Genomic DNA, 144,179 nt, shown 5'->3' with positions numbered 1-144,179 from the left:
AAAAATACTGCCTCAAAAATCCAGATCTTCAGAGATTCCTTTCAAACACTATTTATAAAACAAAAACAGCTAACAAAACACAAGTATACAATACACTTGGAAAAAAAGCTGTCAGTCTGCCAAGTGACACATGAGATCCTTTTGGTAACAGGATAAATCAGTGACACATATAGTTTAATAGCTCAAGAACAACCACATATTTTCTTTTTAAAGGTACAATACAGTGAAATTATATTACATAATGAAATTGCTGGTTTCTGCTTTCAAAAAGAAATCTTAATTGTTCCCAAATAACTGCATGGCCATACCTGTATACACACCACTACCCATCTTTCCTTCTGAAAAAAAAAAAAAATAAGGAAGGAAAAATAAATTAAAATTAGGGAGAAAACATATTGTGCAAATACTTTCTACCAAGCCCATGTTTTACACCATGTTTTTTAAAACAGAAATAGATGCCTTTCCTCTAAATTAGGTGATTCAATATCAGAAATACAATACAAGCAGGTGCTAAGGTTTTTTTTGTTTTGAAGAATATTTTGGGGGTTTGAGATCACAGATGGAAGAGTGGTTCTTGGCATGTGGCTGTGATTCTAGCTGGAGATAGACGATGAGGGGTAAATGAACATGCTGGGAGAGGGGATGGAGGTACATCTTCAAATGCACCTGTGCTCACCTAAGACAAGTACGCTGCTCCTGTTGCTGGCACCTGTCACCACTGGCACTGATATTGGTGGTGTCCATAGAAAGAAATTCTGGATTCTCTTTAATAGATCCCATTCTCCCTTTAGATATATTATTATTTCCTTGAAGTTAATAATAATTTCCAGTGTGGAAAAAACAATGACAAGTAGGATTTTTCATTTTTAAATTCCTTTTTAAATAGGGGATTGCATATCCCTATTCTACCCATCATGCATAGACCCAGAAAAATCAAGAGCTGCAATTTTTGACTTGGAAGCATTTAACAGAAAACAACTGGGTTTTCAACTTCAAAAAGGATCTCAAGCATGAGGAAGGCACAGATAAAGGATATTACATGTTTCTCTACCCTATAGTGGCTACAACAGTGCCACTAGCTGAAAACGTACATAATTTCTAAATGAACTGAAAGGCCTTGAAGTTAGCAAAAACATGACTAATACATGTTTCTTCTAGAAGAATCAGTGACATTTAAAATACTGAATAAGCATCTAATAAAGATTTTTTTGGTTGTTCTGGGTTGGAAAGGGGGAGGCTGGGATCAAGGCTGGGCTTGTTGTTTGTTATTTTTAATTCCTAGTCCTACAGTCAGTTTAAATAATTATATGAGAACCAACAATTATAATCTCTTACAAGATGTACCTCTCTATTCTACATTAAAATAGACTTTGAAGACTATTTCAATGATGCTATATATCTGGCAAATTTCACTGACACTATAGGTACCAGTAAAAAGCTCTCTAAAGCTACCATTGCACTATTTAATAAGCAAATAAATGACTGGGTAACAGGGTTTGATAAGGACAGTTGCAGATTATTAATGCTTCAGATCCAGGCTTGAATGAAAATGAAATATTACAATGGCCTCACTCTGATTTCCCAAATCAATGGACAAATCATTTGAAGCTTCCCTGAGCATAAAGAATTTAGAGAGGGTTTGGGGGGGGGGGGGGGGGGGGGTGTTGTTTGTTTGTTTGTTTGTTTTTTGGTTTTTTTTTTTCCCCAGGGAAAGTTTTTTTGTTTTCTTGGGTTTTGGTTGCAGTTTTCCCCCTCAAAAAAAACGCCCACAAATGAATTTTGTTTTGATTTTTTCAAAAGAATTTGCAATCTAAACACAGATGGATGTGGTAAACTACAGTAAATCAAACTGCAATCCAAACAACAGCCCTGTAAAATACTTTCAAGTAATGTAAGTTAAATGAAAACTAATCAATTTTAATACTCTATACAAATTAATAGGAAAAAACAAAACAAAACCAATAAAGAAAAAATCCCAAAACAAACCAACCAAACAAAAAACCCCGATTTATTGGTGAAAAGATGCCACCATTAATCTGGTTAATCTGATAGTGTCTTTGTAAACTGTTCACGTAAAACCTCTGGTTAAAAGGCAGCCAATGATGGATGAAACAGGTCTAATTATATGTCTCTTTGTAGGTTTGTCAAATGCATAAATATTACACTAAGAAAATGGCTGTGTGACAAATTATAGTAAATTACTATAATAAAAAAGTTTACTTTTGTTTTAGATAATCAGCAAATTAATTGTATTTGTTGCCAATTTAAAATGTATAATTAGTACCACATCTGTGTCATTTAAATCAGCTAAGCAATTCTCATTGTATCATTACTGGAGGAATTTGAAGTGTACTTAATGTATTAATGATTCACAATGGGGAAGAATTCTCATTAGTGGAAACTTTTGCACAGTCAATAACTAAGAAAATTAGTAAATAAATAAATGAGTTCTTCACTAACATATGAAGTCCACGTAGGGAAATAAATACTTGGTATAAGGGTAAACCGCTCAACAAATGAGGTTAACGTGATGGGTGGCTGTTTGCAGAAGCCACACACAGTTTTGAGCATTTAATGGAAAAATTGAAAAATTAAATAGACAATGCTTATATCTTAACTATTATGTACCAGGCAGAATCCAAAAGTTTTACCTGTCCTTGCTACCAAATCACTCATGTATTCCAATCTGGTTGAATACTATGGAAATTACCAACATTTCAAGCCATTCAAGCTATTCACAATATTCTGCTTATGAAAAATACAAGAGGAAAGAACGAGAAGTAAAGCACATAAATGCAATATTACAGTGTATCGAGATACCCTTATCAGCAAATCTCAGCAGGCATATGACTGGGACAAGACTGCTCAGTAAGGGATGCAAGTAGCAGCCATAGACTACCCTATATATATTTGGTCAGCAGTACTTTCTTGCCCCTATGTAAAATAGGTAAATTCATGCACGTGGCAATGAGCATGTGTTTTCACCTTCTCTGCGAGGAGAGGTCAGAAGATGGAATGGGTTCAAAGCCTACTTAAGTATGGGCCTCATCATCATCAATATACCTTTAATGAAGAAATGAATCAACTTCTGTAATGGTTTTTAGCTTCTACACTGTTAACCTGGTCCCAATTACCTTTCTGCATTAGTTATTCCAGGTTCTTTTAGGGAGTATAAAGTGCAGGCACAAACTGGAGAAAGTGCAACCAAATGGAGATATTAGTTTCTGTACCCCTGTAAGACAAGATTCATGTTCATTTGGGTTTGAACATTTGAACTAAGACCAAGTGTAAGACTAAGATCTCTTAGGAAGACCTAGAATTTTATTAATTTCCTCTTCAGGCAGCATACTGTTTATTTCCAAACAACAGCATTCCTGTCAAATTGGAAAATATTTCATAGAATTTCTGGCTTTGAGCAATAACTACCCTGATATTTAAATACACATATCTTCAGCAAGCCAAGAGAACAGTTACAATAAAGCTGACTTATCTAACCAGCCAAAAATCTAGGAGTTTGAATTATAAAAACTGGAAAAAATAAGTTAATGGTTGGTTGGTTTTGCTTTGCTTTTTTTCGTGTTTCTGGTTTTTGGTGTTTTTTTTTTTCCAAAATTTCTGAATCTACTTAGAAGCTAGCACAGCTGGAAACAGACTATATGAGTGAAAACATTAAAAAAAGAAACCCACCCACTGCATTTAACTACTAATCATTTTAATTTACTAGAGGTGAGAAGTGTAATAGTAGTCTGCATAAGCCTTTTTCTCACAAATTATTCTTGGTAAACATTAAAGATTATACTTTTCCTCACAAATTAGTTAAGATTCATTCAGGGCACTAAAATGAACACAAAAAATTAATAATTGTACATACATGAAAAGACAACTTACTCTGTGACTAAAACCACTACAGATTATGTCCTTAATTCTCTAATCCACTTCATGAGGAAAGCCAGAGATTGAAGCAAACGTCTGTGGAACCAATTGCATCATCAGAGCCTAAAAATATGTTGCAAAAATAAAAACAGGAGTGGTCTATTTTTTCAGGCTAGAAAGAGAACTGAACTGTTCTTCCACTTCCCTCAGAAACTGAGTGAGGAAATTTCCAGCGAAACTGGGTAAGCTTTTTCACCTCATGCCCATTTCAATGCCCAGGTGTAAGTGGCAAGGAGAAGCAAGACAGGCCAACCCAATATGGGTGTGTCCTGGGTTCAGCAGTAGCAGTCATGTTTTTCCTCCTTGGTAGCTGGTGCAGTGCAGTGTCTTGACTTTCGGCCTGGGAACAGAGCTGATAACACTGATGTTTTGGTTTGGCCAAGGACTTTGTGAGCCTCATGCTCTGCCAGGGAGGAGGGGAAGCCAGGAGGAAGCAGAGACAGGACAGCTGACCCAAACTGACCAAAGAGGTATTCCATACCACAGCACGTCATGCCCGGGATGTAACTGGGAGTTAGCCAGAAGGGCTGGGAGTCTGCAGGGTTGGAGGAGGTATGGGTCGGTGCTTGGTCGGGTTGGGGGGTGAGTTATCGGTTGGCTGGTGCTGAGGTGTTGTATTCTCTTCCCTTGTTATTTCCTTTATCATTATTATTATTGGTGGTAGCAGTAGTGATTTGTGTTATACCTTAGTTACTAAACTGTTCTTATCTCAACCCGTGGGAGTTGCATTCTTTTCGATTCTCCTCTCCGTCCCTCTGGGAGTAGGGGGAGGGCAAGAAGGGGGGGAGTGAGTGAACGAGTTACCTGACTGGGTTTAAACCAGGACAGGGTGATAAGCAAACTTCTACTTTATTTGTGACACAGTTCACTTATATAGGCGTGGTATTTAGCCACGCCTCCTAGGCACAACAGTATTGGTTAGATCCACACAGCTTCCTCCACATTCTCCTCCCACCTCCGGTTTCCGGTTACCTGTGGGGCCTACCCCTTGCCTTGCTCGCACAGGCCTCTAAGGCTCCATGGCCTTGCTCTTAGAGCCATTCTGCAACAATTCCCCCCTTTTTCTTTGTGCGAGCAAGACATTGTGGGTTGTTCTGTTCACCTGTTTTATCACATAACTATAAGCAAGTCTAATAGTTACAGTGATTAACCTAACAATGATACATAAGCGCAGTACTTCAAATAGCAGTGTTTTAAGTCAACCTGTAATGCCCCATGAGGACAACCATTTAGTCATCCCTAGGTCACTGCTCACTTGCAGTTGCTGGGTAAGCTGAGCCACGGTTTTCAGCTGTGCGTGCATCAAATTAAAATGACCAGAAAGATTCATACAACACATTCCATCAAACTCTTCACATCCATGTCCCTGTTCCAACAACAAAAGGTTCTGTAGTGTTGCATGTCTTAGAGAGTCAACATTAAACAACAAATCAGAAATTGCCTTCGATGTAGTATTTGTCTGCTTAGCAACTCAGCAACTCAGTCTGTTTAGCTGAGCCAAGGCCCCGGCTGAAGCACTTACAGTGATTTGGCATATTATGATTGGATACGTGCCTTGAAGATCCTTAGTGACTAGCATATAATTGGTTAAACCCAGGTGTGAGAACTCAACCTTGAAAGCTTGCCAACAGTCCACAGTTCTCATTAACCTGGTGAATTCCAGCCTCTTATCTTGCTTGCTTAAGCTTCTTCAGACCTCTCATGGCCTTGCTGTATCTTTCAGGATTATTCAAAGTTTATGTACCAATTATGCATTCTCCCGTGAGAACACTGTCTCCACATCTGCCCCCTTTTGTTTTATCCAGTAACAAGTCGCTACTACAGCAAGGCACACACACATTTACATTAGCAGAGTAACTATTACAGGGTGCAGCAGCATGTTGAAGATGCTGATGGCAGTGAGGGACTAGCCAAAGAAATTTCTTACCAGTGGAATTCTCCCACCCTCTTAACTTGTTCCATTACCTGCTTTATAACACTACCATTGTATTAAAATCTTTCCAGCTTTTGCCTTAGCATTTTCTAGCAGCTACTGCAAATTTCCATACTCTAACATCTCTTTTACAAGTGACAAATCTATGCAATACAAGGCGTAGTTTCTCATTAGCAACTAGCTAGTAAATACAGGTGGTTTTATACACAAAATCACAACCTCTAATAATAGCTACTTTACAAGCACACATATTCAGGATGTTACTTTTCAGTTGTCCCCAAGTGATGTTTTGCAGTTATTCGTTCTTTCTCTTCCTCTATCTCATTCTGCTTGGGGTAATCACGGTCAGCTCCTGTAGCTGAGGCATCAGGTTTTTCCATTCGTCTGTCCAGCTCATGGCAAGACTTGACAAACTTTGCAGGCAGTTGCCATGGACCTGTAGGCAGGAGGACACAAGTATACCCCCTCCCCCACGTTATCAGTTCTTGAGAAGTAGACAGGTTAGACAGGTTAAATGCAGCATCATTACTCCCTCTCTCTCCCCCTCCCATTTTTTTTTTTTTTTTTTAGTCCCTGCAAAAGCCGTCCTGCTGGGCAGCAACTATAGCAGCTTCAGCAGCAACCATAAATACCTGCCGGCAACTGCACCTTTACGTTAACCCTTTCATGCCTGAAATGTTAAACAGCTGCCCATTGAAAGCTTTTACATGAACCCAACAACAAGAAAAATACACAGAACACCGTCTGCCCTCAGCGCACACACACACACACACACACACACACACACACACACACACACACGCGTATGGGATCCCCCAAGCACACGCCACACAACTACAATATTTGAAGCACAAAATCCAGACAATCATTACTCCCACTACAGTTCCACATACAGAACGTGGCACAAGGACCCTGTGGAGACTAACAGCAAACCAGCTCCGAGAAGCATCATTGCAGTGGGAGGTGGCAGGCTCAACCTTAGCGGGCGTCCCCGCAGAGGCTCTGCCTCCCCCACATCGTATGAGGCTTGGGCTTTTATACTGACCAAAATGCACACTCATTCCGACACAGGTGGCCAGCCTGTGCTGGAAGAAGTGGCCAGCAGTATCTACAGAGGTCTCCAAGGGTTGATAGAAACCTGGACATATTTATTTTTACCAACTTCTAGTACATGACTGTCACAGAGAAACTGTATGGGCTCCCCCTGTCAATTGCAAAAAAAATCATAACATATACAGCTTGAGTATAAGAGGATTTTAACCCATATGTGGTCACTGCTCGTCAGGCCTCCTTAACTGTTTTGAGATCAAGAGCTTCCCACTCTTTAGCCCCCTGCTGTGTAGTAAACACAGAATATGCAGAGATGCCCATTGCAGAAAATTCCCCAGTAATGATCGCATCTTTGGTTACCCATTGTTACAGCTGAGCGTCTCCAGGGCCAGTGAGTCTGAGCAGAATGACCCGGGAGACGAAGAGTCAGAGTCTGGAAGCAGAGGATATAAATCTGGCTCGGATTCAGGGGATTCGGGGGCTGATCCTGCGCCGAACTCAGGGTCTCTGTTGCTCGCAGCTGTGTCTTTCTTATCAGATGTATCTCGTTCGGTATGTAGCCATCTGCAGACCTGGCTCCTCCGTAACTGAGTTAAAAATTTTTCCACTCGAGGGCATAGTGGGTTGGAGAGGCTCGCGGCTCCTTTAAATCTCCCGCTGGCGCATGATCCCTATTTTCTACTGCGTGCTTCAAAATGGCGCCCCAATCGATCCGGCGCCGAGGCACCGCCCTCTTCCTTTCAGCTTCCTCGACATTCATCATGCGTATCCTTCATAATTTTTTCTCTGTCCTTTTCAAAGTCCCTACTTTCGGAACTGGGGTGGTGGGGGAGCAGGGGGTTACACCTCCTACGCGGCACCTTCTGATGGAGGGGGAGAAAAGGAAGGGGGGGGGGAAACCCTGTGTTCCCGCGAGTTGGGGGAAACGAGTTGTAATCTTCCCCCGGTTTAACCAACCGGGGACGTCTGTTCCTAGTTTCTCCGTTGCTACCGCGGCAGTTATCTTTTCCGCCTTGTATCTTTTTATACAATTTATTACTTCTCTCTGTGGCTGACGGAGTTTCTTTGCTGTTTTATCATCATTAAGCATTGAGTCAAATAGTTCATCACCAAACTTTCGCCACTCACTCACCTCAAAACTGTATTAGGATCTACAAAAAATCCCTTAGCCTTCCCTACAGCCACTAGACCTGCTAGCTGCTTTAGAGTCGCAGGCTCAATTCCCCGCTTTTATAAAAGCACTGTAAAAAGTTCAGGGCTCAGTTCCCCGCTTTTATAAAAAGCACTGTAATAAGTCCAGGGCTACCTCTCGGTACATTTTCATGACCAGCCTTTTCCGGATCCTCTTCTTCTGGATCGTCCTGTAACCTCGGTCTCCGGATCGGCCTCCCGAAGCAGCAGTGTCTGGTTTGCCCCAGCGGCGGACTCCTTTCGGTTAGTCCAAGCACCCGGGTCCGTCACGCCACCGCAGCAGCATTGCCCGTGCTCACCGGCCACTGCCGCTGGCACCGCTAACTCACCATTCCAGGTCCCCGTTAACCGGGGCCCTGTATTCCGGGTCCCCGCTAACCGGGGCCCTGTAATCCGAGTCCCCGTTAACCCAGTCCCTGTAATCCGGGTCCCCGGTAGCTGGGGCCCTGTAGTCCATGGTCCCTGTTCAGGTGCCATTTGTAAGCGGCGAGGAGAAGCAGACAGGCCACCCCAATGTGGGTGATAAGCAAACTTCTACTTTATTGGTGACACAGTTCACTTATATAGGCGTGGTATTTAGCCACGCCTCCTAGGCACAACAGTATGGGTTAGATCCACACAGCTTCCTCCACATTCTCCTTCCACCTCCGGTTTCCAGTTACCTGTGGGGCCTACCCCTTGCCTTGCTCGCACAGGCCTCTAAGGCTCCATGGCCTTGCTCTTAGAGCCATTCTGCAACACCCAGGCACCAAGTTAGCAGGGATGTTCCGAGGTACATCCTTGTTTGATTCGCGATTAGACTCTTCTCTTACTGCAGAATGATGAAGGTTTCCACTTAGAGCAAGACTGATCAGGCTCCCAATTTGAAATAAGCCAGGACCACTCTGAAGCCCTCATATGAGTGCAGGTTGGTTGGTTGGTTGGTTTGAAACACTGGCTGTCTATGTATATACTGTAAGATGATTTCTATGTTGGTTAAAAGGAATAAAAGTGAAAAAAATTTTGAACCCTCTCTCAGCTCTGCTATGTACAAAAAAAAAAAATAATCTTTCAAGCTACCACTGAGACATTTAATTGTAAAAATTGACAAAAATGCTAACAATACAAAGCTTGTGTTTTGAAAGAGCCCACACTTTTCCCCCGGTATACCATGCAATTCCTATTAGAAATCAAGTGTAATGCTTTTCTCAAGGGCCTTTTGAGTGGATTATTTATTGCTGTTTCCTGTTCAAGTTTTTATGGGCAGGTCAAGTGTCAGAGTGTTGTACTGCTCTATCTGCCAAGAATGATAAAAGCTGGAGTACAGTTTGACAACAGGACCAAATTTAAGTATTAAAGCAAGCAGTGTACGGATTGCAGAGGGGTCTCCCCACCAACCCACTCACCATTGGTTTTACTACTTTTACAGGCTACATCTTGATGGCACGGTATATGACAAGAGAGACAGTAATGTTTAATCATAAGGTATTCTTTTCAAATTTCATTTTTAAGGTTTCCTTTTTCTTTGCTTTTTCAAAAAGTAAATAAATAAAAAAGAATGTATTCTTGCTTCTTCCAATTTAAGTACACAGTGCCAATGGGGACTAAAGATCTCTTTCACAGCCATGACTAGTTGCAGCCATGCTGCTATACTTGAGTCCCCCATGCTGTGCTGTCAGTGACCTCAGAGGTGACCTGAAGTAATGGTTATATTTCTTTTTTTTTGTTAAGAGTAACAGCTTCTGTATTCTAGACATTAGTTCTGTGCTTCTAGTACTGAACAGAGACCAACCATTATACCAGTGAGCATTTGTTACATTTCTTACACAGTCAGATTTTCAATGCAAGTTCATTTGAAAATGTACACAATACATGTACAGCACATGATTTACTTAAAGTGTTAATGGCAGCAGGGTTAAATTTAGTTTCCTTGAGCACTGCCATAAAGTGGACTGCTTGCTTCCCATTGTAATCAGTCCCACAATTTGGAGACTTTTGAAGAGGTTCTCTTACTAAATAAGAGCTTTCTGGAAGAACAACTATTCCAGACAACAGCCAGCCAGTCCCTAATTGTCTAATGAAAACTGCATATATATTTACATTTGCAGTGAATAAAAAGTTATAAAAAAATATAAAAAATAAGAAACCAGAGAAAAAATTAACAAGACTTTTGAGTATGAAAATTTTGTTAATATTGGGGTGGTTTTTTCTCACTTCTGGGCTTTTAATCTTTCTGTGCTTCTTGAGGAAGTTCAGAAGTAAGCTAGAAATTTATATGGTATAAAATATCTAATACTTAAAGTAAGAGGAAAGCAAGTAGACCTTCTGTGGATGTGCATGCTAATGAAAATTTAATTCAGAGGCAGGTGCACATAAATATGGAGCATATGGAATGGGGCAACAGTAAACACAATAGGACAGAGCTCAACACAGATTTACACGACAGAATTTAATCTTTTTTGTACTCGTAAGATTTCCTGCAAAAATGTACTCACATAAACATTCAAAATTCAGGACACAGTTTATATTTGTGCTCCAAACCATGATCTGAGAATAGTGATCAACACTATATATTTGTTACAAAAATGGTGACACTTACAACTTTCTGGTTATTAAATACTTGATGTATTAAATGAAATAAATTTAAAAACAGGCTGCAACAAGACACTAACGTGTCATGTATTAACTACAGTATTTCAGAAACAGTAAAAACCTGTCTTTATAAATACTTCATTGGATGTTCTTTGGATATCAGAGGTTAAAAGGTAAGCACTTTATGGTTCTTACATCTAAGAGGCCATATTCTACATTACAGGTAAGAAATAGGGGCAAAAAGGAGAACAGGATAGGAGCTGAGCCTGTTCCGTTGGTGCTCTGTGGCATTTTCAATTTAAATTTCGAACAAAAAACTAATACTAATAAGAATGTAAAGTTTCTTACCTCTCTGCGAAGGAGTCAACAAAAGTGAAGTAAGCCTGCAATGAATATGAAATAAAAGTATAAATCAGATCTTTGCATTTAAATTGAAAGTCAAACAATACTGAGTTACTGCTCAGCAATAACTATAATTATGGTAGGCCTTTTCCTGAGGACGGCACATTCCTAAAACACTTCCCTGGAGAATAGGTACTTTGTGTATTGCAGAAATAAGTGTGTATCTTTTTCCAGAATGAAGTAGCAGTCTTTTACAAATATTTTTGTGCTTTATTTCTTTAATATCTGCTCTATCAATAGTGTTAACTTTGTGCTTTGACCAGGAAGGCAGACATATGCTGACTTCACCCTTTTTACACATTCCAAACAACAAACTAGAGTGAACTGTTTTCTACCTAATAGCATAAAAGGACTAAAAAGCCCCACAAATAACGAAAAAAATCCCCAACTCTCCAACCTTGCTCACTGTTTTTTGACAAAGTAGATATAAGACACGTAATAGGACTCAAGAAGAGAGAAGAGTTTGACAGGCAAAATTAGAGTTTGGCAAAGTTGAAAAGGATACCCTTCCTTCTCACTGGTGTGGTAGGTGCTGCAGAGATGTATACGTTAACAGTTAAAAAGGAAAATGTTTTTAGCTGGAGTATTATAAGAGATCAAGATCTTCCACTGGTGAAGCTTGGGTGATAAGTTTATAGTTAGACAAAAGGCTAGGTACTCTAGCATAGCAGAAGGCAGCTATTCAGGAAAATGAATGCAAGGAGGACTTGAGCATCAGTACCCAGTTTGATACAGTACCAGTAACCATCAGCATTGCCTTGCTCAGAACTAGCTAGGGCTGGGGCTAGGGCTAGGCAGGATGAAGTGCCATTGGACAAGGCTATCAGAAAGTCTGCCACTTATGAGAAACAGGAGTTAAAGTTAGGCCAGTGACAGAAAATAGCTACCAGAAGAAGCATGGGAGTGATGGGACTGTCTTCAGGGAGGCCTTTGCAGGAATGCATCTTGCTTAAGCCAAACAGAATAAAAGCTGGCAGAACCTGAACACACTTTGTATTCCTACACTGGGTGTAACTGCTAGGGGGAGACAGACAAGAACTGAAGAGGGACCAGGTTAAAACCACCAAAGGTGTCTCATTTAAAACTCCTTATAAATCCCAAGTAATCCAAATGCCACTGCACTACCAATAACGTGTGGAAGACAACAACTTCCTTCTGCAAGTAATAGAGGAGCCAACAAGGACAGGCACCATGCTTCACCTAGTACTCACCAACAGGGAAGGGCTGGTTGGAAATGTGATGCTCCAGGGCAGCCTTGGTTGTAGCGATCATGAGATGGTTGAGTTCGAGATGCTCAGGACAGTGGGAAGAGCGTGCAGCAAGCTCACTGCCCTGGACTTCAAGAGAGCAGACTTTGGCTTCTTCAGGAACCTGCTTAGTAGAGTTTCATGGGATACAGCCCTAGAGGGCAGGGGGGCCCAGGACTGCTGGTTGATGTTCAAAAATCACCTGCTACAAGCTTAGACGCATTGCATCCTGACTAGAAGGAAATGCAGCAGGAAAGCCAGGAGACTTCCTGGATGAATAAGGATGGATGGATAAGGAGCTGCTGAGGACAGTCAGAGGGAAAAAAAGAGTCTTATAAAAGGTGGAAGCAAGGACAGGCGGCCTGGGAAGAATACAAGGATGGTGTCTGGGAAGCTAGGGACCAGGTTAGGAAAGCTAAGGCCCTGTTAAAATTAAACTTGGCTAGGGATGTGAAAGATAACAGGAAGGGATTCTATAGGTTTGACTGATGGCTTGGCTTCGTGAGTGATTTGGGAACGGCTTTACCCATGCTTACTACAAGCACAAAGACCAAGGGCATGTGGGATATGCAAATCTGGTTGGAAAAAAGGGTGCTTAGGCAATCAGGAAGTGTCTGACCAGGACGGTCATCTCCTGAGCGATCTTGAGCTACCCATGCGCTGGTCCACCCGCATGCAAGGTTGGATCTGCAGCTTCCCAAGCACCTTGTCACCTGCCGTTTTGACCCTCGCCTGTCCATACAGACAAGTGAGAGTGAGAGTGAGCCCTTCCAGCCTGCACAGTGGATTTTTCAGGTGAGGCGCAGCTTGCACAGAATTGGCCCCACCCTTTACACCTGAGGTTTAACTGCCATGGCCTGGCTAGCTAGGATGGTGACAGCAAAGTGCTCAGGTCGTAGGTTTTGTAAGAGTGTCCTTCTCTTAGATGGAAGACCTTACAAGGCTAGACGAGCTCCATCTGCCCAGGTTTGAAGATCGAGTTTTCCTTCTCCTATGAGGAAGGCCTGTCTTTGCTACCCAAGATTCGGGAAGGGCTTTAACCCACACATTCTGAACAAGACTGTCATCTCCTGGGTCAATCTTGAGCGACCAATGACGCAACAGCACAACATCAAGCGTCTAGGTGTGATTCTGACTTAGAGGCGTTCAGTCATAAGCCTGCAGATGGTCACCTCAAGCCACTGGGTCCTCAGGCAACCGCACCCACCAGGGGTCTGAACCAGTGGTTCCTCTCGCACTGAGCAGGATTACTATTGCAACAAAACATCATCAGTAGGGTTAAACTAACCTGTCTCATGATGGTCTAAACCCAGCTCACCTCCCCTATTAGTGGGAGAACAATTCAACATTTGGTGAATTCTGCTTCACAATGACAGCAAGAGCAGACATCGAAGGATCAAAAAGCGACGTCGCTATGAACACTTGGTGGCCACAAGCTAGTTATCCCTGTGGTAACTTTTCTGACACGTCCTGCTTAAAACCCAAAAAGCCAGAAGGATCGTCAGGCCCCACTTTCACGGTCTGTATTCGTACTGAAAATCAAGATCAAGTGAGCTTTTGCCCTTCTGCTCTGCGGGAGGTTTTGGTCCTCCCTGAGCTCACCTTAGGACACATACGTTACTCTTTGACAGGTGTACCACCCCAGTCAAACTCCCCACCTGCCACTGTCCCTGGAGCAGGTCACACCTGGCGCACACATGGCACTTGGCACCAGAAGCGAGAGCCCCCCTGGGGCTCGCCCCCCCTGCCTCACCGGGTAAGTAAAAAAACAATCATAGTAGTGGTATTTCATGACAGACTAGGGACAACGTGGGCCCACTCCAGAAGCTGTCAGGAGAACTGGCTACACTGAATTTGGAGAAGGCTGAGGTTCTTAATGACTTCTTTGCCTCAGTCTTCATTGGAAAATGCTCTGACCACACCACCCAAGCCTTGGAAGGCAGATGCAGGGACTGTGAGAATGAAGACCTTGGGCTCGCTGTAGGAGAGGATCTGGTTCGAGACCATCTTAAGAACCTGAACGTGCACAAGTCCATGGGACCTGATGAAATCCATACACAGGTCCTGAAGGAGCTAGTGAATGAAGTTGCTAAGCCACTGTCCATCATATTTGCAAAATCATGGCAGTCAGGTGAAGTTCCTGATGACTGGAAAAAGGGAAATATAACCCCCATTTTGAAGAAGGGGAAAATGGAAGACCAAGAGAATTACAGACCAGTTAGTCTTGTCTCTGTGCCTGGCAAAATCTTGGAGTAGATTCTCCTGGAAGGCATGCTAAGGCACATGAAAAACAACAAGGTGCTTGGTGACAGCCAGCATGGCTTCACTAAGGGGAAATCCTGCCTGACCAATTTGGTGGCCTTCTATGATGGGGCTACAGAACTGATGGACAGGGGTAGAGCAGTTGACATCATCTACCTGGACTTGTGTAAAGCGCTCGACACTGTCCCACATGACATCCTTGTCTCTAAATTGGAGAGACATCAATTGGATGGATGGACCACTCGGTGGGTAAAGAACTGGCTGAATGGCTGCACACAAAGAGTTGTGGTCAATGGCTCAATGTCCAGCTGGAGACCAGTAATGAGTGGTGTCCCTCAGGGATCGGTGTTGGGACCAGTCTTGTTCAACATCTTTGCTGGTGACATGGACAGTGGGATTGAGTGCACCCTCAGCAAGTTTGCTGATGACACCAAGTTGTGTGGTTCAGTTGATACCCTGGAGGGAAGGAATGCCATCCAGAGGACCTTGACATGCTTATGAGGTGGCCAATGCCAACCTTATGAAGTTCAACACAGCAAAGTGCAATGTCCTGCCCCTGGGTCAGGGCAATCCCAGGCACAGCTACAGGTTGGGCAGAGAAGAGATTCAGAGCAGCCCTGCGGAGAAGGACGTGGAGGTGTTGATTGATGAGAAAATGAACATCAGGCAGAAGTGTGTGCTTGCAGCCCAGGAAGCCAACCTTTTCCTGGGCTGCATCAAAAGGAGCATGACCAGCAGGTCAGGGAGGTGATCCTGCCCCTCTGCTCCCACGAGACCTCACTTGGAGTACTGTGTGCATTTCTGGTGTCCTCAACATAAAAAGGACATGGAACTGTTGGAACTGTTGGAACAGGTCCAGAGAAGGGCCACGAGGATGATCAGGGGACTGGAGCACCTCCCGTATGAAGACAGGCTGAGAAAGTTGGGGCTGCTCAGCCTGGAGAAGAGAAGGCTGCATGGAGACCTCATAGCAGCCCTCCAGTATCTGAGGGGGAATATAGGGATGCTGGGGTTTGACTATTCACTAGGGACAGTAGTGATAGGACAAGGGGTAATGGGTTCAAACTTAAACAGGGGAAGTTTAGATTGGATATAAGGAGGAAGTTCTTTACTGTAAGGGTGGTGAGGCACTGGAATGGGTTGCCCAGGGAAGTTGTAAATGCTCCATCCCTGGTGGTGTTCAAGGCAAGGTTGGACAGATCCTTGGGTGACATGGTTTAGGGTGAGTTGTCCCTGCCCATGGCAGTGGGGTTGGAAGTGGATGACTTTAAGGTCCTTTCCAACTCTAACTATTCTATGATTCTAATAACTTTTCTCTTAAAAATGCACCTGAAGTGTAAAATAAAGTAAGCCCGCCTTGTGTCTCTACTAAAGAATTACTTTTTTAATGGTTGATTAGTGAAGATGAGCCTGAATTTCAAGCACCCAGACAGTTCTCAGCTCAGAAGAAGCAGCTTGATCCTACTGTGTTGAACACAGAAGCAACTAGTTTTGAAAAGACCTTTAAGATCAACACCCTAGGACTGCCAAATCCACCACTAAACCATATCATTACGGATCTTGTCTACACGGTCACTGCCCTGGGCAGTCACTGCCCTAGTGATTCCACCACTACCCTGGACAGCCTGTTGCAATGCATGACTACCCTTCAAGTGGAGAAGTTTTTTTCCTAATATCCAGTCTAAACCTTTTGTGGCACAGCTTGAGGCAGTTTACTCTTGTTCTATCACTTATTATTTGGGAGAATCAGCCACCTCCTCACTCCATCCTCCTTTCAGGTAGTTGCAAGGAGCCTTCCTTTCTCCAGACTAAACAACCCCAGTTCCTTCAGCTGTTCCTCATAAGACTTGTGCTCTAGGCCCTTCACCAGCTTTCTTGCCCATAAGTTTGATAAAATACCACCCTTCTTTACCCAACAATTGTATCTCATGCCCAATGTATCAACTGACTTCTCTCAGGATTTCTGTGCAAATAAGAACGTATTCATTGCCTAGTTAGGTAGACTTCTTAAATGATAATCACTATGAGGAAAGAGACCCCATTTTTGGTAAGAAAACCTAACCTCCTAAAACGCAAGTTGACCTTGTCATTTATAAACTATCCTTGGCTTATATGATACATTATGGAGCATATAATGTGAGACAGTATTGCTTTAGTTCATTTGCAACCATCTTGGTCCAGAACCGCTTGATTTCATATTATCCTTGTTTCCAATAAAAAGATGAAATATCTATGTGGATGTAAAATAAATCCTAAAACAAGAGAGATAAAGCATGATATTTAATTTTATTTTGTCACAATAAGTAGATCAGAAAAGGCCAGCTGACCTACCTCATATATCTCGCTGAACTTTTTTGATTCATTCCCTATAAGCATCCAAAGTGTTTTTTCCAGGCTAGCAATTAATGTCACCAGCAATATGAACTTCTACCACTTCCCCTTGGAAAGCATGCTACAGTCTGATAAAACCTTTATTGTCAAGATAATTTAGAACAGACATCAGGAAAAGCAGATTTTATTTCATTTTCTTCCTATTGCACCTCAACCTCAGTTGCAGTTGCAACTCTACATGTTTTATATACTCAGAAATGGTGAACATCATCTCCTCCTTTTAGGTAACCAAGTTGCATTTTGGGGCCTGAATGTTACAAGCATTTTGTAGTTAGCTCCTACTTCAAGTAGAGTAAACCATTTTGTAGCTAGTCTAAAAGGCAGTAAAAAAACAGGCTGCTACAGCTCTTTTTGAACAGAGATGCTGAAGTACCTCTGAATACAATGATGACATGAGTGTGCCAGGCGTTGATGCCCACTGAAAACTTGGTTGCATGAGTTGGGTCATACACACCTCCAGAGAAGACCACCATACATTTACTGCAAAAGAGCTTTGTGTGTACATACATGTAAATTGCTGATGTGCTACTAATGGGTGTGCCAGTAAGAATATGGAGCATAAACACCACAATTTTGGAATGGCAAGAAGGCATGGAATACACCACAGATAACTTCCTGTGCAGCATGGGTGCAGAAGCACTTGTGGGGGCATATTTGAGATCTTAGAGCAAAGCAAGCCTGAAAACAGAAACACATACTCCAATGTCAGCTACCAGTGGACTGTGCAAAATTAAGTAAGCTATTCTGTGATCTGCCTGCGTATGTGCATGAACAAACCCACAGTGTTAGGTGACAGCACCAGCACACACATACTTTGTGGTTCTGCATTACAGAGTCTGTCACAAAATCTGCCCTGGTCGAAAAGCTACGTTGCAGAGTCTAGAAGAAGATTCAATTTTTAGAAATATATAATGTGTTCCTTAGCTCTTTTCAGTCCTCAATACAGCTTAGGTAGCCCTGTTTCCCTCAAGCAGCTCAGTGCATTGTGTTGGTATGTTTATTTGCATGGTTATGCTGCAAAACTGATCAAATAATTGGCATGGCTGAAAACAATGTATGCCCCCCCCCCCTGCTTCCACAGGGTGGCTTTTTCAGCCAGTTCTGTTTTTTCACTTAAGCCGAACACAGCAGCTACAATGACAAAGCAGAAATGAGTGGCCAAAGCAAAGGCTGCTTAAGTATTGCTGCTGTGCAGGAGAAGCGCAGCCTTAGATAAAAATACATGCATGCTCATGTATATATGTATGTCCGTGTATGTGTGTGATATGCATACATATATACATACATATACATGTACGTATACACTTGCATACACACACTTGGTATAAAGAATTAAAACAATTCTAAACCAATTTCCCAGGCCCTCTAGTCCTAACATTTGCACTTTAACAGACCTTTACCTCAATAGCAGTGTTAATTCTTCAGGGTCACCTCTTTCCCACTGTTATGCTTCTATTCCCAACCTTCACATTTTCTCAAGAGACTTGACACGTTTGTCACCAAACTTTACAGAGTTGCTGATGAAACCCAGAGGAAACAAAAATAATTATACTATGCTTTATCTTCATATTAAAAAGTAAAACAAACAAAACCCACCCAAACGTTTTGTCTGTGAGAATAAGGAGTGTTGGAAGGTTCTTAGGTCAACACGTTTACAAAATATCTGACAATGTCATCCTGACCTCTACTGGAAGCCCTAAGTATTTGCTGGATGAAACCGTGGAACATCAGTAAACCCAGAGCAACACATCATTTAGTGAAATACGACGAGTATTTCCCCAGCATCTTTTCAATATTAATTACAAATACTACAGGAAATAGTAGTTGAGAGTTGCAATGCTACCAGCCACTAAAGAGGCTATAGAAAAAAATATTTTGCAGTATTACAATATGTTCACTTCTCTAGCTATATATAGGGTCATGTCTTCCACAACTATATATAGGGTCCAGTAGATGCACTCACTTTTAATCTGATATTTTATTTGCACTAATTTTTACATGCCCATTAAAGTAATGGAACTATGAGGGACTAGGAGTTAAAGTCACAATAGGTACATTTACATCATATCATGAGCTCCTAAAGCCCTTAGTATTTAGCAGATTAATCTGAAATGCAGAAAAAGGCAAGAAAATTAGCTTATGCTAAAATAATCAGGTACTTATAAAGGAATACAACTTACATAACCCTTCCAGGTTCATACCAGAAATCACAAATGCTGCACAATTCAGCTGTGACAAATCATGGTTAGAAAACTTGCAGTCTGTAAACTGCACTTGAAATTTGCAGTTCTGCATTTCAGCACAACAGTATCATTTACTAACACATTAAAAGTGACATCAAAACTCCTGTAGTGCTTGTATTTAGGCTCACTACTTCTCTCAGTACATAGAAGTTATATAAAAAGCCTGTGAGAGGCCTATGTTTTCAGCAGTTAGGTATTTGCTAGTGCAATTGCTAAAGATGAGTCAAATTTAGAATTGTTCTACTCTGCTTGTATCGGATATCTGGAAAGCCAGAGCTCTCCATCCCAGCTAGGACTTCTCTTGCAAAATCAGTATATGCTAGGCAAGATCTCAGCTGGTGCAAACCACTGTAACTCCAGGGACATGTAGGAGAAGAGATACACTCTTTATGTCTAGCTACTACAGTTTTGCTTTAAGCAACCATCTTTGCCTCTTCTGAATTCATGTAGCTTTTTTGGATAAGATGATAAGAAACTTTATTTAGTAAGTGTTGCTTAAGATACTACTCTTATCGGGACTGCTTACAGTGGCCTCCTAGACAATACCCTCCTTTAAATCTTTGCCCTGAACACAGACAAAAATCAAGATAGACAAATGTGAGGAACAGCAAAGGGAAGATTCAGCAGGACTGAAACACATACCGAGCAGCTGAAACCAGTGTCCCAGACTACACAGGGAAATCCCTATTCCACATACTATTAATCAAAGACAACTGAAGCCATCTTGACTATGCAACAAAACAAAGTCTTCCTATAGTGAAGCACATAGGGTTGTCAAAAAACCTAGAATCTGGCCTGCTGCAGTGAAATTGAAGAAATTGAACCTTCAGCAGAGAGGAAGAACTTTTCTGACCAGGGGCATTTGGCAAGAATACCATTCAAAACAGCATTATTTTAATAGAAAGGAATGACTGGATGTAACCAAATATTGAAATGGCACATGTTTGGAAGAGCTCATCTCAGAGCATACCAAAATGCTGCATATTTGTCCAAAGGCAAATCTAGCTCTATGAAGTCTGAACCAGGAATCGGGGGATATCCATCCTGCCGTTACAAGTTATGGAGCATCTCACATGGCCAGTTCCTTCTTACATAACATAAGGTGATAAATCTGCTTGACATAAATCAGTTGTGGAAGAACACAAGCTTACTAAATGCACCTTTAAATCAAGAGCAGGATTCTCTCTCAGTACTAGATCAAAAGCTCAAGTTATATTTAAACTCTAAGAAGAAGCAGCCTTATATATTGGTGGTTGGGGCATAGGGCCAAGAAAGCTTCTGGGTTCCAACTCTAGCATGCCAAACACTTTACAGTTTTGGACAAGTCTATGACTCCAGTTCTCCATCACATAACCAGGGATTATAGTATTTGGTTACCTCATAATGGCTTTAAGAGAATATATATAGCCCTTCTGTGTTGTATTTAATAAACTCATACCCTACAGGATCTGTAATCTAAGAGGTGTCAGATCTAATTGAAAAGAAAGCATGGGAAAAGATGTGAAATAGAAAAATAAAGCTGTTATTATTACATTAGAATAATACAGTGCCAGATCTGATGGGTTATCATAAAAAAGTCAGTAGGGAGGGTCAAATAGACCCCTGTTTCTCTAACATGTTGTTTAGCTATGAGACGAAACTAAACAACTCCCTCAAATGATAGGCAACCAGAAAATATTAGTCACCCTTGATTCTTTCTGTATCTGTCAGTTTCATCTACAGCAGCTATTTCTTATAAGGAAGTTATACTTTCAGCAACCCATACACAGCCTAATGCCACTGAAGATATGGCTTGGTTTGTGTGCCTCTCGTCCTCATGCTGCAGAGTGAGCAATTCCTATCGGAACCCACTGGGAAACAACAACAAAGCCAAGTATTTGCCTGTGAGGGAAGCAGTAGGGGTACTGTGGCTCAGTTCTCCATAGAGCCACAAGCCACTCCAGAGGCTCAATGAACAGTAAGAGCCACTTCAGAGGGCACAATGAACAGGTGTTACTGCCAAGAGGAGGAGAATACATCCGGGAGCAGCTCTGCATAGTGCACCACAGGCTCGAGTGTCAGACCCCGGATGTACAGCTCATATACATACACAGACCACCTGCCAGACCCCCTGAGGTGCATATGTACACACACTGCCTCTGCCCTCGAAAGCCATAAAGCCTCAAGGGAAAACCACAAGCTCAATCTCACGCTTCTCTCAACTCTCTGCCAATCTAGGTGAGCAGAGGCTTTTCACCCTATGCTAAATACAAGCTGACCAGGAGCAAAGCGTGACTTTCTCCAAGGACTTGCATGGTGATGTGCTATGGATGCATGTGGCAGCTGGGGAGGCAGGACACCAGGGAGGCATGTACAGTGTGAGCTGACCACACAAATTACGTTCAGGCACAAGATTTTTAATGGAGTATAAGCGTGTGCTAAATCCTTATGCTTTTAATAATGAACATGTTTACAGTGGTGCCTTTCGCACTTTATTACTTGAAACCTATCCAAGCACCCACACGACTGACATCCCAGTGTCATCATAGAGGAACCACCTCTTACGGCAAAGTCCTCATGCGCCTTTGCAGGCATTATGAGTTGAAGAATCTCAAGAATCTACCCACAGTAAAATTCTACTGCATGCAGCACAATAAGAGAAGAAGAAAAAACAGTTTAACTTTCAAGTTTCATACCAAATTTGTAGTATTTACATTTTGGAAAAAAAAACAAACCCACCTTTCCCCCATTCTTCATCAATTTTTATTTTCAATGCCACTTCACAGTCTGAATTTCTCAAATCGAAAAGGATGTAAGGCTCAGACTTTTCTAAATAGGCCTTGAACTTGCTGCAGCATGTAGGAACTCAGCTGTCTAGCTGGCATCTAGAAAGAGATGTATTTTCAAAAAACCTGAATTACATAAAAGAGACCCAGTAGAATAAGGGAAGATTTTGAGTTTCAACAGTTACAAGTTCTTTTTATCTGGGTTCTATTTAATACTTCAAAAGCAGGTGTAGAGAGAAAGCATGGCTGCGTATCTAGATTAAGAAGTTCTAACATGAGCTACATGTAACACCGTACCAAGTTTAACAAAATTTGAGTTAAGCTTCCACTAAAAGCAAACAAACAAACAACTATTTCTTGAACTGAAAGGGTTTCTCCACCACAGAACAGCAACAAGGTTTCTAAAGATATAAATACTGAGCTCTTTTGCAAGTCACTAGCTAGGCAACAAGTTTCAAAATATGTATGCTTGTGTTGTCTGTCAACAAGAAGCTAAAATTAACTCATAGTTTGAAAGGTGCTTGACCAACAGTACCTTTGATCTGTATTTTCTTTGTAGTACTGATATTTAACATGAGTAAAACATGCAAGGGTGACAAAAATGCATTTTCATTGAGAAAACGATTGTTTTAAGAGCTATTCAAATTTTAAAAACTGCTAAACCCCAAAACTATTTTCAGCTTTATCTTAATTCCATTGTTTAAAATTTACAAATCCAATGGCAACGTTTTATAAGTAATAAGGGGTAAAAAGAGAAATAATGACCAAGGGTCACAGTACTAGACAGAAGCTCAAGAGACTCGGATGCTGTGCTTCATCATTCTCTATAAATGTGATGCTGCCTACTTGCTTGCACATGTATATTGTGAAGAAAAGATTCTCACAGTCTGCAAGATAAATATTCTACAGAAGTGAAGGGCATAAGAGTGAACATAAAGGACAAGATTATTAGGAGTTGATGCATTTCATCATCTATATAGAACACAAAATTCCTGTTACTAGTTATGATTTTGACACTAAAGTCATTCCTGCAATTGTGTCAAAATGCATATTTCATGGCAAAGAGATTAATACAAAGACTATGGAAGCCTAAAAAGCATCTCAGTCAAAGTCATGCCTTTGCTTTCCAATGCTGGGTGCTCTTATTTTTAGGGTTTGTTGGGGTTTTTTTTTATTCTTTGTAACACATTTGGGCAAGGAATAGATAGATGTTCTAAACCAGATTAATTTGATGAAGTAACGCTGCTTACACTTGAAATACCAGCTAGAAAAAAACTTTAAAAAAAAAAGAAAAAAGAATAGCATAACATATGAAGAGGTTTTTTGGGTTAAATCAATGAGACCCACAGCTGGAAGTCAAACCACAGTTCTTTATATATAAAATGAGGGTTATGTCCTAATGTGTTCCTCTACCAGTAGGACCACTAAGCTGAACAAATATTTTTGCAACAGTTCACAGATCATGCTATGGATTTAAGCTACATGTAAAACCTAGGGAAAACAGAGAAGAGATGCCTTAAACCCTGCACTGAAAGTCAGTGAGATTCTTCCTACCTTTACTGAAGATTTCTTCTGTTATCTTTATTAAATCAATCAGGAGCATATTTCCCAATATCCAGAACTCAAAATCCTCAGCCTGTATCTTCAAAATTGCTGACTGAAATACAGAGAAGGCATCCATACATCCATAGGCAGCCGCTGCCAACAGGACATGTAAAGCCTAATTGTTCAGCACCTGAAATTGTAAGCTTTCAAACATCCTTGCTTCGAGATCATGAAAATTTGATCTCTAATTTTACTTTTTTGTTGTTGTTGTTGCACTTCACTTTACTGTCTCTGCAAAACAAGAATTACTACTTATTTTCTCTCAAAGAAAGTCTTGTGTGATGAGACTAAACCAGGCTCTAGTTTTGTCTCCTTCTACACATAGAGAGGCAACAGAATCACAACGCTGGCTGGAGCTTTTAAATACAACTACAATAAAAATAACTCTCCAGTCCTTTCCATATATTACTCTTTCTTAACAGACAGCCACTACATACGAAGGAAATTATGTAAGGCACATAAGAAACCAAAGTGTTTTGACAGTGGAAACTGATAAATTGTTTCAGACTCAGTACAAAAGATGAATAATTCCTAACTGGCTGCAGCATATATACTATAGACAAAAATGTTCTCTATGCATTTAACTGTATTTTTGAGGGGAACAAAAGGCTTCCTAAATATAGCTGTATGTTCTTTCAGAAGAATCGTGAATTAACAATGAATATTCTATTATTTGGGACTTGATGACAAAAGGCTACATGTCAATGACTATGCTGTTGAGACTAGAAAAACAAACAAACAAACACAGTCCCCAAGTTTGCACAGTATTACTTGGCCAAAGGGTCTACATGAGCAAACTCAGACCTCCAGCCTGGTAGCACAGCCTGAAATGCTGTGAGGCTTTCAAAACCATTAGCTTTGCAAGCTTTTGTAGCTCTAATTTAAACACTCAAGGTCAGTAAGTTCAATCATTAAATCAGTGTGAACTTCAGTATAGATCACAGGACACAGCATATAATTAGCTCTAAGGACATTCAAGGTGAGCATAAGATGGTCCTAAGAGCAAATCTGTTGACAACTCAGAGCTGGCAATACTTACAGTTTCAAGTGGACAGACTTGCCTATTATTTCTATATAATGTTATTATACACTTAATAGCCATGCTTTCCTGATGTAGTAGATTTACATGTGTGCTATTTTACTAAGAACATCTGTTTCCTCCTCAGGAGGAGTTCTAAGTGTAGAACTTGATTAAAGAAAAAATCATCCAACCTTTCCAAACTTTCCACAAAATAATATTAATTTAAAAATAATTTAAAAATATTATTATTTTATTAAATTAATAACAATTAAAAAATTAAAAAATCCTGTCTGAATCAGTCATACCTCATCCCAAATCATGCAACTATAACCCTCCCGCCAAAACAAAACCCCAAACCAAACAGAAAACAGACCAACATCATCAGGTCAATATTACCAGGTGGTGGGTTTTTTCCCTGTTTTGAGTTTGGCTTGGTTTGTTTTCCTTAAAGCTGTATCTCCATCTCAGAACTTCCCACATGAATCCCACAAAAGCAGTGGATTCATTTTTGCTTCATCAACATCATTCTTCCTTTTGCTCTCCTACAGTAGCTTTACTCAAGGAAATATCAATCAAGATATCACCTTTCAGAATATATTTCCATGTCTGAATTTGCATGTTCTGTAATACTCTACAAGCAGACATCTGCCAAAAATGAATCCTTAATATGTACACATAATTCCAAGCAGTGAAACTATCCTCAAATCTGAAATTGCAAGCAAGCTCTAGAAGAAAGCAATCTTTCCCAGGTCTTTTTGAACACTCAGATGCATCAATTTGCTGACCATTCTCATCATCTTCTAGAGGTTCAGCATACTTCAATTCACAAGTGTTATCAAGTAGGACCTTAAGGCATTTTCAATGGGGTTGAAAGTACACGGAAAGCAAACAGATCAGAGAGCAGTGTACAGAGAATGTTAAGAGGGTGAATTGCATTCCTGTCACAAAACATTTTCACATTTTCAAAGAATCTAAGCTGTAGGCATTTGCTGTCACTAAAATACCAGACTTTTTCCTGAACTTCAAATTTGAAGAACACAATGTTATAAAAGCACATTAAAAACAGTATCAGCCGCCACTACAATTTTTTTTCAAATCTGAGAGAAAGGAATAAGAGTATATATTACTGATCACATAAAGCATATGAAAAAGACCCATATCACCAGATGGAGAGTTCATTCAATAAAATCCACATGTACATGCTGAGATAAGTCTTACTTAAATTGTGTGGAGCTGCAGAAGCAAGGCTAGGTTTGATAAAGTTGGATCTTACTGCTGCTCAGCTCCCTCCTTTCTCACTTGCCCCTTCAAGTCCCTGGACAATAGAATTAACTCATTTTATTTAAAGTATAAATTTTCCTCCTACTGAGAAGGACAACATTGCACCTCTCAGAAGAGCAAGTTCAATACATTATTTATAGTCCAATTTTAATTATTTAATTCTTCATAACCCACTGAGAAAAAAATTAAGACAAGCAACTTAATTGTCCCAATTTTTCCTTCTGCACATTCAGGAGGGAAATTCCCTGGGGTTTACAGAACAAAAATCTAACGTTACCCCAAAACACAAGAGCATGCATGGAGGCTATCTTGAGAGTATGATATATACTATATCCCTACAGTACACAGACTGCTTCCCAATCCTCTCTGAATTGTTAACGAAAAAATAAAACTCACTTCACCCAGGTAGCTCTGAAATACGTGCACATACCTTTTAGAGAGAGGATAATTTGTTGTTACAGAGGCAGAGTTATGAAATCAGCTCTCCTGTGGAGAGCCACCTTCTACATAACTAATCAAACTCTCAGTCAGTTGTCCACAAAAAGAAACTAAGATCTCTTTTCAAATTTCTAGAAATAGCATTTTCATTTTCTTTGTTTGGTTTTGTTTTTTTTGGGGGGGTGTTTGTTTGTTGTCTTTTGTTTTCTTTTTACAATAGGCTGTGATTTCTTTTCCTGTGGAAAAAAAAAAGAGTAATACTAACCTTGTTTTACTTGTAATACAAAACAAATCTACTGAAACTTGCACCAAAATACTTGTCTTTGCAAAATAATAATTTAAAATTGTAAGATCCAAATCCTGCTGAACAACACTGCAGGGAGCAAGGAAATGGCAGGGAATCTTCCAGAAAATGATGCAAGAATCAAACAAGTAACCAGTTTGTCTCAACTTAAATAGGAATAACCTTCCCCTTCCTATATGTCTCTGCTTCAGTTATAGCCCTAGTTTTAAACCCAAATTTTATAAGGAGGATTTTAAAAGACACTAAAACACACCTGATTTATGAAACATTGTTTAAACTACATCATCTTGAACAGGCCAGCATTAAAAGATCTAATGGCGACTGGTTCATGTCATTTACATTTTCCGCTCTGAGGGGAACAAAGATTTACAGGCCTTCATCTGAGTATGAACTTCGAATACAGAAACAAAGTGGTGCAAGTACATTACCCTGACTGGATGAAAACTGAAACCCTTTCAACATAAAAGTTCTAGTCACAAAGGCTTGCAGTATATACAACATTTACAATTACTAATGAGTAATTACCTACTAATTAAACATAAGTGGTACTGCACCCTAACTAATGACTGTATTGGGATAGCACATTCCTTTATTCTAAATGGTAATTACTGCAAAGCATAACATCAAGCTAGATCGACAAACACCACATGAAATTCAGATCTGTTTGTGAGGAGACAAGACTTTCTCACCAGAGTGAGGCACTTCAGTATGATTGCCTCCACTGTAAGGTGATTGTTTTCAAACTGAAATATTGGCATGTAACTATTTAGAGCTAGGGAATAGGAAATGCTGAGAATGAAAAACAAAACCAGTTCTCCAGTCTTATGCCTCTCCTGGATATTAGACATAGTAATCAGAATTGCAAGAAAGTGCCTGTATGCACTGGGGATCCTGTGGCTTGAGACTTTCTGGCTAATTGGTCCTTGAGATAACTAGTCTCTAATCTCTTTTTTCCTTCTAATGAGTTTTAAATGTTCATAAAAGTTTCACTCACGACAAGTAACACCAGAGAGGGGGTTGTGTTTCACAGTAAAAAGTGGTTTTGAAAATGGAAGGGAAGTTGTTAGATGCTTTGGCACATGTTTACCAAGAAATTTGAAATATCTCCCAAAATATTTTGGTTTATTACTTATCAAGTATAAATCGAACTCTTCACAGGCATGTAATGTTTCTCTTTCCTAAAAACAGCACACTGAAGGCAGACATTTAGGAAAAGGGCTCAGACACCTCTGCAGCCTTCCTTCCATCACACCACAGCACAGGAATACTGTGATCACAGAGGTATGGGACGGGTGGAGACTCCATCCAAGCAGGAAGCTTGGACACAGGAGGCAAAACAAAAAGAAGGAAGAATGGTAAATAAGCTTGTTGGCGCTTGTATAAAAGTTGAAGTATTTAATTAGAGACTGCCAAGTGAAACAACTATTCTAATCACTGTCTTCCTATGTGGTTCCTATAGTAGTGAGCAAAAAAGGCAAAAAAATCTTCTGATTTCAGAGAAAACATGTTTTATTTCCATGGCATGAAATCCTGAGCTTTGATCTACTCTTCTCATAACAGGAGAATTACTCTCAGAAGAGCTGGAGCTATTCAGCTTTCTCAACTCTTCCCTTATCTAGTCTTCCTCATATGAACTGTGAAAAGATCTCTCACCCATATTGACAACAACTTCATGCTTTGATGGAATTTGGAAGCAATTCCTTATTTCTCCTACATAAGGGCAAATCACAGTATTCTTTGGCCCAATTACATTAAAGCACAATATAGTCAACTGTTTCTCACCTACATGATGGAAATATCTACAAGAAAAGGCAGGAGAGAATGAAATGAAGAAAAATGAGACAAAAGAAAGGTGTGAAGAGCCACTTAAAGAAGGCAAAGCTATAGTTTCCTAGGGGCACAAGAAAAGTAAGTGTGTGTGTGTGTAAATAGCAGAAACTGTACAGGGAAAAGGGAATGCAAGAGAGAGAAAGGAGTAGGCTTGTTTTGCTTCTAAAATACACATTGATTATTTTTTTCCTGGAATGATACTCTGGGCTCACCAGTAACTCTGGTAGGTTTACATGCTGCTTTTTTTTTTTTTTTATTTCATAATGGAAAACTGTTAAAATGCCAGAGTAGTCTCCATTTAGTCTGATATGCCAAAGCCTTGCCAGTAGTCAGTACAGAGGATTTCTCTGTAGCATGTAAAAATAAATATTTATGTCTTTTTTGTACAAAATCTGGTTTATGTCATGCTGTAGTTTAACTATTAGCATGACTCAGAGGATTAATGCAAAAGCAAGTTTCCAAACTTACAAAATATCCTGTATTTTACACTGGGGTTACGCAAAACCCCTCTTCTAAAACAGATACTGACAGAGACTAATGGTAGAAGCTGTAACTTAATCTCAGAACCCCAATTATGTCAAACCTCCTGAGCACCATATACCGTTTATGGTACAGTATTATCACAATCCTTCAATGGCATTTGGGTTTTGTAACCGATCTCTCCCTATCTGTTACACTACACACAAACTGTGAAGCCCAAATACAAAGACACCATAGGTGTGATGACTGCACTTGAGTCTTCTCCGCCAATCATATATCTAAGCCTGAGAGTGATAAATGGTCCACCAGTTATAAATGGGCAATAGGGTCAGTGCAACTAAAAGCTGAGAGCTCAAAAAAAAGTCACAATTCTTAGGAGTTCAGGAAAAGGCCAGAGACTGATTGACTGCAACTCTTGCTGATAAACGGCCGGGGTTGTTACACCCCAATTAGAGAAGATAGGTGACTGGCAAATAACCATGGCAATGTGAATGCTACAGCCTCAGACCATCCAAAACACCTTACTAGTCTGTAAGTGTTGTAGTTTTCCCATACCAACCTAAGTTTTTCCTTGACAGAAATGGAAGAGCCACAAATAAAATAGCCACAAGAAGTTACTTCAATAAGGAAATTAATCACATGAATAAAAAATAAATCAGTCAGATCTACACTAGTCCACATGATGACTCCAAAGTCCGACAGGAGAAGGACTCTGTCGTTATGTCTCTGAACAAGATTTATCATAGCAGACTGAAGGCCAAATCTACTGAAAATTTAGGTACCTAAAGTGGGAAAAAAAAATAGTTACTAGAATTTAGGCACACAAGTTCAAAGGCTGATGCAGGAACAAATCCACTGAATCTCAACCTGTGCAACTTGGAGAAGTGGAAGCTGTCAGCACCTTTCTTTTGTGGAGTGGATATAATGGTTAGACCATTTTCTCAGGCATTGAAAGAAATTGGGCCAGGTGAACAGCTTGCACACCAGAAACACTTTCTATCCTGCGCTAGAGTACAATCGGGAGATGAAAACTGGTGGATCCAGAAGGAGCATCAGCAGGAGGGAACTTGAGGACCTGGACTTCTGCCAGAAAAAGATAAGCTGTTTCCTCATTTCATCTCCAATATTGCTTCTACTTTCTAGACAACAGTCTAATGTAAAAACAGCCACCATGGTGAGGCCTGAAATGAATCTCCTTCCTGCTAGACAAGAACCAGATTCTAGATAGCTAAGTTAGAAAAATCTCAAGACAAATTTCCAGAAAAAATTTCCCAAACAGACTTTCCAAGGCTGTGTTTCCAGGGTTTGTTCAGAGCTGAAGGCATCGGATTCCCAGAATCTTATATCATGATCTTCTATGGCTGAACTTGCAGGAGCAGGGTCTAAAATTGATTTCAAAAGTAATCATGTTCTGTAAAATACAGGAAGATTTGACTCAGGGATTAAATTACCTGTATTTTCTAAATCCACCTCCCCAAAATAAATCTTTGCTTATTGCTTTTTATTGCATCTCTGCAATAACAAAAAAAACAATTTTATGTCAAATATTTTTAAATAAATGTTTGAATAGTAATGAACTAAAAATAGGTATATATTTGCCAGAAGATTCTTAGAGACAGAACATAAGGAAATTTTACAGGGAGCAGCTGCTCACACTACCCGAAAATATACTCCAGAGACGTATGTCAGTGCCTACAATGAAATTACATAACATGGAAATAATTGGCCATCCTCACTTTTATATTATAGACTTACATGACGGCTTAAATGTCCTAGTAATGCTAAAATAATTCACCTATAAAATGAATGACAAGGCCACAACATTTAAAAGAACTTGCTTGCCTTTAAAGACTAGAGTTGCAATGGGAATAAGAAACAACATTCAGAACATTGCCTAATGTTATTTTAAATCACAGAATCACAGAATGGTTTGGGTTGGAAGAGACCTTAAAGATCATCTAGTTGATTTCTCCTGTCAAATCATTTCTTACCATGGGGCTCTCCCCTTATTTTCAAAACATAAGAATGTTTATACTATTTTTTAGTTAAGTAAAACATTCATAAGGCAGGAAATGGGGAAATTATTTCCCCATCTCACTCATACATACAAACTGAACACAGAGTCTTTATGTGCTCATATAACATTTGCTAAATGAGCGTTCACTCCCTCATTACAAATACTAAATGGGTAACTATTCAGTTTTCCACTGCAAAGTCACTACCCTTAGTTCATAAAGTTCCTGAACTACAAATTGCTGGAGGTTAGGAAAATATTCTTGGGAAGTATCACTGCATGCTGATACATTATACGTCCTTCTTTAAGCATCCACTACTGGCAACTGTCAGAGATGTAATGCTAGGCTATATGGAGTTGTGTTACAACCCCGCAGGGCCACACTAATAATACTGGGACTGGTTACAGTCTTGGTGTCACAAACACTACACATGCAGTTAACACTGCTTCCTTTTATTCTCATATGTCACAGAATTGTATTCACTGTGTCAGGTTTTTTTCCAATGTTCTTTGGAAGACATGCTCATCTGAGCATATATTTTGACATCTCACAGTGTTTAGAGGTAACTTTTCCAAATGAGCCTATCAAGCCTAGCAAGCAAGCAAGCCTGACTAGTCTAAAATCTGTACACTTAAAATGCAATTATTTCATTTAATTTTGTTCCAATCACTGGCTCATCTTCTGAAGCATGACTGAAAAATCACCTGGGCACCATACGGGTAAATCTTGTTCAGTCTGATTCGCCACTCCGTCGCAGCTAGCAGCATGGGCAGGATGGACAAGGCATGGAGCAGGTGTCGGATAAGAGGCCTGGGGTGGACAGCAAGGGAATAAAGCAAGGAGGCAGCAATAATGACAGACAAGAACAAGGCTGAAGTTACAAGAATGTCTCCAAACAAAATGATCTAGAACAGGACAGTGGTTCCCATTCATTATGAGAATAAAAAACACTGAAATAAGAAATAGTTCACAGAAATCCACTACTGGGCAGTCATATTCTCCTCATCTAACCATTTTGTAGCTCATTTAGTGGGGACTATACTCATTTTGTAGAGGAATGTATTTTTAATACACTGTACCTGGGTATCATTTAACTTGTCTGCAATTCATTGCCTTCTTTCGCACTTGCCTCCTTTTCCAGTTCCCTCATTATCTACATACCTTCCACAGCAAAGAAAGTTAGACAGCCTAACTTACTACACAACCCTAATTCACTCCTCACAGGTGATCTGAGCAAGGTACGGCATTTAGCAAGTAACCTGCAAGTGACAGAAGGTAACAGAGGTTCATAGGGTTATAGGCCCATTTGATGCTGTCAATAATACCCATATGGTATTATTACAGACTGCCTTACAAACTAACAGAGAAATCCCATGGAAGATCAAGATTTGAATGACAACAAAAGTCATATCAAGACAGAAAATGAGAGCTTTCAAAGCTAGCCATTCATTCACAGTTTTGGACCCAGATTCACTTCAGAATACCCTGTCACTCAGGGTACATCTCCTAGCCATCCGAGACAAAGACTCGTGCATCTGATTTGCCTGAGGTGGGATTTTATGTGGCAGAGAAACCTTTGTGTCCCAGTTGTTCCAAAATTGAATTCTTGGTGAAACAGAAAAAGCATTTGAACATTGGTCTCCAAGATCCTAAAGCTGTAACTTGATCATCAGCTATTTTGGAGAAAGTATCTCCAGCTCTGCTGGAGCTATCCTATTTTGTATAAATAGTGCGAGGAGATCCTGCCTGGACAGCTGGGGGCTGGGGGACACCCTCCAGCCATGTGGGAGAGAAAGCAATCTAGCCTGAACCTCAGCTTCCTCGGAGGAGTTTTTATAACACTGTATTTTGCTATTTGATGGCAGAACCCTTCATCTTCTCTTCCACCCACTTATAGGGTGGGTCAGGAATATTTCTTATGAATCAGAATTAGATCAGATTTCATTAACTAGAAAATTTCCAATCAGTTCCACTCATACAAGGCAGACACGGGGCGAATGAAAAGAAAGTTGTGCAGGCATCCTGACAATTCCTACCTAGAAGCAGTCTGTTGAAACGAAAACCAGAATTCCTCTTTAGGAAAGTCTAGCTTCAACCTGACAAATTCAATCTCTGAGACAAAATGAGCAATTTTCAGAGCAAAGATCAAACTCGCTTCAGAGCCTAGACAGCAGAAGCTGGCAATTGTTGCAAGGCAAACACTGAACTTTGAAGTCCTTCACTTTCATTTAGTATAGCAAAAGTCCTTATCACTCACACTTAAAACACAGCGACTTTCTCCAAAGCGCAGATTGCATTGAAGCTCTCTTGCAAATGACTCTCAGCTTTCTCTTCCATTTTGAGAATACTGCTCGAAAAAAAATACAATTTGCTACTTCAAAAGAGACATTTGACTTGGCTCAAATTATTGCCCCTTACAGCCCTAGAGCAACTGCAGTTTTGAGAGCATTTCAAAGAGAAATGCTCTAGAATGGTATTCATTTGGTATCAGAGAAAGTAGTTAGTCTGAACTACTGCAATTCCCATCACCATCTTCTTTGCAAGTGTACTACTGCTTAGCAAGACACACAGCTTAATTTTCTGTCTTGCTTTTAAGCTGTGGTACCTAACATGGCTGATGCTCAAGATGCAGAAAAGGTGTTTTAATACATTTCATTAAATCTGAAGAAAGCAATAGCTGCAGCCATTTGGGGTGGTAAAAGTTGAAAAACATCATTAAGTTCTTAAAGCTTATGTTAAATCTGATCTAATTTCATTTCAATGAAATATGTGTGTGTACACACATACATATGTATGTGAATGTACACAGACACAGGTTTGCTTTTTTTATTCAATTGAGTGACAGCATGTGAAAGCAAACACACTTTGGTGTATATAGACTAAGGCTCTAAAATCATTTGCCATATTTGAAAGAAAAAAATTAAAATAAAAGAGAAAAACAAAAAAACCCAACCTGAAACTCAGAATTACCAATATTTTTCTGCATTTCATTTGCAACGCTTAATTACATATACTGCTTCCTATTAGGTTCTCAAATACTCTCTATCTGATTTAAAACCTTGTAGCAAGGTTACCAAGAGGAACAGAATCAGGTCAGCACATTAAACTAGATCTTTCTTTTACATCGGCTCCCAGGCAAGTCTACAGACTCTCCATGTTATTTACAAGGACATTAAGAAGGTCTTGTGCTTTCTACCTCAGTGATTTATTCTTCCCGTATGCAGATTTGGTAATTCTTTAGAAGCTGGTAAATGATATGTTCTAGCAATAACAGTAGGACCCTAAACAGAGTAACTTTGACTTACCAACCTTACCTTTCAGAATCTGATTTTACTATGGGAAGTGCTAAATTACAGTCATAATTCTTAAAATAAATTAGATTAAAAAGTCAGTGTCTGACACCCCAGGATACAGCTGCTTTACATAAGTATTTGACAAGTTTTTAAGAATATTTTTAAAAAAATTTAGCCTCAGAAGTATCAAAATTTAAGCTAATTTTGTGTAGCTGCACTACATTCATTCAAAGTTTTGTTAAGAGATGAAGGAAAACAAGATCTTTATTCAGTTCAGCTAGATGTATTTTTTCTTCAACTAGTATGTACTTTGCATTCAAAATAAGAATAGATTTCTTTTCTAAAAAATGCTAAACTTAGCCTCAACTATGAGGATTCAGTATTAGGGTGCAAATGTCAAATTTTGGAGGTACTTCAGAAGTTTTACACTTGGACTGCATGGACTCTATTGATAACCTTGATTTGACACAAATCACAGAACATCTGGAACCACATGTGTTTTACTGACTTGCTTTATGCTGTATTTAAATATTTTAGGGGTCACCGGTCACCTCGGCTGTTCACTCTCAGAGTCACAGCCTGGTGGCCAAAGCTCTGTCAAGTTCTTTCTCCTGATCAGAAAATAGCTGAGCAGCTTCTGCCCTATCTTTCCCTTTGCAGAAGCTTGCACAAAGTTACCCATTTGCTCTGACTTAGAAGACTGCGTGTAGGTCACACAACTCACAGACATCAAGCCCACAAACACACCTGTGCTGAACACACTGCACAAGGGTAGCAACAAGGAATTCGGTCACATCAAATGCAGATAACTGGACCAGTACACAGCATGGGATAACACATTTTTGCCACTAGAAAAATGATCAGAAACCATCTCCTGCATCCTGCCTGCCCTTTCCAGTATTCTTCTCCACATCCTCTCTGCTGCAAAAGATTTTGATCCACTGGGCCTGTGAAATGTTTGATGCAGTGCTATTGGTGTGAATGAGATGATTTCCCTCTTGCAGAAAGTTGTAGGTTGTTTGTAAGAAAGTTTTCAATAATTATTCTTTTGTGTATGTATATATATCAAAAATAACTGATAGATCTGCAGTAGTTACCCAGACTTAACCAGTTTATTGCTAGAGGCAATAGTGATACAGCTTTAGGTAGCAAATTCTGTTTACAAAAGGTTTTAGAAGTATCCCTGTAGAAAGGATCTGCGTAACATCAGGTTTACATGAGATGAAGGGCAAGTGGCAAATACACCCATGTTTTCTGAAAGGTATTTAGGTAAAACCAGAGGCATCTTCATCACATGGCTATTTCCTCAGAGTGTGCTATTTCTGTATGCATATATTCAATTAGGCCCAGTGAAAAATTCAAAAGCTTGTCTAAACTGTAACAGCATATACAATTAGGAATATGCTCTATAGCAAAGATGATAATGTTAGTTTTCTTAAATACCAATTAGAAAGTTATATATTTTCACATCAGAAAATGTCACACCTATACTCATTCATACATGTAGTAAGTTGTCATGTATCAGCTTTATCATCATAATGGTTGTAAACAGAGTGTGAGTACAAGGGTCCTACAAAATAATGACGACAAATAAATCCCACCACTCTTGCTACTACCCAAACATGCTCAGCAGCGTGCATGACTGGACGCTAACCATAAGACCAAACTGGAACAGATTCTTCCCCAGGCTGCTTTTGATCGCATTTAGGGAAAAAAGCTCTCTTTACTTATTTGAAGTTACACAGCTCAACAAAAAATATTTAATATTCTCCCTACAGAACTTAATAGCACATTTATATCAAAGATATTGCTAGCGTGGCTGGAAAATCCCTCAGGAAAAGTCTTACCTTATGTGGAGGAGACAAATGAAACCCAAGTTTGCAGCTTGAGACTTTTATTTTATTCTAAGGACGAATTTATCTCTTTCCATTTCAGTACCTCTGTGCTCTCTTCTGACCTAATTTTGTCTGTGATTAATGTCAGAGTTTCAGTGGAGTCACTTGAGCTCCTGTAAGAAAAGAACTGAAGTAAAAAATGAACGCACTCAACATTCCTGCTCTGATAGATTGCTTGTCAGGACACTAAAAGCCTTGCAAGGCTATAAGTGAGGTAAAGCCCCAGAACTGCCATTCTTTAGGAAAATCGCATTTTGGTTTTCTACTAATTATTCTGTACTAACATAATGAAGTCAAACCTCATTCAGACTAAGCAGGTATACCATTTGTACAGGCCTCATATAGGCTGTTTCATAGGATTCATTCCCAGTATTGCATGGCTAGAGGACATTCAAATTTAATTTCAACCTTGGTTTAGACAGGAGAAAGACAACAAACGTCTTCTACTGAGAAGCACTGCAAAGCACAGCTGGCCAAGGAAGTTTCTCAATTTAACTACTTCCTATTCTTTCCCTACCCAAGCACCTTACTGGGAATGTTTTTCACTTGATGATAGAACATCAGCAAATAGCATGAAGGACTGAAAACAGCTGCATCTGCTCTTGCAGAAATGGGCAGGAAGTGACCACAGAAGGTGTCTGATCCCAACCCTCCCAGATGGATCCCAGGGTGTAGCAGGAGACCAACCATGAAAGCTCGCCTTGCAGGGTTAAGTGGGCAGGAAACCTCAGATGTGTCAGGTAACAAGAACATAAAAAGGGCTGTACTGGCCAGGGCCAAAAGCTCTTCCAGCACTGCATCCTGTCCCTAATGTTATCCAGTAATGGGTCCTAAGGAAAACACTGCATCAAGCACATGTGATCTCTCCTCCAATATAATGAGGTCTCAGTTTGCTAAACAGATAAATACTTCATTAGTTAGGAGCAAGAAATGAATGCCAGTCCCACCTCTTATTAGCAAAAAACCCCACAAGATATCTTACCTGAAGCCATAAGAACAAACGTTGGCTGTTTATGTTGTTAAAAAACCACTCATTTCATATGAGATAAGCAAGAAAATACCTTCATCAAAAGTGCAAGTTATCTTCCATTCAAATAGCTCCATTGTTCCTAGTGTTCCCTCAATCCTCTGAAGAGATAAAAATAAAGATAACTATTTAATGAATAGTATTATTAGAATTTTTTAACTACTAGTAAAAGGCAATATTGTTGATGCATTAAGAGTGCAATGTTACCCAAGCCTATATGATAAAAATCCTTAATGACTTAAAAGATTGACGGAGGCTCTGAAAAGTCAATATTTAATAATACATTTCAAGCCTGGCTTTCAGTTGCCCAAGTGAACAGTATGGGGTTTTGTTTAATCAGTACTTAAAACAGTACAGCTACAGCTCCTCTTCATTATTGCTAGAAAGGCAGGTAAATTCACATGACTAACGCAAAGTGGCACACACACATTGCTTAAGTATTAATAAAGCTTGCTTTCACAAATGTATTTCTGTTACATAGGACTGCATTTATAGTTCACGCTCTTGGTTTTGAAGGAAGAGTAGACAGATTTCATATATCCTATCACTTGAACACTTCTTCATGTGCTAGAAAGTATCTGGACTTTCAAAGGATTAAGTAAATTAAGCATTGTCCCCCAGTGTTAATGACACTAAGGTGTTTAAGTAGTGTCTCTTATAAGCTCACCATAAATTAAAAAGTATTAATCATTAGTATGTATTAATGTAAATGTATTAATCATTAGTGTGCTCTCCTACACCATCTTTCCCCATTTTTTTCACAATACTTAAATACCTAAGCCAAAAAAAAGGCACCCTTATCACGTGGAACTTCATAAGAGACAATCAGCTGACAGCAATGAGATTTAAAGACCTCAGTGCTTTATTCACTTCTGACATCAGAACAATAGTACTATTTTCTAATGCTATTTTCTTAAAATAAATTATACTATTACACATACAACCTACAACCAGTATCAGAATACCAGTTAGGAGGACACAGCAGCAATATATTCAAAGCTTCATATTGCTGCTGTTAAATGGGCACGCCTCTTATAAACACTTTTAAATTTGTACTTGCATTATTCTGGCCCTTAAAACTTGCCCTGAAAATGCTGAAAAGGATATTAGAAAAAGCAGTTGGGACTGAAATAGAGAAAGGAAAAGAAACATTTTATGTATGTGTCTAATGTTGCTTTCCATGATTATAGAGATAAAAAGATTTCCAAAACTGGGATTCAAAATTGCATGTTTCCTCCACTTCAAAATCAAGAAGCGCATTTACCTCTAAGGACTCTGAAGTACATTCAGCACTGTTTTGTACAGCAAAATAATAACAACTTTTCTGTCCATATAATTTCAAAAAGAGCACCAGAAGCACTTGGCACCAGAAACTAACAGGGCTAAAGATAGCTAAGCCTCCGCTTCCTTAGGCACCAGTCCCACAGCAGGAGTCCTGGTAAGGCAATGGGCTCAGGGTGCTACTTAGCAATTCCTTAGCCCAGTGCCAAAAATTTTTGCAAGGAAGCATCAGCTATAACAACTCCTGTGCTCCAGTCTGCTTTCTGCGGCACCATCAGCACAGTAGCACTGACTCTAGATTCTGTTTTCTCTCTTTTAAACCTTTTAGAGATCACAGAGAAGGAGGAGCTGTCTCAGCACATATTCCACCTACTCCCAGGAAGAGTTTGCACAGCGGTTTGATTGACTATGACACAAAGGACTGGAAAGCAGCTAATTTTGACATGAGTGATGACAGCAAAGCTTTGCTTTTTCTCCCCTCTCCTTCAGGAGGAGGGAAGTACAACTAAATAAGGAATAAAAGCAGGATCCTAGAACCACTTGCCACTAAATGGTCATTTCAACAAAGCTGTTTTGCATTGGTATCCAAGTTGCTGCTGCTGTTTATGCAAACAGTGAGCCATGGTAGCCATACAAAAAGCCATGCACAAAACGCTTTTGGAATCTTACAGTTCACTTGGGGCACAAAGGATTTAATAGAGGGAAAAAAAGTACAAACTAGAAGCTGTAAATGACAGTTTATGTCCACTTTTATCTTCAGTATATATATTCTTTTTTAAAAAAAAAAAGCTTGGTTGAAATCCCATTTAGCACAGAAACAGCTAATAGCTAAATCCCTGTGGTGCACATGCTCCAACACTTTTAATATTGGCATAATAAAGCTGAATTTTAATAGACTTTGACATTACAGTTATTCTAAAATGGGTGTTATTCTGCTTTCAACTATATTGTAAATAATATTTTTTTCCATATTACCTATAAAATGGCAATGCTATTCAAGAGAAATACAGATTTGACATGGAGCATGAATATATGATACCAAAGGCTAATGTTCTGAAAAGTGTGTCCCACATACCATTCTACAACCTCTGTATTTATATTTGACCTATTATTTCTATAGATTTTTCATCATTTTTAATGTTTCATTACTTTCAAAAGTAATTTTTAAAATAACTAAATTTTCAAAAATAAAATCAAAACAAAATCTTTAAATCATTTTTAGGGTAGCATATCTGCAGAGGTCTGAGTAGCTTTGAACAAAAATATTGATTATCAACTTTCAAGATGGAACCACAGAGGCCTTGCACAGAAATCTGCTTGCATGGAAACCCTACAGCCATCCACGAACGTGTTAAAATGAGAGTCTAAAGGTTTCTGCCTTTTTCTGAATGTACTGTATATTCCATTTTCTCCACTGTGGCGGAAGAATCAGAATACGCACACAAACACACACATACACACACACACTTGTGCCAATCCCATACTATAGCCAGCAACTGTTCTGTCTGATCTGTAGGAGGAACAGATGAAGACTGGCTTGACAGCACACAATCAAAACTTGTTTTTAACATATTTTAGGCTTTCTTGAGTGGGAAAGAGGAATCATTCAACCAGCTTCTCTGGAAGCTCATGGTTCTGTAAGTAAGATTCTATATTCCAATCAGAAATACAGTCCACAAGGACATAGCCTAACCTTACTTTTCATTTATTTCTGCTCAGCTTCCTTTCCGTACACTGGGAAGGACATAACTTTCTCCACTCTGTCTTTTAAAATTAGATGTTTAAGACAGGTATTTACTCTTACTGCTCATTATTTTAGTACACTAACAGCAGAGTTTTTCCTCTCAACTGAAGTTTAAATGGTATACTTAAACACAAACCAGATCATGATGATGAGACTACACATCTCCAAGTTTTGCATTCCTCCTTGCCTCAAGTGAGTGTCAGGTCTAGTTTCTGAAGCACTGTATTTGCTCAGGAATACCTGCTTATAAACCACAACAGACAATACTTGGCTCTCCAAAACTGAAAGCATGTTTCCAAGCAGTGTCCAATCAATCATTCAAAGGAGAAACAGGGCAGGAACCTTTGTTCCATACTTTTATAACCCCTCATTACAACATATCACATTAAGGTTTTTCCGAGTCTGTGTCATTTCAGACTGTGCAGGTTATAACTACATATTCCCACTGCACATTTCCATTACAGCATAAACTTTGCTGAATGAATCATGCAGAGGACTTGCAACCCTTGATACATGAGGAGTGGAAAGGGCTGGACTATGTTAGTTTGAACACGTCGGAGAGTGAATCAGTTCAGAAACCTCCCAACAGATTTTAGAAAGAGCTTAACAGTAAGAACAAAGTCTATAATGACAAAAAAACCCTCCAATTTATTGCACTTTCATTCCACAAGAAGGCACACGTATAGCTGGTAATAATGTGAGGGCAGGTAAAGTACTGTTTGTTTGGAGGTTGGCTTTCTTTTCTTTTAAATTGGGCTTTTTACTTTACTTCTACCAACAATGTAGGTACCTCCATTAAGAGAAATTCTGTATCTCAGTCTGGCATTTCATAGCTACAGGTTGCTCACTCCAAGCTGGACCCAGCAAATTAACATAAAGGGAACAAAGATCTGTGTGATGAAAGAAATGAGCATTACTCTGCATGCACTAACTCCATCCTTGACTTCTGGCAAACCTTCTCTTTGAATATTTTGTAATGAGTATGATGAAAAAGGAAAGCAACTGAAGAAAGTTACTAGCTACTGTTCAGCAAAGCATTTGGAAACAGAACTGTGGAAAAAGCTAAGCACCAGAAACATATTTCCTTCTATACAGTGCCAGGACTTTGATAGAGCAGGCTGGCAGCTGAGGACTGCTGTCAGCCCTTGAGCTTTCCATTTGCAAAGTGATACAAGTCCATCGTCACCAGACTGACAGCCGTATGACATGCTACCAGCAGTCCACCATGTGACACTGCTGGGACAGTAAGGCTGAGTTCCATGTAGCAGGTAGAGCATCATCTTTGGTCAAGAAAGCAGGACAGAAAGCAGCAGAGCAACTGCTGCATTAATAAAATCCATCAGACAAAGCTCTTAAGTATAGCCACCACAAATGGCCTAGTGCTGTCCTGTTCCCCAATTCCTGCAGCATGCTATACCTTACAAGCAGTGGAACAGCATTTATTAGGGCAAGAAAGAAAAATGCAATGGGTCTTGAGAGTTGGGGGATTTAAACTTCTTACTGATATATGAAAACTGAGTATCAGAGGTTTGTAAATTTGGATTCTACTTAAAAGGGCAAGTTTGAGTAAATGAATGTGTATCTTCTTTTGTGCCCACATGATTTCATGTACTGTTAGGTTGTTAAAGGGAGACAGAAAATATGAGAAGTCCAAAAGCACATTGGGTGAAGGGAAATAATTGCTCTTGCAGATATACTGCAGCAGACCCAAATTCCACCCGTCTTTATGGTTTTGATCATGAGTATATGTAACTATCTCACGTTACCTCTGACATTTTCATATAGTGTTATTTTGGCTTTAGATACTTGGGACTGAGTAACACATTAAGCACAACTTAATCCATCAAAAACAAAAAAGTCATCAACAATTCCGGTCCAAAAATTGTAAAAGGGCAATCATACCATCCAATATGTCTAGCAAATAACATTATGTTGCTCTGTAGCTTTTGTGCCCACCACAATTTTGGCCAGTCATTTTAGGCACTGTGTAACATGCATCTTGTGGTTTTGTGTAGGAGGAACTCCTTACTGTCTGTGGAATGAAGAAATGCAATGTGCGCCATATAAAAGGCAAACACAAAGGCAAGACAATGTCAAAGGACAGAAAAAGCTCTTTTTGATAGAGTTTTCTCTCTTTGTTCAGCATCCTGGTACAATCCCAGCTAGCTTTGTGAGTGGTCAGTGATGCAGAAAGTAAGGCAGAAAGCTACATGGGCACATACCCAGCCAAGTGTTACACACGGAGAAGCTGCACGTTTGCACTCACTGTCAAAGCACCACCTTCCCCTCCTGCACGCTGGCCACGGCAGAGCAGGGCCCCAGACATTACCTTCCCCTCCCTTCACCAAAGAGCAACCTGACCCCTTACCTGCCCTCCACTTGTCAGCCCTCCAAGTGGAACCAATAGCTGTCTGCAAATTAGCCCAGCACATACTGACATACTACTCTGAAGAGCCTATTTAAAAGGTTAACAACATTTTAAATCCAATTAGAGAGCCTAATTAGCTAAAGTAATCTCTGCTCTGCCTACTAAATCTCAAAACAGGTGAATGTAATAAAGATTACTCTCCTCTTAATTTTTTTGCCGGCACTGAGTAGGATGCTGCAGACCAACAGTCACTCAGCTGTCAGGCGGGCACCGCGATCACCCCTTCATCAGGGCAAGTTTAAACACGGCAATCTCACCGACCCGCTCCCCGGGCCCCCCTGCCCCGCCGCACGGACGGACGGTGACCGGCAGGTGTCGCCCTAGCCCCGCAGATGGCGGCCCCAGACCTGCGAGAGGGGTTCGGGCTTCTCCGCCCCGGGAAACCCGAGTGCCGCCGGCGGGAGCTGCCGCCAGTCACAGGGCTGAGGCGGCCCGCGCCTTCCCCCGGCATCCTGACCTCCAGAGTGCCCCGGGCGCTGGGGAAATCGGCTCCAGTTAAAGAACCTCGAGAAGTTCAACAAGGCCAAGTGCAAGGTCCCGCACCTGGGTCGGGGCAATCCAAGCACAAACAGGCTGGGAAGAGACTGGATTGAGAGCAGCCCTGAGAAGGACTTGGGCGCGTTGGTTGATGAGAAACTTAACATGAGCCAGCAGTGTGTGCCTGCAGCCAGAAAGCCAACTGTACCCTGGGCTGCAACAAAAGGAGTGTGACCAGCGGGCCGAAGGAGGTGATTCTCCCCCTCTACTCTGCTCTCATGAGACCCCAGCTGTATTAATTCAGCCACGGGGCCCTCCAGCTCAAGAACTTGGACCTGCTTGACAGAGTGCAGGGGAGGCCACAAAGATGGTCCAAGGGCTGGAGCACCCATCTTGTGAAGACGGGCTGAGACAGTTCATCTTATTCAGCCTGGAGAAGGCTCAGGGGAGACCTTAGAGCAGCTTCCAGTGCCTGAAGGGGGCCTACAAGAAACCTGTAGAGGGATTTTTTACAAGGGCAAGTAGTGACACCAGAGGGAATGGCTTTGAAGTAGAAGAGGATAGATTTAGATTAGACATTGGGAAGGAATTCTATGAGTGTGACACTGGCACAGGTTGCCCAGAGAAGTTGTGGCTGCCCCATCCCTGGCAGTGTTCAAGGCCAGGTTGGACAGGGCTTTAAGCAACCTGGCCTAGTGGAAGGTGTCCCTGCCCGTGGGAGGGGGTTGAAACTGGATGAGCTTTAAAGTCCCTTCCAACCCAAACCAATCTATGATTCTACAAACCCAGCCTCAGGGTGCAGGAAAGGAGATCCCCGCCCACCTCCATCTGGAAACCTGCTGCTACAGGCCAAGAGCATCCCTGGGCCTTCCAAAGTACTCCCCAGTACAGGCAGGGTCCTCCCATTGTCGTTCTGCAGTTCCTCATCACCCATCACCAGACTTTGATACTTTCAGTAAACCTATATAGACAGAAGAGATTCCAAACATTTCAGGACCCTTTTCCTCTGAAGATTAAACCCCCACATCACTGTCCCCATCGCTGAGGGAAGCATTCATGCCTTTAACGGTGCACAACAGTAATACACTTCAGGCCATAGACGACCGTGTTCCCCAAGACAGTCACATCAGAGTCTCTGAAATGATCACTTACACCATGCAGCTCTCCAGAAAACAGAAAAAGCATCACAGGCATAACACCAAACCAAACCTGGTCCAGGCAAAGCCCACAGAAACTGTAAAATCTGTAATACAAAAGCATTGTCAAGAATACATAGGTTGTTTTTTTTATATGCTTAGAGAAGAAAGGCTGTCCAAATTTATGCATTCATTTTAAATGATTTCCTATATAGGTCAGCTGATAAGATCAACAGGAAAATAAACCAAAAATAAATAAACTGTAATGGAGCACTCCAGTGAAAAGTTCCGTATTTCCAGTTTAGGGAGATAGACCATTTAAGATAAGAATTAAAACCTTTTAAACTATTGTTTTACAGTATGTAAGAGCTTGGTCAGAATCGAACAGAAAACTTCAAGTACATTTGCTGTATTCTTCACTATTTGGCTGCCACCTCATCAGATTTTTCAGAATGCAAAGGTTTCCCTTTCAGCATACCTGTGTTCATCTGCAGTCTGCCTGATGTCTTTTCAACCCGAGTATCTACCTTTTCCTGGTATAGATGGCCTACTACTAATGCTGAAATTTGTAACTCAGGGACTTAACATCTAGAAGTAGCTTCCCACATGCATCCTGATAATTTCCTATACAACCCTGCTGCACAAGCTCTCGGGACATCTGCTATTATGCTGGAGAACCATGGTGCTGGCGTTACAGCAAGTCTAGTGCCAAATCTAACTGTACTGGTACAGGGAGCTCCAGCGTTGCCTGCAGGGAGAGCCCACAGACCCCTGGAGGAGCTATCCCATTACAGAAGGTAATTAACTCCATCAACTTTGCATTTCAGTTACACGATTTCACAGAGCACAAAGCACTACACAATCTCTTCATAAGTCCAGATAACACAGAGATGTCACTTCCACTGTATTCAGTGGAAACAAATGGTAGGAAACAAAATCTGTACTGCTTTACTTGCCCAGTGCAAGGCATTTGAATAGCAGAATTAAACTGGACCATTAAAAAGGATAATGGAGGTCATTTGCTCAAGTACACCAGTATAAATCTTCATATGTAAAGTACTGATGAATCCATCTGACGGATGGATATGGAACCGAGAAAGCATCTGTTCAAGTACTTTGCAACAACCACGTAACTAAAATCACCATCAGCTGACGGTGGAACAAGTGCCTGTGCCAAATACAATGACAGGTCTTAATCTCATCTTCAAAGAAATCGGATGAATTTCCTTCAGAAATCCAAACGGAAATTGTACATATTCCAAAATTGAACATACTTGTTTAAAATAACATGAGCATGGAAGGGAGGAGATAAGAAGTCTTTTGAGCATCCAAACTTAACTTGGGCTTCTCAGAACACTATTATCTCCCTCAAGGAGTGGAGGTTTTGTTATTTGATTTTGTGTGGAGGAGTATTTTGGCTGTTAGGTTTTTTTTGTTTGCTTGTTTTTTTTTTAAATTTGCTTTATGAGAGGCAAACTTAAAGAATCTTTCCAAACAAAAGACCTTCATAAGATTACAGGAATGTTATTACCTTGAGCTATTAAAAGTTACAAGACTTTCAGTTCCACAGATCAAGATCTGTGTCAAAAGCCTAACACTCCAACCTCTTCCCTAAGAAGGCATAAAGTTTTCTTCAAATTTCATTACTTCACGCTGACTTTTTTTGCATAGCATGAGAAAATGTTTGGGTTTTTTTTCTAATCCATGTTAAAGTTTACTATGTTTACTTCAACAGGAATTATTGCTCTCTCCCTGTTGTGAGCATGTCCACAAAAAACAAACAGGGTCATAGAACTTTCACACAGACAGTGAAGAAGATACAGTCCTTCAAAGTGATAGGAAATACCTAGGCACAGAACACAGATATGGGTATGGACTGTTTAGATACTAACTAAAACCAGCACAGCAAGATTTTTGCCAAAATTTACATCTGACTGCAACTTCAATATGCAAAACAAAGCATGAAGATCAGGGTAAACTGAGGATTATTCAACATCAGGAACACCCTCTACAGCCTTCATAAACTTGGACAGATAGTGCCAAGATACAATACATAAGACACCCCTTATGCTTCCAAAGTGCCCGCTTCAGAGAGTGCTCTGAAAGTTTTTATTTCTTTCTTTTTTGATGCGCCAAGAGACTGAACAGAAAAAGTCAGCAGCCTGAACTAGCCATAACTTTTCTATTTCAGGCTCTTGATGCTGAATTGCCAGACAACACATGTAGACGGTGTTATCTGACCCACAGATCCTGCACAGGCATACACACACCAGAGCAGTGCCAACAAAAGCACTTAGGAGCCTGCAGAGGTGAAAACTGAAGCCTACACTAATCAGATGGAAGCAGAAGAATCCTGGTTCTGTATCACCACCGTGCCTTCCCTACCAGTTTAGTAGTGAAGTAAAAACTAAATAAACTATTAAGCCTGGAAAGCAGATACTTAAGTGACTTCAATGGGGAACAACAGGGCAGGAGGGAAATGAAAAATAAAAAGGGTGAAATAACAAATCATGGAGCCCAAGCCTTTATTTGAGCTCCTTCAGTTAAGATATCAAAGGAAAGACAAAGGATGACCATATCCTTAACACTCACGACGAATCCATCCAGTGAACACATTCTGAAAAGAAGCCTTTCTCACTATACGTTTCCCAGCTTGTGAGAAGGGATTTGGGTTGATCCTAACAGGAAAAAAAAAAAAATAAAAAAAAAAGTCAAGCTCTTCTTTCAAAGCCTCAAGGAGCTGTTTGTGAGAAGCATGGATCTCTTCTTGCTACTTACAGTGAAGAGCTGAAATTCCTTATAAAGAAAAGTTTGTAGCCAAGTCAATAAAGTTGGAGCACATGCGTATGCAGTAGTGATGGCTGGAGCTACAAGAAATGGAGGTGTCTGCAAAAGTTCTGTGGCTTTGCTCCTTTAAGGATCAAAACTGAAATAGAAGACCTGAGCCAAGCAGGAGGATTCTGCTGAGGGAAACCCAACTAGGGGAATACCGACATCATACCTACAAAGAAAGATGCTCCTTAAGACTGCTTTCAGTTAATAGTTTATCCACCAAGCCCAGGATTTCAAAAAATCTTCTATAGGACACAATATGTAAAGAAAAATTGGGTATTAATCATCTGAAAAAAGAATCTGTTTCACATGAAAGACTAATTCCTCTGTTGAATTCTACCTACCTGATTTTGCTAAAAGACCTCTTTGGATAAGAGATTTTTTTATTATATCTGTATTAATATTCTCTCCAGAAACAGGTATTGCAACCTTTCCATTACTTTCTCACCATTTGTCTTGCATCCTTCTAGAATATATTTTTTAAAAAATTAATGTTATGTATTTATGTTGGAAAATGCCATATAGATGAGGTTGCATCAACATTCTTGTGTTTATGTAAGGCCTCCCACAGACATTTGGACTCATTGGACTTTCAGAAACAGCACAAAATGAAGAATATAAACAACCACCATTCTCTTTTAGCTTTTAGGACCTTTATGTATTTTGGGCAGTATCAGCCTGCTTCTTGTATGCTACTGTATATGTTTGGTACCTTTTTGAAGCTGCAGTCTTCACAACTACTGGAGTAACCTAAAATAATCTGAAAGATATAGATATTGAATACAGACATCAGATTTTGTTGTGTTTTAATGCTTGAATCCGAAGCCCACGCTTTTGACTATGCTCATGCTTACGTTTTCTAGAGCAAATCTCTTCACTGCATCAGCCATTCACTGCAGCTAAAGTACAGATTGTCTACAAAGCAATAGTGACTCAGTAACACTGGTTTAGTCTACCCCCTTGTGCCTGGTGTGATCTCAAATATCACATCGAAGTAGTACAAATTAACTCCCATCAATCCATTTGTGCTGATTAATTCTGCTGCTGCTCATGGTCTTCTGCTAGGCTGGAACTAACAGACCTGCTACGGCAGCTTTAACTAGAATCACAGAATCACAGGATGGCTGGGGTTGGAAGGGACCTCTAGAGCTCATCTAGAGCACTCTCCTGCTAAAGCAGGTTCTCCCAGAGCAGGTCGCACAGAATCGTGTCCAGGCAGGTTTTGAATATCTTCAGAGCAGGACGCTCCACAGCCTCTCTAGGCAGCAAACAACAGGGTATTTAATATTACCAAAGTATCAGTTAAAGTGCAGAAATATTAGAGGTCAGCTAAAAAGAAGACACACAGGGGTGGGGGAATACACATAACTGTAAGACTGCAGTGCCTTCAGGGTCCCCCCATAGTGTGAAGACACACCTGGAAAAAACAACCAACCCTCACAATTACTAGATGTTGCAAGTGACTTGGTAAATGAATTTGGGTTAAATTCCCTTTTTGTGCTCTGTAAACTGAAAAAGCAGCCTGATAAAAATCTTGTAATTCCCATACTGAAGAAAAATATCTACTTATGTAATTTAGTCACAGATTATTAAGCCAAATGGACTGTATACTTTACCAACTTAGTTATTTGTGTAGGTTATGTGCCAGGCATCGTGAATCCAAGCTATCAGCTATCTTATTGCAGTGAAAAAAGCAAGGTTTTTAAAACAAAACAATACCTTAAGAAATTATAGTGAGGATTTAAACTCATACAAGATACTTAAAAGACAATAAAATAGTAAAATACATATTTATTACTGCTCTACCAGACAGACCTTTCCAACTCAAAAATTCAAGTCATTGCAAATAAATATGTATTTATCTTCAGTACTATGAACTATGATGGATTACTGTTGCACTTTAAAAATATGAAAAAACCTGAAAGAAGAAGAAGAAAACATCTCATCCTTGCTTGCTTCCTTCTGATTTTAATATTTTAGATACTCTTCCCAAATGAGATACTTTCTTCCTCTTTTTACCTTAGAAAGAGTGCTTTCTCCCCTGTGTTAGCCACGGAAGTTTACACAGATGAGGGTAACTGGCTCCTGCGGGGCTAGAAGGGAGCTTTCCTTAAAAGTTTTCACAAACATTTGAATTCAAAACCTGTTAGTAATAAAGAAATAAAACTGCTCTTTCACTTTTGTTTTTACCATTACTGAAAAAGGCAAATGAGAAGTCTAATCTGTTCAAAGCCTTGTTTAAAAACACACAGTGCTAAGTAGGCATATTCTTGAGTTTCAAATTAAAGTGCAACAGATACAAAATGTGAAATCTTTTAAAAGGTACCTTCATTCATTTCACAATATGCACATCTTTTTCCTTTAGAACTGGTATTTCACCCATCAATAGTTTCAGATCTAAAAAAGGCTCCTGAGTAGTACTGCACTTGTAAGAGTTCAATATTCTTTTTTAAACAAAAGTTTGATAAATGAATACTCTGACAAAAGTATGAAGCACTCCAATATTGAAAACAGGAGACGGAAACGTTCCTTCAAAGGTTTTGAATTGAAGGCCACATTCTATTCACTGTATATTGCGATCCAGTATCTCTCAAGAGTGAACAACTTTGAAGACCAATACGTACCAAGATTGAGCTCTGACTCTTTTGCATAAGAGATGCCTACATTTCTGCTCACTGTATTTCTAGGTAGTCTGAACTTAGCCACTCCTTCCCTGTGTTTTTATTAGTAGATAAGTTGAATAAATGCCACTTGAAAGCCTGTAATGAAAAGTTAAGTGCCGCTCCAATAAAAACATACAAACAAACATTTACATGTTTTACTGTTCTAACACAAAATGTTCTCTATAAAGAGTAGAAATCAAAATAGTGTCAAGTAACACGATTACCTAAGAATGCATTAAATTTCTCTTTCCACAAAATAATTAGGTTTCTTCATTAAAACCAGACAGTATTTCAGTTCTACCAAACAAGCCCTATGGATCTTTTCTTCCAGTTTCAACAGAAATTTATTTAGGACAAATAAAAGACTTCCGAGATATTTTGTTGCAACTGTAGCAACACATTTCAAGTAAGGAATTAATGTAAAGTTTTATTTCTGGTCACTTACATGACTAAAATACCAATTGAAAAATTGATTAATTCTTAAGCTTCACAAATTCCACTTTTTAAAAATCTTTATTTCCTCTACTTAAATCAATGTCTAAAAATTTTTCTCAAAAGGGTGTAATACATTTCCACTGAAAATAGTTTTAGTTCTTTTTCCAAACTTTTTTCTAAGAATTGAAGGAAGGTGCATTATTGTTTTGCTTCAGAAGCCAGTCCCTACTATCAGAAAGGACCTGGCATGGCCATACACACACGTGCTCAGGTGCAGTATCATACACATCAGTAAATAATATACAAAAAAAAAAATCCATAGTGTATAATACTGTGACAGTTTTTTCAGTATATTCACAGACAGTAATCTCCGATTACCTGTAACTAAACTGGCCATAAATCCTGAAGGACCTTGTCTATAAAATTGAGTAACCCATCAATATACTCTATCTCTTCTAAAAATACCCATATTTTACACTAATATACACGGCATCTGCTTGCAAACACAGACGTAGCCATAAATAAAACTTTATTCTTTCATTTCATTTACAAGCTACCAAGTACTATGTATTTACACAGCACTGGACACTTAAAGTAGTTGCAGTCACAAAATGATCCAGACAGCTGTTGATAAAGTAAAGGATCTTAAGATAAAAGCAAAGTAATACTGTAACAGATAAGTGGCAAAAAAAAGCAGTTTTGCCATAATGATCAGACTTGCATGTTGCATCAATTCTGGTTGAAACAACTGAGTGCCATGCGATTCTCAGCTTTAACTGTTTGCAGTCTGGCTAAAGTTTGTACAGTCATTTCTCCTTTGCAGTTATTAAAATAAAAAAGTTAAAAACTATAGCAGCAACAAGCAAACCCTGTGACAGGAAGGCAAGGTTTAAGAACTAAAAAAGTTTATACAATGTGCTTAGGAAGGTTGCAGAATTTATCTTCCATCGGCTGGAGTTCGACTGAGTGACAACATGATTCGGGCGTATCTTTCACACAGTTCATGTGTGGAGTAGGAGGGTAACTTTGGCGGATCATTGAAACCTTTAATCTCTGTAGAGCAATCTAGCAGTTTTGGCAGGAAATCTGTCAGCTTTTCTTGCAAGTTGGCTGCAAATAAAACAATAAAGCCGAGCATAAGCATGTATTTCTATTGGATGTGGAATTCTCCTTTTTCTGCCTGATTTTTATTTAATGGTGGGTGGGAGGAAGTGGACTTTCACTTGGAATAATCCACTTCCTTTGAGTCTGCCAGTGATAACTAGGACATACCATTCCTAGGAAGATGTTAATATAAATGCCCCTTAAGAAGGTCTTAAGAAAAACAAATGTTTTTCCATTCAAAAAGCATGTTTCCTTTAAGGCCTAATAACCCAGTGCAATATATGGGAAAAACTGGGATTACTTAAAAGTCAGGGTACCTCAAAATACATTACCAAGGCAGAGAAGATACAGGTTCAGTTCAAGATATGGAAAACATCACATTTATAAAAAAGGGCCTTTTACCTGAATGAATAAATGACTTACGTTCCATTTCTTGTCCAAGATAGGAACACCAACGGTTTCTCATATCTTCCACAGCAACAATATCTTTTTCTTCCATTTCATCCACCAGTAGTAATGGCAAACATGGGACAATAAGCTCATTCATAATGATCAGGCCGTTGTTTACTTCCTGATCATCTCCTGATTCAAACAGTGCTGCAGCATGTTCATTTAGTTTCTTCATAAGCCACCACAAAAAAGGAAAGCCTTTAAGTATACAGCATATCATGTTCTACCATGCATCAGTTTCTGTTTAAAGCACAGTCTTCCTACAAAGCTACCTGGTAATTTGTATTAACCACAGTCACACTTTATCATTTACAGCGAGGACCATATACTCTATTAAACCACTTGATCTTGTGCTGTTCCTCAAACCACTTCATTTGATACCTCCCAACTCAACCTGTGCAGCTGAAGGCCCAGATCCTGTCACCTGCTTTGGTTTTCTCACTTTTGCTAAAAGTGACATAATCAAGGAAAAACAACCTTGTTTCCTGCTGATGCCTTTCTCAGTATTCATCTCCCCATCAAATTGTGGCAACAGGGTGAGTCAGTGAGTCTGCTCACCAACACTGTCAATTGCTGTTCCTACCTAACCCAGACATGATGGCAGCGAGCATACCATTTACAGTCGTAAAGAACATGATTGATTATTCCCCCCAAAATGCCAATAATTTCTTTATTACTTCTACTATTTTTCCTTATAAAAATTTAAGTATTAACTTGTAAATGAAACAAAAATGCAACACTTTTCTACTAATTAATTTTGTTAAAGCTATGCAGCACGTTCAACTCTGAAACATACTTCACCCTTCACTTACTAGCAAACATTCTCGTCTGTAGTGAGATATCAGCTCTTCATCATGCCCTCTGTATGGGCCTTTCGATAAGAGTTCTTTGTTATTCTGGTAAGCATAGATAAGGTAGAGCAAGGCTTCCATGTAGCTGAAGAAATAAAAAACATTAGATGCAACATCTAGGTATCCTCTGTTTCAAGATAACTACTACACTTTTTAAAGGACAGGTAACTTCACTTGCTCATTTGTAAGTCCACCCCTCCCCAACAATCTCTTCATAATGTTTTTTCTACCACACAATTTCATCTTTTATGTCCATTTAAACAATTTATTTTATTATCAGGTTACATCGCTTGCACATGAAGTCTGATCCAGAGCTCTCTGAAAACAATGGATATCATTTCACTCAAAAAGTAGCTTTGGATTAGCCTTGAGTATACATGAAAATTCGTTTTTTCCTGCGTGCATTTATGTCATATTAGGTTTGATCTTCTGCTGCCATATATACCTTGATACCATTCTACACCTTAGAAAATAAAATTGAAAGCTGTCACCTTATTTCTAAAATGTAAATTGGGAATTTTTAGCCTCACTAACTGGAAGTACATTCAAACTGTTTAAGTCTGAAGAGATGGAAGAATCCACAACATTTCAAAACCAGAAGTGCTGCCTGACTGGTTTTAAACCACGACATGTCCTCAACATAAAAAGGACGTGGAGCTGTTGGAACAAGTCCAGAGGAGGGCCACGAGGATGATCAGGGGACTGGAGCACCTCCTGTATGAAGACAGGCTGAGGAAGTTGGGGCTGTTCAGCCTGGAGAAGAGAAGGCTGCGTGGAGACCTCATAGCAGCCTTCCAGTATCTGAAGGGGGCCTATAGGGATGCTGGAGAGGGACTCGTCATTAGAGACTGTAGTGACAGGACAAGGGGTAACGGGTTCAAACTTAAACAGGGGAAGTTTAGATTGGATACAAGGAGGAAATTCTTTCCTGTTAGGGTGGTGAGGCACTGGAATGGGTTGCCCAGGGAGGTTGTGAATGCTCCATCCCTGGCAGTGTTCAAGGCCAGGCTGGACGAAGCTGGTTTAGTGTGAGGTGCGCCTGCCCATGGCAGGGGGGTTGGAACTTGATGATCTTAAGGTCCTTTCCAACCCTAACTATTCTATGATTCTATGATTCTCTGACTTACAGAAACCTAGTTATGACAGTCACTGAAAGCAGTTCAGGCAGCTACCCTAAAAAAAAGTGGTTATAAATCTCATTCTTATTCAAACGTAAAAGAATCAAGGAAGATAAATTTCCTAAGGGAGTGGTTAGAGGAACAGAACACTGTGCACTCACTCCAGGTGAGAACAGGAGGTCAAGTTTAAACTACCAAAATCAAACCACCAGACTACTAAACATAGCTAAAAATTACGTGTAAGCACACGCAGAGTATACCTAAAAAATACGTGTCAGAACTGTCCAAAGTAAATAAACTCAAGACTTACAGTAATGCCTCCCAATGAGACAACGTAGAGAAAGGAGAAAGCTACTTAAAATAGCAATGGCTCCTTAAAGCTTTTACTTTTCAATATCCTTGTTTAGAAGAACAAAATGAACCCCAGCACCATAATTTCAGAGTCTACTGTGATACCGTTTCTTCCACCAATGAGATCTGCTTATAGTACCTTGCAGTCCTAAATATTAATCAATATATTGTAAGTACAATATATTTACTTTTAAAGTTACATTTTTATTATTTCAGTGTTAATAAGGGAATTAAATAGTTCATCAATTTAGTCTTGTTTTCAGAATAAGGATGGTACCACTGCCCTCTACAGTGTACAATGTAAGAACCTCAGTAAATATCTCCTTTGGGAACCTGTAGATGAAACTTGGGTTCATAATTGCAAAAGATGTCTTTAGGTCAGGTCAGTGGATACCCACATCCTCACCCATCATCTAAGCATGTTCCAGAAACTCATAACTCTAGTCTTATTGTCTTTGTATTAAATACCACTTGAAGCATTTATGAAACTGCATTTCTTGCCAGAGTCTGATAATTTTTTCTGATAACTTCATTTCTGACACATATCAGAGTCTTAAGACTGGTCATTATGGGCTTGTGTTGTAAGTTATAAAGATGTTTGGTAACAAATGCCTCACCGTAATTCTGCAAATTGATGTAAATAATGTAAAACTACACCAAAAATGCTGTTCAGCACAGAGAAGAAACCTGTGCTTCCCTCCCTCCCTTGGCATAATAAGGATATATTATGGTAAGAAATAGATTGCTGAAAACACTGCTATTCTACAGCTGAAGGTGCCATCCCGGAGTCCAAGTGCCAAGCAACTTGAAGGTCTTACTGTTCCTGCCTGCCTGCTCTGCGTATGCATGAAGTCCGGGGATAACAAGGAGGTTTCCTATATACCACACCCATGCCAGAGACATTTTCTACTGCTAAGGGATCAGGCAAGGGCAGTGTTTATTTTTAAAATAAGCCAGGTATCTTCTGACTTTGTACATAATATTCTGTTTAAGATTGACAAAATAGCCTATTGCAACTTAGATTATTAATGAATGTTCTAATAATGACATACTAGCAACGAGAAGACAAACCAAAACTATGGGTTCATTGTGTTAGCCACTACACAAAGACATAGCTTGTCACAAAGACAAGACAGTGTCTTTTGCAATTGATTTTCTCATTTTGTCTGGGGCCTTTATTTCTGGGAAGCACATAACACAAAAAAGAGAAATATGAAGCGATTTACTACACAACATATAGACAAAAATTTAAATTTTATTCTTGCTATAATTTCCCTATCTACTGTGTTACAACACGAGAAATCAGCTAAAAACTGACTATAGAATTGTTTTCACAATCAAATATCTGTATCATGCAATAGCTTGCAATTTTCACGCCACAGATGTCAGCCACTGGATATTCTGCAGCTCATCATTTCATTCCTTTGGCTGGGCATGGAAGAAAGAGGCGATTCTGTTTTAAAGACTCTTCTGCAGAATATTTTGAGGCTTTTATGCTATAATTACTATCCTCTTTGCATTTGTAGATCAGAGAATAAATTTTAGGTTTAGTACATTAAGTACATAAATGTCACCAATTTTATATAGCCATAACTCCTGTCTTGGTTCAAAAAGAGCAGGGAATAAATCACCATTGCCTCATGGAGCTAAGAAGAATCAGCTACAACTATGACAGTTATGGATGATAGTTTTCCTCATATGTGTTCTTTCTTCCTGACCTTTAAAACCCTTCATGGGTGGAATTTTGGCTCAGATAAATGCAGAAGGAAAAACTTGGCTTCTGTGGGAAGACCCAATAAAAAAAAAAACAAAAGGGGGGTCTGGTCTAACTTGTCTAATTGTGATTGCTGAGGAAAACAAATGAATGTACGTGCACATATGGTTCCAGAGAGGAAAGATTCTTATGGCTGAGGGATACCCAAAGCACTTAGGTATACCTAGAGCACTTAAGAGTAGGAGAGAAAGAGGAATATGGGTATATGTGGAGGGTGCTCTGAAAAGAGTCTATGACTTGGTAAGAGATTGGAAATGGAGATTAAGAATAGGAAGCTGTGAGAAATTTTGAGGAAGATGCAAGACTGAAGACATTAATGGACTGAATAAATACTTAACTAAAATGAAGAACATGTTAAACAATTCTTAATTTAAAAAATAGCTTTACTTATCAGTATTACATTTTGCCTTCAAATTGCTCTACTACATTTGAGCTCTACACTTACCTCTTTTTTTGGAAAAACTCCAATCCTACCATGAGAAACATGGTTGTTTCCCTGAAATTTCTATAGTCTTGATGCCATCTCTGCATATAAGAAAGGGTATACAGAACTTCATTCATAAACATGAAACACTTTTTTTTTTCTTTTACACACACACACACACACACACACACACACACTTTACTTAGCGCTGAATACTCACAGTAAGTGCTAAGGACCCCAGGAGGCCTGCGTGTGTAAAGCTTGCCTAAATCTGCCCTGCCTCAATTAAAAGAAAATACTTAAATTTCTAAACTGTTTCTAGATAATTTTTACAGAATCTATTACCATTTGAAAGGAACACAAAGCATCTTTGAAGAACCACAGTCAATTATAAGAGATCCCTTTCTTCTCAAAAACAGCTGAGGAGCTAAGAGCCTTTTTCTTCTTCCTTACATTACACTCAGTTATTTACTCAGAAAGTGTTAGAAAGCTTCTGTAAGTGGTTAGAAAGCATTCTAAGTGGTGCACAGGAATCTGCCTAGGACATAAGTATCCACTGTTAAGAGTCCTTAATGAACGAGATTATGCAGAGTTGAAAGTGACACTGTAAAATCAGCTACAAACTTAGTTTTAAATTAGAGATTAATTATTTTCAGCAACTATTAGTCACAAGTATTTGATGTCTGAGATTTGCTCTTCTTTTTCTGATTTTTTTTTTTTAATGGCAGAGGAATTAAAATTAAATACATAAACTGGTTATGTATGTTCTCGGCAAACAAAACAACCTGTTGTTCATAAGAAAATGGGAACGGCTGCAGAGACAGCTGGAGGAAAACCACAAATGTGATTGTGCTGTGACCCAGTGCTCAATATGCTTAAGGCTGGGCTTAGACCACCTTTACTCTTTCGTTGCTGTTTCTAACTAGAGAAAGCCAGTTGGCTCATATGGTGATAAATGACAAAAATACATGACATTTATTTAGGCTCAAGTCATTGGAATTAGATGTGGGGGAAAAAAAAAAAAAATCCAGCTTTAGACCAATTGATAAGAGCAGTCTTCCCACAAATAAATGGTCTTTCAATAACCAGTTTTAACTTCTCAGTGTAAGACAAGAAGAAATTCGTGAAGATAAAATTCAGCTTACTGATAACTATTTCATATTACAATTTAAAGCATAAAAAATACTGACCTCGTATTCCTCCATGTTTACTTCATCTGGTTTTATCATTTCAAGCTTGGCTTGCGCAACCTTCATTATGTTACGACACCTTACAAAAAGCAACAAGAAGTCATGGAGTATTACTGGAAATTCTCAAAGAACATTATCCATACACAGACAACAGCCTCAAAGAAGTATAAGCTACAGCCTTATGCAAACCAGTATGAAAACATTGTGAAAAATGTGCTCTCAGCAGGAGAGGGCATATTTCTGAAGTACATGGGATGGAGGCCTGTATTATCTAAGAATTACTTCTTGTTTTATTCTGCTAAATTGCAACATTGCCCAATTTTTAATTTAAAATTCAGAATGCTTTAAATTTCCAAGTATTTACTTTCAAAAGTAACATTAGAAGGTTATTCTAATAACACTACACAGAAATTATGTTCACTTCTTTTCTATTTATTTATTTATTGAAAAAAATAGATAGAATTTCAAGTGGAAAAGAGACACTCTCTTACTTTCAGGTAAGTTACCCATCTAGCTTGTAATGCTTTGCTGTCTACTACTGGCTTTCAGGGCAGCGAAGAAACACAAATTACAAAGCCTTGCACAGTGCTTTGAAAGACAGTACAGAAATCTTTGTGCAAAATTATGAACCACACTGAGTATTTCTCCTTATTTCATACCAACAAAAGCCCATTTTCTTCCTTACTCTTTTTCACAGAGATTTTTATAAAGATGCTATTATTTTTATTTTATTTTTTTACAAAATCTACTTGCAAGCCATAACTGGAAGAGAAAGCCAAACAAGCACACTAGCAAATACACACTAGCTGAATATGCAGGGGCCTCTCCACACATCAGAGAACATTCATGAGCACAGGAAATGAGACATACAAATCTTACTACCTTTCATCAAAGCTAAGATTATGATCTCCAAACTGTTCCAGTAATGTTCTCTCAATTATCTTCTTTGGTGCCTGGTTTTGGATGAAGTACACAATTGCATGACGCAAGCGATAATCACATTCAGGTGGTGGATCTTCCTGGGCTAATTTTAGCAAGCGTGTGTATTCCAATTTAATTGCCTAAATAATTTCAAAAAAATACATTATTCATTTTGGCTTTTAACTCTTAAGCATCGTAAACACTAATAGGATAATCCATATCCCATAGCCTGCTGCCTAAAAGAAAAATGTATTTTTTAGCACTTCCATAGATCAGACTTGCAACAAATCTGAACTACGTTAAAAAAAACCCAAGCAAAAAACCAATAAAACAAATGGTAAACCTGTTCCTGTCTCTCCCCAACTAAGCCTGCCAAAATCCCAGGCAGACCTTTACTTCAAAAACAGTCCCTGAGCAAAGGTTTAGCCAATCCCTAGAGATGCTTCTGTAATCTTTTACAGTCCAGAAACAGTGTAAGATTTCATACACTTTACAAATCTCATGAGGTTAAAAAAAAGTACCTCTAATACATGGTTAAAATGCAAATACGTGAATTAAAAATTCTACAGAAAGTTTGAGGAACATGTATGATTTTGGAAACACTAAGTGAGAAAGATCTTTCAAAAAATCAAACTGTAGGATCTCTAAAGAAAATAATACTTTATGACAAATGGTACTGGTCTTCTATAGGGCAGGACAGAGTCCTTACTGAATATTGACTTTTAGGTCAACAGAAGCATTTATTTTTCCAGCTTCACCAGCACATTAGATTTTAATGAACATCATCTGTTATAGCAATTAGATTTGATTCACTGAAACTATACAGCATTAAACAAGAACAACAAAAAAATAATTAGAAACATGACAACAAATATTAATATGTTCCATAATTTATCTCTCAAAACAGGGAGCTGATCGGATTGTTTGCAAACACTAAATGCCAACTTGAAACAAATAACTTAGCACAGTAGCTCACACATTAGCAAAGTTCAGTGCAACGTAAGTATAAACTAAAGCTCGCAAAATACCCTCTTGAATATTTCAAATTCCTTTATGTTGAAATACCTGGCAGTGGCAGGTAATTTCTTGACTTTTAACTGAGAAATTTAGGTTCCCATCACTAGTACACATTTTGTTTCAGGACAAAACACATGGGTAGGATATTATTCATACAGGCTTAAATACAGAGCACGGGGAGAACTTTAAAAACAAAGAGAATGTTCTGCATCAATATTTTTAACTATTACTCATTTGCATTACCATTTAAAAGGAAGTTTGTGAGAACCAATTATAAATATCAAAAGCCACAGACAAGGTTTCTATTATCTTACATCAGAAGATGTTCTACCATTAGAAAACCAACAAGGACAACTATGCAACTAAACCCTCTTCATGGGGTAGGCCAGAAACAAAAAGACAATTGCTATTAGGCATTTTTCAGATAATTACTTAGAAGCAGGAAAAAAAAAAGCAACATGAGCCCACTATTTTATATACATATGTAAACAAAAGATGTTTTAATACAGATTCAGAAATCCTATGTACAATTAAAAAAGTAACACTATTTCTTTACACAGCATATAAGAAAAAGGGATGATAGAAAAAATATCACATGCTTTCATTTCCTCACTGAGAATGTTACATAAAAATTTTAAGGCAAACATTCTGCCTATAAAGTTTAAAAAAGGATGATTGGAAGAGGTCACTGATGAAGAAGCATCTTAATGGGTTTGTATTAGTCATGTTTCAAGCCTTTCACTCTAAAGGGGGGATGAAACTTTAGCTGTAACAATGACCCACATCAAATGGGCTTTATCTAAGTTACACTAAAATAAAGACATCATAGAAAAGAACCCACAGTTTTCTGTAAAAACTCATTTTATAAAAATCAAATACATGAAAAGACCCAGAGTCTAACAGCATTAAAAAAAATACTGTAGAAGCTTCTACAATAGGTTTATGGAGTAACATGAGATTTCATCTGACACATTTCAAAATACAAATTTTGTTACAAAGTAGGACCACTTCATCTGCATACATTCCTCAAAAATAAAGCACGTTCCACCCCTTATGAGTTATTGAAAATATGAATCAGCAGAAAATGAGTGAGAAAACTTTTCTACTCTCCAACAATTTTGTGTCAGAACATTTTCCCACTGAAAGACAAAATTCTGTCCCCATGAAGCGAAAATGTTTAAGTATTTAAAGACCAAAGAACATATCGGAACAGGGCTCAGCTGACAACTCTAAAGCAGTAAAAAGAAACTTATTTTGAACTGCATTTCTGATTTAAAATTATTAAAACACCCTTCATATTTAATAAAATAATTGGCTGCAAACAAACTTTCTGGTAAAGAGTCTCATTTGATCAAATGAGCAGGGTTTTTTTCAACTTGACAGAAACAACATCACCACCACCAAAAAAGACATTTTCATCAAGTAATAAATTTGAGGGGGAAAACACTATCAAATTAAAGCAGAAGACTCACAACTGAATCCAAAACAAGACCTATTTCACTAAACAGAGCCTATGGCAGGTGTCTCTCCATTCCCTGAGGGCTGGCCCAGGGTTAGGTTTTGGTCCATTATAGGTGTCCATTAGAAGAACCCACACAAACAGACAAACCAACCAACCCACGAGATTTCGATTTCCTTACCAAGGCATTTGAAAATCTTGTGGTGGTGATTTTCACTTGGGTTTTGTTTGTTTGTTGCTTGGATTTTGGTTTGGTTTTGGTTTTGTTTTTTTCTTTTGGTTTTTACAATTTCTTCTAATGCAACCATATCATTAAGAAGAAACCAGATTACTACTTAACAACAAGCAAGAAACTTCTTCCCCTGCTCCAAATCACATGAGAGGATTTTACATCATGTCAAAGTAATTCCCTTTCTAATACCCTGAAAATTCAACAGATCATGAGCAAAAAATGCTCAGAAGTTTACATATTTAAGAAGATTAACACATTTCAAAATCTGGTATCATTGTGAAAAGCCGCAACCACAAAAAGCCTTATGTCTAATTCCTGGTAATAAAACACTGCATAAATAAATACTATTAACATACATGCAGTTACACAAAGGAAAGTAATTTTGATGCACTGAAAATCTTTTCAGGAATATAAAACAAGAACATCTCTGAAATAAATAACCAATGACTACACACCAATGTCCCTGGGTGAAAAAAAACCCTGATTTCTCAGTCAGTCTAGCAAAGCCATGGGTTTTGTTACTAACAGGGGAAAACAATGCACATTCTTACTGATTACATATCTAAATTTCATGCTACTATGATTAGAAAGCTAAAATGCAGAAAGGTATATAAGGTACTAATACCAAGGCAGTGTACTGCTGAATTGACAGGAAAATAGCCTGGTTTCCAATGGGAGAAGTATCTAAATGGAGGACTGATATCAGAGTATGTATAAATGTTGGAACTGCCCTAATATGCATTAAAGGGGGAAGGGAGAAGCTTATCTAACAACAAAAGTCAGTGGAGAAAAAGTTGAAAATGTTAGTTGTACCTTAAAAAACCCTGCTTCTGGCCCACACCTGTCATAAACATTCCTGGCTTTACCTATAGCCATGATAATACCTTGCATGTTCGGGGTCAGCATGACCTGCCAACAAGGGATTTAAGGTAAAAGTTTTGAATGATTAATATTTTAATGACCAAATTCAATATGCTTTTAGTCTCATGCAAGACAAAATGCAACTTAATGCATGCATACATTGAAATGGCACATTTCAATACAGATCTGGTGTACACATTCTGCAAGTCAGTCATGGCATGTGTATATATTTTTACTGTAAGGACATATGATTACAGGAAGCTTACAAAAACAAACAAACAAAAAAAACAACCCACAAGAAAACCCCAACAGAACTATGTCAAAAGCAATTTGAAAGTTACAGTCAAAACTTCCCAGGAAAGAAACATGCATCCTTCAGCATTAGTATCCACCAGAAAGTACATATTGATGAGTGCTACCGGTGACCAGTTTCAAGTCAAAAAAAAAAAAAAAAAAAAAAATCAACCAAACACACTTTTTGTACACTATTATATATATTATACTAAAAACATAAACTACACCACCTGTATTTTATGCATATTTGCATATTTCAATATCAAAATAAGAAACCCCATTGCTGAAAATACAATTGGTCCCTGAACCATTTGCAGACAAATTCTTATTCTTAACAAACACAAAGCCAAACATAAAACATACATCTCACAGCTATTCATACCAGTTATAGACAAGCAATTTGATACATCCAGTTTACCTCAGGAAGGCCTTTCTTCTTTGTTATCTGCGAGTAAAGAAAAACTCCCTCTCTCCTTGCCTAAGGTATAACTGGCACACCAACTAGCACAGCAACAAAAGACAAAAACCCCTAAACCTTCTGGAAGGGTTTCCCAAACAAGAACAACATCAAAAAACCCAAGAGAATACACTTACAAACAGAACATAGAAATACAGAAGAAAGTTACCATCCTCTAGAAAAAGTATGGGAACAACGGTGGGGAAAACAACACTGAGTTTTCGGTGTGAAGATGTCAATTAAATCATTTTATTCCTCACCCCATACTTCTAGTTACAACTGATCCCAATTACAGAGCAGAATGACCTGAAGTACCCATTTGCCTACGGAAGCAAAAGCTCCCCATAGTCCACCCAAGAACACATGCTTAGACACCCGAGAATGTGGGCTGCAACAACACTATCCCCAACCAAACCAGACATGGAGTAAACTGTGCCAAGGCAGGGCAGTTTGATGACCTGTTAAGGTTGGTTTCTCAGGATAACATGGGCAGATGATATCTGTTCCTCAAGTAGTAACAGGTACACACACCATCCTAGGTTTGATTTTAGGGGGAGGGCAAGAACTTTATGTTTTTGTTTCTTAAGCTTTGGAAGAGTCAGCTCCACTAGCCATATCAGTCCCAGGTTATTTCCATGGATCATAGAACCGTAGAATAGTTAGGGATGGAAAGGACCTTAAGATCATCTAGTTCCAACCCCCCTGCCATGGGCAGGGACACCTCACACTAAACCATGGATAAACTTAATCTTTAAATTTGAAAAGCTTAACCTTGGCATTGACAAATAAGGTATCAGACTTGAATTTTAGCTTTATTGGACTGACAAGAAAGCACAAACATTAAGATCACTCAGCATCTTGTCATTTTTTAAATCACACAGTAGTCCACAGTCTAGGGCCAGCATTTCAATTGCTACCTGGCCTAACACAAACACTCAACTTCCACAGCTAAAAAGACATATACACTTCCAGTGTAAATGGTACCATGCAAAGCGTGCCCAATTAGAGTAGCTAGTGCTTTCCTTTCTCATTTCATTACAAATTAAGACATTGTTAAGGTCAAACAAATCACTAAGCATTTAGTTTCGCAGAATCTGTTAGATGCCATGATGTGCAAACATGCCAAAAATTCTCATCAGGCAGGCAGCACAAAAAAGCACCGAAAAGGAGCGGTGCACACAACTGCAATCAAATGTACCTCATCGTCATAACCCCCCTCCTCTGACTCAATCACAAAAGTCCCTACATCAGGAATCGCCACTTCTACAACTCGCTGGTTAGGAGCTTCTTGAGCTGGGGCATTATCAGCTGTCTGCAGAAAAAAACCATCATCAGTACGGGGGGGGGGATTAAATAATCAGAAAACAAGAGAAAGATGGAAAGGCACAAACTGATGCTGATCAAGTCAAATCCCGTGCACTGCTGAAATTCTGAGAAAAATTATATATATCACTTATATACACTAATTACTTACAGTTTCTTTATTTTTAATAAGTACATTTTAAAATTAAGCCATTGATTACTAAAAGAAAAAGCAACCAACTTCATTTGTTCTTTATTCACCCATCTAGAGGTTACTATGCCAGTATTGCAACTTTAACATCCACTAACAATTCCAGGCAGTTGTTAAAGGATGTGAACCCACCTCTTCTTTTCATACATTTCACCAAAAAGATAATACATATATCTGAAGTACCTGATGAATTCATACTAGGGGACAGCAATAAGCCAAAGGCTAACATTCCCTGATACTTTAGGAGAAAAAAGCCTCTTACAATCAAGGTATTATAAAATATATTCATTGGCACATTACATTCAACTGGTTTATTTTTTTAGAACAACAACTACACAGAAAAACAGGGGAAAACTATGCTAGTCACCAAAATTCTTGCTATGTTAAGCAAGTTTTAAACAACGGAGTCAAATCACACTTCCTATGGTCTATCATTGTATAACAGCCAGTTTACAACATTTGTAGTACTTAAACCTTGAGTCTAATCTAAGCAGAGTGCCATGCTACTTGTTCTGCAACTATTACAATAGTCTCATTTTTAACAAAGATTCTAGAAACACACAGAGTACCTTATTTACATCCAGCACCATATAAATACAAAAGAAGATTGTGCAGTCAAAGGGCAGAGAAAAAAGACGAAAGAGCAGAAAATGGACACAAATGATCATGTGGTGGCTAACCTACAATCCTGTTTGTTGCATGGTCTGATGTTGTTGTTCCTTCTTTTAAAGCAGACAAACAGAAAGTGGAGGAAAGGAATATATGCCTGCATGTCAGAATGCATATGGAAACAGATTAATTAAAGATCATGCTGATAAATTGAGAAGGAAGCACAATTCTGCCTAAGTGAAACTTGGGTATACAGAGAGCAGCTTTTACTAACAGAGTACCCTCAAATTAGCTACAAACTAGCTTTAGATTCTAATAGCTAAAACGTATTTGTTTCAAATAAAAGAGTTTGCATGGTTTGGGGTTTGTTTTGGGTTGTGGGGTTTTTCTGTTTTATTTTTAAAGAGCCATCCACCTTGCTGCAGAACAATGCAGTGGAAATATTGAAATAAGACAACCTGCACCTGCCCCTTAATGCCTATCATGATGCTCCCCATGTGGCTCCTCAACCACAGTCTTGTAAAGTTCTAAGGCTGATCACAGTGCAGCGTCACTAGCCTGAACTAAAACAGTTGATCTGTAGAATTAACTCTGTAAGATTCTTCCCCAATCCACTGGGATAGATGCTCACAGACCCTAGAACGAGGACAGCACCATACAGAACATTTTATCACGGGTTTGGTATCTTCACAACTAGCCCTTCAGCTGGAGGTAATTCATATTAAACAGACACCCCATAAGCTGTTCTGTATTCCCAGAACTCAGAAGAGTCAGATATGCAGCAGCCTAAAACATCAGTGGTAGAGCGCCTTTTCATCCAGGGTTGGAATAGTTTCCCTGTTGCCTTTGATTTCAGTTTAGCAGAGAAAGCGCACTTCTCTTCTTTCCTGACAGACACCACAGGAGAAAGGACTAGAAAACACGTCCCAAGTAAGAGTCAAGCTGCCACCTCATTTTCAAAGGTTTTAAGTGGACTTTCCTGTTGGCCTCAAAGATATCTGGGGCTAGACTGCTTTTGTTTAATGAGGACCTGAACTTCAGAAGCATGCTTCAAATTTTGCATAGACCTAAATTGTACATATCTCCAGTATATGCTGTACTCTTGACAAGTACTTCAATCACGTAGATGACATCTAAGTATTTTTCTTCTACTACACCCATTACTGTAGTACACTCTTTCTGAATGGACTTTAGTGTTGGGCAGTCTCTGAAGAAACAGCAATTTTCAGTTCAAATTTTCTAAACACACACCCCTTTTTAGCAGCTATTGCACTATTTCCACTTGCAAAATAAAAGCAAAAGCTTTTCAAGCTTCAAAATATCCTCACCGTATCCATTATAGCTTCTGGACCTCTGTCTTCTTGTTCAGCTAAAGCTTTGTTGATCGCTTGCACAGAATCTTCTTTTAAGTGCTTTGAAATATCAGTTCTTGATGGCTGCTCTAAATATTCTGGTTCTCCTGCTTGAACTTTGTGAACAGAAATAAGATGAAAATTTCGTGTGTTAACATAAGCATAAATTTTGAATTGATTAGTTGTATTTGGATCACAGTCTCATAGACAGGTAACCCACCCAGAAAATGCAGGGTAGGTCACACCAGTCACAAATAAAACTTTACACCAGTCTTAGTCTCAGGTAATTTTGAACACTTACATATAAAAATGGACCCATGATTTTATATTAAGAACAACAGACCCATCCTGTCTATAGACCCAGTAAGGCTCTTGAGTGGTAGGTGCTCATCAATCATATGGGGGAATACTGGGAACAAAGATAAGATTCTACCTGGACATTCCAATATATGGAATGACCTACAGCCACTTGGGTGCCAGATTTTTACTTTGCAAAATTAGCAATACATTATATTCTTCTGTCTAAGGGAAATCTCAAAGTTTCCCCTACTTGAGGGCAATAAAAATGATTAGCATAAATAACGCCTTATACACCTTACATGATGAAAGCCGATTTGACAAACACAACATTCATTTAATACTTTCCTTTACTAACAAAAGAACTAAAACGTGTCTCAAAGTGTCTGTGAAGCCAAAACATCTAGATGAAGTCATTCTCCATAGTTTGCAAAAACAAATGTCACTAAACCACTGCACTTTTTACACTCAGTTTGCAGTCATAGTTATGAGAAATATATGCTTAGTCTTAATGACTCATGAACAACAATGAGAACATCTGGACAGCAGTCTCATCACAAACCCATTATGTCATCTTTCACATAATGTACATGCAGCATTCTGCAGTGGACCACAAGGTAAACATAACCTAAAACCCAACAGCTTTTTCTGTGTCAAAGCAGGCATGTTTTCTAGTCACACTGCCAGTGGTCTTTGTTAGCTTGGTTCCTAAATGCACAGGCCTCAGTGTTGCTGTTTAGAGTATTTTCCACAGTTTTAACAACCTTGTTTTTACATAGTAATTTATTAAGTGGGCCCTACTATTGCTAAATCTATTCAATACATCACACCAAATAAATTATTCTTCTCTTCAGCTCTAAATTTTGTCCCAATTTAAAACGTGAAGGTAGGTCTTCTACTCAATCACTCTGAATAGAAGAATATACATCACTCATGGACTAATAAATTCTCAAAGAAGACTGCTGAGAAGTCTTCTTTAAAAACCCAAAGTTTTTATTAAAAAAAAAAAAAAAATCAGTAAAAGCTGAGCACAACTGGGGGGGGGGGGGGGAGGGAGAAAGGCAGATAAGCCAGGATTTTTTTTTTTTTTACTTTATATAAAACAGTAAAATACAAACAAATCCCCAGACTAAACTTCAAGTGCAGTTAGTTACCTTGGCTAAATATACAGTTGTCATTAAAAGATGACACAAATTAACTTTTTGTTAAACAGATACAAAAGCCAGTGATTTTTTAAATTTTTTTTTGTTCTGCGCCTTTTACAAACAAGTAGAAGCAGCTAACCTGGAGCAGGTGAGGGTGCTGGTGCCCTGGGTATCTGAGATAGCAACTTCTCCTGCTGTGCTTTCTGAGCAAGTTCTGCATCCCATTCTTCAAGTTCTTTTTCAAACCGTTTATTGTCTTCTTTGACATAATCCCTTAGATCAGAAGGCAGTGTGTCCATTCCAACAAGGATCTGTCCCGTTTCTTTGTTAAACTCCTCTGTATCAACATGAAACAGAAGTTTCAGGAAAAGAAAGAACAGGGGAAAAGGAAGTATGTTCAACAAATTTCCTCAACTCAACTACTGAAAACATACAGTACAGCATCAAAAAACTATTACTTTTAACTGATTTTACTATCTGTCAGACGCTTCTCTGCTACTGAGATGTATGACTACTGCTCTTCTGATCTTTGGATTACATGTTCTTGGGCACCACCAGATCACTGCCATTTTGAAAGATGAGTCTCTTGGGCCATGAGCACCCAATGACTGTGAACACTCAGTAAAAGAAAACCTCACAAAACCACACCACAGCTAGATTACTGCCACACAGAGCTGGACACAACTCGACTTGCCAGCAGAAGGGGAGTAGGAAGGTAGGCCAACAGGTATTTGGAACGTTAACTGCTAAGAACACTGGCTACATTGAATAATCCTCCTATTTGCTTTGAAAATGCTCTCTGCAAGAGTACCCCAGATGCTGCGGAATGAATCACCTGCAATTGTCCTGCAGCAAGCAGGCCTCAGACTTAATTAAGAGTAGTACAGCAACTCTACAGGGCCCATAAAACTAGCTGCCACTATCAGGCCCCACAAAACTCATGTTAAGGGATCTTTGCCCTCCCTCCAAAAACTTCCATACAAGCCTTATAGTTACATATTACTACATGACCTGAAAAAAATTTCCCAATTCACATATTACTTTTGTTAACATGTGGTTGATAAGGCCACGGTATTCACGTTTCAATGAGGAACTGCTAAATGTTTATAAATTAGCAAATGTAGTTTATTTTGCTGTCTTAATAATCCTGAAATACTGGCATTATCTTTATTAATCTAGAAGTTGAGGAGCAATTGTTCAACACACAAAAAACAATGTGAATAACAGTAATGAGCAGAACTAGAACCTTAGCAATTATTAAACCCATTTAAAAAATCTGGAAATCCATCCAAAACAAGCTCAATTTATCAATACATTCAGCATATTCAGCTATTCTTTATCATGCAGAAAACATATCCATAACAATACCTTGTATCAAGTATTGCTCCTTATCATTTATATACATTAAGCAATATGCACTGGCATTCCTGTAACCACCAAAAGAGTCCCGTTCCAACTCTTCCCAAGTTGACTTTGTCACAGAAATGTCATTGTATTTCATCCATCTGTTTTGGTGATGGTCATAAATATAAGCCCAGTAGTGTCCTGCATTAGCTTGACCTTCGTGAACAAGCACAGCATGCAACCTGTAAGGAACCTTAAAAAAAAAACAAAATGAACCACAAAAATGTCAAACTCTTCTTGCAAGCATTTAGTTCCTACTACCTGTCAAGAGATAATAGCTACATTAAGTAACAAAAATAAGATGAAACAGGATCAAAACACAAGACAAAGGAAATCCAAAAAGGTAAAACTACCAACTCACTAAGCATAAGGACTTTGAGCTATTTTACTTACTGCTACTCGTTACAAGAGATCTTAAAAACACTAGTGAGCACAAATGTCTACTCTGCTAGCTTCACTGCCAGGCATCCTCTTAATTCCTTAGTATTCCTACTTTCTTTGTACCTACAGAAACCCTCAAACATGTCAGCTTTGATTGTCCATGATTTGCTCCAGTTCTGACCTTGTAAACTTGCCCTGAAGTCTGGAAAGGCATATGCAAATTCAAGGTAAACAACTCTGTGCTTTCTATGTGCCAGCAAGAGTTTATTTTAAGAAATATCTGGGAGTTGAATACTTCCATTACCCAAAATTTTTACAGTAGAATAGGAATACAACTGTTTTCCAGTATTTTAACCGTAACAGTGAAATCATTGCTAAGAGAAGCATGGAACACACGAAGCGGACCTCCCTCCTCCCCAAGGAAAGAAGGAAGATACAAATTTCGAAGGTCAACCTAAAAAGTATCCTATGTGTTCATTAACAGGCAAGAAGAATAGGCAACTTTGTTTCTACATAAGCAGTTGGAAATCTGAGGGAAAGAGAAGCAGAATGTATCAGTGCCTCCTTACTTATAAGCACATGCTGCTCATTTTAACCTGCTGAAACAGCATACACAACATAAAAGAGAAAACTGATCTTTCCTGCTATGCACAGTATGCCTGAATGACAACAGCTCTGCTAGGATGAAAACCCTGAAACCATATCCCACTGGTGTCACAGTCTGGACTGTAGATAAATGGTCTATTTTACACAAGGTCCACTAAATATTTGTTGCAAATTATCTCAGCACCACAATAATTAGTAACTGTAAATAAATATATAACTATGACTTCATAAAGTCCCTGAAGTTATTTTTAGCCTGATCACTCTCTTCCAGGCTATATGCAAGTGCTGGAGATTTTGCAACCTTCCTTGAAGTATAAAGCTGACTGACTGCACAGCAGCTGGAATCAAACAGTCTGTCATCCCAGAGACCAAAACGCACAGTAAATCTCCCAAGCACAAGAATCACACACAGAAGAAATCTTAGCAAGTACTTAAACCTGAATGCTCTGGGGTTTTTAACATCTGTTATCATAACAGTGTGAAAGCCTTCTTAAAATGACTGCAAGCCCACGCATATGCACATAAATATATACAGATCCTGATTAACATATAAATAAATAAATAAAAGGTTAGTGAAGTCTCTTCAGACTTTGGCAATAAAATTTCCTCACTCCAAAACAGGGCATTAAAATCCCAGCTGAATTTAAATCGTTTAACTTAAAACCATGCTAACAGGGTCAGCTTGAGGTCCCCTACCCTTTCCTCCAGCTCAGGAGAATCAGCTATCAGTCATCCATGCTGAGCTTACAGGAAGGTTTTCCAGAGAGGTCTGTGACTGGCAGACAGGCAAGTCCAGCGCCAACAGGCATCTCTTGTGATAAGCCATTATATCAACAGTAATTAACAGTACAGGGCAACACATCAAGTAAATAGTTGACATTAAACTTCTTAGCTTACACTTACTACTCATGAAACAGAAATGGAGCTTCAGCAACCTCTTCACATGTAGCTACAGAACAGATATATCAAAGCTGATATATCAAAGATGAATTCCCATAGGAAAAACGTGCATCTCTTTAAGGAGGGAAATAATCAAATAAACAGCTGATGAAATTTATTCATTCAGGAGGACAAGACAAGATAAGAATTTTGGGAATATTTCATATGACAATTTGACAAGAGTTTTATGAGCAACTATAATCTCCTTAGAATCAAAAAGAACACAAGAAGAAAAGCTTAAGTAATTCATAAGAACACCTTGAAGTATCCCGCAAATGTAATATGCTTTCCTTAAAAAGTTTAATGTGCGCAGACCTTATCGACTCACAAGAGAAAAGCTTTCAGTGCTACAATCGTATCATTCAGAGGAAAACATCGATGTAAAACTGCTCCCATAGAATGGGGCAATACTGAGCTATCCAAATGCCTCTGCAGAGTCAGGCAAGGGAAAGTGAACAGCTGTATGCACCTGCCTCCTGATTGTGACAAAACACCCACAGGGACGAAACAGGCTGAGTTGAAGAAGGCCAGCCTTCACTGCCACCCTGACATTTCAGATGGATTCAGTACCTACTTGTTCCCTAACTGTCACTTAACATACCTCACTACTTTCAGGCACAGCACAGAAATGCCCTTCACAAATCTATATACTGTTTCCATCCCCCTTTTTCTGGAATTGTTTCAAAACAAACCCAAAAGCATCTAGTCTATATTACAGCACACTAGGACGAGGTGTTTTCCTAAGTAATCTCCTTTTTCCATTGTAATGATTGCTGACATATCTTCACCATGCAGAGGTATTTCCTCTGGTAGGCTGTTTGGATGTGAAATTAGCAAATTACTTCATTTCGCTGTTAGATGATACGTAGCCTGTAGCCTTCCAGTTACAATATGAATATTCCAGTAAAGGAAATGCCTGCCAGTAGCAAGCCTAAAGAAACCCATCTAGGCAAGTCTGCCTGAAACCCTTAATATCACAGTTCAGAGCTGCCAGGAACTATTACAAGCCATGTACAAAACAAACATATACCTCAAGTAAAACTGTAAGCTAAACACGTCTTACATGGAAAGAAAATAGTTCTTTTTCCTAACAAAGTAACAGAGGAAGTAATTTTTAAGCTTAAAATCTGTCGAAGGAAGTGAATGTAAATATGTGAACATAAGAAATACCAGAGGAGCCACAACTCCATCGCAAAGCATTTTAAAAACGCTGTTCAGATTACACAGCACGAGAATCTCCCTAAAAGGCAGCTTAGACTAATAGTCAAGGTTGTGACTGACACTGAATCTAGACAGAGGGTGTGAGGGGTTTTTTTAATAGAAAAAAAAAAACAAAAACGAAGCAACAGCAAGCCCACTGGCATTACTAACTATAAATTTACATCAGGAGCCTTGAATTTGTAAGTATTAGTATGTAAGTTTCAATACACAAAGGCAATAAGCATTTGAGTATAAAAATAATTGTTTCCTATGTCTAATACTTTGCCACCTTAAAGCCGTAAGATTACCTAGCAATATTGTCATAGCAGGGTGAGAAAATTTTATTGCTATACAAAACCTGAAGTTCTGCATTCAAGTCAAGAAAGTGGAGCAGACATAGAACATATTTGGGCTTTTCATCACAAAGCTGCTTAAACTCAAGTATGCCACCTGTAAAACATTGTGATATTCCCTTTGACTGTGCTTAATTAAAAGGTTCGCAAAACTCATGACTTTCTAACGAAATTTCACTAACTATATAATTATTGTATACCTGCTTTATTTTCAAGCATCAAAAAACTTTCATTAAAGTGACAAAAAGGATTTGTTCTGATTTATTTCATGCAGAAATTATACTTACTTGGACCATTGTTTTGTCAGAGTACATCAGTTCAATTGTCCGATGTATTCTAGATATACTTTCTTGTAAATCTGAAAGAGAAATAAAAAAGAAGCTCTCTTCCATGATGCTGCATAACTGCACGTGCCTTCATCTTTATTTTATCTCATTAAAAGACAAACAAGGGTACATTTCACACTTGGTTCATCTGTTTTTCTATCTACATGCCAAACACTAAACCTTCTCAGATGATGAAGCAGTGACAGCGATTCATAATGCACTCCTGCTAGCTTCCTAGAGCTCAACCAAGCCCAATCCTGCTGGAACAGTAACTTCCTTTGTTTTCCTCAGAGCAACAGAACAGACTGTAAGCTCTACCCACTCCAAAATGCCCTGGCTTAGAAATTTACTGAATTTTCCCATGTGGAAAGGGTCACTCTATCCTAAACTCCCCTGCAGCACCAAGTCAAAGCATGGGCCCAGCCAGTACCACACTGACAGCTCAGATATGACTGCAGTGACCTTCTTTGGCATGGACCACACTTCTATTTCACTCTACTCCCCCCAGTACAATGCACACTGAAGCACTGTGTACACCTCACTCAACAGCCAGTACGCATCTTCAGTTCATGTACCTTCAGTCTATTACAATCTCTAACTTCCCTTCCTATTTGCTAGAGGCAAGTTTAGAAGTACAAAACAAGCAACTCAACACACACGGACATTAAGGTGATTTCCCCCACTTCCACAACTTCTTTCCAATGTCAAATGCACTCCCCAGCTTGCGGCATTACCTCTAGTGTCATTCTCTACTTCAGTCCTCCAGCGATGTAAACAGCCTTCTAGGACAGACAGCTCTTCCTCAGTGATGTGCCTCGGTGCTGGATGCATTGGCAGATCAGGAGGAATTCGTGATTGTGTGAATGGTTTATGTATTACTGATCTTTGTACAGGAGATGTGCTTGGAACATCTGATGATGAAGGTCCCTGCTGCTCTATTGTGCTACATTCATTCAAAACATGAAATTCAAAAAAAAATAAAAATTGAATCACCATGTATACAAACGAAAAGCTACCCCGTAAAAATAAGCTTTTAATCTGAAAACAGAAACTTAAAAAGTAGTAATTTCCTACAGTGCAATCCAGGGAAGATATCTACAATATCAATATGGCATTAGCATGTCAGTTCTGGAAACCTGGTGGTGTAGTACACATTAGCACAATAATAACTCTGGCTGCCATTCCCCAAAATAAAGGAATTGGATCGGTCAAGCTACAGTTCGCTTTACTTGAAATGCTATTCAACACTTTCAAATAACATCATACAAATAATCACTATGGTTTGAAACATTTATTGACAAACTGGAAACTGAAAAATCAGAGCAGCTTGTCTTATGGCCCAGTGACCATAAAATCCTAAAAATCCATAAAATCACCTACCTACCATTAACGTTAACTGAACAGCAACAACAAAGGGACCTCTGATATTTACGGCACACTGGAAATCTAGCACCAAGCCATCTAAACTTGCTCCAAACACATCCCCTAACTCAAACGTCAACTCATACTAACCAGGAAAACTAGGGAAATTCTACAAGAGCAGCAGAATATCAAAAATGACAACCTGTTACAGATTTTTCTCTTCCCATCAGTGAGACCACTCATATGTAATCACTACCAAAAACCTGAAGATCTTTATAGCATTTTACTTTGTGTACAACATCATGATACAGCCTGAGGAACCTGGATTCTTCAGTAAGTTAAAAAGTTCTGAGAACACCAAGAGCTGACAGCGTCACTTCATATAACATGCTATTGTGTTTCTACAGATTGAAAAAAGTATTAATACTAGACATTTTTTACAGAGCTTCCTTTATAGGAGTTTGAACAAAGTATATCACTTCTGATCCTGTATTTCATGCAAATAATGGTAGCTTTTAACAGTTTGTCTTCTCTTATCGTCAAGATTTCTACATTATATCAGTAAGACATTTGAAACCTTTCAAAGGCTTTTAGATTCATTTACTTCGCTTATCTGAACTACGAAGTTAACCATCTTGACTGGATCAGAATCTAGAACTCTACTTTCCCAATCCAATATAAAAAGCTGTGTTATAAACTGCCAGTGTCCACCTAACCAAGTCTGACCCTAAGTTATACTCCTAACTGTGGGTCATAGTTACTAGCTTCAATAATGAGAAAAATTACACTATTGGAGCTTTATCTACCTCATGCTTTGGCTACTCTGTGTTGAAAAAGTCAGACTGTTAGGTTCCTGACAAACTCTGTGAGAAGTGTGAGCTGCAAAGCAGAAAAGGAGCTTAACTCTGAGGCTAAATCAACAGAAACCCTGAAGCTCTGCAGCACATACACACTGACTAAATTAATATTATTCAACAATGCAATTAGGAAGCAGTGACTTCACCAGATACTATGTCTATCTGGAATTTTAGGTGGAATTGTGCCTTATTTGAAAATAATAATTCCCCACCTGAAGACATTTTTATAAGCACATGAGACAAACCGAGATTATTAACATTTTGTTTTATTTAAATCATCTGTTGTGCTGAAAAATACTTCTAGGAAGAGAGCAGAAACTTTACACCTTAGAACGTGCCTAGCTGTATTAAACTGGTGAACATGGCAGGTAAGCTTCCTTCCCTGTCTCTCAGTGGCCGGGTTTGCACCAAGAGGATGATTGGCCTCTTGCCTTGGGAGAGCAGGAGGAGGCAGCTCTTACCTGGGTGGGGTCTGGGCTGGCAGTGTGCTGCTGGCAGGGGCACTAGCACCCAAGTCATCAACCGGAGACGTGCACACTGGTTTGCTGGAGGCAAACTCCAAGGCGTACTGCAGGACATCTACCAAGGGGAATCGTTTAGGACCAGAACCATAGCTTAAATATCTGTTAACCATAAAACATATTAATGCCATGACTCACGTATACGAACAATACATTAAAAAAAAATATTTTTTTTTTTTCTGGTTGACTGCAATTAAATAAAGAAACCCTTTCCGAACATGTTTCATGCATCAGAATTACTGTCCTTATAAACAGTTTCCAAAGAAAACAGTAAAAGAAGAGATGCAGAAAGGAAATCTAGAGCAAAAGCCTACACACAAAGTATACAGCTGCAAGGACTAATTCTATGTAGCCCATAATATTATTTGTATTTACAGTTATCTATAGTACCGTTCTAATCTCTGTTGTAAAACTGTGAGGTATTCTTTGAGTCTCTTGATTTCATCCCGTTTAATTCTTGTTATTTCTCTGTTTTTGTGCATATACCTGTAAAACATGAAATTCAGAAAGAGGTGTCAGCCCACAGTATCCAATCACTGAAACTCAGGTCTGTACACATCAGCCATACCACTTAGGGCTAATAAAAACCTCACACTCTCTAGAACCTACAATACACTAAGCAGTAAAGCAGAACTGAGAAGAAAATGCTAAAATCTTCTCTCCCACAATTTTTTGAAGATGCTTTTACCCCCCAGTATCAAAAGTTCATACTATAGATGACAAACATGTAATCAGAAAGCTTCTAAACTAGACAGTTTAGGAGGCAATCACATAGCAATACTCTTGTTTCATTAATTAGACTCACAAATAAATACTCAGCATCTAACTGAAAGGCATCATGGTATCTCACCTCAACACATAAACTGCATGCACTGATGCTGAGAATCTCTTCAAACCATGCAGTCTATGTAGTACACCATGATGGAATAGCTGACTTCTCACCCTCCTTCCCAATTGGACTCATAAACAGTGTGATTATTCAAAGTATTTTTCCTTAGTACACCGCTATCTAGCAATAAATTAAAGACTGAAGTGCAAGAATGTTTTGGCACAATTTAGTAGCATGTCTTAAATTGTTATCTACGTGTATTTTCTGAAACAGATGAAACCCATGGAAATTTTAACTTGTCTAGCTAAAAAATAAATTTACTGTGATTTAAGCACAGATAAGATGCACCAGCAACTTTACCAAACTCATGAGATGTAATTTATATTCATACAAGGACTCTGTTGATAATATTATACTGTACCTGTCCAGATACAAAATTGGAGGAAATTCTAATTTGTTGTGTATCTTCTCTGGTCTCCCCAAAGCCTGATTAAACTCAAATCTTGAGAGCTCAAAAGTTAAGACAGGAGGAAGCTCAGTGAACCAGTGCTGAACAAAAGAAAAAACAGAACACCCCACAATGAACGCCTTCCAATAGGAGAACATTAGTAATAATGGTACAATACCTGCAGACTGACACAGGTACAACAGAAACCGATTTTAGAGGGCAGATCAGCATAAGCTTTACAAAGTTCCCATCTTTCCCCTTCACTGTAAACAGAGACCATTTGTCATCCATGCTGCAGAGTTTTCCAACTCATCTATCACTATCTGTGCTAAAGCAGAGCAGGCACAAAGGCTTCTTCCTTTCACATTTGTCTTGTTCAGACTAAAAGCGGCCCACACTTGAACCCACCTGCCTTGCCAACTGTCCTGTCCTCTTTTAACTCTCCCATGCCACTGAAAGGGTTGTTTACATTGTATCAAGTGCTCTTCCCGCTAGTTCCCTCAGGCTCAAGTTTCTGACCCTTTCATTCACCCAGTATCGGAGTTTCCAGTGAACCCTGAAGCAGGACCAGTGAGTACTCTGGGCTGCGTGAGACCAGCTCTCTTGGCGCTGTAGAAGTCATATTTTTCTTTAAATCTCCTCCATACTAACAACCTCTTCTGAAGTTTCTGCTCATGTCACTAACCACTGTTAATCCGTCCATGGACGAACCCATGTTATCATCACCTTATCCCAATTTTCTTTGAGTATTCAGTAGAGGTCTAACTTTAGTCCTTCTTTCTTTCCTTACACACTTGGTTTCTTCAGGTACAAGATGAATTCAGTCTTAGTAACAACTAAGTTGAAACATCAGTGTGTTATCAATCAGCATTATTCTCAGACTAAAGCCAAAATACAGCACTGTACCAGCTACTAGGAAAAAAATTAACTCTACACCAGCTGAAACCGGGACACTAAACATCCACTCAGGCTTCCCTGATTGCCACAGACACTGCTGCCACATACTTCCAACACCAGCGTCCATAGCCCACACCTGGCATTTGACCTGGGGGTTGCTTCAAGTTCTCCTATCCAGCCAAAGGTCTTGAATAGTCTTTTCATGCAATAGAGCCTTTTCCTTCTGTGCACATGGCTAAAATTCAGGTCTAGGTTCTCATCACTCCACATATCAGTGCAATGTTTCCTCTCTTCTCCTCTTGCCTGGCCTTAGTGCAGAGAGCCTTTTCACACTAACAGATTTCCAGGATGTTGTTGAATTTTCCTTGTTTGTTGTCTTCAGCATCACTCCCCTCACCTGCTTACAAGCAAAGTAAGCTGCCTTCCTTTTTTTTTGCCTGTATCAGCCTCCACTAATCACCTTTTCAGTTTTAAAGGAGATCATAACATTTCTCTTGCAGCAACTTCATGCAGCAATAGATTTCAATGCTAAAGTCAGCAAAGCCACACCACAACCCCTCCACCTTAAACTCTTTTATTGCAAGGCCCCCAAACTCCTTAATGATGACTAAGCTGCTGATGTTTATCGACCATGATGCTGACAAACACTCTCTCATCTTCCCTATCTTCTAACTCCAAGTACATGCAATCAATCTTCATCTTTTCTTGAATTTGGATTCAAGTTCCTTGGGACAGAGAATGTCTCTTTTTTTTTGTTGTTGTTTGTTCATTTGTACGTTAGCTTGCTTGCTGACACCAAACTCGATGGCTGGGGCTTTTAGGCATCATGATAATAATACTTAATAATAATAATAGCAGCAACAATAATGATAATAAACAAGCTAAGTACCCCATTCGATGCAATGGTGAAGAAGAAAAGTAGAATGTTACTTTCAGGATCTTTCCATACATGCAACTACCGCGTTATTATTATTTTCTATAAGCTTTGATATCTACCATCTCGGATGAATGCCACTTGAAGTCTCTGTTCAGCAGAGTCAGACTCTGACAAAACTAGAAGAAATTCACCTTCCTTCAGTACTTCCAAACTTTCCAATGCCCTGTAACCCCTTTGAGGCACTATGTTTAAACATAACTACTAACAGCAACAACCGCTATAAATAAATGACTTCAGTTCAGGGAAATGTAATCAATTTACTTGGCACTGGTAATAATGCAGTAATGTTTTTTCTAAATTTGGACTTAACACATTACCTTTCTTGTTTTGCCAATGTTGTCAATCTGTCATACGACTATTTTACCTCCATTTCTACGTGCTAAGAAGCCAAGCTGATTAAAACCCTGACAGTTTCACAAAACACAAATCTTAACACTCTAGACACTGAAATTACAGGTGAAAAAAAAAAACCTCAAAATCAGAACAAAGCAATAAAAATAGTCTGACATGTCTAGTCAAGCATTTATAACTGAACTGACGTTTTATGCATGACTGCACATAGGTTTTAACTGCAAGATATTCTTCACTCCATAAGATGAACAATTGTACTCCTGTATTAAGTACATACAAGATTTCAACTTGCATAAAGCAACTGAGCTTTGTATTGTACTAAGATATTTAAGAGATTTTTTTTTCCTTTCAGTTATATTTCAGGAAACATGCTCACTGTAATAAGACGCTTCTACAAGTGCTGAAATAAAAAAAAAAAACAAAAAACACAAATCCAAAACATAAAATAAAATGGAAACATCATGCAAAAGAAGAACACATCCAGTAAGATGTGTAAAAACATTTGAAAATGCTTGTTAACGTCCCCTTTGGTTGATCAATATTCGATCAGCAATACCTGACCAGAAAAAGGAACTGCAAAAGGGACACTATAAAACTTCTGTCGATAACACAAAACTGGAAATAGCAATTTAGACTGGAGGATGATTTCAGGGTATGTCACTATGCTTAGTAATGAAACCCTTTGTGTACGTTGATATGATTAAAGAAAGCAAAATTTCATCACTGCAAAAGACTGACATCAAGGAAGAAACTATACCTGAACTTTTTACTTAAGTAAAAGAAACCTCCTAAGATTTCACATCTTTAGAATAACTGTGATGAAACATAAACAACTCCCTAAAGAAAAAGCAGCTTAGCCTCCACAGGCAATGGGAATTTCCGTATTTCCACATCAATAATGTACATGTTGCTAGAGAGAGCTCTGCCAGAGAAAAATGCTGGGCATATACATACATGCCAGCAATAAGAAGAGACATTTCAGAGCATACCCTCCCTTTTCATTCTACAGTCACCAATGATCCAACTACCTCTTTTCCGTAATCTGTGACTTGTCTTGTTTATCATCTCACCCCAACACCACACACTACACATCCCACTTCTTAATGGGGTTCCATCTGAATCCAGCCACACATGCTTTCAGCATGCTCTGACATCTGGCAGCCTCCTACTCTAGCAAGAGCTCTCTGAGGAGAAAGAGCAGCCCACAGAATATGAATTACCTGCCCACTGCTGCAAGGAGGGTAGGGGGCAAAGGGAAGGATGGTGGGAAACATCAGAAAAAGGGGAAGAAGGCTAGGGTGCTGAGGAGTTACAAGACAGGCAAAGAGGAATAACAACAAAGCAACGGTCAAATGCACAGCTCATGGTTGCTCTTTACTGCATGGCACAGGTCAGCAAGTCAGTCAGCAGTAGTCAGCTACCACAGGACATTACACCCATGACCTCTCTGGCGATCAAATATCAGCAACAGGTGGGAACCAGCCTGCTCCAAATTACCTCTGTAAGCACTTGATTGTGCCAGCTTTTAATAAGCATGAACTTTGTGTCTTATGAAAAATTAAAAAAAAGATGATACTCTGGATACTCGGAGAGATACAAACCCCTCAGATTAACAACCCAGTTCTGTCAGGCATCAGAACCTAACACAGCAGCAGGTCACACAAACAGCCACGAATCCCAATGAAAATTAAAGAGCACTACAGCAGCCCCCAAGAGAAGCCCACAGGAGAACTTAACTCACCTCCTGACCAGACTTTGCAGAGTTTTCTGAATGGAGAGATTCAATTTCCCCTTCAATCATTGCAGCTTCTAGGCACTCATGCAGATCTTTAAAGCCATTAACCTGGAGTGGATACTGGCCAAACATCTCTGTGTTTTCAAACTTTTTACCTTCACATAAGAAATTAAAACAGTTGAGGTTTTAGGAACAAAACTTTGCCTTTAAAAAAAGCCTAACAATCCTAGGTCATCTTGCCTAGTCTACTGAACAATACCCACATTTTGTTATTGAGCAATTCAATTGTATGTATGAAAACAAGTTACTAGAGAAAGTCACTTGAATCTCATCTTGAAAATTACTGTATTTTCCTCTTCAGCCCATTTTTTTTTAATATTGTTTTTGCATCTCTTGGTAATTAGCAAAACTCAAGATGACTTGGCACCACAAATGCATGGGAAATTCTACACATATAAATCAAAGTCCTGCTCCTGCAAATACCAGCTCAGTAATACAACTCTACATTGAATCAGCAAAGTCAGTGGAATTGCTGGTATGAAACAGCCCTTTGTGTAAGTACTTTTTGCAAAAATAAAGCACAAAAGAGAACACTCGCGATTTCATCCTGAAAACAAGATCATGATTTGGTAACAGTGTATAAAGATGCAAGTTCAAACATGAGAAGAAATGTGGGTGACAAGCTTTCAATCTACAACTTAAATTTATTTCATCCTAAAGTCAGTAACAAGTCTTCTCACATCAGCTAGTTTCCTTCCGTTGGTTTGGATTTTACGTATCTCCTCAGTTAAGATGAGAACATAAGGGAAGAAAGCAGCTGAATGCAAACAAGCTGGAATGCTAGCTAGTAGCAAGAAATTTGCAGAATGTGTAAGTCTGAAAATAAATCATTAGATACACTGTTCCAGGTAGAGCAACAACCTGGAATTCACTTTAAAGATTATAGCTTCTTCATTCAAATGCATCTCAGGAGTCATTCACTCTCAGGATAGGGGACAGAATCACCAACATTAGAATATTTTCACAACTGCTGTCCTCCCAGAAACACAGAGCACTGCAATTCTGCAGATCTACTAATTATATACAGATAAGATAAAGGGAAGCTTGTACAGTCTCCTCTTCAGTACTCTTGACACTGCCCTTGCACAGGTTTCCACTGACTTGTTTTCAATGCACTGTACTTTTAAGAGGGTGACTTACCCATACCAGGAATTTTGCAGAAGAAAATGCAGTAACTGAAATGTTAAATTGCATTAAATGAAGCAGAAATAATGCAAGAGACTAGCTCAACAAAACACAATAACTTGCCTTCCGCATACCATTAGTAAGTAGCAAAAGGTGCCCTGATGATAATTTCTTGCAAGCATTTTCTTAAATATGCTCAGCTCCTGAAAGTTATTGGAAAAAAAAAAAAAATGTTCTGGACCATTGCAGCTCAGTTTAACTTCAGTCTCATATTCTCATGGCAGCCTGTGACAAACCTTTGGTCACAAACTGAACGTGTAGTCTCCAAGTATATGTCAGCAAAAGTAGCTAAAATGTTACAAACTTAGACAAGCACTAAGCAGACATGAGCATAAAAGTCCAAGGAAGTTCAGATGCATACCTTCAAGTACACCTACTGCTAGAAATCGTCCATAAAACAACTCCACCATTGGGTTCTTTGATTTCTCGCCATCCCTGAAAACAGAAAGCATGTAAGTGCAAGATATCAAACATAATGCTCTGACTTTCACAAAACTATGAGCAGAATATTCTGAATTCATTATGGAAATGCTATTTTACTCAGATACTCTTCATTTAGTTTTGCACTTTCCTCTAATAATAATAATAACGATTCACATATTTTCAGTCAGTTACAGAAGCACTTAATTCTAGGAAAAATTATGTAAATCAGATTCAACTCCTGAGTCGTTAAAGTGTACAAAATCTGTGTAAAAATTATTTCCTGCAACACTCTAGAAACGATATATTCAAAAAGACAGTGTACAGATATACAAACAATGAGTATTTACCTCTGAGAAGATAAACGCGCAAGGTTTGAAGTACTTAAACTACAGGATTGAAAAGAAAAGTTGCTTTCAAATCGAAAGAAACAAAAACCCAAAAAGAAAGCGTAATTGGTTATGTACAAAACACATGTCTAATCCTTCTAGACTCTGGACTTCACTCAGCAAGGTTTCTAACATGAAACAAGATGATGAAAATGGACAATTCATGGAAAAAGAAAGGTATATTGAACTAAAAAAAGCTATGGTGTTAGATCTTTTTCTGCCATATAAGAAGATGTGGATTTTTGGTTGCTCAGTTTGCTTTTTCTCATTAAAACATTCAACATACAGAACTAAATTAAAAAAAAAAAAAAAACAAGCACAACAAAAACTTACCTCTCTTCTTCAGCTTTAATTTGGAAGGCATCTTCTAGCCAATCTAGTAATTTGTGTGTAAATTCACTAACATCTTGCTGTTGAAAAAATATAAAGTGATCAGTATGTGTTCACACAGGTAACAGAACACGATAAAGTGTCACCTTACAAGATCAGTATAGCTTTATTCCTCTTAACAGCAGCTAAAAAATCACACCATATCCAAGACTATGCTATGAATGTTTTTTCTTATAGGTGGCTCTTAAGGCATACTAAGGCTCTGGTGTTCCTCAGCCATTACACTGTCCTGTGATCTTTATTACTGGGGCTCAGCTTTCATACCATGCTAGTCCAAAGGCATCCTATGAATCCCGTTGTTCAAAACCTTTGGTATCTAACAAGTGGTGACTACTATTACTTTCATCGAGCACTAAATTCAGCAATGCTGTTGACGTTAAATACCTTCACCACATAACCTCATGTGGAAAAAAATGCAGAAACCAAGTGTTTCTCAGAAAACTAAAATATACCCATTATGATTTAGGCAAGAATCCTGAATACAAGTATTAGGATACTCCAAACTAGTTATCTACAGGACAAATAGGACTGCACCAGCTCTGGAAGCATTGTTAGAGCACAAGAATAAAGCCCTTTAAAAAAAAAAAAAAAGAAAAAAAAAAAAGAAAAATCACAGCCTTAGAAACAAAACCCCAAAAGCAAGAATGTGAAACTATTGGTTACTTTCTAAAATAATAACAGGAAAGTGTACTGAATAAAACAGGCAAGCTGACCAGATTTTATTTATAAAAGTGACCAGAGATCACGTAATACTAGAGAAAAAACTCAAAAACTGATAATTAGAAGTTTCTTTTCTGTGGACATTTTGAATTTTTGTTGTGCATTTAAAGTATTTCTTATTGCCAGATAACCATATGAAAAGCATGCATAAACTTGAATGAAAAAAACACAGAAATTACCTGTTGGGAATCATTCGATTTAAAAGCATCTTTAAGGATTTCAACCGCTCTTGATGGGTCAACGTATTTTCTCTTTGAACCAACTAGAAGTGCAAACAGGTACCTTAACTCACGCATGAAAGGCAGATTCCTATGTTCCTGTATCTGAAGAAGAATTAAATATATTTAACAAAGTGGTAACAGAAATCTACTTTACAGAATTGTTACCCAGTGAACTAAGGGTATATCCAGCTAATCACCGTAATAATACATAAGCTTACTTGTAGTACTACCAAGGTAGTGTTCCATGCCTTTTACTTGTCAGTTTTGTAAAATAATGTAGTTCTCTGAGAACAAAATTACATTTCAGAACTGAAAGCTCCCTGAAATCACATCTAGATGTGGCTGTTTGAGTTGAAATAGGGACAAATGGACAAGCCGAGTTGAATTTAAGACAGAACTGCTGCTCCTGAGACTCACAACACCTTAAGTAATACACTGCAACAATAGGCCTTCATTTCACTGAAATCAGTATTCCTATATATTAGTACTCCTATACCTCTAGGAGAATTTCTTGTAAACCTACACACTGCCTATTACCTTTTATTTTATATTGAAGACTAAATCTATAATGTGTACACAAATCATTACTATTTCTCTTGACAGAAGTAAGAGAGATGGCGTGCTCTCCTTTCTACCTAACTTTTTAAGTATAATTCATGGCCAAGATGGAGTTCTTCTGGTTTCCAGGAATGAAGCAGAAGAAGTATTTTCTGCCTCTATAATGAAAAGTAAGTAAACTGAAACGCAAATCCGTCATTCCATTGATTAAACCACAGGTTACAAATGCTATGGCGATCAGATATCACTCATACTCCTAAGTAGATAGTTGAAAAATACTTGTGAAATTAAAACCCATGTAATATTGACTTGTATTCAGAACAGTAGTTCTAAATACAGATACTTTGAATGTAAATATCACTCAAAGGCAGCACAGAAGTCAGATGCTGGTCAAACCAGAATTACTTCATGACAAAACATTTCACATGCTCAAACAGCAGACTCGTTTAGTCACTCCTATGTCAATCCAGTATGCATAAGGCTTTTCGTGCATAAAGTCTGGTTTATTTTAGCTTGAAAACCTGTGTGTGATGAATTGGAATATGTTCTGCATAATATCTAAAAAAATACTTCTAGTCACGTAAACTCCCAGGTTTTACTTGTTCATCTGGTCCACCTTGCAAAACATCAGCCAATTATGAACCATGCTCACAGAAAAGGCTGAAGACTTCATCAAATGAACCTAATTCAGCTTTAAATCATCATAAGAATAAAATCAGTCTTCTATTTACATATTTAAAGCACTTTTTAACAACAAAACAGGGAAACAAATTATGAAAGTGATTTTTTTCTTAGCATTTTCATAAAGTGATCTATTAAAAAGATCAATAGATTTTCAAGTTTTAGATAGACATATTTTATCAAGATGACTGAATACCAGTGATGATTCATATGCATAATATAGAGGATTGACCAGAGAGTACTCTACACCTCACCTTCCTTTTCATAAATCTGAAGTAGGTAGGCAGTGAGTAGTGTTGCATTACTTATCCAAATTTACACTACTAATTTGGCTGAATTTAAAGCATTTTGTATCTTTATGCTGAACAACTAGTTACAGATGTCAATAGGATTACTCAGAACAAATATCTCTGTAAAGCCTATAAAAGTTCCCTAAAACCAGAAAAAAATCCTTGCTGGTTTGTTGTGTTTTGTTTTTTTTTGAGAAATCACTATTTAATGCATTAGGCATGATCCTTGCCCAGATTATGTGAGCATTACCACAACAAGCAGCAATTCTCATGGAACAAAGCCTAAAATCTTCGAGAAGGGTGTGAGCCCGTCCCCAAGACAAGGTATATACAATTGCACAAAGGACTTGCATATTAAGACTAAAGAACTAATAAGGTGGTCACAATACAGCACACAGCTCTCAATTTCATAGCATACTGTAGGTGCATCAACACCTACAAAATACAAAAAAATTAAAATCAGTTTTGAAATAAAAAATGTATGGAAAGTTCATAATCGAAAACTTTCTCTATTTTATTACCTAGCCTACCTGCATAAATATTTTTTTTAATAATTTCTTATGTTGGAACAATTTATGATTAGAAATGCCTCTAAACAATCTACATGTTGAATACATAGCAAACATTCATTATTGCCAATCAGTATGCCAGGACACTGGCATAATGATGATGTTGAAACAGAGGGAAAAATGTGCTAAACTCTAACATAGTATTCACCTCCTCTGATAATAACACATTTCCTGAAGATATAATTGAGGCTAAATATTTAGCTGGCCTCAGTGCATACAACAAAAAAGATCTGTTTGATATGACAGTAAGAGAACTGGGAGAGCAAAGAAGCTGTAGTAATCTCAGAGACCCATATCTGTTCTACAGAAGGAAGCAGAGGATCATACCATGTAAGAAAAATCAATTTTAAATGAAAAAGTATAAAACTAGATCAGATGTATGAGCAATTTTAAAAATCCAGAAAAACAAATTCCAATTAGATGAGGCAAATAGGGTGGGGTTGTTGTTTGGTTTGGGGTTTTTCGAAGTAAAAAATTATACCAATGACTTCTGGATTAAAATGTTTAGCTGCTGAATTGTTAATAGCATTTGGATTTAATATTTTAATAGGAAAGAAAAAAACACTTTGCTATGTAAAATTCCCTGAAGTACAACCACATGTTTTAATTCTAAATCAAGATATTGTCATGATCCTACCATTAAGCTCTACTTTCCACCAACTGGAAAAAAAGCAGGATGTAAACCAAGGTCTTGAAAATCTGGGATTATTAAAACTTGATCTTTTTTTAGCAAGGAAATGTGATCCTAGGGAATGATAGTCACATACAGTTCTTAATACTAGATTAAAAGTAACCAAAACAAAACCAAGTCAAGCAAGTAAGCACAAAGAAGTAATTTCCATGGCCTTTTTTTTGTCAACCAATAGCTTATGCTAGAACTCTACACTAATTTGCCTCTACTTGACTTCACCTTATAAAGAAATAAAATCACCCTATTTGGGGGTACGAAAGCTTATTTCTATTTGCTTAAGCTCTTTTCCTAAATTCTCCTCAAAACATATTTCAACATTAATACAATCCTTTTAAAGCTGTAGGTAAGACAGAGGAGTACATCAAACAAGGTTATTTCATTGTGGAATTTAAGTGAACAGAAATTACTGCCAGAAAATTTTACTAGCAGGCTTGCAGAACACAAGATTTCTTGCACAAATGCATACACTTGCCTGGTGTCACACCATTTCACATAGCCTTAATATTGTCTGTTATGGTCAGAATGTCTAAGAAATAGCACTGTGGAACTGCTAAAGGATGGCAGTATCAATGCTTGGACAAGATGTTTTTCAAAGACAACAGCTTGTTATTATCTATTTCGTATTACCTTTTGGATGCCAACTGCTTTTTACACCCTGAAAAAATGAATGTAAAGAACTTTGAGTACTGGAGGATATTACTAAAACAAATTATATGATGAATAATGAAATACCAGGCAGAAAGTCAACAGAAAAATTTATAAATAAAAAATTTCAGTACAAGTCTTTGGGAGATGGGGCAGCAGGAGAGACTTACACAGTTCTGACCGAACATTCAACTTCCCTTTTACGGTACATACCGTTAACAAAGAGACACTGCCTCCTCTATGCCCATTTTCTTTTGCTTTTGTTAATTGCTCTCTGTTGCTAGTGAACATTCCAGTCAAGCCTGAAATGCCAAACAACTAAGAACAAGCCAACAACACACTCCCTTTTTAAAACCCGAAAAAAAAGAAGCAAAAGGCAATAATCTAATTTCTGGATCTGCAAAAATTCACTGTTCTGTAAGCCCTTGCTAAAGGTCAGGTGATCTAATGCCTTCATGCTTTAAACAGACACTTCCTCTTCCAATTTATTCCTTTCTATTTCACAACACAGAAACCATAGTGCCATAGAAATCAAAGTGTCCCCATGTATTCTTCATGTATGCCCTCAAAGGGCACACATGAAAAAAGAAAAACTGGTTTGTTTTGTCCCTCAGCCCATGACCGTCTCCTCTCACTAGTCTGCGGTCACAAGAAAACTGAGCCAAGGCCCCCCCCTTCCCAATCCCATATAAGCACTAGAATAAACATGGATAAATTTATACTTACAACCACCTCATGAAAAGGCAAAAAAAGACAAGCTAATAACCAAAAGTTTAATCTCAGATCATGAGTTACAAGTAATTAGCATCCTCAAAATAAACAATGAAGTTGCCAGGCCAATGCTACCAATACTGCTGGCAAAGCTATACAGATCAAAACCATATGGGTAACAAAAAAGCATGCCTGTAGCTGCGCAGTGTAAGGGAACTAGAACAAAATATGGTTGATAACACAAGCTACGTCGGCATTAGAAATGGTCATGCACTGGCAGCAGTGCTGCTACAGCTGCACCAGCAAAGCCCTTCCACTGAATCCGGTTAGAGCAGCAGTACTTTGAGCAAACTCTGCCTCACTCAACACCTTGCCCCATACCATACTGTGAGGCCAACATAACGTATGCAAGATCCATAATGGGAAGCTCAGAGAAATGTTAATTAGCAGCTATAAAATCCATGCTGATTTGAGGTACAGAACAGTGCAAGGGAGAAATGCCCCTATCAGCCACCAGGAGGTTAATTTCTAATTTTACCTTTTGGTTTCGGGGCAAGTCTTGAGCATTTGCAGGAGGACTGAAATTCAAAACTAATCTTCGAAACTCCAGTAGGTTAAATAACGACTGAAAAGAAAAAAAATTTTAGGAAGTTTAAAATTTTTAAGTACTTCTACAAACAATACAAAATTCTTCCAAATGTGCCTTCATGAAATAAATGAGATGTTAAAAATATGCAATGCTAAGGTTTCATTTCAGAAGTTAGATCATTTCACTTCACTTTGCTAAATGTATTACTACCAAAAAAAATAGCTTAAGCAAAAAAACTCATTTACATTTATCCCATAGATGGAACAATAATTTTACAATAAAAATTGTATTACTTGTATAACTGTCAGTTTTCAATTTGAAATTAAAGCCTGCTTAACTACATAAAATTCACCTTATAGCCCCCTCTATCATCTACCACCTCAGTGCAGAGGGAGTACATCTCTGCATATGCTGTTTCAACCCACTTGCAATTACCTGTACTAACTGCATTCTGTCCACTCCCCCATTATTATAGGACATAAGTGATGTACGTTAGAGCAAGGAAACTGGATTATACATCTTTTCAGGTAAAGAACTAATAACATTCTCATTTTATGGTCAGTAAGACATGAAAATGGGTGTCTGACACCCACAAATAATCCTACAGCGTAACACAGAGCCTGGAAACAAGAGAGTACAAGAACAAGACAACTCTGGGGTGCAAAACTAAAAGTCCAAAGCAATGGCTGAGAACTGAAGTCCTCAGCACTTGTGTAACTGCATCATTGCTTTTCTGTACAGACAGAAAGCACTTCAACTGATGTTCACTTCATTACCAGAGACTAGCATTTTCATGAAGAAAGAGTAGCAGAAAAGGTCTGAAGTATTTTAAACATGCCCATGAGAGAAGCACAAAAAAGATTTGCCCTCCTAGTCATACCCTTTGCTTTTACAATCTATAATTAACTATTTCCGCCACCACCCCGATCACATACTAGCTATTTATTTTTGAACGGCAGAGCTTGCCTACCCTAGCAATAGCCTTTGATCCCACAATTTGCTCTACACAGGTAAAGACTTAAGTAACAGACCACAGCAGGCTTAATAGGATTTTAACCCCATAGTGAAACTCAAACTGTAAAGAGGCACTATAGTTATTGTAGTAATTTTGAACATGTTGAAAGAAAAAAAAAACAACTATGAGTTTGTGAAAAGCTGCAACACTCCTGACTCTCCTGTGAGTCTGTACCAAGTTTAACCTCTTCCACACCACACAGTACACAGCACCTCCAGCAAAATGAAAGGACAGAAGCAGTCATCCCTAACATTCTTAGATTTAAAAATAAAATAATTAGAAATAAATAAATAAATAACAGGAACCAAAACCAGATCTTTCTGACCTTGCCAAACCAACAGAGACAACCAAGTAGACAAGCTTTTCATTTTTTCTGTTTTGCTGTTGAAGATACAGGTTCCCCTTTTATCCGTCCTTGCAGAGAAGGGAGATTAAAACACGCAGTCCTCCGTTTACTTACTCAAAGCATAGAAAATGTTAATATTTAATTCAAGTGTCATTCTAGAAGTTGATATTAATTGAAGTTTTATTTAATGATGTAACAGCATTCCACTGGTGGGCTCTTCATCAAGCAAAACATAGCAATGTCTTACATACAAAATAAACCAGCTGCTGAAATGTAGCGTCCAAAGACTGACTTCTCTCTATGACTAATCCAAGTGCCACCAAAGTCCCAAGCAGCTGAACTGGCCAATTTCATACTACACATCCACAGATTAGGTACAGAAAATTGTACTAAAGTTGAGAATTTTTGCCTGGCATTCAATTCACAAGTTTTCACAAAAACTGTTTCTTTAATTGAGAACTCTAAGCTCTGAACATGTAACTCCATACTTCACTAAGCTGAACGAACCTATTTCTTCAAGCTGCAGAGAATAATTGAGAGGATTGTCCGATATGCTCTTTTCTGCTTCAGCTTTGTGGTATTCAAAATTTCTTATGCAATATATTTCTTATATTATTATGCAATAAAAACTTTTCTCCAGAACAGCTGATGCTGTGTGTAGCTGCCCTGAGGCACAGCTTACAGTTAATCTACTGCCAACACCACTAATGCCAACAGAACAGTACCAGTGTAAGTGTAAACAAATATACAATGTGTGCCTAAGACCAACCAATTTTTGTGCCCGAAGTACCTCAAGGACGAACCTACCATTCTTCCTGATGTAAGGAGATATAAATGAGCTCACCTAAGCCCTGCATTGCAACATAGGGCTCCCATGGCCAACTAGCCAGTACTTCAGGAAGGGGCTAGGCAAAACAACTCCCCATTTGCTGTGCCATCTGTTGACTGGACTTCCTACACCCAAGGTAGGCGACACCATGGAGCAGAGGCTGTTCTTCTGCAGCCACCAACAGAAATGCAGCAGAGACTACCCCTGACCCAAGTACTACCTCCTGGCCCCAGGCCAGAGCACTCGGCTTCCAAACACATTGCATGGGGCAGAACTTACCACTTGGCTTCAGCTACAAAAGGTTTCAGGAGTCCCAGTGCACAAAAACAGGCCGAACCTGAAAGGCAGATACTTCCTATCTACCGGCCTTGGTTAAATAGGTTTAAAATTTACCAGTGTAAAGTATGCAAAACTCATGCGTGCAAGAAAAATTCTCTAAAAGGTGGGTGCATTTTTCCAGTGTATTTAAACCTATTTTAAGAGCTATCATCCAGAAACTTGACCAAGCTAAGGCTCAGATAAGTTATATCAATTGAAATTGCCATGAAAAATCAACAGATTTTTAGAATACTTGCCCCTTATTTTGTCAGCCTGGGGGCAGAACAAGATGGTAAAAGCAAACGAGAATAAACAACAACAAAAATCCCATGTTACTTTGGGACATTCAAATTAACTGTGCTGAATGACAACAGATATACTGGGGCTTTCCCCCATTTCTGAGTAATGTCTACCCATGCTATCTATCCAAATATATGTGTCCAAACACAATTTCAGAATATAAGCTTGCTTGGTTTCACCTAAAACACCCTGCTTATCCCTTTCACCCCGTTAATGTCTAGCATTATCAAACATAAGGACCTTGGCAGAATATAGGTTGCCTGAGTAAGGGAATAATGCTTAACATTCAAGGACTACATTAACATTGCAAGAATATAAATCAGTCAGCATATTAAATCCATAAAAGCTTGGCATGTAACACAGATCATTAAGAGCCACCAGCAGAGTCCTAAAATAGTAAAGTTATTGTCATCAGCAATACTTGCAGAGTTTTCAGACTACTAATTCTAAACCAGTTTGCAAGATGCCAAAAGCATTCTCACTTGGCAGAAAATCCTCTATAGGACGCTTAAGTAGAATGAACACATTTGACCAGGGGTGTAAGGGCTGCAGAAAACAAGCCTCTCCTAAGGTAAGTAAGAAAAGTAAGTAATTTTAAAAAAACGAAACCAAACCCATTAGGGTTACTAATGAAGTTTAGCAAACAAAACAGGACATAGGACATGCCTACTGTGCACAGCTGGAACACCACCAACATATTGTGAAATGTGGTCATCATTCAGGTTTCTCTTAGAACAGCTCCAGGAAAAACTGTACAATTTCTGTTCTTGTGGCAGGCCACAAGAACAGAAGGCTCCCTTTTACCAAAGTGAAGCAGATTAACAACAGGTAAGGATGCCACGACTAGTGTATAATGACACCTACACGTCAGCTGGAAATACTGGCTAGGAATTCGTTCAAATTAGTGCCATGGCTTGAGATTTACCAGGAGAAAAATGCAAAGACTAACTTGAACTTCGGCAAATATAATTTAGGAAGGACTTAATGTGGCTAGTAACCAAGAACTAAAAATATCTTAGTACAGCTTGAAAAGCAGCTCTTCAGCAGGGGGAAGGAAAAGTATGATCCTTCAGAGCTCTTATATGGACTGCTTCAGGTACTGGTACTTAGCTAAAACAAGATCCTGTGCAAGTTAGAAGATTCTATATGCATTAACATACAGCATTTGCCTCAGTTTGTCATCTGGGGCCTTTTATGCATTTCCAGTTTTACATTTATTCAGATTTTAAAGACACAAAGCGAGGCCTTATCTAGCTTCATTTTGTGTAGCAAGCAGGGAGCAATTTTAAAGAATGAGTATGTTATTATTGTTCTAAATATAAAAAGCGAATATACAGCTCTGCCTATGTCATTAAGTAGATCAGCCATATTAGGGTTAACTTTTTATTCATATCAGTAATCTAAATCAAAGAAAATGCAGAACTCTATGCTGTGTATGCTCCCACCAGCATGCGTTACCATATGTTCCTTCCAGTAACATTAAGAACTTTAAAATGTACTTGCTATCAATATTTGAAGTGCTTAGGGTTCAAAGTAAAAGTACTCCTAAATACTGCACTTAGGCTTATTAGTGACTTAACACTCCTGCACTCCTTAGACTGAGTATTAGTGTCGAAAGCTACATACTGCAAAAACATAAGCAATTTCACTGGCAGGCAGGTCTACTTCTCTCCAACTTTCAAGTCATTTGGATTCTATAACACTAATTTGAGAGAATCCATTCTCCCTCCTCTGTAAGACCTTCCCCGCTTTTTCTATTTATTGACCTATTTTATAATTTTACCTTGTTTCATATTCTTGCACCTGCTTTTCTCACACTTAAGTCCATGAGGTGGCTGCTCATTGCCACTGCACTGGCCCGCACTATGCTCATTTCTACCCAGCACCCCCCTGTAACTCACACTGGGGCTGCCTTTTACTCCACTTGTGCATGTGTTATTCATGTTAAGTGCTAAATCCTGTTTTCAGAATACAGACAAATGACAGGCATTAAAATTGGTCATCAGGCCTATAATTGAGCCTATGCATGCACTACATAGCAATAAAAGTCAGCAAGCATATATACAATAATAATTCTTCCTATAATGCTTAAACAAAAAAAAAACCTGTTATATGCATATGCAAATTCGTTTTAACATATTTTAATCAGTGTAGAAAAAAAATTACTGTAACAAGACTATTTAAAATTTAAAATGTACTTTATCTTAAGCACGTTAGCCCTGTGTTTTGTGTTCTACCTTTTAAAGAGAAAAAAAAACACACAAACTTAAGAAAACAAGTAAGTCACTCAAAACAAATTCCTGATATTGCTTCTTTCCATGCACCGAGCATTCGGCACAGTCAAAAGCCTTCCTGAAAATCCTTACCTTCTTTAGAAAATCGCACATAAGGGAAAGGGAAGGGGAGAGAGGAAAACAGCTTCAAAGCTGGTACTTGAGCTGGTTCCTGTTCAAACTTCCTTGTAAAAGTATAGGAAGAGGAGTTTTTCCTCTCTCCCTCTCCAAAACAAAGCTCCTACAGACTGATCAGACTATGTCAGGGCTGAGCTTCAGCAGAAGAACCCCATGTGTACCGTGCGAGAAGTCAGGATAACATGTATTTTCAAAGTCACAGAGAGATTCAATTTCAAATCTTAAGAGCTTTGGAAAGTATCTCAAAAAGGACATTTTTACTTATAAACAACCACTCAATCAGCACTCCAAACAGCTCAAAACCAAAGTATAAAATGCAGTTTTAAGCTGTCATATTTTGGTTTTACAAAAAGCTGAGGTGCAATACGGAAAAAAATGGAAAACAGCTTTCATATTGTTTGATCTAGAAAGTCAAACTAACCTAGGACCTCTAGCAGACCTGGGTTAAGTCAACATTTTAAACAAACAGCTCACCATGGTATTACCAGCCTGCACTCAGAGAACATTTACTTGTTTATAGCAACAAACTCAGAACATGACTGCAATTCAGAAGACAGACAAGTATGATATGCGTCCAGAAGAATTCACTTTACGCTTGTGTCTTGGCAAAAAATGCCATTCAACCACTCCTCTATGACATGTTCAAAGCAAGATAAAAATAAATAAATAAATAAATAAATCTGTTAGGACATAAAATAACAGCCAACATTTCCTTACATGGTTACAGTTTCCAACTTCTTGCCTAAATGCATAACATGAAATAAGTTCGTGATATAACTTCATCTTTTAATGCAGTTTTGTGTTGATGTATTTTCTTGGGGACTTAATTTTAAATACAAGTTATTATCAAGTCAAAAGTCTTCAACAGTAGTACAGATTTTTAGAAGCTATACTGTGGAAAAATATTACCTGTTCATTTTAACGGTGCTGAATGTAACTGTTGAAAGCAAAACTTTGTTTTGGAGCTATCTGAAGAAAGACTCCCCTCTTCCCCTACAAAAGAGGATGACTTCCACATGTACATATTTCTTAACGCACAAATAAATACAGATTAAAAGGCGGTATTTCTAGCAATGTTTGAATCTGTTAGCATTTGCTGTCACTCACTGCAAACATATCTTAAGTAATTTCATGCTTTCAGTGTCAATATACCAGACCATTGATGACTGTATTTGACTAAGTCAGCAAATTGGTGGCTATCAAAACCAATAAACATTGCACAACAAAACTGTCAAAATGCCAAAAGCTTTATTTTTCCTTAACAAGCACCCCTTAAATAGAAGGAAGAATATTTTTCTCACTTTGCAGTTTAGTTTTAGATTACATTACACAATATATCATTGTGACTGACAGTATTTAACATTTAGATATTGTTGACCTATGTGATGTGTCAGGTTTCAAAAGTCTCCTAAAGAAGGCTTGAAAATATTCTACATAGTCAATGCAACCTAAGGAGTCAATCTGCCCTGTGGATAAATAAATATGGTATTAGCTAATGCTCTAAGTTAACATGCATTAAATTTCCTGGGATGCTTGTTTGAAACACAAGTCTTCGTGCCTGGCAGACAAAATTAATAACCTATATTTTCAACCAAGTTATAAATCTTTCAATAGTTCACTTGAATTACATTCTATAGAACTAAATACAGAAGCTTAACTACCTTTTGGGATCAAACCTTTATAATTCCAAGCGCCACAGATTTTCACATAATATGGGTGGTGACCATAAGAACTAGCCAGCCCTCTTTATAATCTGTTTTTAAGGTATAAAGTTGCCCATTAGGTATAAATAACATGAGATCATGTAATTTATATCAGGTCTAGCACAGGTTTTACCATTCTCTAGCCTCTGTTCTCATCTCTGTTATTAATGAATTAAAATTCATGTTTCCTTGAAAATATTTAATTTATACACAGGAAACTGCAAATGTTTCAGAGAAATGCACATACACATAAAATCAGTCACCTTGAGACCCTGGGACTACAATGGTACGCAAAACATAATTATATGACAGAGAAGGTAAAACACTACATTACAATAACTCCACAAAGAGCTTTATGGAAATTAAATGTTTCCCTATATTAGCACCAAGACAATGTTTCTGCCACAGGAAAAAGAGATACACCATTACTTCAGTATTACCTGCAGGTAAGTAAATCCTGCCCATAAGAAAAACAACAACAAAGCAAACAAAGCAAACAAAAAAATCCCAACCAAATAAAAACCCTAAACAAATGAAAACAAAAAAACACCCAACACCAAGAAGTCAAAAAGAACATGGGTAACAGCAAACCAATTTATGTATCTATTAGGATTTCAGAGTAATTTGTGAAGAAAATATCGAACAAAAGCTTTTAACTAAACAGCAATGAGGTAAAGATGGAAGGTACAGGCACAGACAAACAGGCAATCAAAAAGGAAAAGGGTATGAGCAGCCCATTTGTTCCAGCCTGAAGGAAAGTTATTGTAAATTCACTAAGCCTGTGCTGGAAAGCAAAATTCATAAGAGATCTAAAAGAGCAAGTGGCAAGATGACCAAGTTTGCTCAGTACAGAGATACACAATGTCATAAAAACAAGAGCTGGCAAATACCAGCTGACAGAAGGATCATATGGGACTGAGCGACTACATAGTAAGAGAGATGAATTCAACAGAGATACGTGTACAGTGGCAAACAGCGGAAAGCAAACCTAAAATTTACAGAAAATGAGGGGCACCAAACTATTACTATTCAAAACTTTGAGTTTACGATAGATAGTTCCATGAAAGTATCATTCTACGCATTAAGTACTTAAAAGCAGGATAAAATAATTAAGAAAGGAGAACAGAATTAAACTGAAAATATTACTGTAGAATTCCAGGGTAATTCAGCTCAGAAGGGACTGATGGAAATCTCTTGTCAAACCTCCTGCTCAGATCAGGCTGCTCAGGGCTTTTTCTTGGCATGACTTAAAAGCCTTCAAGGTTTGACAGAGCCTGCACAGCCACTCCAAGCAACCTCCACTGCCTGCCTGTCCTCATGGGGAAAAAAAATGCTTCTCTAAATCTCTCTTAACTTACTCCCATTGCCATTTATCCTTCTAATATGCACTGCTGTGAAAAGCCTGGCTCCATCTTCTCAGTGGTTAGGTAACACATCAGCCCATAACTTCCTAGGTTGACTTTGGTCAATCTGCAGTTAATCAGAAACCTTTCAAACATGAGAGTGGCCTTGCTAAGACTTTCCCCCATTCTCCCCATCCACTGGATGCAGCTCAATGGGTCCTGTGGACTTCCATAGGTGAAGTTTCCTCAAGTAACCTCTGACTCAATCCTTAACCATATTCAGAGTTCCTCTCTGCCAACTAAGCGCAGTGGTCTTGGGAGACCTCATCAGTGAAGACTGAGGCAAAGCAAGGCACTGAGTACCTTAGCTTCTTAAAGCGCGCTGTCACCTGCTCTATTCAGTAACAGAACAGTGTTCCCCTTGCTCAGACTTTTTTGACTAGTGTAGCATCAAAACTTCTACCCTAGACATCCCTTGAGGTATCAACTCTAGATCAGCTTTCACTTTCCTAACACCACTGCTTCATGCCTGGGCAACATCTCCAAACTCCTCCTTAGCAGCCCATCTCTGCTTCCACAGTGCCTGCTTGTATTGGAGCTTGGCCATGAGTTCCCCGAGGAGCATAATGGACCCTTTCTGCAATGAGAGGATGCTAGCAGTTTTCCTGATCTCCTCTGCCCTTCAGAACTGCCTCCTATGGGATCCCAAATACCAACTTCCTGAAGAATGCAAAGCCTTCTCTCCTGAAGTCTAGGGTCTGCACCTTACTACTCCTTCCTCACTTGCATCAGGATGTTGAACTCCACTATTTCATGGTCATTGCAGTCAAGAGTACCCAAATTACTACATCTCTAACCAGTTCTTCCTTTTAACGGAATGGCAGACCCAGATGTGCATCACTCCTAGCTGGCCCATTAGTATTTCTATCAAGAAGTTGTCCCTGATATTCTCCAAAAATCTGTTTGGCTGTGTCCTGCTCTGCTGGACTTCCAGCAGGTGTTAGGATGTTTATTAAAGTTCCCCACAGGAACCACAGACCATGATCCAGAAACTTTCCTGCCTTTAGAGAAAGCTTTGTCCACACCCTCATCCTGAGGTGGGTGGTCTGTAACAGCCTAATCATGGTGGTACCTTTACCAGCTTTCCTGTTTGTGACCCACAAACTTTCATGTTAAACTGTGATTCAGAGAAAACTCCAGGAACTTGCCAACAAAGTTTTAAGTTGACAAACAGGTATTCTTTGGAGCAGCTATCCCTCATGTCTCCTGGCACCACAATAGATACCTGCTTGTCAACTTAAACTTTGTAGGCAAGTTCCTGGAGTTTTCTCCGAATCAACTGTCATCTTGTCCCACACAAACGCCACATACATTTGAGCTTCTCCTTCTCAAAGAAGGCAACACCCTTCCTTGTCATCCCTACTTGTCTGTCCTGAAGAGCTTGTCTCTGTCCACCATACCATCATAGCTCACTCACACCCTGCAAACTTTCCTGGTCCCCTAACTAAAATGCTACTAGAGCTAGAAAAGATCTGTTGCTGAAGAACAGCAACAAAGTGGATCAGAAGTTAGACAGATTCTATATAGGCAGCTACTGAGCAACCATCTTGGAAAAAAGAGACCATAGACCTGTTGAGAGAAATTATCACAGCAGTCCACAAAACTGTAACAGCAATCAACTTTTAACTGCCTTCACACCAGGAGACATGAAGGCCACCAGACAAAGCTAGTGGGAGACAGGTTAAAAGAGCAAACAAAAACGAGGCAGCTCTTTATGCAACAGGGAGCACAACTATGGAATTCCTATCCAAAGGAGCCTATCGGTGCAAGATGTTTGTAAGGTTCAAGGGAGACAAGTACATAAAAGAGAGGTTAACTAGGGGTTAGCAATTAAAACTGAGAAAGATTAAGAAACTCCCCCAGGATGAAAGCAGTTGGAGGCTTGGCAATGCTTTAACGGAGCAGTATTATGTCTAGTGTTTGTACTCATCTGTAAACATCCATTTGCTGAAATTGCTAGGAAGAACATCGATCTAAAAGGACTCAGCCTGAAGTACAACAACCATCAGCATGGAAGTAACTTTATTAGTTTATATGAAGTGCTTCAGCCTAACAGTAATTTGTTAAAAATTGGTATTAAATATTTTATTTGCTTCCTCTTAAAATGTCAGACTTCGAAAAGTTACAATATGCTGAATTTGCCTCTTGTAGACTAAAGAGAAATTTATCCCTCTTGTATTACACTTTCAACCATAGTTTTCTGTGGTTTCGGATGCTTTTCAATGCATCTACAGATTACTGACAGAAGCATATTTAGCAATCACTCCAAAAAAAAAAAAACTCTTAAAAGATACATTCAAAGTTTATGTGTAAATAAATTACTGATATTAAAACCATCCAAAATAGACACAACTGCATCCATACCAGACCTTATCCATATCAGACCTTCACTTTACTCCTTCTGAAGTTTCCTTTTCTATCAGTTAATCCTTATTTTATCCTACTCACCTATTACAGCTATTCTAGTAAGCACTCCACAATTGAGGGTGTCTCATTTCCTCTACCTACCTCCATTCTTAGCCACCCCCTTTCAGTCACTTGCATGCACTCCTTTAAATATAAAAGGTCTGTTCCTCATCTGTAATCCAATTTTCCAGTTTTTAGGCATCCATAATTGTTACTGATTTCAGCATGAGCTGCAGACACCCAGGATCTTCGGAGACTCAACTCCTGGTCTTCAACAACTTTTTAATAAGAAACATTTTGAAGTTTCACTTAGTTATGCTATAGTACTTTCTCCACTTAAGTCAGACTAATGGATGAACATGTTAAGAGATGCAATAAATAAGTAATGCTCAAAACTATCTCATGCAGTGGCCTAAAATCCCCAGTTATCCACTTAAAATAAGGTAATTCACTTCACAACAAATCCAATGAAGAGTACTGTTTGCTAACTGAAGAGAGTGCTTACCTGAATGACAGCACTAAACCAGCATGTGTTGCCAACGTTCTTTAATCCTACTGGACAGTTGTCTTGCCGCTTTCGATCATAAGGGTTTGGGGAGTCACTCCATACCTCTGGATGGGTCCTCTTTAAACTTGCTTTATTTTCTGCAATACTGGCTTCTAGAACTCTTTGGGAACAGAAGGGAGGGGGAAATGTAAGGAAAAAAAAACAAAACAGGCATAGTACAACAGCTTCAGTTACTAATACAGACATCATTATTACATCATTTACTAACTTGCTGCTGAGCTTGGTTTTACATTTACATGCAATAATATATCTCCAAAAGTAAGATGCCATATTACTTTTAGGTATATTACAGTAGTTCCATTATTTTTTGGAAAATGGTATTAGTGAGTGAGTGACTGAATTTTCTATGAGAGCTCTCAATGCAAGAGCTATGTGTGTAAGTCATCAGTTATTTAAGAACCAGATTGAAATCAGATGGACAACAAGAAATTTTAGGGAGCACTATTAAGTGCAGTGCTTTCATCTACAAATGCTTTTATTGGAGAGCAAAGTATAAAGTCACCAATACTTATTCTACTGATAGGAAACCAAAGCTAGCTGGGCAACTTTCAAAAACAAATTCAGGCTTTAGTTTCCATGCTTGCACCTTATGCGATTGTATTAATCAGTTTACATAGCGAGTAATTACTTTATGAGCCACGGACAGGCATCTCCCCACAATTTTTCAAATGCCACCCAGCAAGTTAATTGCATGGTTCAGTGACCACACTCTGCAGGAAACTGTTCCCACATGACTTATGCTGAATGTACATATTTCACATGACATAAGATCTTGTATGTATTACACTCCCAAGCTCAAGCTTCACTCAACACAGTATTTCTATATTGGCACATATCCTTAGACTGGTGACAAAACACCCTGAAGGCAATTTGTGGTAGCCTCACATTGTAAATAGAAAGATGGAGTGGATACATTCAGATCATGTAACTCATAAGCAAAGTTGCCTAGTGTGTGCACTATTGATAGTCACTACCCCCAACCATCTACTCTGACTCTCATAAAAGGCTGAGCTGCTATTGAAATACTACATTCACCAAGCACAGGATTTCAGAAGCTGCATGACAAGCATCTAAGCAGTCTCAGCAACATGAAGGGCTGCCCCCTTCAGTTCTAGACTCACTAAACATCAAGAAAAGGCAGGTTTAGGCAGGTCTGTAAACTGAGTTCCTAAAGGACAAAGTCTGAACACCTCAGAAAAACCAAAGGAGCATGAGGGAGAACACACACACGGCACAGTCACTCAGTTTCCTAACTAAATTTTTATTTCAAGCTATGCTCCTGGCAAAGAAAAGCTATCTTACAAAATATACAAGAACTATGAAGCATTATATGAATTTACTGTAGATAACTGCTTTGGGGAACATACTAACTTGTTATTTCTACTTATTTGGGAGGAAAGAAATAGAAGCATTCAGAATTTGAAGCACCATTTGATATAAATACCCCTTTTGCATCAATGTATCTCAGGAAGAACCTAAAACTGGTAAGCTACAAGAGTCTTTCACAATAAAGTTCTCTCTTAAGCAACCCCCAAAATGTAAACAAATATCAAATTAATTTCCCTTCTCACTGATACAATCCTCAAAAGTGATGACCTGTGTATCTCTGCTGTGAAAGTTATTTGAAAGGGACATTAAAAATTAATTCAAAACAGATGTCATGTGTATTTCAAGTGGTTTTTCATTCAGGCAGAATTACTTAAAAATTCTTTAAACTAAGTCAAATGGACCTTTAAAACTGATGGGAAGACTGAAAGACTGGAAAAATATTGTAACAGGACTACAATACCTACACTATAGCCCTTTTGTTTCAGAGAAACAAACTTTTTTTTTCCCCCCAAGCTCAAGAACATTTCAGGATATTTCAGAATGCAAGCTCAAAAAAAAAAATATATATTCTCAATCTGAAACAGTTCCCTAACCCCAAGAGTTTTACCATTTATCAACTTAATTACCTACTAAAATTTCTTCCTTGTATTTTGTATTTCTTTAGCAGGTAAAAGACTTACTCTAGCTCCACTTCTAATCTGTTCCTGTGCCTTAATAGTGTTTGATTCTCAAAGCTTCATGGTATTTTTCCTCACTTTTACTTGTAACATTATCTGTCCTCAAAACATATAATAGCTGCACACCCTATGTGTCAAATTCATTTTTAGCCATAATGATAGCTGTGATGCAAACCAAAGTAAGTGAGCTCAGTAAACAGAAACCTAATGATCAGCTCAAAAGTTGCATAGTGAGTATACCTCTTATACCATAAGGTTCACTACATTATATTCATATAGCCCTGATCTGGGAGACCACCTTGACAAAGAATCTTACTCACACATTGCTCTCAACAAAACAAGCATCCTTCCAGAAAGTTACTACAAGGCTTTAGCAATTCTGATTATGCAGCCAAAACACCCTCTTTTGCGACCCTTGTAGGCTACAGCAGCAGAGCCGTAAGCTGCATGCAGGGTATGGCATTTCCGTAGCCTCACAGGACCAAAGGCTGCCCCACCTCCAAGTGTTGGAATCTTGTCAGGAGTAAGGGTTAGTTAATGCCACGCTTAGCATGGGTCTTGAAAGCAGTGTTATTTCTCTCTGTAACAAGCTGGGCATAGCCAAGCAGCTTTGCAAAGCTGCATGCATGGAGCTAGCCAGACAATGCAATAAGCCTTGGGCAAAGTGAGTTCACAGCTCAAAAGTTCAGCCAAACTATTCTGTAGAAGCCCACTAAATATGCTGCAGAAAAGCCCACTCTGGCTTGTTACTCAGCTAAAAGAACAAGGAAAGGACCTTTTCCTGTGACTCTTACAGCTGGACATCCAGGAATATCCCAAACCTTTTATCCCCCCACCCAGTTCCACCTTTGTTCTATACACACAATGCTTAACCACAGTGCAGAGAGAACCCAGGAGTTTCATTGACCATAATTTAAAAAAAAAAAAAAAAAAAAAGAAAAAAAAAGTGCCTAGGGGGTGTGCACATCTTTCTAAACATATATATATATATGGGCTTATATATAAAATATAAACTTATAGTATGGGCTTCATTTTAATATAGCTACTACACTAGGCACAACACAGGGCAGCTAATTTCTCCTTTCAGTCATAGCCTAGTAGCTTCCTCAGTGAAGCCTTATCTGGCCAGCCTCATCCTCCATGAAAATCCATGGAAAGTAACATAAACAGAAGAAACTTTTTCATATTAGGAAATACACTGATCATGCACATTTCACTGGGAGACTTAAAAATGGAACAGTAAGAAAACTTTAAACATGCCATGTAAAGATGTTCAGCTTGGGCACTTGGACATTTCAGCTGCACTTCCTCTCAACACCTACGTAGTAATCAGATCCATCCTCATTAAGTAGCACAAGGCAATTACATTCAGGAAGACAAATTCTATGTGCATTAAAACATTGGGGGTTGGAACTTGATGATCTTAAGGTCCTTTCCAACCCTAACTTTTCTATGATTCTATGATTTATTACAAAAGTCAAGAAATTCCATTAATGCTCCCTTGGAAACCTTAACAAAATCAGTGCAAATTAGCTTCCAAGCCTCTATGAATACCTATAAAAAAAAAAAGAAAAAATTACCTCCACAGAAAAGCCTATCTAAAATTGCACACATACTACATTATTTAAAATGTAAGATTTCCATCGTTTAATTTGCTTATTATTGACTTATTTTATTTCTGCCTCTTACTTAACCTACAAAAACAAAAGCAAATGGCTGCAGCTTGACTTGTTTACAACCACAGTGTTCTACTTTTTGTTTTTGAGAAGTCCTGCACAGATACTGTGCTTTCTATTGGAATGCCAACATTCTTCTGTGGGGTGTTAACTACAAAGTGATTCTTTTTTAATTTTTTTTTTTAAATAACAGTCTGAAGTCCTCTCCTTAAGGAAACTGCCTGAACAATTCAGATCTAGAATTCAATACTGAACTTCCTGTATTTGTACAGCTCAGACATAATTTGCCATCAACTCAGGCTGAACTGTATGTAACTGAGTTGATCTAATACCTCAATGCTGCCAAAACCATCAAGATTCTCACTCTTCCCTGCCTCCATTCACAAGCAAAGTCCCATTCCCTTTTTTATGTCATGATACACTCTGGATCTTTCAGTGAATATTTCTGTATGGCATATACTATTGTGCGTAATTTTTCCATCAAATATACATCCAAAAGACCAGCATTTTCTTGGTATATAACTGAATAGATTGTCTGTATGCCTTCGAATATACAGAAAAAAAGAATGGCACACTTTATTTTCTTCAACCAGAAATATACCATCATTTAAATTGAATGTATTTATCATATTTAGTTATTGGCTAAGCAGGTAAGACCAAGAGAGACTTTTTAGTTTGATAAGTTGAAAAACAAAGTCTACAGGAAACATTCTAAAGCTTCAAGGCTCCCAAGAAGTGAGCACAGCAAAAGCAGTTAAGGCTTGGGGAAGGGAAAAAAGGCAAAAGATTTCCATATCCAGAAACAATTCCATCTTTCTGAGTGCCTGACTAAGCCACAACTCTGGTAACTATGATGATTCTGTCCTTCAAAAAAGGAAGATGCAAGAGCTGAAATTCTGAATCAGAACTAGACAGAACTTCCACCACAATCTCATATACATGCACATAAACCAACAAACCCCACAACACACCACTTTAAATATTCTTCCGATTATTAACAATAACATAAAATCTCTTTCATCCCACCTTCTCTCCTGAAATGTGTTACCTGAAATTCATAAAACAAGATGGCTTTTATCACAAATGGGGAGAAGGGAGGCATATGCTTATTCTCACAATTAGTCCATTTGTTTTTTAAAAGGAAAAAGGAAATGACTGTGGATTAACATATTCTCAGAGACAGACTTTTCTGGTAAAAATTTTAGTCTGTCAAATCGAATGAACTGAGGAAAAGAATTATTGAGGTGAATCTCCCCCATCATTATATTTTTCTTAGAAAATTAGTCTTTGCAAGAAGGCAGTACTTAACCTTCTAAAGCAAGGATCAAATCATTGCCCTTTTCTCCTAGAAAAAGGCCAGCCACAAATGTGAAAACAAACATCCCTCTCCCAAGGCCAGACACAGATGAAAACCACCAACTTCCCTATACCCACACTTAGTTCAAGTCCCGCGTATTTCATAATTAAATCTATATTTATATGTAAACACACATATCCAAAAAAAATACTGTAAAAAATCTGATCAAAGGGTAACTTATAGACTATTATCATGGCCAAGTCAAGAAAATTACGTTCATAAAACTTTAAAACAAGAAGTTAACTTCACTCAAATCTTATAAATCCTATTTGTTAAACAGGTTAATAACATACTTTATCAGCTAAAATGCAGCAGCTGCTCTTAGTATACTCAAGTCATAGCATTACTATCCCCCTCCCTCAACCTCAGCCTTAGTACAGAGGTAAGAAAATGTTACAGTAAAATGAACACTGCAAAAACCAGGACAAATAATTTATTAACTTCTTAATTATAGTTTGTTTTTTTTGCTTTTTACCTGATACACAAAAGTTGTAGGTCCTACTTAAATATGACCGTATACCCTCTATCTCCAACTACTTCCTCAATATTTAAACAAATACACCAACATGAAACATACCATTAAATCCTAGCGCACCCACATAATAGACTATTTTCTGGTGTAAAACATAAAATACATTAAAGCAACATCCTGAAGCCAGGCATATCAGTAGCACAGGTGAAAGTAAACAAGTTATTTTTTGTTAAATTAAAAGTTAAAAAAAAGCAATACAGGCCAATCTCCAACTCTTTAATTTAATTTCTGCTTTATATAAGTTGTTTGTTTACCTGCTAATGGCTTGTTCCTCATCTGTTATTCCAGTCTCCCTGAATGCCCTGTTTGATTCCTCCAAACTCAAGGCAATTGCCCTCTGAAGATCATCTTTATCATCTCCAGTGAGATCAATCACATCTGAAAAGCAAAACTATCTTTCTCAAAATTAAAATTGAAACAGAATGAAAGGCAAGTCTTACTGTAGAGGAGAGAGAGCCCAAGTGGATCGCTGAGCGCCATTCCAGTCCATCCCTCCTTTGTCCTGAACTTTTCCAAGTACTAACCCTGCTAATGTCTCCCTTCCACCTCCAAGTCAGATAAAAGCCTCAGCAGCTTGCTCTTGTTAAGATACAACAGGCAGTATTTTCCCATCCTCCTAAAGTTCTTAAGTTTCGCAAAGCTATGGGACAAATTTAGGAATCCATGGTTTCTGAAAGCCCTCTTAAAGCAATACGCTTAAAAATATTACTTTAGTTACCATAATTCATTGCTTCCAGGGAACAGATGATGAAAATAACCTTCCCTTTAAAAGGATACCTTAACTGAGCATAGCTGGTTTACGTTCCTAAAGGAGGAACATGTGTAGAGTTTTCCCAATATAGCACCAAATTATACATGTATTTCTGTGCACTGGTGAACCAAATACTTTCACACAGTTTCATAACATGTGGGAGAGTTCCTTACTTAACCCAATTATTTTCTGTCCTGTCTCTGCATTCGTTTTCTGAACACATTTACACCAAATTTCTGTCTACTGGAAGTACCCCATCTCAACAGAATTAAGAAAACAAATACTGAAGTTAAAATGAGAATCCATACTTGGACATATGGGGAATGCTGAATGGGCTACTGACTGTGTAAAGGAAGATGAAACAGCCCTACTTCTGCCTCCCTCTCTAATCCCATTATTTAAAGAATCAGATGCCAACATCCCCAGAAAATCTTGTTTCCTGACAGCAATGCCACTCCTAAGGAGGGATTTCCCTACCCACATCACATAGCCATACAAATCATACCCCTGTTCAGCATAGCCATGCTTTCAGAGCAGCCAGGGCCAACAGGAATGTCCCTCAACTGCACAAGATTTTCAGAAAAGCCAAGGTCATTGGTTATCATGATTTCAAGGGCAAAAGTCTCATTTTGCAAATTCATCCAGACAGAAAGAGAGGAGAAAGTGCAAAAGAGACTTTTATGCGCAGTATTAAACAGATACACATGGAGCGCTGGCTGATTTCAGTCTCCCTCCTCCAAGGCCAAAGCTTACCCCAACAGCTGTGAAAGGGACTAATCTCCAGACAGCAGTATGGACATTAGAAGCTAAAAGACTGAGAGAAAGAGATATAGATTTGAAACTGATGACTGCTCACAAAAACAGATGATCGGCTTGTCTGCATTTCTCCTTCCCCAAGCCAGCTCAATTACTCACACCCAAACAGCCTCTCCATCTAGCTTCTGACTCTTCTCCTGGATGGGCTGACTTGCTGTCAAGACAGCTTTCCCTATTTCTGTGAGCCTACTTGTCTGTGACATTTCTCATTGGATTGAAATCAAACACTGAACTTATGATACAAAAAACACTGCTATAGCTATGTATGAATAGAAAACAGGATGACGTGTCCTCACAGAAAGCCGAAACTGAATAGAAGTCGTAAAATAAACATATAACACCAGCATCTTCAAGAGCTAGCTTTAAACTTTGCCCTGCTTTCCCCATTGAAGATGGTTGAGTTTCTATTTTATTTAGTGAGCCTTTTAAGGAAGCATTCTTACCTGCAAAGTAAACTGGGCAATCTGTTTTCTGGAAGTATGGGAAAGTGCTATGGCCACAAAAGCAACACTTAACAGTTTGTTTTCTTACACCTTTTATAGTCAGCTCAGATCTTTCAACGTATCAGGACAGTTCAACTCAAATGCCTGAAATTCTCCTTCAGAATTTCCTTCTCCCTCCTAAGGAATTACAAAAATCACCAGCAGAAGTCTCACCCAGAGAAAATATGACATACGAGATGAGAACAAGGTAATTCAGGCTAAATACTAACTCAATCAGGTTCACATGCAAGCATGGCTCTGTTCTAGAGGGGAAAGGCTAGAAAGGTCATCAGCGACGAGAGGATGGCATGACCACACACTACCTATTACACTCTAAAATGTAGTGCTCATGTTGTATTTTCTACTCGTTTGCATGTGTTCACACACAAACACCTCATCCCACTGGAGACAAGTTGTTTTCCTGAAAGGAGTAATAGTGGTCACAACTGAAGATGGAATGAGCCTTAATCAGGCAGTCACACATGCTGATGGAGAAGTACAGGATTACTTTGATTACGAGGGAAATATCCCTTCCTTTTCCCGTCTCTAGTCAGGTCAGAGTGGTGAAATTCTTTTACAACAATAAATAGGAAATTCAGACTAAGAAGTAAACTCCTTTATATGGGGAGTGTTTTCCAGAAAAGAACTCATAGCCCAGCTGAAAATTCTATGGTTAACAAAAGTTCTCACTGCTATACAAAAATCTATCAAGGTCAACTGCACCTCACATTTTCATTAAATCGTTCCACTTCTTTGCACCTCCCTAGCTCCTTAATCTTTCTTAATCTATACCACCACCCTATGTATTCAGAAGTTTACCACCATTCATATTACCAGTGATTACACCACTTTAATATCAAAATCCCAAACCCTTGACTTCCGCTTGCTTTCGGGAAGTGGATTGACACAACAGTTTTCTCTGGCATGCAACAAAAGTTTTGGAGCAGACAATACAGCATTCTCTTTAGAAATGCTGTTTTCACATACACATTGCTCCAAATCTGCATGAAGAGAGACAATACAGTGAAGACCTGCTCCCAGATACTACCACCACATGCGAGTGTTGCAACTGATTCATGTTACAGAGGGCTTAACTAGCATAACTTGTATCAGAAAAATACAGTTCTGAATATCAGCTGATTCATGGTAACCTACTCCACTCAAGCTTTTAGTTTGCGGCAAATGTTAAATAAAAATGTTCTGGAGATTTAAGCTCATGTATTTTAGCTCATGTTTGCTGTACCTGGAGTAGGTTCAAGGCCTTCTTCAGCATCTCAGCTGACACAGTAATTCACTAAGCTGCAACAGCTCATGTATGACTTGAACCCTAAACCACAGGACTACAAAGAGGAACTCTCAATAGGAGTCATAACAGAAGGGGAACAGTCAGAGACTAAACTCTTAACAAAACTATATATATCAGCTTGTCTGCACAGTTTGCATTCCTGTCAGTTGGTTATAGATTATACAAATGTACATTACGTCAAATTCATGCAGTGGTATTTTTTTGTTTGTTTAAAAATATCTTCATGTTTTGTAAATTCTTACATTTTCTGGTTTGGGGTTTTTCTTTAGGGTTTTTTGTTTTGGTTTGGTTTTTTTTTTTGTGAAACTGTCAAATTTTGAAGCAGTTATTCTGCAAGTATTATCACCTTGTTTTTTCTCACAATCTTAAAAGATTAGCCAAGTTTTAAAATAGTTATTTCTCGTCAATTTTATAGTGTTAATGCGAACCTATGACTCTATTTTATAGCAATTACTACTGGAATTCAATCATGAAACTGACCTACTGAAGTTTCCTATGTGACCTACTGATTTCTGTGTTCAAGATCTGAGTTTGAAAGGGGAGGGCAGGGAGCAAAAGCTGACTTTTATACAAAGTATTTATCAGACACACAAGTTTCCTGTGACAGGCTGAACGATGCATTTCATTAAGGTTTGAGAATGCCACCTCTCCAAATCTGTAGTCACCTGACTTTAATTTACATATGCCAATTTTGTAATACTCCTCTCATTTAGGCCACAGAACATTAAGACAATACACTTGCTTTTGCTCATAGAGATACTTCAGTGTATCACAGCCTTAGAAAACGCAAACATTCTTAAATAAGCCATGACTACTAAACAAACAAAAAAGTTTCCTTCTGAAAAAAGAATTCTCTATGAATGAAGAAACTGCCCATCAAAAGTCTGCCTTAGTGCACTCATGACCTTTATTCAACTAAAATTAACATGCAGAATTAATCAACTGCTTTACTAAGAAATGTATTTTTGCTTTACAACATTGTTATTATATAATGATGTGTGGTTCTGGTACATCAGATCCAGAGAATTTAACATCAGTTGTAATTCTATAAAGCAATTCTAAGGTGTAAATTGAAATTTGTGACAAATATATCAGCGTATATGTAGTAAATTCACACACTATTATCTAACCTCATATATCTTCTTTTCTAAAAAACAAAGTTCTTATCAGTCTGTTTGCTTAGGAAGTTTCTATTATCACTTAAATAAATGGTTCTTACTTGGTAATTGCCTAGGTCACTAAAACAATTACTGTGTTATTTACTGGTTACTTATACCAGGAGGAGGCAGAGAGTAGGAACTTCAAACTTGAGCAGGCTGGGAAACTGCATGAGAGACAGATCTGAAGTAGCAATTGAACCCAGGGACAGGCAATAAACAATCACAGTGATGCGACTGCTGGCACAGGGAGAGGAAAATGAAGGGGCAGCCCTGATGGGTTCAAAGGACAGGTGCTAAGTATGGAAATACAGCAGCAAGACTCCAATTTCAACACAGCAACAATATAAAAAGAAAAAACATTGAAGTTGAGACTACATCAGTTTTGTTTATTGTCATTATCTATTCTGTCATGTTAAACATCATGAACGTCTTGGGCTCCTACATAAAGATTTAAGGGAATTTAATTGGCTATATATGCCAATTTTGGTTAAAACTGGATGGGGAAAGGGTACGCAGCACCCCAGCACTACTCAGCCAACTCAAACAGCTCTGTCAATGAAAGAGCTAGCAAATGTTGGCCATCACTATCTTACAGGAACTTTCTCATCTCAGCTGCATTTACACTATCCTAGGATGATAACACCTTAAACTGATGATTCACACTGAGAGCAATAGAAAGGATAGGCAGGATGGAACAAAGGAACAACTGAATCTGTAAGATGTAAGGAGGACCTCAAGGTACAAGACTCCTGACATTTTGAAGCAGGGACCCTGCCATACCAAGCTAGAGACACTCCCAGAAACGTGGACTGAGATGACACATTATCCCTGAAATAGAAGGAAATGTCAGAGAGCGATATCTGAGTTGGGTAAGGTGACAGAAGAAACTAGCATCAAATTCTACTCACAGAAACAATAAAATGTACTGCTATAAAATGAGGACTGACTAGGACATGTGCCAAGAAGGATCTAGGAGCTACAGTTGACTCATGTTCAACCTGCAACTCACATCATCACAGCACTTGAAAAATACAAAGTGTTACACTTAGGTATGTTGTCAGAGTACTACAACGGACATTTATAGCAATTCACCCATTTCCCTTAAGAACTCAGCTGAAGTCTTATTTATTGTTTTGAGTGTCACAATTCATAAAAAAGGCAGAACTATTACAGAAGGTCTAGAAGAGAGGAAAAAAAGAGTTACAATAGGTATAGGAATAACATCCAAAGCCTTGGAAAGAATTTGAGCTCTCTAGTTCAGCTATGAGAAAAGTCTGAGGGGATATTATGATACACCACATTTGAGCATAAGACACTTCATCTGAGACAAAAGGAATGAAGTGTATCACAATCTCCACATGGGATAGTGCAAGGAATAAAAAGACTTCACCTGAAGCGAGAGGGATTAAGGCAAAACATTAAGATTCTACAATAAGGTCACTGAAGTACCAAAACAAATCAAACTTTTCAGAACCTATAGAACAGAATATTTTTTAAGAAATGTTATATAAACAACCCTTCAGGAGGTTTTAGGTGCAGTTAAGTCTGCCTCCTTGGAAAGACTTTTGAAACCTATGTAAAGACTCAGGCTCTAGGAAGAGGAAGAGATAAAAAGCCAGGTCCCAGAAGCAATGAAATCCACAACCCTCAAGTTGGTGTGCATGGCATTTTATAGTGACATTGTACTATGTCTTTATAAAATGGCTTGAAATCTTTTGTTTCAGCTGTGGAATGTACAATTGTGAACAGTAATAATTCAGGTTTTGTGGAAAAGAATTTCGAGTTTTCAAAAGAAAGGAGGGAGAGAATTTGTCTTGACAGCTCTTGCATAAGAAGACAATACAACTTCTAAAATACATGTTTTCATTTTGCTGCTTCCTTTACTCATGGGTTCTGGAAGTTTCTCAATTAATAAGAAGGAAATGGATAGATGCTTAAAAATGCAACAGTTCCATTGTGCAGCCACAGATGAAAATACATTGAATTACCTCAAATGGAGAAAAAGAAAAGGTTTCTAGAGAAATCAATACAGTGAAAATATTGGAAAGCACTACTAAATGTCTTTTGCTTTGCTTGAAGTGCAGTGCCTAGGACTTATGCTACTAAACAGAACATTAAAGTGATCTTAGATTAAAAGGTGTGTTCATTTGTACACTGCAACCCTAATGCATCTTCTGCTCGCTAGCAGACTGCAAAACAGAAAAAAAAGAAAAGAAAAAACAAACAAACAAACAAAAAAATTCCGAAAGAGTAATGCAACCTTTGCAAAGGTATCAGATAAAGCATGCATCACTCTTGACATGGAAAAGCTACGCTTGCAGGTGCTTGCACATGTCATTTTTGAACAGGCAAAAAGGCAAGCATAATGAATAACACTGACTGTGCAAGTCAGCCTTTGCTTTTAAAGATGGAGTAAGTTTTATGCAAACTCATTAATATTTTTGCAGCTGATGAAATGTTGCATTTGCTAATAAGAGAAATCAGCTTTTCTTATACCTCCTAACATACAAAATACAACATGCAAACAGTTGAATGATCCACGGTCACTTTTGCAAGAGCCAGTGCACAATTCAGGCTACTGCTGATTGTTATACATCCATTTATTTACTCATACATATACATTTTTATTTTACCCCTTAACTAAGTAACCATTTCAAAGAAATGTAGCCAGTCAAGCTCCCAAAATACATTTGATATACCTTAATGCAAGGCATATGTTCAAAAGCCTTTGTAAGGTTTTCTGTGGCATAAAACAGATACGATATTTATCTGTAACTCCCTTTCATCCCAAGTTTGATGACTTAACTTTGTGGGACTGTGAAGCTCGGTGACTCATAACATTCTAAGTTCCAAACACACATAGGTAGTTAAGCAGTAAGGAACAGTAAGGGTGAGTTATAATTATCTTCATGTAATTGTACCTACGTGGGATAGTAAAAGGGAGTCAAATTTGAAAGGCAAGATACTGTCAGCAACTCAGCATAGCTACTGAGAACTGCTAACAGTGTTCTTTGCAGAAGGGAGTGATGATGGTTGCAGATGATTTTCATTTATGCCCACCCTTCCATTCTCTTCTCCCAAGCCATCTGCTGTCTTTCATGTTACTCCCTTACATGGCAGTACTTATTAATAAAGGGCCCTGAAACTTGTACATTTTAAGCATAGTGCATTTTTTAAATTCATAATCAAAATCATGACATGCAAGCAGATCACAAGAGAACTACAGGTTTCTGCAGGAAGCTTTTACTAGATCTCTATCTGTGAGAACTCTATGATCAGACTGGTTTAGACTTTTCTTGTGTTTAGTTCTTACCCTGTAAATCCTCCAATGTGAAGAAAAGGCCAAGATGCCTTCATATCATAGCATACTTCCAATCTAACTAAAACTGTGAAGGCTGGCAAAGGACTCTCATCTTTGCTGCCAGTGAGGACCTGACCAGACACTGAAGATGTAAACACTTTCCCCCTTTCTCTCTGCACAACACCACCACCTCCCCTCAAAATGAAGAAAACCCAACACAATAACAACAAGAAAAAAAACTGTTTTTTCCACAGCTTCTTGATTAGTGACCTATAGTGCTATAAACGTGTAAGGAATCTCGGTCTGCCTTCAGCCCTCCAGAAAAGAGAATCCTGAAAATCAGCCTGGAATGTGCAACTAGAGACTGACTCTGTTTAGTTTGATCATCAGTTGTGGGTAACGTGGACTCTGCAGGCTTGACTCTTCCCTCTTCTATCCCTTGTCCCCTCGCATGTTAAGTAAGGTTGCATAGCACAGTAAGTGACAATGAAACTAAACACTTGTATTAATGGATTACTAATAAATCTAATTAAATACGGACTGCAAGAGAATCCAGCTTACCATTCCACTGCCATAGCAGGTCTTCAGTACGGGACACTACGACAATGGAGACTGTGACAATAACTGACAACAGGTAAGTTTGTTGAAAATAGTCTCCATTTCCCCTATGTCCATTTTCTGGCATTGAAAAATAACTACATAGAGGGCTTTGTGTGTGTTTTCTTTCAAGGGAGGGGAAACTTAAACCACCCCCCACAATTTACTGAGAGGATAATACAGCTACCTATAATGCACTCAGTGCATTTCATACAGGATTACTAGTAACACCAAGGATTTAAATGCAGCTTTCAGATCTGAGATGTTGAGAATAAACTCATTTCCAATTAAACCAAACAAAAAAACAAAAAAAAAAACAAAAAAAAAACAAAAAAAAAAAAAAAAAAAAAAAAAAAAAAAAAAAAAAAAAAAAAAAAACAAACAAAAAAAAAAACACAACAATTGTGCAGCTGACAAGAAGACCCAACTAGATTTCTCTGCAGTGGTGCCACTGTAGCCACCTCTGCATTAGTGAAACAAAGAGAAAAAACCCTACTGAGGGTGAAGCTAAATAACTCTACCCATTTAATAAAAGCCACATAGCTGTACTGCATACATGGTCGAAGGATCAGTATATAACTGAAATATTCTACATCTGTACTTAGAATGTTGGGATGTAACTCAGTATCAAGAAACTCAGATTTACAGAAGTAATTCCCACTACAGAACTTTCTTTGTCTTATTCTTTCATATTCTTTCCTATATTTATTTGCAGAACACATTTAATATGCTTAACACATTTCCCCCCCCCCTAAAAATGACTATGCTCTTAAGCAAAGGAATAGAACTCACATGGCTCAAAGAAACAGAGATTGAGGGACCTCCTGTATCAACTAAATAAAAATCTTTAAAACTAAGTATATTTTATGTTGATTTCACATATAAAATACCTACTCTTTTACTACAAAAATCACACTTAACCTCTCACTTCTTTCTTTAGGAAAGTCACTGCAGCCACAGAGAAGCAACTCTTAATATGCTAAAGCTTAATACGCTTAAGATAGACATTCACATATTCTATTTTATTTTGATAGAAGACTACCCAGCTTTTGCCTTTACTTATTTACTGCACCACCCCAAAATCAATCCTATCATAGGAAAAACCATAAAAAAAAAAGATTGAAAACCCTGTTGTTCACCCTCTGATCAGCACCATACATCAGTACCAGGTAAAAAAAGCTCAAATAATAAAAAAAAAAAACAAAAACAAAAAAAAACCAAACACCATATAAAGAAAGAAAGAACACATAATAAAAAAATTGTTAAGTAAGAACTAGCAGCATATTAACAGCCATCTCACAGGCAAGTTTTTAGTCTCCTTGCCTTTATACTAAACTTATAAAAAGAAAAAATACCTACTGGTGTCTGCCTGGCTGCCCACGCTGATGTATCTGTCATTTCCAGGAAGGGCTGTTTGGTAGTAAGTTGCCTCCTCTAGCTGGGGAACTTTGGCATTCTTTGCGGTAAGAAAAGCCACAGCCAACTCCAGATTACCGTTGCTGTCCTTTAAGCATCAACAAAACAAGATATGAGAGTCCCCTCACTCTTTTTTTTAGTTTTCCTCAACAGCAAATGCCATTACAAGCAGCTCAGAAGATCAATGATACATTGTACTGTCAGGTGAAATACTGACTAGAAAATAAAGTTTCCAAACTTAACATATTTTTAATCAAAACAAAGATAAAACATCTTATAAAATTTACTTTGATAGAATTCCACTTATTTCAGAAAAAAAATAAAGGTCTTGTAGAGCAGGATAACCCCTCAACAAGCATAATCAGTACACACAGACTTCAACACCATTCAGCTGAATTCTTCTGAAAACCCATCATTTTTTAAAGCCAGAAATATTGGCTTTTGAAGGGTAGGTGCATACATGATTTATGCTGGATCTGAACTACTATATATGATGTAAATTCACTAGATCCTTATTTACCATGCCTAATGCCCAAAAAACCTCTGCTTGAGGGAGATTTTATTTATAGATATATATTGGAGGAAACAGAACGCAGAGAGACCTGCCATTCCTTACTTGCATTAAAGAATTCTTCTGTGCTGTGAAAGAATTTACAGTGGTTAAAAAAAAAAGAAAAAAAAAAAGAAATAGCAGATTAGCAAAGGGTGGCAAGTTCAAGAAGAGCTCTTCGCTCTACACCTCGACAAGAAAACACCTGACCAACTGTAGTAGCACCGAAGTTTCTCAAAACAGTTTACCTGAAGGTTAAAGACAAGTCATACCATTCCCGTCTTTTCATTTAACACCAGATTAATTTATGTTAACATTTATGTATTACTAATTTAAAAAAAAAAATATGAATTTATTCCTACCAAAACAGATCAAGATTCCTCCTAAAGTGAACAAGGCATCATTATTAGTTTTTTTTTTTCCCTCCCCAAAATAAATGTAAAAAGTATTTAAAAGCTGAGAATGGAAGGGAAGGGTAAGAAAGGGTGGGGTTTAGGGTTTTCACAGGCAGTTGTAAGATGTATACATTCAGCTACAAGTCAGACACCCATCTTACCTTCAGTGCCTGTTGTAAAACCTGGATGTCATTGATCCCAGTGATCTCCCGCAGCTGATTTAAGAATGTTTGCTGGTGCTAAAAAAAAAAAAAAAAGAAAAAAAGAAAAAAAAATCATGAAAATAAGAGCCAAATAACAGCAAAACCAATTACTTACAAGAGTATGCTTCTCTACAAACTTTAAAAGTAACTCCCTATGAGCTTTATGCACCACAGCGGGGTAGAGTCTTCATTATTTAAGTCTGCCTTAGTTTCTACAACTTGGGCCCTTTTAATTCCCAAATGTAGTGGTTTTTTTTGGTGGGGTTTAGTGCTTTGGCTTTTATTTTGTAAAACAAAAAGAATTATAATGAGTGAGCCTATGCAACATGGGTTTAAGGACCTATATAAAGCCACAGTTGGCTCTCCTGAACAAATAAGCTTGCTTTTCAAAGGCAGTAGGGGTAACAGTTGACTGAACTCCCACCGAAACCAGTTTTTTCAACTCTCAATTATTCTCAATCACAGTATTTCTTTAACATACATATTGCCCAGCCATTCCAACCTCAAAAGTAAGACATTTTTCGCTACTGATCATTTCTGTTTTAAGAGAAATGCTGTAAAAATGACAACACAAAACAGACAAAAGCAAAACCTTAACAATTTATCTTAAACACCTTCCTAGACCAGTTAAATCCAACTCCCCCAAATCACATCAGTCAACATCCATGACTGAGTTTAAAGTAACACATGGAGATGGAACAAAAGACATTCTAAGTCTCTTATATATTCACTTAATGAGAATTTTTGGCCCTTTTACTATTTTTTTTTTTCCTTTTTTAATGAATAATCTGGTGCCATTCCTGTTTAGAGCCAACAGCTGATTGCCTCTGCTCATGCTCAGGTATCACATCACAGACGCAAAAACACCCCCCCAAAAAAAAAAAAAAAGAAAAATCACACCACTAGCATGGAAGAATCCCTGAACTCCAGTTAACCATTACAACCATCTGAAACATTAAACCCATGAAAACAAAGAGGACTGACCATTGTTCAGTTCTAAGAAATTCCATTCTTCCTTTGGCAAATGGGAAAAGGAGAAAAGCTCAGTGGTATTTGCAAGTGGTTTTTCTTTTTTATTGTTTGCCCACCACATCCTCAACTCAAAACAATTTAATTTATAAAAGAGAAGATTTTGTAAAGTACACAAAAAGCATATTTCCTATCAGTGACAAATAAATGTTCTCATGTTACTCTCTGTATTCATTAAAAAAGAACAAACCACCAACTACAATTGACTAGCGGCTATTTCTACAATGCTTCTCTTCAAGTATTTGGAATCAAATATTCAAATACCCTTATTCTCTCCTTATCGCAGCTTTGTACAGAGGAGGAAATTAAGAGCTGCATGAATGCTGAATTCCCCAGTGTGAAATGAACCTGGCAGGCGCTACTTCATGCCCTAATAAGTTGAAATAGAAGGCATATAGTTCAGGATGTTTATGAATTATGTACACAATCTTCCGTTCATTTATGATCCTAAGGGACACTACTAACAATCCAATTTGCCCTCTATTTTTTTTTTGTCTTTGCTTTTTAAAAACCCTGCTATTGGCACACGAAAAGCGAACTGATGCAGGGAAACAAACTCCCACTCTATCCCCATCCCTCACCCCCTCATTTGTTTACTCTGTGCATTTCATAGCACTGTACAAAGGCAGGGCTTGTTTCCCCTATAAAGTTGCTTTCCTGCCCCTGGGTCTGGCAAGAAGCAAAGGAAAGAAATAAAGTATTTGGGAATTACAAAGCATTAAAACTGGCAGGAGCAATTCAAGGCCAATGCATGGCAGCAAACTGGATTTATTTTTGTATTTGCTACCAACATGATGGTTAATAAAATGGAAATAGTTTCACTATAAATTATCATAAGAAGTTATAACAGATTTCTCTATCTTCAACTATATATACAACACTTGGAAAGGCTCACCAAAGAATATTCATTGTTCACAAAAACCGGGAAAAGAGAGAAGAGACACAGTTTACCAACAATCTCTTAGCAGTTCAAAATATTGGCTGTCAATTTATGAGCACAGCTGTCAGTTAAAAACCTAGACATCTGTAGTTTATATCCAGATTCCAGTATTCTGGTTTAAAGTTCTGGTTCAAGGCCCCCTTCCCAAGGACATACACATTTAACAGACCAAAACCGGCCCAGAGATGTTCCTTTCTCATAAAAGAGATGATTTAAGTACCTAAATATACTTTCTTCAAGTCAAGATTTTAAGGCACTTGGGTCCAAAATTCTGAACTGGTAGTTAGGTGAAGAGCACAGAGAATCCGTAAGCATCCCAGTTACAAATGACATAAATTAAGAGGAAAAAACAGTTATCCCAAGTATCTCAAATGGAGCCGAACTGCTTGGAGCCACAAACACCCGGTTCAGACATTACTGACTTTTCAGGTAAATGCGGAGAAGCTGCCACTAATCTCTCACTGAGTTATTTCAAATCACACAGAAGTTACAGTGACGATACACCTCCTTCCAAAAAGGAAGGAGGAAAAGATAAAAACAAAGCAACAAAAGAGTATGATTTCAATAGTTTCCACCTGCGTTCTCTTAGTATGTGCCAACAAAGAGGTCTTCAGAGATAATTCTGAAACTACCTAAGGCAGCTAAAAAACTCCTTAACGCACCACTCCATTGGCAGTCTTCTATTCCACACATTCACCATCTTCCCCTTATCCCCTCAAATATGCATCATCTTCACTGTGTACAGACCTTTCCTGAAGCTGCACATTTAACTTTGCCATTGTTCTCCTTTACCACTATATTGATGATAAGTTATCACCCACAAAACTGTGTTAACAAAGGCAATTCTACTTTTTTTCATTACAAGTGACAGTGCAAGTAATCCCTATCAAACCTTTTTCCCCACTCATGATTAGCCATTGAGATCCAATTTTCTTTTTGCTTTTCTTTTCACTTAGGAAGTTTATAAAACACAATTGTACCTACAGAGAGCTGTTATTACTTAATTCTTGATGTAACTTTAATTTACTGGATCTGTACTAGACTGCTAAAGTCAAAACGGATAAAGTTTATTTTTTTTGAATTATATTCCTTTAGTACAGCCTATTGTGTGGCACACTGGATGATTTAAAATTATTACAAAAATTTCACCATTATCCATGACTGAAGCTTGTAGATCAATTCCTAATGCAACTGCTACATCATTAAGTCTCTTCTGTACCTTAACTAATATTTAATACAATACTTAGGACAGACTTGAACATATGAAGCAAGCCACCTTCCTTACTCCTATTAATGCTCTTTCTGATTATATCTAGCCTAGAAGCTTTACTCTTCCTGGAGCTTGGGCTAACTTGAGCTGAAATGACTGAAGCATACTGACCCTCAAATGTCCATGAACACTACTGTATACAAATGCAGATCCCAAAAGACTATTCCAGGTGCAAGTACAGGTGCTAAGAAATCCACTTCAATTACTGTGAATCCTATCTGCCTGTATCCACTTCTTTCTTCATATTTACATGACAGATTCCATAGTTTATCTATATAGCACAGATCCTCCAGCTAAGCGAGTCAAGACTCCATGTGTATCTGCAGTGCTGCACCAAATGTGGTACGTCATATACTCACATATATATGTACCACATACACTCCATGTAGTTTGAATTGCATTTGACTCATCTGTAAAAAGGCTTCAGGACCTGGCCTACACTTTGCTGGTACAGCTGCTACAGGGTAACCTAAATCCTTGGCCAGAAAAAGGAGACAGTCTCCTGATGCTATCACTGCCCTGAGATACAGCTGCTCACACCCCTTGGTCCCACCACAGGACACAGCAATCAGTTCCCCAGGGCTTTCATACATGAGCTATTCCCAGCCTTCCCCCTTCCTCTGGCTCCCCGAGGTATGCAGTATGTATCTCCAGGCTTTCAGCTCTTGGAAGATTTCAACTAACAGGAAATTCTCACCCTTTTCCTGGATGGAAGCCAAATTTGAATATTAGGAATGCATGCCCTTATTTCCAATTCTTTCCTTTTTCAGTCATCTTCCCTTCCTCTCAGGAAATGCCCAATTAAGATTATCTGGTTTATAACCTCACACAATAGCATACTCAGTAGCTGTGCCAGCGCTAGTGAAGCAGAAAAGGATTTACACTATTGTCTACGTAGAGAGATACTGTGCCCAAATTAGTTCTGTGACAGTACTGTAAGCTCTGATAACTTGTCAAAATCACAGCAAAAAGCTAAATTATACAAATGAAATTTTGGACACAGTAAATCTCATAAATTGACTAATTCTGAATTATACTACAGATAAATTTAGGGAACAAAAATAACTACCTTTTGATCTGCTTATTTTCTCACCTCTGTAGCTTCTAAAGAAGTACATGTAATCTTTTGCTTTATTCATGGCAATATCCAAATATCTGTATTTGCAACACAAGCACTTTCCACCTTAGAAGATAAAAAAACATTTTTCAGCTTCCAAGCACAGAAAACATTGTATGATTAGTAATAAATGAGATGGTCCAAACACTATCAAAAGAAAACAGGGCCTACTGCCTCACTATGCAGTTCATTTAAATAGTACATAATTAAATTGAACTATGGGAATCCCTTCCTTCCCAAGGGCTGAATACTTGTACCAGAGATAAAAAGAAAGGGGGAGGGGGAATGCAACTGCTGAGAACAGCATCTTGACTCTGTCCCTCCATACGAAACCCACTTACTATATTTCCCAGTGCAACACCAGTTTGTAAGAGCTATTTGTTGGAGGAAAATCCAAATGACACTGCATAAAATATTTTATATTAAAGACAATTTTAATGTAACCTGCTAATGGTACCACCTGGAGACAAGCAGCTAGTAAGCTGGTTTCTTCATATGATTTTGCTCTCATGAGAAGACCACAGAGATTTGAACAAGGTAATCATCTATAAATAAAATCTTTACGCTTCTGCCACAAACAAACCAACATACAAAGGACAAGCAGACTAAAGAACCTCAATTACTACTGTAAATGTCATTTTCTGCCACATTAATCATATCTCCCAGGAAGAGTTAAAAAGCCCACATACACTGCTGAGCATTATGGCTTCCAGCAACACAGATACATTAGCCATCTTCTAGATAAACTGTTGGTCAAGTTCCAAATGCGCGAATAAAAACTAACTCCTTCCATGAAGATACTAAGTTGAAATACAGAGAAAACAGTAAATTCCAGAAGGCTTTTAGCATCTCTGCCCTCAAGATTTTTCTCTCTGGTGTGCAAAATAAACATATATATATAAATATGTAAATGAAAAACTGGGTATACATGCACAAATTTTTAAAAGCAGTATTCTGCTACTGCAAAGACCAAGATAAATTTCTGCACTGGTTTTAAGGTACCTCCTGCAAGGGAAGATCAGGTTCCAGACGGTTTAAGGAACCTGACGGTGCATGAGTCCATGGGACCTGATGAGAGATGCATCCACAGGTCCTGAGGGAACTGGCAGATGAAGTGGCCAAGCCACTATCAATCATATTTGAGAAGTCTTGGCAGTCTGGTGAAGTTCACACTTCATGGAAAAGGGGAAACATAACCCCCATTTAAAAAAAGGGAAACTACAGACCAGTCAGTCTCACCTCAGTTCCCAGAAAGACCATGGAGCAGATCCTCCAGGAAACTATGATGAGACACATAGACAATAAGGGGGTAATTGGTGACAGCCAACATGGCTACACTAAGGGCAAACTGTGCCTGACAAATTTGGTGGCATTCTATGATGGGGCTATGGCACTGGTGGATTAGGGAAGAGCAACAGATGTCATCTACCTGGACTTATGCAAGGCATTTGACCCTGTCCCACACAACATCCTTGTCTCTAAACTGGAGAGACATGGATTTGACAGATGGACTACTCAGCAGATAAGGAATTGTCTGGATAGTCAGACTCAGTGGCTCAAAGTCCAAGTGGAAATTGGTGACAAATGCTGTTCCTCAAGAGACAGTACTGGGACTGGTGCTATTCAACATGTTTGTTGGCGACATGGACAGTGGCATTGAGTGCACCCTTAGCAAGCTTGCCAACAACACTAAACTGTGTGGTGCAGTCAACACACTGGAGGGAAGGGATGCCATCCAGAAGGACCTGGACAGGCTCAAGAGCTGGGACAGTGCAAATCTCAAGAAGTTCAACAAGGCCAAGAGCAAGGTCCTGCACCTGGATCAGAGCAATCCCAAGCACAAATACAGGCTGGGTAGAGAACGGACTGAGAGCAGTCCCATGGAGAAGGACTTGGGAGTGTTGGCTGATGAGAAACTGAACATGACCCAACAGTGTGCACTTGCAGCCATAAAGCCAACTGTATTTGGACTGCATCAAAAAGAGCATGACCAGCAGGTCAAGGGAGGTGATTCTCCCCCTCCACTCTGCTCCTGTGAAACCCCACCTGCAGTACTGTGTTCAGTTCTGGGGCCACCAAAACAACAGGGACATGGACCTACTCAAGCGAGTCCAGAGAAGAGCCTCAAAGATGATCTGAGGGCTGGAGCGCATCTCCTGTGAAGACAGGCTGAGAGTTGTGGCTGTTCAACGTGGAGAAAGAGAAGGCTCAAGGGAGACCTTAAAGCAGCCTTGCAGTACCTAGAGGGGGCCTATAAGAAATTTGGAGAGGGACTTTTTACAAGGGCACGTAGTGACAGGACAAGGGGGAAACAGCTTTAAACTAAAAGAGGGTAGATTTAGATTAGACATTAGGAAGAAATTCTTAACTGTGAGGGAGGTGAGACACTGGCAGAGGTTACCCAGAAAAGCTGTGGATGCCCCATCCTGGAAATGCTCAAGGCCAGGCTGGATGAGGCTTTGAGCAACCTGGTCTAGTGGAAGGTGTCCCTGCCCATGGCAGGGAGGTTGGAACTGGATGGTCTTCAACGTCCCTTCCAACCCAAACCATTCTATGATTATTAGAGTACCTCTTAAAGCACAGCAGAATTGGGTTCCCTTGCCTGTTATGTGCTAACTAGGTTTCCTTTTGTTCTGTCATGGAAAATGAAACCTCTTGCATGACATCATATTCTCTAAGAAAGTAGATAAAGATGTTTTTTTTCATACACATACAAATGCAAAATGCATCTCAGCTTTGGCTTGGACAAAATTCACCTGTGGAGAGAGAGGACATGCACCGAGACCACAGCTTTTTCAGCCCAGAACTGTTCTGCACGGACTTCCAAAACCTACCAATTACAGCAGCAGCTTGTGCAAAGTGGATAATTACTTATCTGCAACTGGACTGAGAGCAAACTTCCTTCAAGGAAGCAAAAGGGCACAGCGTATGGCAATAACCTTCAGTCAACCACAGCCTGGACAAAATAAAATGCAAAAAAGGATGGAGTGCATTACTTGCGAGCATACAGTCCTCCCTGAAAAATTAAAGGATCCTACTTAATCACAGTGTTATATAACTGTATTTAACCATAAGACAACATTCAGAATACTCTCACTACATTTCTATGAACAATAACAAAGCTGCACTGCTTCAACTGAAAATGCTTTAACAAGTGACTTCTCAAAATTTAATACTACGGAATCTACACGACATGAGAGCATGCATTCATGTAAACGCTCGCTATTCTGAGCCTCCTATGTGGCTAAGAAGAGTCTCATGTATTCTCAACATATAACACATTTATTTTAATTCAAGCTAATTTCACACTTTTTGAAATTGTAAAGAGAGACTTGAGATTGTAAAGAGAGGTTTGAGGAGTCTGGTTTGTAGTTACTGACAGTAAATATATGGCAAACCCCACATAAACAACACAGAGACGGAATGAGACACTGAAGCCAGATTTCTTACACAGCTTGGGGTGGGAGGGGGTGGGAAGAATAAAGCAAGAGGGAAGCATCACCTTATTATATGGATCTTCCTAGGCAAATTTCAGGGTGCTAAAAATTTGTGGTGCCAAAGCTGGAAAAGGCACCACTGAGTACATACATGTAATAATATGGAGAACGTTCAGAAAGGAACAGAAACGCACTTCCTTGAACTTGTTTAGTGGATTTTGTCTCATTTTCCCTCAGGCCACAAAAGCACTGAAACTCAGCCCTGGACTCCAACTCAGCTGCCTTGCAGGTCTATTACCTGGAGTACAACCAACCATGCTCAGTTTACAGTACCAAGAGATTTAGTTTTCCCCAGTGGAGAAAAGAAAAAGCCAACACCACCACACCACCACCAACAACAAAAGAAGGAAACAGTAGCTGAAGGCAAGATGAGTAGCCATTATAAAGACAAACCGAGAACAGACACTAACGAGGCGGTAAAGCCATTTAAACGAACTCACAAGAATAATAAATGGTGTGACCTATGACAAAGAAGCATGAACTGGATCAACAATCTTGTTATTTCCATCAAAGCAACATGGCTTAAAACCAATCCTCCAAACCAAAAGAGGAACAAACAACATAAAAGTAACTGAAGCTCTGACTTAAAATTAGTCCATGAATTGATTCATAAACAGTGTTGCTTGAGTGAAGGAACATGTAAAAAATTGCTTAGTTTCACATTTCTAGCTCTTACTGACAACCACTCTTAAACGAGCTTCATTGACAGGCTGACAATCAAGAAAGGACAGCAGCCTTTGTACTTAGTGAAAACATAAGAGGTGTCAAAAATGTAAAATTATTGAGACTTCTGAGGTCTGTGTGTTTTAAACTACCGTCATGGTTTGTTACACCCTGCTCAGGAATAGCGAAGCTCCCAATAGTAATGACAGCAGCTCTAAAAATTAATTAACTACAGTAAAACCAATGAGATCTTTAGTTTCATTTAACTAGATGTAAGTTAAGCTTCAGGTTGTTTGCACTTGAACAGCCACAGGAAAATCTGCTTCACCAAAAATCCTTTTCAATTCACACACACTCCAATAACTGTGACAGTAATTAGCAAAAATCTCTCTGCTCTGATCCAAATCTGATGGGTGACTGGTTATTGGTGGCAGCAAGAGGGGTCTTTCAAAGTACCAGCACACATTATCTGTAAACTACACTTAAAATTCAGAAGGATTCCTCCAGGAGCCCACCCGTAGACAACAGCTGGGCAGTGCCATGTAGCACTGGCATGCACCAGCCTCGGTCCACAACCTAGTCCCACCTCAACACATTCATACTCCAGTACCCAGAGAGCTGCCAACATTATGCACAAGCCACAGCAAATTAAAGCCAGTGGACTTAATGATAGGTGACATGATACAAATAGCAAGGAGAAGGAAGCTTGAGGACAAGAGACAGACAGCTGTGTGTAGGTACACAAACATAAATATACACACATACTTTCCAATCACTCTTGGCTACTTTGTTTTTTCTTCTGGTTTTATACATTTACTATCATGCCTAAATACTGTATTTTACAGTGTCTGCCCAGGAAGTATCACCAAGGCACAAGCTTTCTCCTCACAGGAAAGTCTATTGCCCAGGGTATCATTATTTTACTGTAGCAGCTATTAAAAATGTCCTTTTGAATGTCTTTCATGAGATCTTGTCTTTCTGAAGTCTAAAACAATACTGCAAAGATCTACATTTTAGTTTCCCACCAAGATTTTTTTCTTTTGCATCCCAACCAGTTTAACTCATTGCACCAAACAAAAGCTGTTCTGCCTCAAGTTTGAGGCTCTTCACAGTCCTTTCATCACCCATTCATTATTTGCCACCTGTCAAACTGAAAGGGCAGTCCTGCTAGCCCGTTCAAGTGTTTATTTATTTCTTGGGCGGGGGGGGGGGGGGAGGAATTTATTTGTTTAAGGTTTTGGTTTTTTTCCAAATAGCCATCATGACAGTCTCATCCTGCCATCCTGCTCTGCATAATACAGAAGAACTCCTAAAACAAAACAACATCAAGCTAGCCCCGTCATTCTCCTCACTGTCATTATAACAGGAACTCTATGAACAAGCAGACCAACTCTGTAAGCTGCAAGTGTCCTCAGGTTGGTGGGATCCCAGCCTCTGCAATGCCTGCAAACAATAAAGTTCAAGGGCTGTCAGACCACAGGCTGCTTCTGACCAGTCAGCTGTCCTTCCCTGGCTGTAGCTCCTGCCAGAGCTGGCCAGCCCAGAGGCTGGTATTGCCAAATACGGCCTGCTCTGGCCACGAGCCACTCCTTCCTTTGAGCCAGCACCGCCACTCACATGAACCCCTGGCAAGCCAGCCCAGGCTCTCAATAAACCATCAGAAAGATGCTCTCTGGTTTTAATTAATTTCCTGCTGACTTTGCAAGAGCCAGGGGTGGGGCAAGGGAGAGGACAAGACTAAGGCTTCACCTAATTCTGCTACATTAAACTGTTGTGGAGCTGCAGCCTCCTGAGAGTGAATTGTTTCACTGCCTTTATTTTAATCCTGGTTTTATCGCATGAAAGAAACTGAAGGGGGAAAAAGCCTTCTGCAGTCCTTGACCTACTTAGGCACTATTGCAGAAAACTTACTCCAAAAAAAGATTAATATAAAATTCATACAGTAATGGATCTGATGCTCCTGGTTGTTTCTTGTTGGTCAAAGCTGCACACCATACAAATGAATGCACACTCATACAAAGATGCACACCACCAAATGAGTGCCTGAGCCTGCAAAAGCTGAAATTCCATATGCTCTTCTTTACTCCCTGGTTCAGGTATTCACAACAAGAAAGATTTCACTTACTCCAGCTGTTATTGACATAGGTATCAGAGGTGCCAGCTTGCGTTGAACAACTCCCCCATGTGCCCTAGGCAAGCAATACCAGGCTGGATTTCATAAACAATTTGTTCCACATGAAGTTTAGAATAGTACAGCAATCCTATAAAAAAGAAATCCTAAATAAAAGTTAAATTGCACTTTATAAGACAGGTCTGTATTATGAAGAGTATTCAATAGCAGCGACACATTTGGGCAAAGAACTCACCTGTCTGCTTTGAATAGGAATGGGAAAAAAAAAATACAGTAACAGAAAGCCTTTCAATAAAGGCTTTTCCGTTTAGTCGGATTGAAAAAAGTAATTACTAACCCGATTTCCTAAGGAAACAGGCCCTGTGATCAGAGTATGCATGTACGCAGGCAAGCCGGGCCTCCTGTCTTTCAGCAACAGCCCCAACACCACAAGGCCACCAACCCCAGGCCCCCCCAACATCCTCAGCAGCACCCCGGCTCTCCATCTGGCCAGCACACAGCTCCCAATAGTGCTGCCTGCTACTGCCCACTCCACGGACCAGAAGAAATTAGGCTGAAACAACACAGGGGGCTGCGGAACAGCAGCAGAGGGGAGCACCTCCACCCCACTGCAGTGAGGTCTTACAGTGGTGAAGTCACCCCCACCCCAACTTTTAATCCAAGGTGCATTACAAGAGGAAATCCCATCAGAAAAGTTACACACCGTTATTTGTAACATTCAGTAAAACTATTTAACAGCTTATCCTACCCCTAATAATCATTTAAAAATAAGTCCTATGAACAGACACACGTTAGTTCTCTGCACAAGAATGAGCCTACAGATAACATCAGTCAGCTAAGATTTGGGGCAGTATTAACAGGTTGCCTGCAAGGTGACAGGTTTCTGTCAGCAGTTCCAGCCTTTTCTGGGTGAAACACCAGGAAGCCAGTGGCATGTGCGGCATCCCAGCAGAAAGGCTGCTGCAACACCACAGGCTGCTGGCCTGTGAAGGTCAGCAAGCAGCTTTCACATGCATTAGGTAATAACCTCAACGGATGCAGATGACATTAGAATTAAAATGAACCTCAAACACAGCAGTGACATTAAAGTATTTAAGGATGTGTTGTGATTTATACCAATGATCAGCATATAATTTTACTACCTCACAACTGAAGAAATTCAATTATAAATTCAGCAATGCACTCCACAAAAGGAAACTGACATTTTCTAGGCTGCTTTCTTTCAAGGAGAAAGAAAGAACATAATACTGAGAATCTCTGTTTGTGGTGTTTTGTTAGTTTGGGTTGTTTGTTTCAAGTTTATTTGTTTGGGTTTGGGGGGGGGGGGTTCGGTTTGGTTTGGTTTTAATGAATTTTTAATTACTTTACACTGAAACAAACATTTGCCTCAGCTCCCACAGAAAACTGAATGTGTTATATTCTAACATGTTAGGACACAGTCTCAAGAAACTTACAACAACTTTAGTTTATGACCCCAATTTGTTATAATTCAGTCCTCTCTTCCTTGTCTCAGTGATGGTGTTGTAATATCACCACTGGTAACTTTCCACCATCCTTCACTAGCTGAAATTCCATAGGCTGACCTGAATAAAAGGGGTATGAAAGTCTCCTCTAAGCAGTTTACATTTTTGAAAAATAATTTGAAAGAAAAATTTTAAATTCTGTGCCATTTTCCTAGCAGCAGTATTATGCCAACACATTCCCCATCCAATAGAGATAATAAATTCCAAGAGCAAAATCTTCAACCCTTTTCTACTCAGTAAGGTCACAAAGGAACAGAGTATTCGGCATCTTTGCTGGGGCCAGCAGGCAGCTGCAAACTCCTTCCCTGGTCTGTATTAAAGCACCAGAGTCTGTACACTGCATACGTAGCTCCACTGAGCACTGGGAAGTAGGTGGCATATTTACCAGTCATCTTTAAATCACCCACAGAGAAAGCTTCAAAGCAACATACCAAGTTAGTAAGAGCTGGAATTGGTGATGATGCAGTGTTGTGGTTTAAACCAAACCAGACAACTCGTTCACTCACTTCCCGCCCTTCTTGCCCTCCCCCTACTCCCGGAGGGACGGAGAGGAGAATCAAAAAGAATGCAACTCCCACGGGTTGAGATAAGAACAGTTTAGTAACTAAGGTATAACACAAATCACTGCTGCTACCACCAATAATAATAATGATAAAGGAAATAACAAGGGAAGAGAATACATCACCTCACCACCAGCCAACTGATAATTCCCCCACCGCCCCCCCAGCCCGACCAAGCTCTGACCGATACCTCCTCCAACCCTGCAGACTCCCAGCCCTTCTGGCTAACTCCCAGTCACATCCTGGGCATGACTTGCTGTGGTATGGAATACCTCTTTGGTCAGTTTGGGTCAGCTGTCCTGTCTCTGCTTCCTCCTGGCTTCCCCTCCTCCCTGGCAGAGCATGAGGCTCACAAAGTCCTTGGCCAAACCAAAACATCCTTGTTATCAGCTCTGTTCCTGAGCCAAAAGTCAAAACACTGCACTGCACCACCTACCAAGAAGGAGAAAAATGACTGCTACTGCTGAACCCAGTACATGCAGAAATCTGCCTATCTTTACCAGAGGTTACCCAGTGACCAGAAGACTATACCCAAAGAAACAGCCCAGTCAGCTTCAGATGAGGGGACAATAACCTCAGAATAGTTTGGGTTGGAAGGGACCTTTAACAATCATTTAGTCCAAAACTCCTGCAACAAGCAGGGACACCTCCAACAAGATCAGGTTGCCCAGAACCACATCCAGCCTGGCCTTGAACATCTCAAGGATGGTGTATCTATAACCTCTCTGGGTCCAGCCAGGACTGTCACAAGAGATGCCCTGTGGCTTTCAACATCAAGTCCCGCAAAACACATGCAGGACTAGAAGGAACTTTTAAAAGCTGCCAGTAAGACGCTGGTTATTTTTAGTTTCCAAACAAGTAAAGGAATACAGTGAGAAAGAGAAGACGTAATTCTAGTACCTCATTAAAAAAAAAAACAAACAAAAACCAAAACAAAAACAAAAACAGACTTGAGAGAGTTATAAGCTTAGGTGCCTGAATTAAAAAGGCTTGCCAATTACTACCACCAAATAATTTAAAAGTTCTAATGTAAGGAAACATAACAGTAAAGTCTCTAAATGAAAATGGCATGGTCCTCAAACAGGTGAGAGGTTACATGAGAGACACAAGCAGAGTTTGAAGAAAAGCAGCTGACAAATGGGTAAGTAGGAAATACAAAGAGGAAATAACTCTGCAAGCTGCCCAAAAGCCATTTAGTTTAAGACACTAAAAACTAAAAAAAAATGAAAAAACACATTTACAAGCTTAAAAGCTTTCTCTTACATATTTTCCCATGATTCTGTACTAAAACAAAGCAAAAGTTAAAATCTGCAAAACACAGGAATGCTTTCTCAGTCATAACCTAAGATTTCTGGGATACAACGAAGTACACAGTATTCAGTCCTCTAGCCAGGCCATTTATACGTATGCACTTTGGAAAGTGGTTTTATTTTTTTTTTAAAAGGTACATTTCCAACACCCACAGTCCCAGGAGAAATTTCTGTTTCAAAGCAGTTAACTTTCAGAGGAATAAAATGAAACCAAACAGAAGGGGAAGTGGAGTAGGAGTCTGTTCTCACCATCTCCTCCTCTTCTGAAGAGGAGGAAGTTGCCATGTGCCTGTGTATACCCAGCCTTTTCTAGCTGTTTACTTTAAAGCACCCTCAAAGTGTTCACCTGAAAGTAAATGAATACTATTTCCAATTTCCACACAGCATTTTTTTTTTGTTTCTGGCTTAATCCCAGTAGAACCACAACTAAATTCAACTTTTTTTTTTTTTTAACTGAAATTCTACTGAAATTCAGAAAGAGCAATTTTTTATCTAAGAATAAGAACAGGAGTTTTCAGCACAGGTATCTGGCTTTTCTTGAAGTTATACAACTGTGAGAACAGCTATCACAAACTTTAAACGCACAAACTCAAGCCTAGCATTCACCAGAAGTAATAGATGGCATTAAATATAACTACTCATGATCTGAAACTTTTGTGTCTTGGACTTAGACCCTAATGTCAAGTGAACACCCTGTCTTTATTAAAAGGAGCCCTCTGGACTATGGGGTACAACAGGAGTGAAATGATGACACATCAGTTAGTAGCAAGGAACTACAGAGGCATATAATGCCATTATGCCATGTGCATTAATTTCAATGAATTCTGCCTAGACCAAGGTAAGATATGCGTCAACTAAATTTAAATAGCTATGGATCATGCCTTGAAAACACTAATGCCTCCCTGAAAAGTTTTTATTAAATACTATGATTATTCTGTCTACATATGCTTACTGTAAAGCTTAAAAATATGCTTTCACCTGATGGCTAAAAAAGCTTTACTCAAGGATATTCCAAGCACAATTTGCATTTGCTTGACACCTAAACTTTGATAAGCTTGACTGTTGCCAATTAGCAGATAGCAGAAACATTTTAAAAGAAATGTTGCGCAGGGTATAATTTTTTCCAGCAAGAATCCACCAGTTAAAGTAATTCAGAAACCTACTATAAACAAAAACATAAGTCAAAGCTGTGCTTCTCAGAATAAAAACTATTAGAATTTGCATACCAGTATTTCTGCTGCCTTAAAAAAAAAAAAAAGTGTTTTATATACATAAATCTGTGTCAGGTGATGTTGCCAAAGTTAACCTACTTGCACTCCAGCCTTTGGGCTGTTCCACATCATCTGTTCTCTAGATTCCACCTCTCCAATATTCTGGCTTCAGAGAGTTACATTAAAACCTTGGGCACTCAGTGTTGCCACCTCCCACAAGAGTGCTGTTTCTGTTACCCATCATCAGGTAACATCAGGTTTTAGGAAAACTCTCTTGCTCATTGCTTTCAACATGCTCCTGAATTTCATCCATTATGGCAAAGAAAAGCAAAAGCACACAGGCAAAAACATTTTCAAACGAATGAAAACTGTGAAACCTAACTGGAAAACAAATAAATCAGTGCCTTCTTAAAATGCAAGAGTCTAAACAGATTAAATAATTTTATTGTGATTTTCAAATGCTCAGAACTGATGATGTTACTAAATACATGCAAAACCAGTCTATAATTAAACAGGTGAGACCTCACAAAGCCTGCACTGGACCACTTAAGTTATCACAATGTCCTACTCACGACATTTTGAATCAATCTGTCCTTGACACCATCTTAGGATCCAGTGATTCCTTCACAGCACTTCATCAGAATCTCAACACTGAATCAAAACATTACTTAACATCTCATTCATGTTAAAGCCTAAACCCACAGATTCTGCACCACATTCACCAGGAAAACTACTATATTGTTCAGTATGTTAAAACCACCGCTCTCCCAGAAGGCACAGCCCTGCAGCTATCAGCAGAAGGCAGCACAACACTGTACCTACTCCAGCGCACAGACCAGCATACTTGCCCAAAATATCCATCCAGGGAGGTGTAACCCACTGCAGCAATGAGAGAGGCTTTCATTCCCTTTATTAATTTCTGAAAACGGGGATGGTAACATGAACTGAAAAGTGGTATGGACAAGATTACTCTAAAAGAAGTTTGTGAAATGTTCTGTTAAAGGTCCATAGAACTCTTAGTTTATTCCAAGTTTTGAAGTCCTAAAGAAACCTCATGGTAAAGAGATCTAAAGCCTGCAGTACAATGAGACTGCACATATTTTAATGCTGTAAAAATGCAACGTTTTAGATGGTGACTGTACTCAACCATGGTACACACTACAGCTGCTCTCCATTCTACCTGAAATCTTGGCTGAGGTATGCTGGCACAATACAGCTTCTGACAACATCCATATTCAGCTCAGTGTTGATGTAAGTAAACATTCAAAAATCTGACAAGCCACACTGTTCAGAAGGCTGTGTTGCCAAATTATGAGCTACAAGTGTTCACGAAAACCATTTGCCAACCTGATGCAGGAAACAGGAAAAAGTATTTCCTTTTACTTGGCATGAAGCCCTGAGTATGTACCATCATGCAAGCCATGACCCTGCTATCCTGTTCAGCAGTAAACCATCTCACCACCTCATCTTCAGTTCAGCCTCACAGCTTGATACTACTTTTTCACTGTATTTTCTCCCTTTTTTTTTAATAATAAAAAAGATGAAGAATTCATCGTAAGTTTCAACTTTGCATAGTTTTACATGCAACTATTGTGACTCACAGTACTAGCTTTTCCCTATTAATTATACTTGACCACCCATAAACCAGAACTTGGTACATCTCACAGCCCCCAAGTGAACAGGTGGAGTTACCACCTCACCTACTGCACACTTTGCTCTCTGGCAAAAGTTACATGCGAGTTATATTAGTTTCACCTAGCTGGTGAAACCACCCTGACATTCACTCCAGTCAAATATTTTCTACTCTTGCAGATGCTGACTTCTTTAACAGCACCCTAACTGCTGAAGTGCAATCACCAGCAAACAGAAATGGTCTTTATTTCCTAAGGTGGGGAAAAACAGACTGAAGTCTACCCTGAACTCATAAAATCATTCGGAAATACATTGTCACAACAGCCTCTCCTACATTACTCTGGGTTGCTACTTGGATTATGATGCTACACTGCTACCCCACATACAAGTCAACAGCCCTCTGGTGAGAAGCTGAAATTACAAGTGCCCATCTGCTGCTAAAGACCAAAACACCATTACACTGGTAACACACACAGCACAAACCTTTATTCAGAACCAACACGATCTTTCCCACTCTTACATAATCACACTGATTATGACAGAAGAATTAGAAAGTGAAAGCACTCAGGATACTTTCATTTCCCAGGAAAGCTGCTCCCACATATGTGGCTTTTCTAATCGGTGAAAGCAGAAAAGACTTTCCTGTCTCAGTCCAGGTCCTGGCAACACACAGAGAGAATTTTAAGAGCTCTGTTCCATAAGAAGTACAAGAAGTCAGTAATAATGAAAACCAAACAAACGAAACCAGAAAGTCAGACCTTTAAAGCAATTTGTTCCTACGTGAAAACATGTAAGTGAAGACACAGCCCTTAAGCTTTTTGTTTACGTTTTACGCTAAGGACTATCAGGAATGTCACATTTGACTCTTAGCTTTTGCCAGATGACCAGCTAGGAATTGCAAATCAGCAGATTCACTACAGCAAGCAAAGAGCAATAAAACATTAAGGAACCCTACAAGCATGTGGGCACCTCAATAATCCCCCCATCACTGGCACCACCAGCAACAGCTGAGATGGGGTGACTGATGCAGCACCCCAAACAATTCCTGACACAGATGATGTACGAGGGTTAGAAACCTCCCAGCCACCTCTGCAAAGATCTCGGCTCAGCCTGAAAAGGCAGCCTCCAAGTAGGCCCAGGCACGGGGCTGATTTGACAATTTGGCTACTGCACCCCACCCGCATCCAGCACTTCCCTCAACCCAGCCACTCACAGCACTGAAGTTATGGAGCCAGCTCCTTGCTGACTGAATAATCAGACCGTTGACACATGGGGAGAGTCCTCAGCCAGATGAAAAAGAATATTAAACCAAAAGCAGAACAGAAATCACATATTTCATTCTATCTATCATTCCCCTTCAGTTAGAGAAGTCCATGAACACCACCCAAATTCACAGGACTACTGATGCTGCTTCCTGCCTTCACCTATCTTTTCAGGCATAAGAGTGCAAGAAAAGCAACTGTTCGATTATCTTCCCACTTGTCTTTAACAAAGCGTTGCTAAAAATGTGAAATATTTTCTATTTTGAGACATGGTTTTGACCTTTTCATGAAGCTGATGGGTTTTGTCATCCTCTGTGGCTGCTGCTATAGATACAGGGTTATCCTAAAAAAGTGTTTTTTCTTAAGAAACAGTAAAGATATTTTGAAATAATATTACAAAAGGTTAACAGGAAAATGTATAAACTTTACATTTTCACATTCTGAAGCGGTATTTTTAAGGCATGAACCAAAAGATACTGAAATACATTATTTCAGACAGATGCTCCTGGTTGTACTACAGTTGTCAACTCCTGCTACCACAACTGAAATAATTACTGAAGTTTTTTTGAAAGGTTTACTAGAATGCAACAGGCTTTAAACTGCTATTAAAGGTTTCAGAAAGGTGCATATTCATATCACACCGATAAAAAAATCCACGATTCAGCAGGATTGCATGCCGAAACAGCCCCTCCCCTCCCCCCCCCCCCCCAAAAAAACACCTACCACCAAACCTAACCACACCCCCACCCTCCCAGCAAAACCCATCAGAAAGCTCACAAAACCAGAAGCATTCAGCACACCAATCTCATAAGGGCTTCCAAAATTACTCTGAATCCCTGACCTTTGCACCTTGCTCTACCTTTCAGAAAACACAGACAAGAATCTATGTAGAAAGCGCTAACTAGAAGTAATACAAACTCCTTTTATGAACTCTTTTGGTTTTTTTAATACTTTACAAGATGTGTATATCTAAATAACTCCATAGCACTTCAAATAATCTTGCAAATTGCTCAGTGCCTGGTGCAAACACTTTCAGTACATCAGTCTGGTTATTCTACCCATCCTGGACAAAAGACTTAATAAAGCTTTCAGTAACCATACCAGCAGAATCAGGTACAACGCCCTATATTCAAGCCCACCTGCCTGCCATACATTTCAAACACAGACAGCCCGTTCATAGGGAGATATGTAACCCATCCTCGTTAGAGGAACCAGAGTGCACTTCTCAGGTACAGGATGACACCTGCATGCTGCTCACAGGCAAGAGAGGCTCTGGCTATGCAATGAGAGCAGCAGCCTGAAGCCTCCTGATTCCTCCAGGCAAATGGTCAGTCAGGCAACCCTGAACTCAACTGACTGAAACACAAAGATTTCAAAGGCTGCACCCTTAGAAGGTTGCCACCTATTGAGATTAAAAAAATAATAATAATAAAAATGAGCACAACTCCTAAAATATCTTCCTTGTATACCAAGTCCTCAGTAGGTATCCTTTGTGATCACCTCCTGCCATTCAGGACTGCATCAACATCCCTATTGCAACTGTTGTAGACATATGACTATCACATTTTATATGAACAACTAATGCAGTATTAAGCAGCAGCTACTGCTTTCAGTAAGCAGTAAGTACCACATTAGCTAAATCTTTCAGTCCTAAAACACCTCAAATGCACGGTATGAGCAGCGCAGAAGCACACACATGAGCTAGTACAATTTTCTCCTTACTACCCTGAAAAAGAGCAAGGGAGAAGTAAGCCGTGTTAGACCCTGCTTTAAGGCAGGTATTATTTCAAGTGGTAAATATTCATAAAGGTTTGGGCTGCTTTAAACAAAACAAAACAAAACAACAAAAAAACACACAAAAAAAAAAAAAGAAAAACAATCTGAGCTGACACCTGACTTTATTCTACTATTCCTGTGATTACACTGCCAATATGCTGCTGAATCACAGGTCTGCAATAACAGCAGGTGTGGGAAATCAAGACAGATAAATCAGACTTTAAATCCATGTATCAACCAACACTTGGCTTGTCTCTTTCCAGAAGCAGCAGAACTTGATAATACACACCACTGAGAGGTCAGCCAAGCACCACCCTTTAAAACCCAGCTTCTTCAAGCTGCTGTTCCAAGATGACCACCATGATAATTATTAGAGCTGAGACATTGCCAAAACATGTATGACCTCTCTCCATCACTTCTTCCAATTACTAGTAAAATCAGCATCCACACCAACCCGTGTTGCCAAACCCTGCAAGTAAGGGACATGGGCCAAGGGAAGGGTCTGCCCAGTACAATGGGCAGCCTGGGACAGTTTTCCTCTGGGAGAAGATTGACATCCACGTGCACCAGTGCAAGCTGCCCCCAATGAACCCTGCAACACACATGCATTAGCTCTTCAGCAGCAAAATGCTTAACAAAAAGGGTTTTACTGGACAGAAATACAGACAGGACAAAATGAGCAACTATTCTGGTTAACTTCCCAGAACATTTATTCACATGCCTTAGTCTTAATACGAACATCACAGATAACCTAGAGACACCTAATGACATTAGAGCAGCACACAAGAGCTGTGAGCAATGAGAGAAACATGATTAATTATTTGCTCCAGGAGATAAATTACAAGTTTTATCTAGGAGCCAAGATGACCAGTAAACATAAAAGAAAAAATATCTTTTGACCCAAAACAGATGCTTTAACTGCACAATGAACTAAAGATAGCTTCAGTGGGAAATGGGCTGTTTGTAGTTGGAGCATTTATTAATACAAACCTACATCTCCAAGTACTGCTGAAGTTTGACACATACTTCCTGTATGACAGTAAGAAAACATCTGATGAACAATGTTGGGAACCACAGTTCTGCATAAGGTATGCTGATGACTCAAGCATCTCTTGGAAATCCAATATATTTCTGCTTGTATGTGGTTTCTTCACACTAACAGAAAACAATCATAACAAACTTTGAGGTCTCCAGAACAAGCTCATTATTTGTGGAGCATGGGATTTTCTCCTTTTGAGGGAAGATGACAGTATGGTAACCACTCCACCTTTCAACCAGGCATCAGCCACTCTACCTTGACAATTTTTCTTCTTACATGCAAATAAGCCAAACAATGCTAAAGTCTGTCATCTAGTTAGCTATTCATTAGTCTCATTAGGCAATGAGATACTCGCTTTGGAGTCAGATAATATTTTGTTTTGCAAAACATTCTCAAGATTGGCCTCCTTTACTCTCTCACCTCCCCCCTACCCCTCCTCCCTCCCCAAACGCAACTATGGATAAAATGGGCAACAGGGAGTTTCAGATATCATAATAAGATGATTCAACAGAAGAAATAAAAAAGAAAATCCCTTCCTTGAAAAAGGCTTTGTTGTTTTATACAGTTTCTCTAGATACACAGACAAGTAACCATCATCTATAGATGTCAATTACAAGTTTAGAATTATTGCTAATTTTCACTGCAGTGTGGATTACTAGGTGACCTAGCACAATCTCCAACCACCCTTTAGGCTTATCCTCAGTTTGAAACTTATGCTGAACTACTGACCTGCAAGCAGCAGTTCAGCTAAAATGGTAACATTTCCTCTTCAAGATTATTGACAGAAAGTGCAACAGGCAGCTCTGACCCGCGTCTGCCAAGTACTAAATAACAGCGTATCTGATGTGATCATTAAGGGACATTTAAGTAAATCATCAACAGGTTTTGTAAAAGGTAACACTGCTTACTAAAGCTGACAGGTGCACAGCAACAACAAATTGTTAAACACAGAAGACACACACATAGTATGGGATTTGGCAACAAAACTCTGCTACTCCACCCTGTTAGCACACCCCAACTGAAAACACCGACTGAGGAACCAGGGGACAAAATTAGTGTGTTCAACCACTGCCTTCCTGCTGAAAAGGCCTCAACCAGTGCTAGCTACTTCGAACTATGATAGCAGCTTGGCGAGACATGCCTCTTCCTCCAAATGAGCTTCTTGAACATAAGTTGTACCACTTTGACCAATTATACCTTAATCACTGCATTCCCACTGTCCGCACTTAGAGCTGGAGCCGTTCAGATTCAGCACTGACTATACCAAAGCACATTTACTTTTGTCCTCTTGTAAAAGCATCACAGGTCATAAAAAAAATATATATAGGGAAGAAGAGACAGTCATACTACTAACCAGAACAGTTGCAATAATCAGCAACGGCTACCTTTAAAAAATAAAAGATAATTTTAAAAGTGCTGTGATTTAACTTTAGGTTTCTTTTTCTCTTGCCAGTTCCGTTCAAGTAAAAAAGAGCTTTAGAAGGTGTCCTAAAAAAAAGGGAAGGAGAAACATTTTCCATTAACTCCTGGTGCTCAGAGGAAGATTCACGAACGCCACCATTCGCTGAACCCCATTTCACGACCCCAGTTAATACGAGTCCCTAAACCCAGCACTCCTTCACCCCAACAGGAGAGCGTGGCGGCGAGCCGTGTGTCACTCGCTAGAAATAGCGTTCACCTTTCGCAGGCACGGCTGCCGGCGCACCAGGGTCACGCCGTCCATGTGCAGCATCTACCTCGCGGCCCGCGGCCCACACCGTGCCTGGGGGCTCTGCCAGTACCACCCCCCCCCGACCCACCCCCGGTCCGTCCTGGTACCCTACCTGGCAGCTCCCTAAGTGCAACAGGCCTGCCCGGGGCCCTAGCGCTGCCGTCCCAGCCCAGGGCTGCCCACCCTCCCGGGGAGCGGCAGGACAGAGGGAGAAGACCAAGCCCGGTTCAGAGCTGACCCGACCCGGGGCCGAGGTGGCGGACGCCCCCACTATCCGGCCGCGCCCCTGCGGTGGCTTCGAGGTCACCCTGGCCCCAGCCCGGGGCTGAGGCAGCGGGGGCCGGGAGAGGCCGCGGAGCGGGGAAGGCCCCCCCCCCCCCCCCCCCCATAACCCCGGCTGACAGAAGCTTCCCGCAGGGCCGGGAGACGGCGAGGGATGGGGAGGCTGCAGCCCCGCTGCAGGGGCGAAAAGTTGCCGGCGGGGCGGGGACCGGGTACGGGGGCCGCGTAAGAAAGAAGCGGCCTCAGCTCTGGGAGAGGGCATGGGCCAGGCCCGGTGAGGCCGGCGGGCAGGGACGCGGCGAGGGGCGCGCAGTCGGCTCCCAGGCCGGGCCCTGGCGCAGCGGGCGGGCAGCGCAGGGCTGTGGCGGTGTCTCACCTTGGCGGCGCCGCCGGGCTGCAGCACGTTCTGCTCCACCGTCATGGCCCCCACACGGCTCCCAGCTGCGCCCCGGGCTCGGCGAGCGGCGGCGCCGTGCAGCAGCGGCTGGGCCGGGCCCGGGCTGGGCGAGCAGAGCGGGAGGCGGTGGAGGAGGAGGGGCAGAAGGGGGAGCCGGAGTCACCGCCAAGCGGGCGGGAGGGCGGCCGGCATGGGGCAGCGCGGCTCCGCTCAGGCCCCGCTGTCACTCCCAGTGCGGCCGCCCCTGCCACCGCCCAGCGTGCCCGGAGCGCCGAGCTTGCCGCCAGCCCCGCCCTCGGCTCGGCCACCGCCACCGCTCGGCAGAGGTTCCCTGGCGGCGCCGCCCCGCGCACCTGCCCCGGGCGGAGCCCCCCCCCCCGCCACCGCCGCCGCCACCGCCACCGCCACAGCCACAGCCGCCCCCCTCTCCCGGAGGCCTCAGGTCCGCCGCTGTCCGTTCCCGCCGTATTTGCACCGGCCGCCTCCATCTTGGCGGGATAGCGCCGGCCTGGCTGTGGCCCAATCGGGAGCAGCCCGGGCCCTTGGGCCGCCCCGAGCCGCTGAGAAGCACCCTGCGTCCTCCGCTGGGTACAGGTGTTCCTCCGCCTCTCGAAGGGGCAGCTCTCCGCGCTGTGTCCCGCGGGAAAGCGGAGTTCCCCGCTCTGCAGCGGCCGCCGGGGGAGCCGCGGCCTGGCTGGGGGAGCGGCGAAACCCAGAACGCCTCGGTCCCGCTGGGGGCCGGCTGCGGGCTTTCCCCCTGCCGTGCCGGCGAGGGTGTCCCGCCCTGCTGTCTGACAGCCACCGGCGCCTTAGCGGCAAGCACCCGGCACTTCCCGGGGTCTGTAGGAAACTGCTGGGAAATTCCAGCGCTGGCTGCTCGTGTCGGCCACAAACCTCGGTGCCAAACGGCGCTTGAAGTGCATCTTCCCCTCCCCGTTTAGGTTTAGCTGGGTGAGCCGGGAGGTGATGGCATTCGGCATTCAGCTTAAACGGGAACGTCCTTAACTGTTTCACTGCTGATTAAAGTGTAGGGAGGGTTTCAGGTCTCGGCAAGCCACACTGAATTTTGGCATCGCAGGTAAAGGGTATGAGGTAAACAATTGCCACTCCATTTCTCCGCTCTGTGGAGTCAAGGGCAGGGAAGGAAAAGACTCAGCTTTGGGCATCGGCATAGGCAAGGGAAAGCCAACCTAGCAGAGCGGCGGGGGCGCTGGGCCGCCCAAAACGCGTTAGGACAAAAGTAGGTGAACGGCAGCCGAGGAGCCGAGCCCACCTTTTGAGTGCCTGCACGGTACGTCGGAACTCCAGTTACATGTCTCCAACCAGTGAAGCTTGGCCTGTAGGGAGAGCTGAAAAGGGCTGCACATTCTGGTGGGTCCAAGTACCTAAAAACCGTGCGCTGGGAGCCTCATGCAACCAAATGAACTGTGACTACTGCTCGTCCGTCGCACAGAGCCTGAGCATTTACGACTCTGTAATTCAGTTCCCCCCTCGCCCCACAGTAGAGTATGAATCTTTTTAAACCTGAGATTATCAAGTAATAACATCACTGGAAGAGCTTGGGCTTAAAGTACAACACGAGCACAGCTTGTAGGAACCTATTGCCTTATTCCACTGCAGCTTCTGTGCAGTATTTGCCCTTCCCGTGTTTGTTGCTCATAGATTGTATCAGTTTTAATGTTTTGTGCCTTCTATGCTGCAGTATACAAGGCGGATTTTAAAATTAATGTTCCCAAAGAATATATCATGCTAAAGACAAGAAACTATTCCGATAATATAGTGAGATCAGAAATAGCTTGCAAATTACTCTTCTGGTGATAAGGGCAGAAATTATCTCTGCTCAGACTGATGGCTACGTGTAAGAAAGGTAACAGGAGCAGTTTGGGGGATTTTAAGGAAATCTTTTCTGTAGGGCTGCTGTGCTGGCGTGCTAGCCCAGTTCCTCTTGTCCTCTTCCAATACAGAGTCATGCTCTTGCTCATACAATTTTACAGCTTCTACACTGTGTTCTTTACGTATGCTGCACTATTTGTGTGCAGATAATTTTCATCAAAGCTACTCATTGTTCACATTGTTTGATAATATTTGCTTCAATGCAGCATTTAAAAAAACATACATTCATCTTGCAATTTTTTCAAGTCTGTTTCATTTAACTCGATAAAATAGCTTCCCTGACTGACAGAGGGTGTCCGGAAAGGTGTTGGAAAGAAATTTTACTCTTTGTCCAATTCATTTCAAATCAGGATAGGATGACAAAGTATCATCTTGCATTAAATTCTGTTCCTCCTCCACACCCCCACCCCCCCCAAAAAAGACCCACTTTTAAGGGCTTCCTCACTTCCTCACTTTCTTTAAAATAAATTAAAAAAAAAACCTGAACAATCCACTTCCAAGACAGGGATTCATCATTGAAATCCTGACAAAATCTGAGCCATAGCCATGCAAATTAGGATTCTGTTGTTCATATGGTGTTGCTGGAAACTAGATAGAACAGAGTTTCATGTTCCGTTTGCAGCACAAGCTTTATATGAAGTACACTTAGCACAAGACTGGAATTTGTACCTCAGAAAACATGATTTTGTCAGGTCTACAATTTAGAAAGAACTCTTAACTTGGTTGTATTAGTATTCCTTAGTGTCTGTAATACTGTAAAAAAATAGTTTCAGAAGAAATTACTTGGTTTCACCATTCCCTCCTTTTCTGCCTTCAACTCTCGTTGACTGAGCCCAGATGAGTTTTGTTCAAGCCTAGCAAAGAAATCAGCATGACAACTCAAATCTAAAAGCTGTCACACCTGCACTGGTACAGCACAAAAAGAACCATATAGGAGACTTGCTTTTTTTCCACTTCTGTCACATCATGTAAACTCTTACAGAGTAATACCTGCAAGTATTATTTCTGAGACATGATCCCTTAATGAAGAGCCCACAGGCTTAGATTTCTGAGCTCCTGTTGCTAGTGATCCTTTAGCTGTCACACTTCCAGAGCTGCAACTATCTTCCTTCTAGTCTTCTTGATTGTACTAGTGCACACAAATGGAAGTGATCAGAGGCTGCATGATGACATTTGCTTACAAGTCTCAAGAGCTGAAATTTACTTCTCCTTTTTTTTTTTATACCTTCCTGTTGCTTTTATGGTTGGTTACAAGTTGGACAATGTACCTTAATGCACTTTTAATATCTTAAATAGCATAAGGCATAGCTATACATATTTTTCCAGAAGTCTATCGTATTTCCCCTTAATTGTTCCTCGCCTTTTAATATTACAGGGTTTGGGTGTTAAACATTTGGCAATGCATTGCACAACCTCTGCCTTCAGATGCTTGGTCCCCTTAGCAAGGTTACCCCTGTTTGCATGGTCTCCTCCCCAGCAGGGCTGGTGCAGAGATCCACTTGAACTACACCCTGAACTGCTCCCCCCCTAAAGATGTTGGTTTCTTTTGCCAGATCAGTTCCCCAAAATGGTTCACTGACTGGCTGTGTGAACAGCTGTGCAGGCCCAAAAGAGAGGGTGACACAGGCTCAGTGATGGTCCCTGCTGAGCTCTGTTTCACTTATTTCTTAGATCAGCAAGTGATGGTGTCTTTCCAAGCTGCAGCCAGCCTGTTTGATAGAAACCCTGTTCCTGCTCACTAGGCTCCTTGTCTTCCATTTTTGTAAGGAACAAATAAAACGCCAGTCAATCACAGAACACTTTAGCACATGTTCTATTGTATACAGAGATCGTGTAAAACAAGAAATAGCTCAACATTTCCCTCCACTTTCAATAGGCTTGTTTTTGTCTTTAATTAACTGCATCATTTATTTAGGGCTTTAGTTATATATACCGTGGCTGCATTTGTTACAGCTGAGGAAGTACAAGTCAGGACTTCTTGGTCTTCTTTTCCCAAATGTGTAACCTGCTGTGTTTGCCATGAAAAGCACTGCTTTAAAAAGTGCTGTAAATGCTACAGATGCACAGCTTCTGAGAAGTTTCTCTAGATTCGCATTCCTAAGACCCATTTTGGAGCACTTTCACTTAGGCCTTTTTGCTTTGCAGTAAATAGTTCAGCCACCTGAAACAAACCCACTGGCACTCAAGAAGCTTTTTAAGCATGACACCTTTTAAATCATAATTTGGCAATTA

The 144,179-nt window shown here is 39.3% G+C and overlaps 1 protein-coding gene across 4 annotated transcripts; it reads right to left on the bottom strand.

Moving 5' to 3' along the window:
• Positions 1-49,879: 49,879 nt before the first annotated feature.
• Positions 49,880-140,189, bottom strand: USP25 (ubiquitin specific peptidase 25). 4 transcript variants are annotated; one of them, XM_062622110.1, is made up of 26 exons: positions 140,034-140,189; positions 116,663-116,740; positions 115,500-115,644; positions 105,982-106,105; positions 100,094-100,256; positions 88,807-88,893; positions 84,082-84,219; positions 83,126-83,202; positions 82,345-82,418; positions 80,745-80,893; positions 76,792-76,919; positions 75,932-76,027; positions 75,482-75,643; positions 73,536-73,744; positions 72,763-72,833; positions 68,961-69,189; positions 67,732-67,929; positions 66,127-66,266; positions 63,875-63,988; positions 61,878-61,973; positions 58,318-58,496; positions 57,436-57,514; positions 56,267-56,346; positions 52,540-52,663; positions 51,701-51,896; positions 49,880-51,283 (listed from the first exon to the last, which is right to left on the bottom strand). In XM_062622110.1, exons 1-26 carry the CDS (start codon positions 140,076-140,078, stop codon positions 51,111-51,113), a joined length of 3,354 nt encoding a protein of 1,117 aa, XP_062478094.1. In that variant the 5' UTR covers positions 140,079-140,189; the 3' UTR covers positions 49,880-51,110. The 4 variants fall into 4 exon arrangements, with proteins under 4 accessions (XP_062478094.1, XP_062478095.1, XP_062478096.1 ...); XM_062622111.1 differs by lacking the exon at positions 140,034-140,189 and adding an exon at positions 117,689-117,789; XM_062622112.1 differs by lacking the exons at positions 61,878-61,973; positions 63,875-63,988.
• Positions 140,190-144,179: the final 3,990 nt, after the last annotated feature.

The sequence above is a fragment of the Pezoporus occidentalis genome, unplaced genomic scaffold (assembly GCF_034315485.1).
Source record: "Pezoporus occidentalis ecotype Australia unplaced genomic scaffold, CSIRO_AGI_Poc_V1 ctg24, whole genome shotgun sequence".
In the NCBI taxonomy this organism is placed as follows: domain Eukaryota; kingdom Metazoa; phylum Chordata; class Aves; order Psittaciformes; family Psittacidae; genus Pezoporus; species Pezoporus occidentalis.
Note: the sequence above shows the minus strand (reverse complement) of the source record. Positions and strands in the feature narration are given on the sequence as shown.

Excerpts from the sequence above, each read along its gene's own strand:
- USP25 (XM_062622110.1), bottom strand. The coding sequence starts at position 140,078 with ATGACGGTGGAGCAGAACGTGCTGCAGCCCGGCGGCGCCGCCAAG. Across the intron at positions 83,203-84,081 it reads AATCGAATGATTCCCAACAG|CAAGATGTTAGTGAATTTAC; the intron begins GTAATTTCTGTG and ends TTTTTTCAACAG. Across the intron at positions 51,284-51,700 it reads TCTTGGACAAGAAATGGAAC|CCAACTTGCAAGAAAAGCTG; the intron begins GTAAGTCATTTA and ends TTTTATTTGCAG.